This window comes from Akebia trifoliata, chromosome 15 (assembly GCF_017979445.1).
Source record: "Akebia trifoliata isolate Shusen 1 chromosome 15, ASM1797944v1, whole genome shotgun sequence".
Classification (NCBI taxonomy): domain Eukaryota; kingdom Viridiplantae; phylum Streptophyta; class Magnoliopsida; order Ranunculales; family Lardizabalaceae; genus Akebia; species Akebia trifoliata.
This window is the reverse complement of record NC_141389.1, coordinates 8,136,853-8,281,031: the sequence shown is the minus strand read 5'-3', so window position 1 is coordinate 8,281,031 and position 144,179 is coordinate 8,136,853. Positions and strand designations below refer to the sequence as shown.

Below are 144,179 nucleotides of genomic sequence, written 5' to 3'. Positions count from 1 at the left end.
TTTGTTTTGAAATTTTGTGAAATGTCTTTATCTAATGAGTACGATAAATTCAGAGTTTGTAAAAATCTTTGGTTGTGACGGTCTTGGTATTTTTACCAAACACAGGGGATACAAACGTCAATTGCTCTTTTGGTTCCTTTAGAGTCATCCCCAGTGTCCTGGTATTGAAAACTATTATCTACTCGGGCTATGAGTTTTCTTGGAAAGATGTCGCCGTTCACAGTTTATACTCTTGCAGGCCAGGAGTTTTTTATTTTTATTTTTATTTACCCTTATTGCCTCTGGTGCCAATTATGATTTTCACCAGAGCTAGTTTCCACATTTTTGCGCATCAACGTCCTTTTTTGAGATTTTCATCGTGCTAGTGGTTTTGATTTTTCCATAATCTGATTCTTTTACTCATAGCGCCCTTTCAGATTTTTACTATGCCCTTTGAGACTATGCTTGTATTTTTGGATTTTTATATTACGGTTCTTGCTCGGAATCTCTGTGCTTTTGTGACGTGGTAACTCAAGTTAAGCTACGAGATCAACGACTCTACTCTTGTAATGGCACTCTTTCTTGAGTAATAGATCTAGATTCTCTTCTCGAGTTTGCTGATGACTATTCGTGGTTCGACAACTCAAGTTGAGCCGTGAGATCGGTTACTCTACACTTCGGGTAATCTTTTTTTTCGAATATCCAACATGGATTTCCTTCTCGAGTCTTCTAACAACTAATAAGACTTTGAGGTCCGGACCAAGTTGCAAGATCATTGGTGCTGCCATTGTCATTGTGTTGCCCAAGAACATTCCCTGATCAAAAAGAATTTTAATAGGACAAAACGTTGGCTTAGGCTTATGGTAGTGGAATGATACAAAAAGGTTAAGGTTTAGATCTTAGTTTATCTAAAGTGGGCTAGACATAGGATTCGTCTATTTTTGTTTCGAAAAAGTGATCTATGTCTCCTCCCAGTGTCTCTCGAATTTGTTTAGGCTGGAGATTTGGGTCGAGCTCAAAATCAAGTGTCCGAGTTTTTTGATTTTTTTGATTTTTTTATATTTTTAGTTATTCACAGTTTATCCTCATGCGGGCTAGGAGTAATTTGATGTTTTTGATTTTGATTTTCTGACTGATTTTCTTTTCTTTTTGTTATTTTTTTTTGTTGACTTGCCCCAGTTTTAGGATAAGAAATGAACGTGATGACTCGAAAGGGTTGACTAGGGTGTGATAGTTAGTTTGGGATAACAAAGATGGCTTTTCGTCATGTCAGGATCAATTTTCAGGTATAGTATTTCTTGACAGTGTCAGCACTGATCGGTTGTGGGAAGACTTGTCCGTCCATTTCTATAAGAATCATAACTCTTCCCGTCATTACCTTCTGCACGATGAATGGTCCCTTATAATTCAGTCTAAACTTTCTTCTAACATCTTCTTGGATTGGCAAAATTTTCTTCAGAACAAGGTCTCTTGGTAAGAAATCCCTAGGCTCGATTTTCTTGTTGTAGGCATGAGCTATTTGTCGCTGATAGATCTGTCCATGGCAAATGGTTGCAAGACGTTTCTCCTCTATCAGATTTAATTGGTCGAATCGAGCTTGAACCAATTCTGTTTCATCAAATTCTACTTCTTTTAAGATCCAGAGGGAGGGAATCTCAACCTCGACGGGTAAGACTGCTTCCATTTCATATACCAATGAATATGGAGTTACCCCAGTTGAGGTTCAAAATGAAGTCCGATAGGAGTGAAGAGCGAAAGGTAACATGTCGTGCCAATATTTGTAGGTAACTGCCATTTTCTCGATTATTGTCTTGATGTTCTTGTTGGCAAATTCCACTACTCCATTCATATTGGGTCTGTAGGGTACAGAATTGTGATGAGTAATCTGGAAGTCTTCGCACATCTTAATCATATCCTTGTTCTTGGTATTGTCAATCACTAGTCCGCTAGGAAGCCCATATCTAGAGATAATGTTGTTCTTGACAAACTTCAAGACGTTGCTTTTGGTCACATTGGCATAGGACGCCGCTTCTACCCATTTGGTGAAGTAATCGATAGCCACTAAAATTAAACGGTGCCCATTAACAATTTTTGACGAGATCTGCCCGATGACATCCATGCCCCAGAGTGAGAAAGGCCAATGAGTGGTCATATTATGTAATTTCGAAGGTGGAGTATTGATCTTGTTGGCATAAATCTGGCATAGATGGCATTTGCAAACATGCTGATAACAGTCACTCTCCATTATTGTCCAGTAATATCCCATCCGCATAATCTTCTTCGCTAGCATATGACCATTTATGTGGGGTCCACAGACTCCACAATGTACAGTCTTGATTAATAGGTTTGCTTTTACTTCTACTACACATTGGAGCAAGACCTCGCGATGCGATTTCATGTACAAAATACTATTGCTCAAGAAGAATTGTCCTGCCAATTTTTGAATAGTCCTGCGATCGTTCGACGTTGTATCTGATGGGAGGGTTCGATCTTCAAGATATGCTTTGATGTTCGAGTACCATGGCTTTTCTTCGGATTCTTCTACTTCGACGGGTAAGCAATAGGTTGGCTCATCTTGAATTCCAATCTCAATTGTGTCGATGACTAAGTCTTCCGAGATACTGATCATAGAAGCAAGTGTAGCTAGTGCATCTACAAACTGATTCTTAGCTCTCGGGATGTATGTGAATGAAATCCTGTCAAAACACGAGCTTAGTTCCTCCAGATACTCGTGGTAAAGGTCCAGTCTATGCTCTCGGGTCTTCCATTCTTCAGTTGTCTGATAGACTACTAAGCTTGAATCTCAAAAAATATCGATCTTATCTACCTCGAGATCTAGTGCTACTTTCAACCCTACTATGCATGCTTCGTATTCAGCCTCGTTGTTAGAACATTGAAACTTCAGTCTGATGGCAATTGGCACATGAAACCCATCTGGCTTGATCAAAACTGTCCCTATTATATTTTCTTACTGATTAGCTGCTCTGTCGAAGTACATTTTCCAGCCTGGTTCTTCATCATCATCCTCAATCTCGATAAATAGTATGGCTTCATCGAGGAAATTTGTCTTCAATGGCTCATAGTCAAGCAACGGGTGCTCGGCTAAGTGGTCTGCAATTACTTGTCCTTTGATGGCCTTTTGAATGACGTAGGTGATGTCAAACTCGGATAACAATAGTTGCCACTTCGTTGTACGACTTGTTAATGCCGATTTCTCGAAAATATACTTCATGGGATCCATTCTGGCAATAAGCATAGTTGAGTAACTGAACAAATAGTGACGTAGTCGTTGAGATTCTTGCTGAGATAATAGATAGCATGTTCTTTCTATTCAGATTCATCATGTTGCCCTAGTACACATCCCATTTACGTTTTTTGTACTGAGATGTACATTAGCAGAAGTTGTCCTGGTATAAGAGGGACTAAGACTGGTGGATTGAGTAGATATTGTTTGATCTTATCGAATACTTCTTGACAGTTTTTGTTCCACTTATTTGGCGTGTCTTTCCTTAATAGCTTGAAGACCGGCTCGCAGATAGGTGTAAGCTGAGCAATAAACCGACTGATATACTATATTTTTCCCAAAAATGCCCGAACATCCCTCTCTGAAATGGGTGCCTTCATTTCGAGGATATATTTAGTCTTTGTCGGATCTATCTCAATGCCTCTTCTATTGGCGATGAATCCCAGTAGCTTGCCATATATTGCCTCGAATACGCATTTTGTCGAATTTAGCCCCAAACTATACTTCCTGAGTCTGTCGAACAATTTTTTGAGATTTATCAGATGGTATTCTTCTATGCCAGATTTAACGATCATGTCATCTACGTAGACTTCAATTTCTTTATGTATCATATCGTGGAATAATGCGGTCATTGCCCGTTGATAAGTCGCACTTGCGTTCTTTAACCTGAATGGCATGACTTTGTAGTGAAAAGTACCCCATGGTGTGATGAATGCAGTCTTTTACTGGTCTTCTTCTGCCATTTTTATCTGATTATAGCCTGAGAAATCATCCATGAACGAGAACATACCGTGTCCTACTGTACTATCGACTAAAGTGTCGATGTGTGGTAGTGGAAAATCATCCTTAGGATTGGCCTTATTCAAGTCTCGGTAGTCAACACACATGCGTACCTTCTCATCATTCTTGGGTACTGAGATGACGTTAGCTAATCACTCGGGGTACGTAGAAATTGCGAGAAACCCTATTTCAAACTGCTTCATGACCTCATCCTTGACCTTGAGGGTCCATTCTGACTTCAGTCTTCTCAGTTTTTTCTTGATCGACTTACTTCTGGAAGCAATTGATAGTTTGTGTACAACAAGATCTGTATCTAACTCCGGCATATCCCTGTATGACTATGCAAAGACATCTTGATAATTCCGTAAGAGTTCGACCATTTATTCTTTCTACTGCGGTGTCAATAAGGCTCCGATTTTGACAATTCGTGGTTCCTCTTCGGTACCAAGATTGATTGAATCTGTATCCTCGATGTTTGGCTGAACACCTTTCTCGTGACGTTCTACCAAATCTTTGATTTTTTTAGGCGGGTATTTCATTTCATCCTCAGATTTTTCTTCGATCCTCATGAGGTCGAAGTCAAGTTCGAGATCGAAATCATACCTGTCCCTTTCAAACTCCATTTTATCTAGGTATTCATTTGATCGAGACAGATTTCTTGAAAACTCTTTTTTTGATTTTTGGAAAATATCTACTTTTTTGCAATTTTGAAAGATTTTATATTTTTTTATCTTTTGAGAAATTTTTGATTTTTTTGATTTTTGAGTAATATTTATTTTTTTGTGATTTTTTGGATATCTCAAATAAGAAGAACAATCATGCAAATTCATTAGTAAAGATAGGAAGACCTCAAAATAGTCTTTACCAGAGGATGAGGGCTCGTTATGATCCTCGGGCAAACTAGATTCTTTTAACGGCATTTTTTTTAGGCCTCAGCAGCCTCGAGGGTTAATGGGAATTCCTCCCAATTGTTTAGAATTTTCCCTTCTCTGAGGGGGCAAATGAGATGTGAAAGTGATTTGTTGGGTAGTTTGGTCGGTGGTTCGGAAATAACCATGATCTCCGATTGATTGTTGTTAGGTCGGGGTGTAGTCCCTCCCAAGCTTGGTGGGATGACGACTGATGCCAGTCGATGCTAGTGGGAAAAGGTAATTCTTGACTCGTGGTGATTTCTATTTTTGTAGGCTCTTGGGTAGTCTCTGATAGACTTTCGTTGGAATCCCCATTGAATAGGATATCAATCCCTTCTACGAAGGATAATTGGGACTCAACAATTGAGTTTTCTTGAATATGCACGGGTTTGAGACTTATTGTTCTCGATTTTCTGACTGGTTTTGTCAGTAATGGTTCTGATAGACTGTCGGGTCTGACCTGAGATTTTGAAAAGCTGACACTGATATGAGGAACTCTTCCCAGATTCCAGACATTTGGTTTACATTTTTGCTTTCTTGCTAGTTGAAGTTCTTTCTTCTTGTTGTTCATTTCTACTATATTTTTTTTGTGGGCTAAACCCCAGTCCGAAATAAGGATTGTGCTTTGCTTCGACTGGTGTAGCTTTCCCTCTTCCTCCTAGTCCCAACCCTTGTCTGGGTCGGTAACCTGCTCTCTTCAAAACCCGACCAATCATCAGATTTGTTCTTAATAGCTCTGCCTTTACTTTCACCTTTCCCTTTTCCACGTGGTTAACAGCAGCAAATTGATAGGAATGATAGAGTGTTTTGTCCTTCGTTAGCTCAATATCGGGGAATAGCACATCCGAAACTCTCCCAACCGGAGTGAGATTTTCTGTCAATACGGATATCATCCTCTGCCCCATGATGAATTTGACTCTTTGGTGCAAAGAGGATGGTACTGCTCTGGCAATATGGATCCACGGCCTGCCTAGTAGTAAATTGTAGACACCCCATTTTTGCATCCGCCTGATTAATCAAGTTGTCGACCCGATCGCAAAGGTTCCCAATGATGAATGTCTATTCCAATGCTTTATTTTGTTACCAGATATGTTTCAGAAATCCGGATGAGGTATCTCGAACTGACAAAACTTAGAAACCACGCTACGCTAGGAAAATACGACCCCAGAAACATAGAAATCATCATCTTGCAAATAAAAAAGAAGCTTCACGATAAAAATCACTAAATTACCAAAATACCCCTAACATCAAAATAACTCTAGAGCCTGCATTACGCTTAGGAAAATCCACTCAAACACATAAAATAATAAATCGAAATCAAGTAAACCACTTCGCCAATTTTCACAAAATTTGACAAAATTACAAAAATACCCCTCATAAAGTTCACGATCATTTCATGCAAAAAACTTCATAAATGACAAAAACCAACATTCCCATTGAATTCCTTACGAAAAACTGATTCCAAAACATCTTGGAACATTGAAAAATGACTTAAAACGTAAAAAATCCTCTCCGAGGGCAAAACGGTAATTTCACAATTTTCATAATTAAAAAATTCGAAATTAGTAAATAGAACATTAAATAATTAAAGTGAAACATTAATGAAATTAATTTAAAAGGTTGAACCTAAAAAATCGATTAATTGGACTCTCAGGCAAAATTATTGAGGGTTCGTGGGATATTTCTTTAAGGACCCCTCCATTTGGGGGTCCAAAGAATTAAAGATATAATAGAAAGGGGTTCTCCAAAAATTTAAAATCAATCAAGCAAGACTAAAGTCAAGATATTAAAGTCAATCAAATAAGACTAAAGTCAAAATAAAAGTAAATCAAGCAAGACTGAAGTCAAGGTCAATCAAGTGAGACTGAAGTCAAAATTAAAGTCAATCAAGCAAGACTGAAGTCAAAATTAAAGTCAATCTCATAAGACTAAAGTCAAAACCCTAAATTAAAACCCTAATCTAAACTAATCAAGTCAATCTCATAAGACTAAGGTCAAAACCCTAAATCCAAACCCTAATCTAAAACTAATCAAGTCAATCTCATAAGACTAAAGTCAAAACCCTAAAACCCTAAAGACTAAGTCAAAACCCTAAAAGAAACCCTAATCAAACCCTAATGCTTCTAAAAACTTTATAAATAGGAGCCTCCACACCCTATTTTCGTATCAAAGAAAAAACCCTAGAAAAAGTAGGTGAAAAAGCCTCCACAACCTCCCCAAAACCCTAATTTTGGAGTCCCAACTCCTTCCATAACACCCCTACTCCGACCTAACCTTTAAAAAACACCTAGAAACCTTTCAAAAACACCCCAAAAATCCACAACAAATTCAAAGCATCTAGATCCAAGAAGGAGATACCTTGCCTCGGAGATCAGAAATCAGATCCGGAGATAGAACAAAGTAAGGAGTACGGTACAAGGAGCCATTCTAACCAGATCTGAGGGAATAACACTTTTGCAGATCAAAGGTAAATTTTTTTATTTTTATTTTCTAGGTTTATCATTAGCAATGTAGATCTATTTGGGATAAGTAGAGACCGGCATTGGCTGGGTGGGGTTGGTGCCTAATACCTTCCAACCCCGTAACATGATCCCCGGATTCAGATTTCGATAGTAGATTAGTTCTTTTTTATCCATTGTAGGGTCAATTTGGTTCCTAGACCGTAATAACTAGGTGGCGACTCCCAAACCTCAAGGGTCAAAAACGGATCCTCGCACCCCGCGGATCGAGGGCGCTTTCAGTGGCGACTCTGCTGGAGACCGATTGAGGATCAAACTTGAAAAACCCCAAGTATGGGAGCATCGCCAAAATAACCTAGATTTTTTATTATTATTTATTGTTTGTTTATTTGTTTATTCATTATTTGCATATTTGTTTTTTATTTTTTTTCTCAATTATTGAGCATGTGTTTTGATATTTGGCTTCGATATACTATTCTTGTGAGTTAATCAAGGGTCATCTAATGTGATCCTAAATAATGAAAGGTTTCGGAATGATTGGTTTTATTGAAGATAGTATGATAATTGGTGGATCATGACGCTTGATTTTTTTACGTGTGTAGATTTTCTTTTTCTTTTTATTTATTTATTTATTTATTTATTTTTAGGGTGTATGCGATTGATCATTGGACAGCATTTTATTTTCTTAGTTCTTTTAAAAATAAAAAAAATTTAAAGAAAAAAAAAAGTGTGTAAGTAGTTTCTTTTTTAAATAAAATGATTTTTTTTTCTTCTTTTTTTTAAGAAAGTAGTGCTGTCCATTGACAGCAAGAAGGAAATAAAAAAAAAGTTTTTTTTTTTTAAAAAAAAAGAAAAAAAAAATTTCGTTTAGAGCTTCTGTTAACAGTAAGTGCAGTTTGGGGTGGTGTGTCCTGAATAAAATACAGTTTTTACTCGTCGAACCCGGTCAGTTTTTAATCTGAATTTCTTGTTAATGTCGTCTTCTTCAACAAGAGACCGAACCTGTCTCTTGGTTCGATCGGCTGAAACCTCCGCCCGGTCAGCTTTTAATTGAAGTTGTTGATTTCTTTGGATGTAAATCTTTTCGAAATCAACTCAAATTATTTGATCTCACCGAGAGAAATCGACCTCTCTTCTCACTGTCGAAGAGAAATTCAGATTTTGGCGATTTAGATTATTAAAATGCAGAGATTTGAACAACTATGGGTTGAGGTCGAAGAGAAATTCAGATTTTGGCGGTTTAGATTATTAAAACGCAGAGATTTGAGCGACTGTTGGTTGAGAGATCGAGCTTAAAGATGTTTCGGATATGCCCCTGTTCATACCTTGGGGAGGTTTGAACGTTGATGATCGATCCACTCCCTGTTGTTATTTGGTTTGTTCGACCAAATTGTAGAATGGTTGCGTTTCGAAGTGGAGATTTTGGATGCTTGTGAGTTAAAAAAAAAAAAAAAGGGGCAGCCGAGAAAGAGACATTTTTTACTCTCGTTCATCTCTCTCTCTTTCTTCTCGAAGAACGAAGGTTTCTTTCTTAGGCTGCGTTTTTTATCCCAAGAAAACTTCTTCGGTTCTCCTTCTCCGTTTGACCAAATTTACCGTATTTAAATTCGGAAGAACATGTTATCTTAAAATGGCGGGTAGTACGCAGCAGAGCTTAAGAAGAACTCTTGGAGCTTTGTAGGACTCCACAAAGGTTGGGCTGGCAAAACTGAATAGTGATTACAAGATGTTCCGATTGTGAAGGCCACTAACAATGTTGAACACATGACGTCTTGCAAAAACACACAATTGGGTAGTTGCCTTGGGAACTCTGATTGTGATGCACTGTGCATTGAGGGAAGTTGATCCAACACTTCGTAAAGAGCTTATTAATTATGGCATGAGCAGAGGTCATATGTTGAACTTATCTCACTTCAAAGACTCCAGTTCAAATGCATGAGATTATTCTGTTTGGGTTCGTAAGTATGCTCTATATGTAGAGAAGAGGTTAGAATGTTTCCTCATACTGAAATATGATGTTGAGGCAGATCATTCAAGAACTAGGGAGCTTGACACCCCAGATTTGCTTGAGCAGTTACCTGCTTTGCAATAGCTTCTTTCCAGTCTTCTCGCTTGCCAGCCAGAAGGGGCAGCTATATATAATAATGTGATCAAGTATGCGCTTTCAATTGTTGCAAGTGAAAGCATTAGGCTTTATGCAACAATTAATGATGGTACTCTCAATCTGGTCGATAAGTTCTTTGAGATGCAGCAGCATGATGTTGTTAGAGCCCTCGAAGTTTATAGAAAGGTTGGGAATCAGGCAGAAAGGTTATTTGAATTCTATGAAATCTGCAAGAGACTTTAGCTTGGATTGGAACTGAAGTTTATCAGAATTAATCAGTCCCCTGCATCATTTGTAACTGCCATGGAAGAGTATGTGAAGGAGGTTCCATGACAATTAATGCTTTAGAGGACTGTGGTCAATGATGACATAGAAGCCACTCACAGAACTGGAGTTACTCCCAATGTAGTTTTGTTAATTGAGCCCAAGAGTGAGAAAGAAGTTGAAGAAACTCCAAAGGTATCCATCGCACCAACTGAACCTCCAAAGAGGGAGCAAAGTGATGCTCTAATAATCCCACCTGTTACTGATCTCTTGGAGTTAGATGAGTTAAGTCAGGGTGCATCGAAACTGGATGAGAAAAATGCTCTTGTCGTTGCAATTTTACCTTCTGAAGATCCATCAAATAGTCTCAATTTGACAAGTGAAACCACTGGATGGGAACTTGCACTTGTTACAGCACTAAGCTCTAATGGAACTACTGCAGCAGAAAGCAAATTGGCTGGTGGGCTGGACAACTAACACTGGATAGTCTCTATGACGACGCAATGGTGAGAAGAGTGAACCAGAATGCGACATACTACGTGGGGCAGGTGGCCCCTAACCCCTTTGAAGCTGCACAATATTCACAAGACCCATTTCATGCATCCAATGATATTGCACCACCCACCAATGTACAAATGGTAGCCATGGCCCAGCATCAGCAAACGTTGATGCAGCAGTAGTATCAACAACAACAGCAGCAAATGATGGTTGGCCAAGATCCGACTAGCCCATTTGGCAACCCGGATGCGGGACAAGGTGTACCATCTTATTCATCACATACTCCCTACACAGGTCTCATTTAGATAACCAAGATGCGAGAGGAGGTTACATAAATTTAGATTCAAATTTGTAGATATCTTGGTTAGCAGCAAGCAAATAAAAATAATAAGATGAGGTCGTGCATGTTCTTTGTGTGTGAGTGTTGTGCTGGCAGCAACACATTTCTTTATAATAATAAAAAAATGTGTGCTTTCCTCACTAGTTAGTAAGATCTCCAATCTTACTAGAGGTCATTGACCTCGCCACGTGGCATCCAAAAGTGATCCAATGCCACGTGCTTGTGGCAGATGAAATTCTAAAACTTTTTTTTTTTTTTAAATTTCCAAAGTTAATTTTTATTTTGAATTTTGATTTAAAATTTGATTTCATAGCCACTCATTTTCAAAACATTGGATCAAAGTTTTTTTTAAATGTATGAATTTCACCTTTGGATCCGAGTTTTTCCATTAAAGTCTAGAAAGCTATGGTATTGGATTACCGATGAAATGACCACGTTGGCCTAGTGATCCTTAGTAAATTTTGAAATCTCTTTGTGTTGGTCAAATTAAATTATTTTTCAATTAAAAAAAAAAAAGGGGATTTTTCTTGTGATATGTCATGATCCTGATTGATATATATTTCGATGAGCATGCCTAAATCTTTATCTTGATGCTTTCGATGATTGATATTCTTTTTTAGTACAATCCTGATTGATTGATCATCTTTATTCTCTTTTGCACTGCTTTGATCGATTACCTATCTGATATATCATGATCTTAATTGATATATATTTTGATGTGCATGCCTTATTTTTGATCTTGATGTTATGGATATCTATGCTTTATGATCGTATTTTTTCTAATATCCATATTGTGATAGTATGATCAGGCCTATGGGCCCATTTGTTTAAAAAAGGGCCCCGGGCACACCCCACCCCGTTTTGCACACACCACATGCACGTTTACTGTTTTGAGCACTTACACGTCCCATTTAGCCAACGTGGCACTAGTGCGTGGCCTGGTCTCTTCGGAGATGCGACGTCATTCATGAAACCCACAACTCCAGTCACGTACCTTAGGGTATATCAAACTGGGGGCATCAATACCGTCTGATCAGGTGATTCTGAGAAGTATATTGATGCACCAAGGCTGGAACAACCTGAGCCTTTGACCTATTGTAAGCCACACAGTCACATGTCCCGATTGCCAACGTAGTACTAGTACGTGGTCGGTCCCCTCGTGGGATGCTAAACCATTTATGAAAGCTACAACTCTTGACTCGTACCCGTAGGTATAAAAGATAATCTAAGTATATCAGTTGCACTTCTTGGTCAAAACCAGTGCCTAAGCAGATCTTGCCCCGTTGTACCCTACTGTACGAGGGGGATAGACTACGTCTATTCTAGACGAGAGGTATTTAAGTGGGCCCTTGCTCAGCATTGTGCGCCACCTCTCAACTGGAGATCAAACTGGCTGTTTTTGGCTTCAGAGAAGTGAATTGAGGTTTTAGATTATCACCTATACGGTATATCAAACCAAGTCACCACGTACCGAAAGGTATATAGGTGTGCTTGGGCAAGGGTGGCCAGATAAAAATGCATTGCACGTAGTAAGCTTAGAGTCTAGAAACCTTCCCAATAGGTCACGACTCGAACTTATCGTGGGTGTTCCCGGGTTGTTTAGTGAATGAATGCATGTGATTGATGAATGTATGTGAGTGATGTGAATGATGAGATCAAGGTGTATGATTGTCCTCAAGGATCAAATGTTGTTTTTGAAAATTAAAATGGGTGCACCGACCCAATAAAGAATCCATTCTTTTACAATAATGACTTAGTCCATCCCGATCCAACAATCATGGTGGGCCGAGTCATTTAAATTGAAAATGGAAATCAAATTTTCAAATAATTTTCAGAAAGAAAATCTTTTCCAAAAAAGATTATTTTCCAAAAGAAGTGTTCTTTAGAAGAAATGTTTTCCAGAAAAAATATTTTCCAGAAGAAAATATTTTCCAAAAGAAAAGAAAAAGAAGGAAAAATAATTTGCAAAAGATCTATTTTTGCATGAAAATTTTTTATGGACCTTGAAAAACTACCAAAAAATGTTGCAAAAAATAATCAGATTTGTGAAATAAAAACATTATTTTCCAATATTTTTCAAGAGTTCAACATAATTATTTTTCTTTTGAATAATCATTGAATGGATGAATTTTTTAATGAATTGGTGCACAAAACTCAATAAAATCTCAGGGTTCATTTAAAATGTTATCAAGGGGGTGACACTGAAATTGGTTAAATTCACCTTCAAAGAGGTTTAAGGGTTATCATTGTATCTAAGCTCAATCGTCCATCGTCTAGCTAGGGTTGTAAATCCGAGTTAGAGTAAACGTCAATATCAAGTCAACAGTCAGAAATGACCTCAAAATTTCTCAATATCGCACAGTTGTGCCTCAATCCTGTTGTTTGTAAGCAATGTCTTAGTCCTCAGTCCTAATCAAGCCCATTGTGGGTAGTTGTATTGAGTTTTCATGAGTTATTTGAGTTAGCTCGAGTCCAAATTTTTAATGTCATATTTTCTTTAGATCGAGTCTACTCTTTTCCTGTTGAGTCAAGTTAGTTCATCGAGTCTATAGAGGTGTCTGTTGTCCCATCTGAAATTGATTGGATAAAGGAAATTTTTGAATACCTCGAGCGCATTAACGAATTAACTAATAATTTGATAGATTTCGTTTCTAAACAAGAAGATAAGAGTCGGGTTCAACCTTTAATCAAGAAAGGAAAGGTCTTTGACCTTTAAACAAAAAATAATTCCTAAAGAGATTCAAATAGAAACCATCTTATCCCTAAAGGAACACCAGGAGATAATGAATTTACTCAGAAATTTCAAAAGACTTGTTCGTGTGATCATATGAGGGTATGTTAGGTACAAGCTTGGGTATTGTTGAACACGGAATAGATACTCGTCTATATCGATGGAATCAAAGAAGATGTTATAAAATGTATCAGCACTATCCTTACTACATCTTGAGTTTCAATCACATATTATCAGTCGATATGGGGGTACCTTTTGAACTGATCTCTGATAATGGGTCGTACTTCAAAGCATAAATCATTACTCTATGTTTAAAGTTGAAGATCCGGAAGCATAAATCATCCTCCTACCGTCCTCAGATCAATGGAACGGTTGAAGCAGTTAGTAAGAGTCTCAAGACTATCATCAGGAAAATATGTCAATCACATCGAGATTGGTCAGAAAAATTATCATTCACGCTATGGACATATCGAACTTCAATTCGATCCTTTACTGGAGCTACTCCCTACTCCTTAGTGTATGGCATGGAAGTAGTCTTGCCAGTTGAAATGGAAATTTCGTCTCTCAGGGTCTTGTTGGAAAATCATTTGTTAGAAACAGATTGGGTTCGATAGCAGTATGAAGAATTAAACTTGATCGAAGAAAACGAGTTAAAGTCCTGTATCATGTGCAAGCTTATCTAAGCAGAGTCACCCGTGCATTTGACAAAAAGGTCAAAGCTCATCATTTACAAGTCAAGGATTTAACTATCAGACTTCAAAGAAAATTGAACACTCCTCCTCGACTATAGGAGAAAGTCTGAACCCAATTGGAGAAATTAATTTATTAAGGAAATACTGTCTAGAAAAGTCGTCAGACTTCAAGATCATGATGGAAGTGAATTACCAGAGTCAACCAACCTTGACCAGATCAAATGGTACTACATTTAAGGAGGCCATCTTTGGCCGAATCAATTTTCCTGCTACCCAGTTCATTATCTCATTTCTGAGCCCTTTGTAGCCTTTTAAAAAAAAATGATCCCTTTTTCTTTCTCAGCCTGATCACCTAACCTAGGGGAGGGAAGATCTGAACTACGTTTTGGTCTGATCCCAAAAATTTGGGGTACGTAGGCAACTTGAGAAGTTAATTCAGGCCCGACCACATCAAAATAAAAAATATATATATAGATTCCCCGACAAAAGAAAAATCTAAAAAGAAAAAATTCAAAAGAAAAAGAAATATCATCCAAAATGGGGAAGAAAGTTCAAGAAAAAATTTTAAATGAAATGCCACACAAGGGGCATTTGGGTTTTTTGAGCCTCAAAATTCCTTTCTTTTTATGCCTAGTCCCAAGCCTACCTATAAAAGTCCTCTTATGTACTATTTGAAAAAGTCAAGGAGGGTAGCGAAGCATGATCAGATAGTAATTCTAGAACTTCAGAAGAGAAGAAAAAGATATAAAAAAAAAATGATGATGCCTGCTAAGTTGAAAACCCAAAAAGGGCGACTTAGGCAAAAATTAAGGCAAGCTCGCAAAGTTGAAAATCTGAAAGGACAACTTTGGCAACAATCAGAGCCAAGAAAAAAGAAAAAACTCGTTAGATTGAAAACCTGAAAAGGCGATCTAGGCAAAAGTTAAAGCAAGCTCGATAGATTGAAAACCTGGAAAGGCGATCTAGGCAAAAGTTAGAGCAATAAAAAAAAACAGAAGAAAATCCCAAGTTGAGAGCAGTTCGAGCTGAAACGTCAGAAATCCGAATAATCAAGTTCAATACTCAGCTTAAACCAGGCATAGATTCAGAAGTCACAAGTATCTTGTCTACGATCGATTTGAAAATTCTTACTTCCCCAAGTGAACCAATGGAGAGAATGGTGAATTCTATGATGATTCTCAAAAGGAAATATTTTGTTCTCTTGAGCCTGACTCAAAATCTTTAATAAAATTAATCAAAATTAAAAGTTGGATCTTTATTGCGCTTGTGGTAATCAAATATTTCAAACCTTCATACAAGGGCCATTTTTTCTTTTTCCTCTAGATATGTAATTTCCCCCTTTATACTAGGGGCATTTTTTAATGATGTGTTCAATTATTTTCAATGCCATGTTTATTGTCAAACTAGGGACATTTTGTTTTTGAGCAATGTTAATCCTAAAATGAGAACTCCAAACCTAAGGTTACCCTCTTGATAGCAGTTTTTCAAAAACTCTTAAGGTTCAAACTCAGGTTTTAAATTTACAAAACTTTTTTGATAAAACCTTGAGGTTCAAACAAATGCATTCTGAATCTCACATAGGAGATAGGACATCCATTCTGTCCCAAATCTATTCATGCCAAGATTCAACCACTCTTCTCCAGACTCATTTTCGATCGTTTCTCTCCCAGATTTATTTCTTTATTCTCAGTTTTACTCAGTCAGTCTCTACCAAGGGTTATCTTGGATTTTGCTCAGTTGCCGCCAAGGGTTATCTTGGATTTTGCTCAGTCTCCGCCAAGGGTTATTGTGGCGCCCCGCTGGACGCTAACACAAATCCCCATGTCAGATTTCAAGGTACGAGGTGGCACCTCGAAATTTCGGCATGGTCTCCTCTGTTTATGTTAGCATTCCAAGGCAATTCAACCTGCACCTGATAAACGACATACAATCCTGCATATAACAAACAAAATATAATACTAGCGGAAGTCTATATACGTCTAATAATGTTCGATAGATCAGAGTGCGGAAGAAGAAAAATTATATACAAGATTATACAAAATTCCTCACTCTAACAGAATTCCTAACACTCAAAACAAATCCATAAGACTACTTGGAGAAACTGACACCACTAGGGGGTATAGTCCTAGTATTTACCAGGTGACGGACTCTAGTTGTCTATCTGACCAACCAGATGATCCTCATTCGTTTTCTACACTTGTTTCGCCAAGCTTCAGATCTGAAACTAAAAAAAAATGGAGAAGGAAAGGGTGAGTAACAATGGTTACCCAGTAGGGAAACAAACAATTTCTGCCAATAACCCCTCCTAGCATGAACGAATAAGCATACTGAATCATTTTAAAATAATCAAAGTTTTACATAATAAACTACGATTAACTGGTACATATAGCCAGGGATGAGCAACTAAACATTTTAAAACTCACATTACATCGATCAGCAGTACTCACTATAACATTCTCTTTCTATACAAATCTAATTGATCAAATGAAAACAATAAACGTTTATTTCATTTTATATCTCAAAATAAGCAACAGATACATAATACACAATGGTGGAGTATTGGAATTAGAGTGTTGGGATTCACGACTGGATCGCTCCCAGTCGGGACATGATGTTACAATTTCTCTCTGACTTTTAGTTCCTGATTTTGTGGCTGGTCGCTGTTTACCACGTTTGGTTGACCATTTATCCGGCTCAGGCTGGCCGTTTGACGTGATCGTAAGCAATGGGTCTCTTTTCGATGTGTTAGAACGTTCGACTACTATAGATTGTGAGTGATCACTGACCAATCATCTTCGTCTATGCCTATCAGGCGTACATGTGATTCCCAAATATACAAACCATTCGTATACGACCACCTTTACATTACAAGTTCACTGGTAAAGATAGAGAGGAATAAACCCGGATTCCAGTTCTGACTCCACTCTCATACGCGTCCCATACCACGTATGAGCTTGGTGGTCCCTACCGTACATCCCAGGATAGTACACCACTCCGGATGATATGATGCACTATCCCTTCAGGTATTCACAAACTCTTTAACAGCTCACAAAATAGCTACTTATATATATTATTTTCATTTGAAACACAAAAGAGAAATTAACAATACAAGGTTGAGAATAGATATCCAGTTTCCTACCATGCAAGTGTGGCCACCCGGCTTAAAATAAATAACATAACAGAGCGCCTCGCGCTAACAGAAAGTAAATAAACATGCAACAAGTAACATTATCCCTGGATATCCATTCACCAACCTGCATACAACACAACAACGTAAAATGCAGACATCACCCCTCGGGTGTGACTCTGACATTTTACCGTTTCATACCCTTTTTCCCTTTTTCGACTTTTACAGTTTTCAAATCTTCATAAATATCCATTTTCTATTATTCATCAACTCAATATGAGTTCATTGAATATTAAATCACATTTTTCAACTATAGAATTTATTTCTATCAATAATATTGAAAAAAAATACAAATTTCATATCAAAACGGGGTCCGAGCAGTGCACAAGACCCAATTTATGGCAATAACCCGTTAAAATACCCTACCCACGTATAATGTATTAAAAATACAATTAAACATATCAAACATGCAATTTCTGGCGTGAATTTTTTGAAATAATAAAATAATTCTATATTTTAAAAATACATCCAAATTTTTCGATAAAATCCTAAATGCAATTTTCACAATCTAGATTACTAATAGAAATTGAGAGTTCCTTACTATCACTAGGCGATGGAATTGAAGCACGTGCGCGGAAATCGAGACGATTGGCGCGAAAATCGAGATGGACCGAACTTCGAAGCGGCTGATTTTTGAAACTGGCTTGGTGGTTTCGAAGATCTCGATGTACTCGTCTCTTCTCCCTTCTACGACGAAAGACGGTTTGACCCCGAAATCGATGAAAATCGAGGTCGAAGTTACGAAAATCTCCGTATAAAAATACGGCTGATTTTTGACTATACGGGGTGAAAAAGACGAGAAAACGGAAGGAACTTGGTTGGGTTATGTAGAGAATGAGGCTGCGGACGTTTCTCCCTTCTGCGTCGGAAAGTGATTTGACCCCGAAACGGACGAAATCCGAGGTCAAAGTTTCGAAATTTCCGTATCCAAATACGGCTGATTTTTGACGATATCGGGTGTAATAGAAAGTGAAATGAAGATAGGTTGGGTGGGTTTTGTAGAGAACGAAGTTGCGGACGTTTTTCTCTTCTGCGGCGATCGTCGAAAGTGGACCGTTTGCGAGAGATCTGAAGTGGAAAAATCGGAGGAAAAACAAATTTCCTTTTTTTTTCGTTTTTTTTTTTTCGCACTGTTTGGACGAGTGGGGAAGATGAGATTAAAAAAAAAATTTAATATTATTTATATAATATTTGGGACGAATTCGGTATTTCGCCTATTGTTTTGATCAATGATAACTTGATCATTCGGTCTCCAAAATTGACAAACGAATACTCTATTTCGCCTAATTTTTCATTCCGGATCTAATGGTATAGTCAATTTCTATAAATTATGTCTCCATCAAAAATTTACATTTTTCGCCTGACGTGACCCATAAACTTGATGTCGTTTTCATTTTTGGCGATAATTCAACTTCCTGATCTCCAAAAATGACAAATAAATAGTCTATGTTGAATAATTTTTCGTTGTGAAACCAATGGTATGATCGAATTTTAAAAATTATTACTCCAACAAAAAGTTACTGTTTTAGCCTGGTCCGACCCGATAATCGAGGATTTTGCAACTTTTATATTTGGACTCGCATTTGAGCGTGCTTACAGGCTAAACTATGTTTTTCGATCATTTTAAATCTAATGGTGAGGTCAGATTCCATTAAAAATGATCAGAAACATCCTAAAGTTTTACCCCTAAATCCCACTTTCAAGATTTTCTTAAAATTCCACTATTTATTTTTTTCCTCGAGATACGAATTAAAAATTCGGGGTGTTACAGTTATCTTGGATTTTGCTCAGTTTCTGTCAAGGGTTATCTTGGATTTTGCTCAGTCTTCGCCAAGGGTTATCTTGGATTTTGCTCAGTTTCCGCCAAGGGTTATCTTGGACCTTGCTCGGTTTCCGTTATCTTGGATTTTGCTCAGTTGCCGCCAAGGGTTATCTTGGATTTTGCTCAGTCTCGCCAAGGGTTATCTTGGATTTTGCTCAGTTTCCGCCAAGGGTTAACTTGGATTTTGCTCAGTTTCTACCAAAGGTTATCTTGGATTTTGCTCAGTTTCCGCCAAGGGTTATCTTGGACCTTGCTCGGTTTCCGCCAAGGGTTATCTTGGATTTTGCTCAGTTTCCGCCAAGGGTTATCTTGGATTTTGCTCAGTCTCCGCCAAGGGTTATCTTGGATATTGCTCAGTTTCCGCCAAGGGTTATCTTGGATTTTGCTCAGTTTCCGCCAAGGGTTATCTTGGATTTTGCTCAGTACTTGGATTTTGCTCAGTTTCTGCCAAGGGTTATCTTAGATTTTACTCAGTCTCCGCCAAGGGTTATCTTGGATTTTGCTCAGTCTCCGCCAAGGGGTTATCTTGGATTTTGCTCAGTTTCCGCCAAGGGTTAACTTGGATTTTGCTCAGTTTCCGCCAAGGGTTATCTTGGATTTTGCTCAGTCTCCACCAAGGGGTTATCTTGGATTTTGCTCAGTTGCCGCCAAAGGTTATCTTGGATTTTGTTCAGTTGTCGCCAAGGGTTATCTTGGATTTTGCTCAGTCTCCGCCAAGGGTTATCTTGGATTTTGCTCAGATGCCGCCAAGGGTTATCTTGGATTTTGCTCAGTTTCCGCCAAGGGTTATCTTGGATTTTGCTCAGTCTCCGCCAAGGGTTATCTTGGATTTTGCTCAGTCTCCGCCAAAGGTTATCTTGGATTTTGCTCAGTTACCGCCAAGGGTTATCTTGGATTTTGCTCAGTTTCCGCCAAGGGTTATCTTGGATTTTGCTCAGTCTCCGCCAAAGGTTTTCTTGGATTTTGCTCAGATGCCGCCAAGGGTTATCTTGGATTTTGCTCAGTTTCCGTCAAGGGTTATCTTGGATTTTTCTCAGATGCCGCCAAGGGTTATCTTGGATTTTGCTCAGTTTCCGCCAAGGGTTATCTTGGATTTTGCTCAGTTTCCGCCAAGGGTTATCTTGGATTTTGCTCAGATGCCGCCAAGGGTTATCTTGGATTTTTCTCAGTCTCCGCTAAGGGTTATCTTGGATTTTGCTCAGATGCCGCCAAGGGTTATCTTGGATTTTGCTCAGATGCCGCCAAGGGTTATCTTGGACTTTGCTCAGTTTCCGCCAAGGGTTATCTTGGATCTTGCTTAGTTGCCGCCAAGGGTTATCTTGGACCTGCTCGGTTGCCGCCAAGGGTTTTCTTGGATTTATGCTCAGTTTACGCTCAGTTTAAATTTACTTCATTTTGACTCTTTTCCAACTCAAACTCTTTGAAATCTATCTCAGATTTTGAGCCCACACACTTGCACAGTTGTTATATCAGTTAAGGAGAATTTTTTAATTCAAGGATCTGACACTGCTAGTGAGAGCTCGCGCTCAAGGACCTGACATTTTTTCTAGTTCGGGGAGAGTTTCATGCTCAATGATCCGAATACCCCGACGAATTGTTAAATCAGGCTGCAAAATGAACTGTCATTAGCTTTGGCATTTGGATATCGCACTAATCTACCAAGATAGATTTGCTATCTAGTTTGCTTCAACCCTCTGCCAAAGAGGGGCATCTGTAGACACCCCATTTTTGCATCCGCCTGATTAATCAAGTTGTCGACCCGATCGCAAAGGTTCCCAATGATGGATGTCTATTCCAATGCTTTATTTTGTTACCAGATATGTTTTAGAAATCCGGATGAGGTATCTCTAACTGACAAAACTTAGAAACCACGCTACGCTAGGAAAATACGACCCCAGAAACATAGAAATCATCATCTTGCAAATAAAAAAGAAGCTTCACGATAAAAATTACTAAATTACCAAAATACCCCTAACATCAAAACAACTCTAGAGCCTGCATTACGCTTAGAAAAACCCACTCAAACACATAAAACAATAAATCGAAATCAAGTAAACCACTTCACCAATTTTCACAAAATTTGACAAAATTACGAAAATACCCCTCATAAAGTTCACGATCATTTCATGCAAAAAACTTCATAAATGACAAAAACCAACATTCCCATTGAATTCCTTACGAAAAACTGATTCTAAAACATCTTGGAACATTGAAAAACGACTTAAAACGTAAAAAATCCTCTCCGAGGGCAAAACGGTAATTTCACAATTTTCATAATTAAAAAATTCGAAATTAGTAAATAGAACATTAAATAATTAAAGTGAAACATTAATGAAATTAATTTAAAAGGTTGAACCTAAAAAATCGATTAATTGGACTCTCAGGCAAAATTGTTGAGGGTTCGTGGGATATTTCTTTAAGGACCCCTCCATTTGGGGGTCCAAAGAATTAAAGATATAATAGAAAGGGGTTCTCCAAAAATTTAAAATCAATCAAGCAAGACTAAAGTCAAGATATTAAAGTCAATCAAATAAGACCAAAGTCAAAATAAAAGTAAATCAAGCAAGACTGAAGTCAAGGTCAATCAAGTGAAACTGAAGTCAAAATTAAAGTCAATCAAGCAAGACTGAAGTCAAAATTAAAGTCAATCTAATAAGACTAAAGTCAAAACCCTAAATTAAAACCCTAATCTAAACTAATCAAGTCAATCTCATAAGACTAAGGTCAAAACCCTAAATCCAAACCCTAATCTAAAACTAATCAAGTCAATCTCATAAGATTAAAGTCAAAACCCTAAAACCCTAAAGACTAAGTCAAAACCCTAAAAGAAACCCTAATCAAACCCTAATGCTTCTAAAAACTTTATAAATAGGAGCCTCCACACCCTATTTTCGTATCAAAGAAAAAATCCTAGAAAAAGTAGGTGAAGAAGCCTCCACAACCTCCCCAAAACCCTAATTTTGGAGTCCCAACTCCTTTCCTAACACCCCTACTCCGATTTTAACCTAAAAAACACCTAGAAACCTTTCAAAAACACCCTAAAAATCCACAACAAATTCAACGCATCCAGATCCAAGAAGGAGATACCTTGCCTCGGAGATCAGAAATCAGATCCGGAGATAGAACAAAGTAAGGAGTACGGTACAAGGAGCCATTCTAACCAGATCTGAGGGAATAACACTTTTGCAGATCAAAGGTAAATTTTTTTATTTTTTTTCTAGGTTTATCATTAGCAATGTAGATTTATTTGGGATAAGTAGAGACCGGCATTGGCCGGGCGGGGTTGGTGCCTAATACCTTCCAACCCCGTAACATGATCCCCGGGTTCAGATTTCTATAGTAGATTAGTTCTTTTTTATCCATTGTAGGGTCAATTTGGTTCCTAGACCGTAATAACTAGGTGGCGACTCCCAAACCTCAAGGGTCAAAAGCGGATCCGCGCACCCCGCGGATCGAGGGCGCTTTCATAAATTGAAAGTTGTCGGTATCTCCATAACTTCAAATGTTACCTCAAAGGTGCAGGGACCTATGGTAATTGGTAGATCCACCTCTCCCAGAGAGTCCCTCCTCGAGCTATTAAAACCTCGAACAACCTTATTATTTGATTTGATGTGTGACCAATCGGCGTTGAGTTTTCGAGAGGACAGACATTGAGGGCTGAGCCATTATCAATCAGTACTGTGGTCACTATCATGCCCTTGCACATAACCATGATGTTTAACGGTTCCACGTGCCCCCATCCCTCTGGTGTGAATTCGCTTTCAGTGAATATGATAGGGTTGGGGTCCATGATTTGACCAACCGTTTGTTCTAACTGTGCTAGTGACGTGGTCGTAGGTATATGCAATTTTTCTAAAATTTTCAACAGTGCTTCTCGGTCTCCTTTGACTTCTGTAACAGACCCAGAATGTTAATCTGAGCCAGTTGTTTGTTCAACTGATCCACTATGTTATGCTCACTCTTACGAATGAGCTTAATGAAGTCTGCAGCCTCTTTGTTTATCACTTTGCCTTTTTCTTCTCCTTGTTGTCCTCATTCATCTTGCTCTTCCCCTTTTTCTTTCTTCTCTTCTCATCCTCTATCTCTTTTGTTGCTTTTTTTATTTCTTCTATGATACTTACCCTTTTTTCTGGTAATTTTTAGCATTTTCCTACCTTTTTCATATGGTCAATATCAGCCACCATTGCTTTGTTCATGGTTTCGACCCCTGCGGTTGTGGTGATGGTAGTCTCGTAACTCCAAAGAACTGCTTGACTGGAGCTATAGGGGAATGGTTTAGGCGAGTGGATGGTCATTAGCAGTGGATCGGGTTTTACATTGAGAATGAGGGGTGGTGGTGATAATTTGGATGTGGTGGTGATAGAAGGAATTGCGTGAAGAGTTGATGGCGTGTATGGAATGACGAGTGGGGGATGTAAGGATGAGGTATATGGTATATGAAGGGGGGTCAGGTTGAACCTTGAGAATTTGGTAGTGTGTAAGGTATAACAAGAGGAGGTTGGGTCGAATTTTGAGGGTTTTGTGATCTGTAAGGTATAACTAAAGGTAGTCGGGTAGTAGTATTTGATGAGTGGGATGGATGGTGAGGTTAGCCATGTTGAGAGGCAACTGTGAATTTTGAGATGAATTTGTTGTGTAGTGGTTAACTGTACTGACCGTTGACGTCTCTAATTCCTTTGTTAAGGTCCCTGATTTTTGACCTAATAAGAGCTATCAAGGCAGACGGATTGAAATCAAGTTCCCCGAGAATGACATTTACCCTGTGCCCACTTCCCCCTCCATTGTGAGTAGGTAGGGGGTTTTGGTTGATGTTTTGTTGTTGGGGTGGGTTGGCAGGTCCATCCAGGATGAGAGCATTTTTATCAATCAAATTCTACACTTGGTGCTTGAGTTGCCAGCATTAATTTGTAAAGTGCCCTGGTGCACCCATATGAAATTCGCAGAACAAATTGGGGTTGTACCCAGGCCCTTTGGTAGCCTCAGGATTTAGTGGACGTTTCGCAAGATACTCACCCCTGAGCAAGATTGGCAGTAATTCTAATAGTGTCATAGGTAACCTGGTAAACACTCTATTTACCCTATTGGGTCGTGCCTGCTGGTTCTGCCCATATAGTGGTGCCTGCTGTGCAACTGGTGGAGGGTTTGCCATGAATTGGTTTTGAGGTGCAAGGTTCCATGTTGGTGGATGTATTGGAGTCCATGAAGTTGACGGTGCCTGTGGTTTTGGTACTGGTGAAGGGATGAAGAGGGGTCGGTTTGGCTGTACGCTGTTGACCTATGTTTCTTTCCTCTTATTTCCCGTAGGCACTGGCTTTTTCTGAGAAAGAGTTCCTGCCGTTACCCCTGGAATCGTAAAATCAAATATCAGATCGATTCGGATCCCGTCCTCGACCCGATTTGCTACTTGTACCAGATTCGAGAATGTGCCTGTGGTGTACCCCACCAGATGGGTATAGAAGGTGTGCCCTAGTGTCGAGATAAACGTGGTGTTTATTTCTTGCTCGGTCATTGCAGGCCTTACTTGCGAGGCTGCCTCTCGCCACCTCTGTGCATATTCTTTCATCGTTTCTCTTTGTTTTCTTATCATCTTGGCCATGTCGTTCCGATCTAGACCAACATCTGTATTGAATTGATAATTTTGCCAGAACATTTTTGCCAGGTCTTACCAGCTCTTAATGAGTGTGTGGTCTAATCTGGAGAACCATTTGATCACCGACCCCATCAAACTCCTTTGAAACAATTGTACCAACAGCCTGTCATCGTCACCATACTGGCACATAGACCCACATTATAACTTTAAATGCGACAGAGGACACCCTACTCCGTTATATTTCTCAAACTCCGGACATTCGAACTTGGTCGGCAACTGTGCATTTGGGTAAAAGTAGAGGTCCTTAAATCGAGTCCCGCTCATAGTGTTGAGGCCTTTCATCCTCTTCATTTCTTATAACGACTCGATTTGCTGAGCCAGTTTTTCATTTGTTGCGCTTTTAGCCTCTATGACCCTGTACTCACATTCGTTATCAGGAATGACCACAGGGGGTGGTCAATTCTGTGGAATATAGAGTGGGGGACCCCTGGTATTCTGGTACTGCGGGAGGCATGGTGATCTGTGGTCCCTGCGGAGATTGTTTGGGTTAATCCTGATTTGATTCAGACACATGGTGCTGCATTGTTTGGGCTTGTATGATGCTGGCATTGGCTAACACGGTACTTACCATCTTTTCTTGCCTCTCAATTATTTTTAGTAGTGCTACTATTTGTGGATTGATACCTGACATTTCGGTTGCTGGGGGCTGTGCCGGTTCGGAAGAACTCATGGTAACGGTGGAAGATCTGAGAAAATATGGAGGTACCTCTGGCTGCTTGTATTTCTTTCGTTTGGCCACCTATGAGTACAGAAGACCAAGCGTTACTATCTTGTTTACAAAAAGAAGATGCATGATGTTTTATTAGGTCGGGTAAAGTTGTTTATTATAAGGTAAATGAGTTTTAAAGAAAAAATCGTTTCTCGGCGTAGAGCCGGCATCAACACGGAATTGGCGAGGCATTTTGAAAAGGTAATTTCATCAGCACGAAGCTGGCATCGACATGGAGTCGGTAAAATCTTTTGAAAAAAAAAATTACATCAGCACGGAGCTGGCATCGACACGTAGTCAATCAAATCTTTTGAAAAAAGAATTACATCAGCGCGGAGCTGGCATCGACACCAAGTGGGTAAAACATATTTTGAAAAGGAAATTCCATCAGCACGGAGCTGGCATCGACATGGAGTCGGCATCAACACGGGGTTGGCATCGACACGGAGTCGGTATCAACGTTTTGAAAAAGTAATTTCATCAGCACGGGACTGGCATCGACATAGAGTTGGGAAAATATTTTGAAAAAATAATTTTATTAACACGGAGTTGGTATCGACATGGAGTCGATAAAATATTTTGAAAAAGTAGTTTTTATCAGCACGGAGTTGGCATCGACACGGAGTCGGGAAAATATTTTGAAAAAATAATTTTCTCAGCATGGAGCTGGCATCGACATGGAGTCGGTAAAATATTTTGAAAAATAGTTTCTGAGATAAATCAAGTTAGAATAACCCGTGTTTTTGTTAGCCTCCAATTCAGTTCTCTGAAACCAAGGTTGGCCAGTTAGATCCCTAGGAAAGAGGCGGAGAACAATGCTTTCACAGGGGTATTCTTAAATCACCTCATTTCCTTGAATAGACGTAGTCTATCCCCCTCGTATCAATAGGGCAAGATTGTTTCTAGGCACCAACTTTGATCAAGGATTGCAATTGACACTTAAAAATCTATTTTTTTTTCTGTTAAAGATTGGATTTATTTGAGTTGATTAATCGGTTGTTAGCCTTGCTAAATCATAGATGGGTCATGGACTTGATTTGATATGGATCATGGACCCGGTTTGCAATGGATCTAGGTCGTGGACCCAGTTGAAATGGATTTGGGTCGTTGACCCAGTTGAAATGGATCTGGGTCGTGGACCTAGTCAAAATGTATATGGATCTGGGTCGTGGACCCAGTTGACATGGATCTGGGTCATGGAACCAGTTTGGATAGATCTGGGTCATTGACCTAGTTGAAAATGGAACTGTGTCGTGGACCCATTTGAAATGGATCTGGATCGTGGACCCAATTGAAATGGATCCGGGTTATGGACCTAGTTAAGATGGATCTGGGTCGTAGACCCAGCTGAAAATAATCTGGGTCGTAGACCTAGTTGAAATGGATCTGGGTTGTAGACCTAGTAAAATGGATCTGGGTCGTGGATCCGGTTTGGATGGTACGGGTCATGGACCCGATTTAAGTGGTTCGGGTTGGGGACCCAATTTGGATGGACATGGGTTGTGGACCCGATTCTAAATGGATAGGAGTCGGTTCACAAAATTAGTTTGATTTGGGAAAATCCGCACGTTTTTTTTTTTTTTTTGTATTTTTTGTATTTTGTTGAAAATATTGATTAACAAAAATCCATTTCACTTAGTTTTTCCAAAATTTGAGATTTTCTAAAAGGTGCCATCAATGTTTGATCAATGGTAAGTGGGCTCTTTAAAAAATGGACTGTATTCATTTTTGTGGGCTCGAATTCATACTGGTCCGTATTGGAAACACGGGCAAAATAGCCATTGTCTTATCCATACTTTTAACACGGTTGAAACATCCATTGTTTCATCCGTGTTTCTAGAACGGATGAGGCACTCACTGTTTTATCCGTGTTTTGAATACGGTTGGGATGTCCATTGTTTGATCCGTGTTATGAACACGGACCAGAAAGAAATCCAGTTTCTGTACATCACAGAAACTGGTTCCTCAGCCACTGTTTTCAATGTTCCTTTACTGTTTTTTATCCCTTACTCACTGGTTTTTTATTTATTTTTTGTTTTTTTTTAATGCAAATGTGCATTCCTCCCTTTTACCTAAGGGAAGATGGAAAGAGAATAAAATAGAAACCTACGATCTAATTGCCTCTTACAACTTGGGCTTCGAGGCCCGAATACATCAAATACATACATATTTCTTTGGGGGTCGATTGTAAACTTCAAAACTTGTGTCCTAGCATTGTCTAATCAGGCACATGCATGCGGCTAGTAGGTGGCTTTATGGTTACCCAATCTTCAAACCTCGATATATACCAGAGTACACACGTCGTTGATTGGTGATCGGATTTGATGTGTTCATCCCCGATACTATAAATAACGATCTCACGCCGTAGAACTACTAAGCATTGGGGCTAAATATATTAAGAGTGGGGTGGCTTGTGAAGTGGGCTATGCTCGCAAGTGCACGTGCAACAAAAATTTTCATTTTTTTTTTCATCGACCCCCTTACAAACATGTAATGAATGAACAAAAGGAAATAAATATTACAATTTGGACTTGTGAAAAATAAAAAATAAGAAACAAACAATAAAAAACAATGTTAGTCAACAAATTTTGTTTTTTCAAGATGACCGAGTTATCACGAGGGATGAACCAATGTCCCTAGTGGAGTCGCCAGCTGTAGATATGTGATTTTCGATTACGAGGGCCACTACTACGAAGGATTTGAGTCACCACCATTCATATTGTAACTGGGTGTGAATGGTCACCTGAGGCACATTTTTTTGAAAAAGTGATATTTTAACGTTTTAGTGACTCACGATGGATAAGAAATCGATCAACCTCGAGATCGGGGTAAGCGGCTCGATTGGAGAAAAGGGAAGGTGTTAGTTACCTTTTTCTCCCGACTAAATAGTAATAACCTCAACTCAACTCGGTCATTTCAATTGAAAATACAAAAATAAAAATAAAGTGCCACGTGTTGATAAATTGTACCCCAAGTAGGGATTTACTTTTGGCTTGATTATAGGATCATTCCATTGATGGAAATGATCCTTATAGACCTTGGCCTTGAGGATTACATGTGATTTGAAAAATATTGGCTAAGGTTGAGGGTCCGTTCTCATGAATTGAGAAGGAATCACATACCTATTGCCCAAAACGATTTAAGGATTAAAATCGATTTTATTTTCAAAAAGGATTACAACCCCTATACTTTCAACCGAATCGAAGTCCGATCTACCGGAGATAGGAGATGGGGATCATTGCATCTTAGAGGCTTTCTAAAATACAAATTAAAGAAATGAGGGGGATAATAAAAAAATGAAAGTGGAGAGGGTAGAGAGAGAGAGGGGGGGTGTTTTGTTGAACCCACCTTGAAGCTTCAATCTTTCTTTTCTTCTTCTTCTTCAATGTCTTCTAAGGTTCTTAGTAAACTTGAGAATGTAATTTTCTTTTTTAGAAGATTGATGTGAGAATGGAGAAGAGATGATTAGAGAGTAAAGAAGATTTTTTTTTAGTGAGACTTGATAACCCATTTTCGGAGGAAGAGAGGGGTATTTATAGTGTTTGAAGAATATCTTGGAGGTATAATGGGGTGAAGAATTGGAAAAATGGATAATGGCATGGGTTTTAGGGGTGGAGGATATAAATTTGAAGTGGAGGTAAGGGTAGTTGTGTAATAAAGGAAATGGGTTGTATTTTGACCCAAATGATTTGGATCTTACCCAAATCTATTTGGGTAGAGTGTTTGGTGAGATGAGATGAGTGATGATTGATGGGGAGAATGAGGATGTAAGGAAGTTGTTTGGAGAATGAATGTTAGGTTGGTTGAAGAGATGATATGTTTAGATTTTAGAGAATGGGTTGTGTAAGGGGCTAGGTGTTTGGATTTTTGGGAGGGATAATGAGATGATTACATGTGTTAAAAGGGATGAGGAGATGAGGTGATGAGATGAATTGATTGGTGATGATGGTTGGTTGATTAGAGAGAGAGTATGGGTTAGTTTGGTGATGATGATAGGAGGTATAGGTTGAGGTGATTTTGTTGGAGTGTTTTAACGAAAGTGATGGGTTAGGATGTGGGAGATATTGGTTGTGATGTGGGTGGTTGATGGTGTTAGAGAATGGAGATAGGTTAGGTTAGGTAGGGTATGGGTTGAGGTGATTTTGGAGAGAAGTGATATGGGTAGATGAATTGTGAGAGAAAAGTGATGGGGTAGGTGATTAGATGATGGAGGTGAGTGTGGATAATGCCATGTGTCACCTTTTGATGATAAATTGGTCATTGGTTTGATGTGGATGATAGATTATGGGTTAGGGTTATGGGTTGGATAATGAATTAGATGTGAATAATGTCTTGTGGGCTTTGTAGTGTTGGGCTTGGGTTTTGGGGATTGTTTGTAAGTTATTTTGGATTGGGTAGGGTTGTGCTTTGGATTGGGTTTTTGAGGGTAAGTAGGTTTTAAGGTTTAGGTTATATGGGATTAATTTTAGGTTAGGGGGTAAGGTGAGAAGTTGGTTTTTTTGGAAAATTGAGGGCTTTAAACTGGTTTAAGGTATTTGTGGATTTGGAGGATAGAGTGGTGAAGGTAGAGGAAGGGTAGGCATCCCAAGTCTCACTTTTTCATTTTTTTTATTTATCTTTTTTAGGATTTTTAGAAATTATTAGATTGATTAAAATGTCACATGTTGGCGAATCGGGTTTTTTAGGCTCGTTGAAAAATTTTATCGAGAATTTGGGTATTTTTGGATACCCGGGCGGAGCGGTGAAGGTTAGGAAGGTGTAGGTTAGTTCAAACCCCTCTGGTAGGTCCCTTAGACCATTGGGAGGTCTTAGGAGCCTTGGTTCGATCAAAAATGTCGTTTTGGGCCTTTGAGGCCCATTGACAAATTTTGTTTGGAACTTGACATTTTGGATTTTGGGAGTGGAGCGAGGTAGATGGGAGTATGCCGAGTCCTCTTGGTGGGCCCATTAGACCCTTAAGGGGTCTCAGGGGTCTCGATTTCAACAAAAATGTCACATTTTAATGACTCGGGCCTTCGAGGCTCGTTGGCCAAGTTTGTTGGAAAACTACTATTTTTGGGCCGTTTCGAGTATGGGCCCGTTCAAATTAGGGTGGTTACACCAAGGATTTTCTTAGCATACCCCAGATTTTTTGTGTGAAACTCTAATTGTAGTAGAGTTTTCAATTTTCAAACTTCTTGCTTATCTCTACAGGCTAGCAGCATATCATCTACATAGATGAGCAATAAAATCACATTTCCTATCTTTAGCTTCTTATAGTAAAAGCACCCATCATAGTTGCTCCTCTTGAAACCAATTTTAATGATAAAAGAGTCAAACTTCTTATACTATTGGCGAGGTGATTGTTTCAAACCATATAAAGACTTTTTAAGCAAACAAATCAAGTCTTTACTTCCTGGTTCTTCAAACCCCTCAGGTTGGGCCATGTAAATTCTTTCCTCCTAGTCACCATACAAGAAGGCAGTCTTTACATCTAACTGCTCCAACTCCCAATCAAACTGTGCCACAATTGCCATTAACACCCTAATTGAAGTGTGCTTCACAACTAGAGAGAAGATTTCAATGTAATCAATCCCCTCTCTTTGTGTAAAGCATTTGGCTACTAATCTAGCCTTAAATCTTTTGGGATCCTTTGGTGTCAAACCTTCCTTCCTTTTAAACACCCACTTGCATCCCACAATCTTCTGATTAGGTGGTTTCTTGACTAAGGTCCAGGTATGGTTTTTCTGCAATGATTCAAACACTTCACCCATTGCAGTGTGCCAATTACTAGAGTCATTGTTGTTTATAACTTCAACATATGAATTTGCTTCAAGTTCTTCATATTCCTCAGCAGTTGCTAAAGCATAAACAATGAGATCTGCATAGCCAAACCTCACAGGAGGTTTAATGGTTCTTTTCTATCTATCTCTTGTAAGATTATAATCTGTAATGGTGTCATCCTGTTGTTGCCCCTCAACAACTTGTTGTTCAGTGATCTGGTCTGCACTTCTATCTTCTGATTGTTCAGTTTCGACATTTGGTTGGTCAATTTCAGTTTCTGGTTGAGTTACAGTTTCAATCAACCCAGGTTGCTCCACCTCAAACTCAAAATATACCGTATTATCATTAGACAACTTCTGAATGAAACCAGTTGGTGCATCTTGTGTTCCTGCAAGGTTAGTTCTTATACAAGGTATAATGTCTTCATTAAAAAATCACATCTCTACTGATAATGATTTTAGTTCTAGATGAATCTTTAATTAAAAGTCTGTAACCTTTCATACCTTCAGGGTAGCCAAGAAAAACACATTTTATTGACCTCAGTTCCAACTTTCCCTCATTTTGATGTGGAAAGGCTTGACAACCAAAAACCTTTAGATTGCTATAGTCAGCTGGTTTTCCATTCCAAATTTCTTTTGGTGTCTTAAAATTCAAGGCACTCGATGGTGTTCTATAAATCAAATAGCAGGCATTTTTTGCAGCATTAGCCTAGAAAAACTTTGAAAGACCAGAGCTATATAACATGCATCTCACTCTATCTAAAATGGTCATATTCATTCTCTCAGTTATGCCATTTTGTTGAGGAGTACCTCTTACGGTCTTATGCCTCAAAATACTATGTTCATGACAGTAAGAACCAAATTCATCACTACAAAACTCAAAACCATTATTTGTCCTTAATGCTTTCAATTTCTTTTTAGTTTGGTTTTCAAACAAAGTTTTCCATATTTTAAACTTATCAAATGTTTCATCTTTAGATTTCAACAAGTATATCCATACTTTTCTGGAAAAATCATCGACCAAAGAAAGAAAGTACCTCGAGCCACTAAGGGAGGGAATCTTGGCAGGTCCCCATATATATGAATGGACATACTCCATTGTCCTTTTGGTGTTGTGAATGTTTGTTTTGAACGCAAGTCTATGTTACTTTCCCAAGGGAGGTTTAGAACGTTTGGGACCAATTATCACCTGATTGGAAGTAAATCAAGGTTAATCATTGACTCTAAAGATTTGACTCTTAACCACATGATTAAAGTTTCAGTATAGAATAGCCCAAGTCCGGTGGGAAATATCGAATCCAAATGCACTATAAGTTTATGGTGACCAAGAAAGTGAAAAAAGTTAGACGTGGGTTTACCCCTGATTGGGATTGAACCTTTGATCAGACAAATTAATTTGATCCTAAGATCGAATCTTCCTATATAACGTGGCCTGGATTTTTAAAAGTGAAACCAATTAGTCCAATTAATTTGGTATTGATCAGTTTGATCCATTTGTCAATTGGGCCAACTGGTTTAATTGGTTCAAATTAATCGGTACATTTCACCGATTGGGTCGAACCGATATAGTAGGTTTAGTTTGAACAGTCTGGATCAGTTCACCCACTTACCTGTTGGTTGGATTGAATAAAGCAACCCGGGAACACCCATAGCCAGTTCGTGTCGTGACCTATAGGAAGGCTTCTAGACTCTAGGTTTACTACGTGCAATGTAATTTATCTGGCCACTCTTGCCCAAGTGCACCTATATACCTTTCAAGCGTACTGAATCAGACGGTACGTGGTGACTTGGTTTGATATACCGTATAGGTGATAATCTAAAACTCCAACTCACTTTTCTGAAGTAAAAAACATCCAATTTGATCCCCAATTGAGAGGTGGCGCACAATGCTGAGCAAGGGCCCACTTAAATACCTCTCGTCTAGAATAGACGTAGTCTATCCCCCTCGTATAGTAAGGTATAGCGGGCGGGCAAGATCTCACTTAGGCATTGGTTTTGACCAAGAAGTACAATTGATGTATTTGTATTATCTTTTATATACCTATGAGTACGAGTCAAGAGTTGTATTGCAGTATTCACAAAACTCCACCTTGCTGATCTGGCCACCACATAATAGTCATTGCTTGTTAAGTTCGATTAGCCCTTTATCATTCACATGGCCCATTCTTCTATGCCAAAGTTGAGTCTTATCTGTACTGGACCTTATTACAACACAGGTAGTTCCAATACAAGTTTCTCCATGAAAAATATAAAGGTCATTTGTCTTATGACCTTTCATGATACTAAGTGAACCTTTTGAAGCAAACAGCTTCCCTTTTCTCCTCTTTAATGTGTATCCATCTCCATCAAGAATCCCAAGTGACAGTAGGTTTCTCTTGAGATCAGGCACATGTCTCACATCTTTCAAGATCCTGGTCACCCCATCAAAGATTTTGATTGCAACAATCCCAATACCAATCACATTACAAGCAATGTTATTTCCAATAAGAACTCTGCCTCTATCAACAGCTTGATACTTTTGAATCCATTCTCCTCTTGGACACATGTGGCAACTACACCTTGAATCCAAGACCCACTCTTTAGAAATTTGATATGATGAAGTAGTCAACACCTCGGCACTGTCAAATTCTTCCTTGACAACTGATGCTTGTATAGGGGGTTGCTCAATTCCATTGCCAGTGGACTTGGACCTTGTGTTCGATCTTGGTCGACCATTGTTATTGTCCCCCTTAGTTGGTCTTCCTATTGCAGTAAGCCCTTCAACATTATTTGTGGGTTTTTTATTGCTTTTCAAATCAAGCAATTTTGAATTCAGAGCGTTGAGTATGTCATCAATGGATATTGTCTCTTTTCCATATTTAAGAGTTTCCTTGAAATTCTTAAATGTTTTAGGGAGAGAATTCAACATTATGACCGCTTTGTCTTCTTCATCGATCTTTATATCAAGATCTTCAAGATCCAGTATCAGCTTATTAAACTCATCCAAGGAGTCTTCAACTGACTTGCTTTCATCCATTTTATACCCAAAGAACCTTTCCTTTAGATAAATCCGATTTGGGAGTGCCTTTGTCTTGTATAATTCTTATAGTTTTTGTAGACACCATTTTTGCATCCGCCTGATTAATCAACTCGTCAACCTGATCGCAACTATTCCCAATGATGGATGTTTATTCCAATACTTTATTTTGTTACCAGATATGTTTCAGAAATCCGGATGAGGTATCTCGAACTGACAAAACCTTAGAAACCCCGCTACGCTAGGAAAATATGACCCCAAAAGCTTAGAAATTATCATTTTTCAGACAAAAAGAAGCTTCACGATAAAAATCACTAAAAAATGACCAAATTACCAAAATACCCCTAATCTTAAAATATCCTTAGAGCCTACGTTACGCTAAGGAAAATTCATTCAAACACATAAAATAGCAAATCGAAACCAAATAAATCATTTCGCCAATTTTCACAAAATTTGACAAAATTATGAAAATGCCCCTCATAAAGTTCACAATCATTTTACACAAAAAAATTCATAAATGACACAAATCAATATTTCCATTGAATTCCTTACGAAAAATCGATTCCAAAACATCCTAGAACATCAAAAACCGACTTAAAACGCGAAAAATCCTCTTCGGGGGCAAAACGGTAATTTCATAATTTTAATAATTAAAATTTTTGAAATTAATAAATAAAATATTAAATAATTAAATTAAAATATTAATGAAATTAATTTAAAATTTTGAACTAAAAAAATCGATCAATCTAGCTCTCAAGCAAAATTGTTGAGGGTTCGCAAGATATTTCTTTAAGGACTCCTCCATTTGGGGGTCCAAAGAATTAAAGATATAATAGAGGGGGGTTCTCCAAAAAATTAAAGTCAATCAAGCAAGACTAAAGTTAAGGTAATAAAATAAATCAAGTAAGACTAAAGTCAAGATTAAAGTCAATTAATTAAGACTAAAGTCAAAATCTTAAAGTCAATCAATTAAGACTAAAGTCAAAGTATCAAAGTTAATCAAATAAGACTAAAAGTCAAAATCCTAATAGAGTTCTAATTAAATAATAACTTTATTGAATAGAGTTCTAACTAAAATACAACTCTACCTAAAATAATTCTAATTAAAATACAACTCTACTTAAAACAATTCTAACTAAAATACAACTCTAACTAAAAGAATTCTAATTAAACATTAATTCTATCTAAATCAACCCTTAAAAAAAATCTATAAATAGGGGTCCTCACACCTTATTTTCGTATCAAATCATAAATCCTAGGAAAAGTAGGTCAAGAAGCCTCTCCAACCTTCCCAAAACCCTAATTTTGAAGTCCTAACCCCTAACCTAACGTCCATACCTCAACTTTAGCTCAAAAAACACCAAAAAATCCTTCCAAAACACCTTCAAATCCATAAGAAAAATCAGAAAACTCATAGATCTTAGAAGAAGATACCTCAACTTGGAGATCAGAAATCAAATCCGGTGACGGCCGAATAGCAAGGAAATACATACGTAGATACTCTTCACTGGTACTAAGGGAATCGTTGTAATCGGCAAGGTAACTTTCTTTTATATTTTTTATTTTTATAATTATTTGTTATTTTTGGTCTATTTTGCAATATAACCGATTTTTGGGAAGAAGTAGAAACCGATACTTGTCGGGCGGGGTTGGTGCCTAACACCTTCCAACCCCGTAACGTGATCCCCAGACCCGTATTTTCTTTCGTAGATTAGTTGTCTTTATTTTTAGAGTCAATGATCGGTTCCTAGACCGTAATAACTAGGTGACGACTCCCAAACCTCAAAAGTCAAAAGCGGATCCGCGCTCCCCGCGGAACGAGGACGCTTTCAGTTTCCTCTAAACTGCAGCAACTGTCTTTTCTTTGGAAATTTGATGAAGAACCTGATCAGACAAACATAGGATGATAGAACTGTAAGCCTTTTTAGCCATCTCTACCTTATCTTTAGCTGGCATGTCTTCGGGTAGTAAAGCTTTCTCCATGCTATGCTGAGTTAAGATGGCCTTCATCTTCATTTTCCATAACGAGAAATCATTGTTCTCTGTGAATTTCTCAATGTCAAACTTAGTTGTTGATATTTTCTTGATTGAATCCTTGACCAAGCTTTGATACCAGTTTGTTGGATTAAAACCAATCCCCACATGAGAATTCAATCAATACAGAACTACTCAAGTAAAGAAAACTAGAACATGCAACACAGCAAGGTTTTAGGAGGTGCGGATCCGAAACTGGAATCTTATGTCCCCGGGAGGCTTAACACCACCAATCCACTATCAAGAACTAAGATAATACACCCTCAAGCAGTACAATTCTCACACACATCTCTGTTACAGACTTTCTCAGTGGCCAAACAGGACTCTTAGAGCAAGAACCTTGAAACATACTCAGAAAACCTCACTTCCCAAAACCCTTTTACACCCAAAGTTCTCATATGAAATTTGATAGTCACAATAATACATATAAGACCCTCTTATAGATCAAGAGAATGAGAATACAATAGAAGAAAACAGCCTGTCCTTAATCCATCAAGAACAAGAAAAGGAACTTAACTAACTTCACAATCAATTCAGCTACCTCATAAAACTAACTTAACTGTTAGTCACACATGGCAGCTACTAGTTTGTGAATCACCAAACTAACATATTCTTTAAAGCAAAAAAAATCTACACAGTTCCAGTATGGCGCAAGACCCTAGCATTTCTAATAGTAATTGCGGTGTCTAGTATTACTGCTGCTTTTTATTTGTGGAGTTGGTTATAATCCGAGTTACATTTTAGATATTTCAGTGCTTTCTTAACTCACACAAGAGGAGCAATAAACACGTGAAGAATCACCTGCCTGTTCTGTCTTGAGCTCATGTTTCTATCCCACATGTTGAGTTTTTGTGATAATTAGAAATATAGTGGGACAAATGCCTATATTTGATTACTTAATCAGGTTGCTTTTCCAGCCTAAATTCTTGGGTGCAATCCACCAAATACTTGGTCAAGGGGCCCCCGAGCCTGCCTAGGAAAGGTTGATTTGTTTAATCCAGACTTCATTATTCCTCTGGGAAGTGCTATGGTCGAGGACATAAAAGGCATTCACTACAACAAAAATGGAAATTAGGAACGGTTTATAACCGTTCCTAATACAGTTTAAAACGGTTCACAGACCGTCTCTAATCGAGGTGTCATTAATGAAAATAAACGGCTATAAGCCGTTCTTGATCTAAGGATTTGGAACGGCTAAAAACCGTTCCAAAACTTCAACTTTAAATCTAAAAGCAATCACAAAAATAAATACCTTGAAAGAGCATCGTTTGCAGAAACCAACCATCGGGCATCCTCATGACAAGTACATAGATCACTAGGTTCGACATCGGCCTCAATGACCTACACAAATAGAAAGGAACCAAAATACCTTAAAAGTAAGATAACTAGAGTTCTTATAAATAATAAATTCTCAAAATACTATGCACAACTCTACTAGAAGTATTGTTTATTTAGTTCTTAGAATACCTACATTAGTTGTTTGTATATCAAACTCAACTAGAATCCCTATTGCAAACAAACATGCTCTAATGTCGAGGTTTTGGAGGATGAGCATTATTAAGGATTATCTGAAAAACATATATCTCCACTTGGAAGGAAAAAACTTAGGGTAGATACATTAAAGCTTCCAAAAAAGAACTCAAGGATTTAAACAAACAAAGAATCTATTTACTCTGATTATCATATAAACAAGAATACAGGAGTACCTTTGTGTCTCGCAGAAAAGCATCTACGGTAATGTTCACAACACCACATCATTTTGTCACCTTTGTGTCTCCGCTTGTGTCACCCCAACACGACTTTTATTTTTTTACTATAACAATCCACATCATGTCATCCGTTCTTGTTATTTGTTAACAAATGAATCATATTTTTCGGGATTTTTTTTATTGTTCTTTGATTAGATTTTCCCGTAACTCCTAATGCTCTACCTTCAACTTGTAACTGAAAATTGTTCTTGTTGAAATTCAAACATACTCTCTTCTAGCTAGGTTACCCCAAGATAGTAAAAAATGTAAATTTCATAAAGTCAGTAAAAATAATAGTGAAAGATTCCGTCGAAGAGTTTGCAAGCAAGCAAGCTCTTCTGATTTTTCTCCTTGTGATGTATACATGTATATCACAGATTCCAACTACGTACCAAGACTGCGTGCATTCATCATTATTTATATAAGGCCCTTCAAGATCATAAGACAAATCTTGGAGAGAGCACATACACACTTAGATAAGGCTTCCTAAACATAAAGAAAACCTCACTTAGAATGGTGACCTTACCATGAGAGAACAGAGAATCACACAAACACAAGAATTTTAAGTATGGGACAGTGCAAATATAGGAACTATTATCACACTCGGTAAGAGTTCTTGGTCAATTTAAGAAGGATGATCTAGAAATTACATATGTGCAGAAACATCAAAATAAGGTCAATAGATCTAAGATTGAATCCATTGTAAATCAGAACTGTGAGATAATTGAATTAATAAAACTGTGTTTAATCACATCTAAAAATCTAAATCGTCAATCCAAATCCGAAGATATCAAATAAAAAACCCTAATACAAGAGGGATTAGAGAGAGTACCTAGCCCGAAGTCGCGATGATTCATGGCTTGTCTCGTGAGGTGATGAGCAAGAGAGATGAGATCGAGAGGTCGATCGAGGGAGCGACTGAGCAAGAGAGATGAGATCGAGAGGTCGATTGAGGGAGCAACTGAGAGAGAGAGAGATCAGATCAGTAAATCGATCGAGGGAGAGACTGAGGGAACTGCTGAGAGAAAGACTGAGATCGAGAGTACAATCGAGAGAGAGAGACTGAGAGAGCGACTAAGAGAGAGAATGAAATCGAGAGTTCGATCGAGAGAGAGAGAATGAGAAAGCGACTGAGAGAGCAAGATGTGATCGAGAGTTCGATTGATAAACAGACAGAGAGTGAGTTCGTTCGTGGAGCAACTGAGAGAGAGACAGGTTCGTTCCAACTGAGTGAGACGGACATTAGGTTGTCGAAAATACGAATAAAACGATTTTCAAAATTAAAACGATTTAATACCGTTTTTTAATAAACAGCTTAATGCCGTTTTAAACTTCTGTTTCTATTTTGCAATTTTTTTGTAGTGATTCAAACCATTTCAGCCAAATATAATCACTGAAATGAATTTAATGTCTTTGGCCCTTATCCATAGTGATCGATCTATCTGGTCGTGTTATTTGTAAGACATATTTGAGAATTGTATTGTAAATATATGCTCCCACCTTTGTCTTCAATGTCAGTCTAACAAGTCCTTTTATGATAACTGTGCTTCCTGCAGGCTTCTCAAACTCTCCGAATTATCACATTTTATTCTACTCAGCTTCCTGGCCCAAACTATCACTGACATGAGGTAAAACTTGTTTAATGTTCATGGTTTTGCTATGTAATCCATGACTTGTCGTTAAGCTTGTCATTTTTTGTCCTCTAGATTTCCTAGATGTTGTCCTGTTTAGCTATTTGTTTATTATGTTTTCCATGTAAATCTTGGTTCAAAGCGAATTTTAAAAATTGAATACTTCTTGTTGCTTCATGCAGGGTTCGTAACTTGCCACACTACCTCCTCCAGAGATGGTACTGGAAGTGTTTATAATTAATTGTAAGTGACTATTTTTATTTGTTTGGCTTTGGCACAGAATTCAAAAAATTACAATTTTTTTTTTTTACATTCATTGTTTTGTTATTTATGTGCAGTACGCAAGGGTGTGCATTATGGTTGTGGTGATTTGATTTTCTCATCACATATGATCTTTACTCTAGTACTTGTGCGCACATATCAGAAATACGGCACACGAAGGTAGAGCAAGAGTTGTCTTATATTAGATGCAATTACTTCTATCTACAGTTATAAATCTGATTTATTCTATATGCTTGTAAGTGCACATGGGGTTCCTAGGTCCCAGACCCCGAAACGCTGCTGGTGCAATCTTCTTATGCCGACTAACAGTGTTTTTGAAAATTCATGCATTTAAAAGGTGCCCCTTTCGGCATCTTGGAATTCATGCCAGCTGCACCAGGATGGATGGGAAACAATTTTTATTCATTGCAGATGAAGCTATAACAGACTGCTTCATGCTCTTGCACGATAGTGCTCCACCAGCTGGTCGGAAAACAAAACCTAAAGTAGAAGTACTATGTCAGGGATAATGACAAAGTGCTTAATTTCAAATTTTGAGTTTAGAGGTTATAACGACTGTGAAGATTAATTTAAATAGAAAATATGGATTTGGTTGTCTTTACCGACCAATTTCAGCCTCATCTTAAAATAAAAAGGAATGCACGTTTCTTATGCTAGAAGATACAAACAAAGGTAACTTATTCTTAAATTCATGATCTCATAGGTGAGCATTGTAGCGCACAATCGACCAGTTGAATTACAAGTTTACAACCCATGGAGTTGATTGCTGCTAAGAGAAGGAGAAGGTTGTGGTAAAGGCAATATTCTAAAAGAATTACATAAGGAATTCCATAAGATTTTGTTTTTCTGTGTTTTTTTCCTAAGAAAGCATGGATTCTATGTCATAAAAAGTACAGTACCAAGGGGAGACAACAAAGATTACAAAAATCTCCAACAAATGCATTCTCTGCTTCACGTGGGACACTCTCATTAATTACTAGAGAGTAAAATGGCTAAAGTTTCAGTACATTAAGGAAAAAAAGGCTATAAAGATCTATGAGAGCTTAATAATTCACATTAATTTCACTAATCAAAAGAAAATTATTAATTAGTTTAAGAGTGAGGAGATGGTTTGAATGCAAGTTAGGAGGATAGTAAAACCTGCAGCAATGGTAGCTATAATGGACCAGGGACCCCTAAAATGAGTGTGCACGAATTCACCAATTGATACCCTTATTTTGCTTTCATAATATTTATCAATACCCCTCATAACTTCTGCATAGGCATGATGATCCGGCACCAATCCAACACCCAATTTGTTGAAGAGATCGACCACTTGTTCGTTTTTACCATGCCAACTGTACAATATTCTCTTGGACCACAACTCCTTCATGTCGTCATCGGCATTATCAATAAGTGTATACATAAGACAGTTTAATATTTATTAAACCTCATCAACCTTATCTTTAATTCATTGGCTTCAACCTACCCAATAATCTATCATCTTTTACTTCTCCAAATAATATAATAAAAAATAAATATTAAATAAAGTCAAGGGCATTCTAGGTATTAAAATTTTAATTTGACTCGTCTGATTTGACTCACAAGTTTTTAACTTGTCTCTCCTTGTTAGACATCCATGTGTACTCAAGTCACTGAATTGCTCATCACACTGACTCATCCAAGACCAGAGGCAATCAAGCTAGAGAAAATCATTGTGAATCGCCTAACACAGTGGCTCATCCAAGAACTGAGATGTCTTGGCCTCAGCTCAGCCGAGTTAACTGACGGCCCAAATTGACTCGGCCAAATTTTACATACGGCCCAAATTGTAAATATGTGACCCGAGTCATCTCGGTTGTGAAACAAATGAGTGAGAAACGATTCACATTGGATATTCGTCTCAGCCTTAAACGATTTGGACATGACTCGGGTGAGTCATCTCAATCTTGAACGAGATTTGAATCCATGAGATAAAATAGGAAGCCTCAAAGGCTGAGATTGGAGTATACTCCCTAGCAATGCTCCATTTTACAAATAGCTAAGAAATGTAAAAAGGAAATTAGCTTACCAAGCACCGGATCCAGATCCAGACCCGTTAGTGTTCGGATCTGAGTTGCCCCCATTTGAATGCTCCATTTCCCTCAATTATATTATAAAAACCCTAAATCCTGGGTTTTTCCCCCAAACAGACCAAAACAAACGTAATCGAACCAAATGATTCGAATTTCAAAAGATGTGAGCTTATTAGGGTTTTTGTGGATGAAACACAAGATAATATAGTACAGGCAGCTATGGCTCACCTCGTTTGTTGTAAATAAATAATATCTTGTGCTCTCCTCCCTACCTACCAAAAGGTTTATACACACGTGAATAACTTTTTTTATTTTTTCCAAAATTTACACTCAGCTTGGGAGTTGGGAAGCCGCAAATGAAGCAAATGTTGTGCAAAATTTACTGTTGCTTAGTTTGGTATCATAGTATAACAGTTCGCTTGAGATAATTATAAAGCAAGGGTTCAACTCGGTTTTATTTGAATAAATTCAAGAAAGTTGAGATAATTATTAACCCCCACCCCCATTTTGTTTTTGTGATTTGAATGTTGAAAAAATAATTTTTTTTAAGGGTGAAGGGTAAAAATATCAACATATTTTCATATATTATTGAATGATTCATTGATTTAATTGACTAGTCCCTTTTTCAGAGAATTTTACTAATTTTTTGAAAATTTTGTAGAATTGTTTTACTATGTTTGGCTCCTACTAGTAAATCCGATGCAAAATAATTTTTTTATTATTATTATCTTAAACCTTCTTATCTTCAATACATAATTCTCATCTTTTATTAATGGAAATCCTTAGTTCTTTATCTTCAAGTTCCTCATTATAGAGGGTATTAGTGTTAATTGGTAAATACCCGAGAAGCGAACAAAATAAAGATTGATCGAGGCTTTTGTTGAACACAATGTCCTTAAAACAATTTCATTCCCGCAATTTAGTGATCACGGATCAATGAATAATTGTCTCCTAAGATACAATGATCACATGTGCAGATGCAGTACTTCAATCTACACGTCTAACGAACCGAACGCTAAGTTTGTACTCTCAAGAAATGTAAACGATAAATTTAGAATGCAAGTTAAAATAGGAGAGAAGAAAAAAAAAATTTGAATGAAAAAAATAGGGTTGAAATGACCTATTTATAGAAAGGTAAGAGACATAGTGTCTCTTGAAAATACAAGGTTTTAAGAGACATCATGTCTCTTATAAAAGGAAAGGTGTCTCTTAATAGACAACCCAAAGACCAAAAAGAAAATAGGTGTCTTCTTAAAGGCAACCTTCCTGGATGAATAAGGACCCATGGAAAACGTGATAGGAATTAAGGGGTGCGCTCCTTCAAAAGAAAATCTAAATTAAGCCCAAGCCCAAGCCCAAGCCCAAGCCCAACATTAAAATATCAGCAAAAGTGCCCGTCGCATACACCCACGTGAAACCAAATTATCAAAATTTACACCCCCCAGCGTACGCATCGTGTGCACGCACATGTATTAAGAATTTTTTGGACCAATAGTTTAAATTCTTCTTGAGCTCATACGCGTTTTGTGCATGTGTGAGAAGTTTTATATAAGAACTAGATAAATTTCTTATTCCTATCTGATGTAGGACTAAAGAGTTTCATTCACAAACTCAATAGTTCTACAAACCACATATAACAAACCATGGCTAGTAGGGGTTGTTTAGAGCCGATTTCTAATTCACTCAAAAATGATTTTTGACAACTACATAAATGAAATTATTTTCTACAAAAAGAAAAATAAGTTCTCAAGTGGTCTCACCCCAAATAAAGTGTGGGACCCACTTAAATCATAACTCAAATAGACCCACTTGATTAATAAAATCTAAAAAATTCTATAAATGTTTCCAACAATCCCTCACATGAAAGAAAATGACGACAACTAAATGACGATAAAACAAAACAAAACATTGAGAGTATAAATAGGAAATATACTTCATCAGGATAAGTAGCTTGTGACTTTGAACCTTTCCTAGTAAAAATTATTTTCTACCACATTGGCCTTAGACTCAAAGTAGTTATTCTTAATCCATTTCTCACTCATTCTGTTATCTTCATCAATCCTTAACTACACTATCAAGTCTTCGAGCGTCATCTCTTTATATTTGTGCTTCAAATAATTTTTGAAATCTTTCTAAGATGGTGATAATTTTTCAATTACCGATGCCATTAGAAAGGATTCAATTATTACTATTTTGGAATCCAACATTTTATAATCTAAGAATCTGCCAACTACAATTTTTTTTTTGTTCAGCATCTTCTGTCTTATATTTTTTGTCTAAGGATTCTCACAGTTCTTTTGTAGTGGCGATTGGACTATATACATTATACATGATGTTATCTAATCCATTAAGGATATAATTCCAACATAGGAAATCAGAATGTTTTCATGTTTCAATAGCAACAACAGTTGTGCTATTTGATTCGTTTTCTTTAAGAACAGGAGCATCTTCTTAAAGGAATTTCGTTAGTGTTGTCAAATAAAATAACATTTTCTACTGCCAACGCTTGAAATCCAAGCCATTAAATTTCTTAGGTTTTTCTTGGTGATTCATTTTTTTTAATCTGAGAAAATAGAATATAAAAAAATACCAAAATTATCTTAAGATTGTTAATCGGTAGATACCCAAAAAGCAAACAAAATAAAGATTAATCGAGCTTGTGTTGAACACAATGTCCTTAAGACAATTTCATTCCCGCAATTTGGCACCCACGGATCAATGAACAATTGTCTCCCAAGATACAACAATCACATGTGTAGAGGCAACACTTCAATCTATATGTCTAGCGAATCGAACGCTAAGTTTGTACTCTAAAAAAATGCAGATAAGAAATTTAGAATGCAAGTTAAAATAGGTGATAAGAGAAAAAAAAAATTGAATGAAAAATTTAAGATTGAAAAGACCTATTTATAAAAAGGTAAGAGACATGGTGTTTCTTGAAAATACAAGGTTTTAAAAAACATCATGTCTCTTGGAAAAAAAAATGTGTCTCTTGAGGGACAACCCAAAAACCAAAAAGAAAATAGGTGTTTTCTTGAAGACAACCCTCCTGGATGAATAGGCACCCATAGAAAAGAAAATATTAATTAAACCCAAGCCCAACACTTAAATATCAGCAAAATGGCTTGTCGCGCACACCCATATTAGGTCAAATTAAACCCTAACTAAAACAACTTAATCTTATCTCTAAGTGACTTAATCCCAAATCCTAATCTCCCAAAAGCTATTTAAAAAGGGGTCTCCACCATCAAAATTCGAAGGTCAAGAAAAATCATAGGAAAGAAAGACCAAAAACTCTCCCAAAACTTTCTAAAATCCTAAATTTAATGTCCCAAGTTCATACCTAACACCCAAATCTTGTTGTTTTTACCTAAAAACATCCAGAAATTTTTAAAACACTCCGAAAAGTCATAAAATATTCAAATCTAAAAGAAAAAAATCTCATCTGGGAGATCGAAAATAGATCTAGCGACGGAGACAAAAACGGGAAAATTCACATGAAGAATGCTCTCTACCAGTTTTTAAGGGAATCAATCGTCGCAATCACCTAGGTAAAGAAGATAATATTTTTTATTTTAATTTTTAAGTTGTTTCTTCTTACAATGTAAAATTTTTAAGAAAAGTAGAGACCGATATTTGCCAAGCGGGATTGACGCCTAACACCTTCCAATCCTGTAGCGTGATCCCCAGACCTATTTTTTTGTAGTTCAGTATTTTTTATCCATTTAAAGTCATGTTTCAGTTCCTAGACTATAAAATTAGATTGTGACTCCCAAAAAAAAAAAAGCGGATCCGCACCCACGGACTCTTGATTCTTGTATATAAAATTAATATAATTGTAAGGTTTATGTTGGGTTTCTTAGATCAAGACCAAGAAAAACTAGAAGATAATGAGAGATTAAGAAGAAAAAAAATTTTCGACAAGAGGGAGATAATTTTTTGTAATAGCTTATTTAATAATGAAAACTGCCCTCCAATATATATAACTTGCAATTTGGCTATAATAGCAACTCTTAATAAAACTATAAATCTTATATGTTCGGGTTCTTAGAGCAAGATGAAGAAGAAGTAGAAGGGAATGGGAGATTAAGAAGAAAAAGAGTTTCTGACAAGAAGGGGATAATTTATTGTTATTGCTTATTCAATAATGAAAACTGCCTTCCTATAGGTTAACTTGCAATTTGGTTACAATAGCAACTCCTAATTAAACTCTAAATCCAAATTAGATTCATACTAAACTCCTAATAAAGTTAAAATAGAAACTTTCTAAAATAATACTAAAATAATTAAAAAACTAATATAACTAGGAAACTAAATAATATTGGAAACTAAAATAAGGATTCTAACATCCCCTCCCACTTCGAAATGACTTGTTCTCAAGTCAGAAAAACTTTGATAACAACATCGTCCTTAGGTGAGTCTACATGATTCTCAAAGAAAGGAATATCGACCTCTAGAATGAGTAGTTAAGGTTTTTTGCAATGATGCCCCGGTTTTAGTTGATCCTCATAATTGAAACAAAGACCCTTGGCTCGTCGGTTTGCTTGCTTTGTAGGGGAAAGTGGTTGAATATAAGGAATCCCATAAGGAACTAGCCCAAGTAATGATGTTGTGGGTTCAAATGTTTTTTGTCCAATAGGAGCAAGTAGAAGGACTAAACGGTTGGAGTTCACTCGAGAGATTGGCTTTACTATTGAAACAGGTACAACTTCTTTTTGCAATTTTTTTAGTTCAAAAGCTTATATAAGGGTAATAGATTTTCATATTTGAACTCCTACTCGTAGTTTGTCATGCAAACTGATTGTTCCTATTTGACGCAACTTGGAAAGTGTTCCACTAGGAACGTTCTAATCTAATGAGCCAAATCATGTACACAATGACTGAGTAAATTGTGTCCAATTCAATCCGCCTAAAGTGCGTTCTAACCATTGGTACCATGGAATCGCATCTCCCATAAGATGAGTCGATGCCAAGGTCACCATCTATTCATTCATGATGTTAGTGCCTTTTTGATATTGCTCCACACAAAAAATTCAACATGTGGATCATCTCTGTTAAACAACGAAAAATCGATACGTATGATGCGGCTTTGAATTATAGCCTCACCTTCATTTGGACGGTCTTGTATCTCCAATTGTGGCTTAGGTGGTATCTGTTGGCAAGTCATTAATTCGAATCCGATTCAATATCTCAGAAATTTCTTTAATCATTGGGTGAGAGATTGAACTTGAACTTCTAGCTCCTTAACCGTCATAGTGAAGACCAAGAGAGATGCTCTGATACCAGATGTTAGGGGTTCTTAGACCAAGAAGAACAATAACTAGAAGAGAATGAGAGACTACGAAGAAGTAGAGCTTCTAATAAGAGGGAGATAATTTATTATTATTGCTTATTCAATAATGAAAACTATCCTCCTATGTATAGAGAGTTAACTTGTTAATTTGGCTACAATGGCAATATTCCTAATTCAACTCTAAATCCTAATTAGACACATACTAAACTCCTAATAAACTTAAAATGGAAACTCTCAAAAATAATGCTAAATGAATTACAAAACTAATATAACTAGGAAACTAAACAAAATAGAAAACTAAAGTAAGGATCCTAACAATTTAGGTGTTTAATGAAGTTAGCAGGTGAGATCTTCACGATAAAGCTATTCTTATTACTAGCTTACTTTGAGCTGCTATCTGTCCTCATTATTCCCTCTCCTTGTTTTCTCTTTCTCTCTTGTTTCCAACTTTATTGAATTTGATTTGCATGTAACAAGTACCATGTTATGGATTATGGGAATTTGCTTAATTTAGAAATTTGTGTTCAGTGGTTATTAGAGATTTTGAAGATTAATTTATGTAGAAAATATGAATTTGGATGTCCTTGCTTACCAAATTCAGCCGTAACATAAAATAATAACAAATGCATGTTTCAAATGCTAAAAGATACATATTAAAGGTAATTTATGCTTGTATCCATGATTTAATGGTTGAGCATTGTAGCATATCGGTCGACCAACTGAATTATAGGCTTACAACCAAAGCACTTGATTGCTGCTAAGAGAAGGAAATGGCAGTAAAGAAAATATTCTAAAAGAACTACATAAGGAATTCCATAGGAGTTTTTCTTTTTTTTTACTAAGAAAGCAAAAATTTTATATGTTATAAGAAAGAGACAGTAACAAGGGGAGACACCTTAGATTTCAAAGAAGAGAACAAAGGGAAACCCTTAAATCTCAAACAAGCACTTTCTCTACATCACTTTTAAATACCTTTAGTTTTAGTACCCTATGAAAATCTGGGCTACAAACATCTAGGAGAGCTTAATCATTCACATCAATCCTACTAATTAAAGATAAAAATTACTAATTAACTCATAACAGTGAGGATATGGTTTGAAAGAAAGTTAGGAGGATAGTAATGACTGCAGCAATGGTAGCTATAATAGACCAGCGACCACTAAAATGAGAGTGCACAAATTCTCCAATGGAAACCTTCATTTTGCTTTTGTAATATTCATGAATGCCCCTTATAACTTCTGGATAAGCATCAGGATTCGGTACCAATCCAACAGCCAATTTGTTGAAGATATCGGCCACTTGCTCGTTGGTGCCAAGACAATTGTATAATATTCGCTTGGACCGCAGCTTCTTCACGTCATCGGCATCATCAATGAGTGTATCCATGAAATAGAGGTAAGAACTAACTGGAAAATAATATGTATCTTTGCCCCTCTCATAGGCAACCAAGTTGAGAAACTTTTCTCTGGTATAGTTACCAATGACCATTTGAGGAAGTAACAACTCTCCACCAAACATGGTAGGTCGAAAATGAATGTTATTTAAACAACTTGTATTACTCCTCTTGATATTAATTCCCACCGCTATAAGCTCATTGATTGAAGGGTATGATCTCCATATCAAAAAAGATTGGTTAGATGTCTGACCATCATCACGAGAACCAGCCACTTTTTTCCAAAGAAGGTCAAGAAGATGAAGCGGTTGTTGTTGATCATCTCCCTCAACCTCGATAGATTGATGAAGATGTTGTTGACCATGGTTTTCAGCACAATCCTCACTAGAATAATAGTCTTGGGGACTAACTCTGGCATTGATCCATTTCTCGACCATTTTTTGCCATTTTTGCCATTTTTCCCATTTTTCAGTGTCTTTGAAGCTCATTATCAATGCCTCGAGAACTACATATGGGAGTTGGTTCTCAAGCAAGAACAAATCTCTCCATATGAGAGACAGAATATTTATATGTTCGTACAACTCGCTATCTATTCCATTTATGCAACAATCGATGAAATGCAGAATAAAGCAACCATCAAGGAACATCATCCTTGCGAACTCTTCGTTGGACCTCTGCTCAATCGTGGACCAATCATAGTAATCCTTGGCTGTAGTAGCCACTTTTTTAACCATGCAGCAGAAGTTATTAAGATCACAACCTGAGACAAATTGTTTAGCGCACGCAATCTTGAGATCTTGTACCGTCTTGAAATCGGGTTTTCCATGGTGATAAGGGCCAATTGACAACACCACAGGATCAAAGCATTTGTTGTGGTCTTCGATATCTCGCAGTACCTGTGGAACCTTTGGGATTCGAGGCTTCATACTAGTCCGTCGATCACTTTGGGATTCATCTTCTGTGATTGTTATAATGCTACAAGGACTGACACAAAAGATAAATGACTCTAATTAACTCGCTGAGTTTCAATTTAAATATCATTAATTTGGTTGCAACCAACTAGTAAACTTGCCGACTTGGATTAGGAACTCAGCCCGATTAGATGATATATATATATATATATATATATATATAGGGTCAGGTTCAAGGGACATGAGAAAACATATGTAAAAACAATGTAACAATTATAAATTTTCAAAATATGGGTTAGAAATTTTGGATTGAGCTGATTTTTGTTGAGGATGATCTCTATGATGGGAAGATCATCCTAAAAAAAATCAGTCTAATCTGAAACTTCTAACCCCATTAAAAGTTATTTAGAATGTAGATCGCTGATTTTTTGCTAATTTTTGTCAATAATTTGTAAATCACTTTTGATGGATTTAGAAGTTTCTGATTGAGCTGATTTTTTGTGAGGATGATCTTCTCATCATAGTGACCATCCTTGCAAAAACTCAGCTCAATCCAAAACCTCTAACCCATATTTTGAAAAGCCATTGTTTTTTCATATGTTTTTACATGTGACCTTTCAACCGCCCTATATATATATATATGGGTCCGTTCAGCACCCTAAACTTTACCACACACTTTAACAAACGTGTTTTGTCCTACATGGGTTAGAAGTTTTGGAATGGGCTGATTTTTGGTGAGGATGATCTCTATGGTGAGGAGATCATCCTCACCAAAAATCAACTCATTCCAAAACTTCTAATCCCCTCAAAAATGGTTTACAAAAAATGGACGGTCTACGATTTTTCAACTTGTAAACATGGGGTTAAACATTTCGGAATGAGCTGATTTTTGGGGAGGATGATCTTCTAATCATAGAGATCATCCTCACCTAAAATCAGCCCATTCCAAAACTTCTAACCCATGTAGGACAAAAAACGTTTGTTAAAATGTGTGGTAAAACTTAGGGTGCTGAACATTTCCATATATATATATATGTATTTGTAGTTGTAAGTATTCCACATCTTACAGGGGATCAGAGGACAACTATTTATTACAACATTGTTGACATTGCTTGGACGCAAATCCATTTTACAAGATCCAACTGCATTTGGTGGAGTTGTAAAAAAACATTGAAAGAATAAACGACAGTCGAATGGTATTGTAAAAAAAACATTGTAACAAATAGTTATTCCTTGGTCCCAAGGGCAAAAAGCCCACAATATGAAAAAAAAAGGTCATATTCAACGATCCAAGGCCGTTAAATTTCATAAAATTCGACAGACTAAGATGTCATATTTTTCATTGTCAAACTTTTTTTTTTGATGAGTCGAAACTTTCAAATTAATGGAGGATGGGAGAAATTCAACGGTTCTAAGCCGTCGAATCGGCTTCGAATTTTCTCATCAAAATTTCAATTTTCATGTAGTGGTTAGGGAGGGCAATTATGCAAATCCATTTTACACAATCTAATTGCATCCAGTGATGTTGTAAAAAAAACATTGAAAAATAAATGACAGCCGAATGGAATTGTTAAAAACATTAGAACTAATAGTTATCCCTTGATCCCAGGGCAGAGCTAAGGAAGGCAATTGCCCCCCTCCACAACTTTTTTGGAATTTGTAGACCCCCTTTTGCCTTAATATTTGAGATGCCCCTCTATTTTGAATGGGGTTGTTTCCTCTCACTCCACAATTTCTACATTTTGCCCCTCCCCCAAAATTCTTTTCATTGATTTTAGGCACCCTGGTATGTTCAGGTGAATATTTTAGATACCTTCATGTGACAGTGTTAAACTTTTTTGGGTTTTACACATCTATTTATAGTTTGTTAAATATTTGAGAAGCCCCTATGTTTTCATATTATTGAGACCCTTTGAATCAATGTCTGAGATGGGAGGATATTCCCTAGGGATGTTCAAAGAACAAATAACAAGAAGAAAAACCTTGTGCATGAGGTGAGTTGTCAATAGGTACCCATTTATCTGGAATTGGAAACCTTGGTTTTGGATCCCTTTTTATTGGACTTGGAACTGAATTGATTCCAAATTGAAATCGATAAAAACAAATAATTAAATGATTTAAGAAAAAGAGTATTCTATGATTTTTTTCTAGGGCTGCAAGTTGGGCGGGCTAACCCTGAACTCAACTTGGGCTCAACCCAACAGATGGGCGAGCCCAGGTTGAGTTATATGAAAAATGTGTTGAGCCTGGGTTAGGAAATCTCAACCTGAATTGGATTCGGGTTGAGGCTCCGGGCAACCCTAATCAACCCAAACTCCATGCTATATATTTACATATAAATATTTTTATTTATTTATTAAAAATTTATTAATTTTCTCTTCTTAAATATGTTTGTAAAACTATGAGAAAAAATTATAACATAAAAATTTATGGATCTAGAGGTTTTATGCAAATTTATATACTAATGATTTTATTTTTTATATTGTATTTCTTTTTTAAGATATAAAACAAAATTTATATGTTGATCAAAATGAAATAGACTTCATCAATGAGTCCAACCTGTCCAATCTACCAAAAATTATGTAAGTTGAGCTAATTGTGCTTAACTCAATTTTAGAAGTTCAATCTCGAGTTGAGCTTGGATAAATGACCTTTAACTCGATGATCGGATTGAGTTGAACTCGGGTTGAGGGTTCTGCAACTTGGGTTGAACCGGGTTTGACCCTCCAACCTGCCTAGGTTGCAGTCATATTTTGTTACCATCCCATAAGTTTGAGAATTGAGACCAGAACCAACAAAAACCAAAACCAATAAAATTGAACAATTTTAATTCCTACTCTTTTAGGAATCCAACTAAAATCAACCCATTGACATCCTTAGCTTGACGTTAAAATAAGTCCACAAGGAAAATAACTTACCAAGCATCAGATCCAGATCCAAATCCACACCCATTTGTGTTTGGATCTGGGCTGCCAACATTTAAATGCTCCATTTCTCTTAATGTATTATAGAACCCGTAAGTCGTGACTTCTTCCCCAGAGATACTAAAACAAACACTAATAAGCACCAAATGATTTCAATGTCGAAAGATGCGAGTCTCTTAGGTTTTTATAATGATGACCTCTTAAAGATGCAAACGAGTCTTACATGGTTAGTAGTGAAAAATATCCGGTGCCCTATTCAGAGTTTGTACACCTGTCAAATATTGATTGATTTAAGTATTGACTAAAGTGATCAAACAAAACAAAACAAAAGATTCGAGATAAGATATCCTGATATCATGATCCATTTGTTGGATTTTGATTCAAGGCATGTTGATAATTTAAGGAAAATGCTGAAGTAACAGTTCCAAATCTAGGACCCACACCACACATTTTTTATTCCTAATAAAAACTTATTTAAAACATTGCTGACCTGGGTACAGAACCATGGATACTTATCCTGAATCAAAATCCAACAAATGTGTGGTGGGACTGGGCTGCTTGTGTATCCCAAGGTAAATGATCTATTCTTCTATGAAAAAGGTGTTTTGTGTGTGTGTGAGAGAGAGAGACAGAGAGAGAGAGAGAGAGAGGAGTCACATTGGGATAAGATATCTTGATATCATTATCCATTTGTTTGGATTTGGATTTTTGATAGAAATAAAAAATGTGTGGTGTGGATACTAGAAGAATTAACTTAAGATATCTATGATTCGCAAGTAATATTAAAATTTACATCGTTCTAAACATTGCTGACTTGGGTACAGAATCATAGATACTTTTCATTGAGATATGAGTGAGAAGCATCTATAATTCTATGCACACCAATGTGTGAAGTAATTTCAATTTCAATGTTACTCCAATACGACTCATAAGTTAATTCTTCTAGTATCCACACCACACATTTTTTATTCCTATTAAAAATTTATTTAAAAATCTAGTTAGGCGTCATAATCATAAGGTTGATTATTATCTTAAAAATCTAATTATATGTCAATAATCATAAGGTTATTCTTGGCATGTAGGAATATTTACTTTAGAGTCTTGATAATGTGACTCCTCCCTCTCTCTCTCTCTCTCTCTCTCTCTCTCTCACACACACACACAACACCTTTTTCATAGAACCATAGATCATTTACCTTGAGATACACAAGGTACCATAGTTCTAAAATGGAAAATGTTGAAATGACAAAGTATTTATAGATATTCTCACAAGTCTGACGTGGGTTGAGCGCATAACCATAGATGTGTTTTCTCGCAATACGAGTAAAAACCATCTATGATTATGTATGCATGTCCACATAAGAATTGTGAGAATCACAGTAAATCCTGTGTCACCCCAGCACGACTCTTCTAAAAATCACATTCAAGCTCTTCAACTTATTCTACCTTATCTTAGTCTGTCATTGGACCTTAAAAAATAAAAATAAAAAAAAACTCTGATTTTTAATCTTAAAACGGTTTTCTACCCAATAATCTATCATCTTCTACTTCTCCAAATAATATAATAAAAAATAAATATTAAATAAAATCAAGGGTATTTTAGGTATTAAAATTTTAATTTGACTCGTCCGATTTGACTCACAAGTTTTTAACTTGTCTCTGCTTGTTAGACATCCATGTGTATTCAAGTCACTGAATGGCTCATCACACTGACTCATCCAAGACCAGAGACAATCAAGCTAGAGAAAATCATTGTGAATCGCCTAACATAGTGGCTCATCCAAGAACCTAGATGTCATGGCCTCAGCTCAGCCGAGTAAACTGACGGCCCAAATTGACTCGGCCAAATTTTACATACGGCCCAAATTGTAAATATGTGACCCGAGTCATCTCGGTTATGAAACAAACGTGTGAGAAACGATTCACATTGGATATTCGTCTCAGCCTTGAACGATTTGGACAGGACTTGAGATAAAATTGTAAGCCTCAAACGATGCTCCATTTTACAAATAGCCATAGGAATCTAAAAACGGAAATTAGCTTACCAAGCACCGGATCCAGATCCAGACCCGTTACTGTTCGAATCTGAGTTGCCCACATTTGAATGCTCCATTTCCCTCAATTATTTTATAAAAACCTAAATCCTGAGTTCTTCCCCAAACAGACCAAAACAAACGTAATCGAAACCAAATGATTTGAATTTCAAAAGATGTGAGCTTTTTAGGGTTTTTGTAGATAACAAGATAATATAGTACAAACAGCTATGGCTGACCTCGTTTCTTGTAAATAAATAATATCTTGTTCTCTCCTCCCTACCCACCAAAAGGTTTATACACACGTGAATAACATTCTTTATTTTTTCCAAAATTTACACTCAGCATGGGAGTTGGGAAGCCGTACATGAAGCAAATGTTGTGCGAAATTTACTGTTGCTTGGTTTGGTATCATAGTATAACAGATAGGTTGGGATAATTATTAAGCAAGGGTTCAACTCGATCGGTTTTACTTGAATAAATTCAAGAAAGTTACATAGAAAATTTAAGGAATATACAAATGATGTTTTTGGGCTTATTACCAAAACCATCATCTTCAATCTCCCTAACCCCCACCCCCCATTTTGTTTTTGTGATTTGAATGTTGAAAAAATAATTTTTTTTAAGGGTGAAGGGTAAAAATATCATCATATTTTCATATATTATTGAATGATTCATTAATTTAATTGGCTATTCCCTTATTCAGAGAATTTTACTAATTTTTTGAAAATTTCGTAGAATTGTTTTACTATATGTTTGGTTCCTACCAATAAATCCGATGCAAAATAATTTTTTATTATTATTATCTTAAACCTTCTTATCTTCAATACATAATTCTCATCCTCCATTAATGAAAATCCTTAGTTCTTTATCTTCAAGTTCCTCATTATAGAGGGTATTAGTGCTAAATAATACACCCAATCCAGTTAAATGTACACATTTTTATGATGAAGAAAAACAATTCATTTATTTTAATATATTTTAATTTTTTTTTATAACCATTTTAATATATTTAATTTATATTTGTATTATAACATAAATAATTTTATTTTGACTCATCACATCAAGTGTGCGTAAATTCATCAAAGTGTTGCCAAACTTTAAGGAATCGGATCCTCTATAACACACGGTTCATGTGGCACCTTGTAGCACAATTTCAATGGATGAGAGAGAGCTATATTAGAAAAGAATTAATATCTCAACCTATAGAAGAATGAGATATTATTGATTCTCCTAGAGAAAAATTACAACAACCCTAACAGGATTTTATAGAAACCAAATCATATCTAGAAATAAACTCCATCCCTAATAAATCCCAACCAAATCAATCTAACCTTATATTAATCCCAATAGATATCATACAATGTATAATAGTATACCATATTACAATGCAACATAATTAATTATTCTAATACCCTTCTACAATTACATGTTCCTTTGAATAAAGAATGCATGATTGATTAATATCAAATTCCTTAAGATTGTAATTATTAAATGCTTGGTGTTGCCAACGAGTATCCATCATGTTTTCGAGGGTCATTGACTACTTGTAAAGCCACCACTATCTCATCTTGATCATCATGGGATCTGTCAAAGTCGATGATCAGTAAATCAGATCATATGATCTCTCCCAAAAGCATTTGATTGGATAACATGACTTGATAATTATATCTCGATTGAGATTATAAGTGAAAAAAAAAATAAAGACTACTAAGGAGAAGGAAATTGTAGAATAGGAATTGGAGATTTTATTCATGAAAAAAATATCTAATGAATGGAAGCCTACCGATAATGTTGTCACCGTCGACAATAGAAGGTGGATTTGCTAGATTGGTCTCTCAAAAGAGACTATGCTCTGCTACCATATAGAAGAATGAGATATTATTGATTCTCTTCGATAAAAATTATAGCAACCCTGATAGGGTTTTATAGAAACTAAATCATATCTATAGTATCGGAGTAATTAGTTATGTTGCATTGTAATATGCTGTACTATGGTATACTCTATCATATCTATTGAGATTAAGATAATGTTAGATTGATTTCGTTGAGATTTATTAGGGATGGAGTTTATCTATTAGTATGATTTGATTTCTATAAAACCCTATTAGGGTTGCTGTAATTTTTATCTAAAAGAATCAATAATATATCATTCTTCTATACGGTATCAGAGTGGGTAACCACAGGAATGTAGGAGACACGTTACATGTGAGGGGGAGTGTAAGAGATAGTCTAACATCGCCTAGGTATTAGAGCATAGTCTTTTTTGAGAGACCGATCTAGATAGTCTCTTGTGATCATGACTTAGATATGATTTAAAAAAAAATTCAAAAAACAAGTTTTTTTCTCTAGCTAGATCATGTCTTTAAAAATGAACGGCTACTGAACTCCCAATATTTTAAGAGTGAGATCTAATTATGTCGCTAATGTGGCGCCCTCTCATCCATTGAAACCTTGCAATCGGGTGCCACAGGAACTGTGTGCTACAGAGGATCCGCTTCCAAACTTTAGTGAGAAGCAGATCCTCTATAGCGCTCTTTTCTTGTAGTGCACTTAGACGGTTAAGTGAGTTGACAAACTTAATCTATAGATTTAAAAAGTGTTATAAAATTGGAAGTTCAGTGACCGTTCATTTTCATTGTCATGGATCATGTTTAAAAAAAAAATCTAATTTTTTCAAATTTGATCCAAACCATAAGTACAAGAGATCTGAATTGTTATTTTTTTTTAAAGTGATGCTTTGTGGGCTGTAGAAGAAGAGCTACAGGGCACTATTGGAAATGGCTCTACAGAGGATCCGTTTCCACTTTAGTGGAATGGTGGAGGAGCAAACTTTGGGCCTCCATTGCTAAAAAGCTATTGTAAAAGACTAAGAAATTTGCTGAACAAATCAAATTCGCCTCACTTCCCAAACCCACCAGTGTATTTGTAAAAGGTCAAGTTCAATAATCTTAATTTTTCTGCAAAACCTAACTTGAAAAAAAAAAAAACAAAGTTTACTTAGTGAACCCCAAAAACAAATTTGGGGGGCCTTCTTCAATTGTGGAGCTTAGGTGATTGCCTCAGTGGCCTTATGCTTGAAACGGCTCTGGGAACTATGAATCTGGTTGTCTTTAACAATCATATTTTGCTCATCATTACATAGTAAGAAAAAAGATATCTCCAAGAGAAAAGAAATAACAAAGACAATCTCCTCTAAAGGATGGCATATCAGAGTTCAATAAGATTATTTATACTCCTAAATGATACAAACAGGACAACATAATAACTTCATAAATAAAGAAAAAAAAATTTACTTCCCTGGAGAATGGATTGTGAAGTAGGTTTGAGTAACAGCTAAGCCAATAATACAAATTCCGACAAAGAAACCAAAAGCAGTCCAGGGGCGATTGAAATGAGTGTGTAAAAATTCACCGATTAATACCCTCATTTTGTTTTTGTAATATAAATGAATGCCCCTCATAACTTTTTTGTTGGTTTGAGGCTCGAAAAACATTCCCATTCCCAATTCATTGAAGAGATTGGTCACTTCTTCATTGCTACCAAGGCAAATGAGGATTACTTCCTTAAACCGCAACTCCTTCACATCGTCAGCATGATCAATCAAAGAATCCAATAAACATATGTAGCCAGTGATTTCATAACCAATGTTGGCATCTGGGCACATCTCATAGGCAATCAAGTTAAGAAACTTGCATTTGGTTAGATCGTCTATGATCATTTGAGGAAGTGTCAACTTTTTATAAATGACCGCGTGAGTACTAAATTCAATGTTGTTTAAACAAGTTGTACGACTTCTCCCAAACTTAATTCCCACCGCTTTAAGCTCCCTTACTGGAGGGTATAAAGGTAAATAGTCAGAGCTGGGCTGGGCTGCTACTGTAGGGTGTGAAGCCGAATCGTCAGAGCTGGGCTGGGCTGCTACTGTAGGGTGTGAAACCGAATTGTCAGAGCTGGGATCGGCCTGATCGGGACGAGTGTCAATCCCAGTGCACCTCACCAATTGGCCATAATAAGACCTTACGCGGCTATGACGAACTGGAGAAGTGGAACTCATGAGTAATTTGGTCCGAAGAAGGTCAAGGAGATGAAGGGGAGGATCTTTAAAATTGGAAACCTCCCTAGGATAATCATCATACGGATTACTATACTTATGGACAAATTTATTGATATTTTTTACACCTTCATTAGGATCAGAGTATCTCAACTTCATCAATGCCTCAAGAACCACATATGGGAGTTGGTTCTCGAGCAAGAACAAATCTCTCTGTAGGAAAATTGCATTATAGTCACATGGCATCGACTCATTTTGTTCTCCACTTACAAAGATGTGGATGAATTGCATAACAAAGCAACCATCTAAGATCATCATCTGAGTGAATTCTTCTTCATCTGAGAGAATGTTAGTAATAATGGTGTCTTTGGCATAGCACTCTTTATTCATCAACCATTGCTACAATTTTTACGGGCATGGTATCAATTACGTTATTTGGTCATAAACTGACAATAAACTTTACGCTAGGAATCTCTTTGTGTTTATCTCAATGCACCAGGCAATTAATCATTGGAGTAAAGAAACAGAGAATTGTGTGTGCTCCTTTTATATTGACTTTCTTTTTCTTTTTCTTTTTTTCAGTTTTTTTCACCTCTTTCAAAAGTCAAAAACTAACCGCAAAATGTAGCTCTGGAAATGATGGATGTTCAGAACAACCACAGGTGTGTGTTCTCTATGTTGACATATGGCACTGTCACCATTGTGAAGCATAACTTAATAGCATTTTTTTATGAAAAAAGCAGCGGGAGGTGCAAGCCTCCCTCGTTGGAATGAATGATGTTCACGCATCCATGAGTGCCTTGCGGCTCATCTGTTCACCTTAAAACATTTCAAGTCTTCTAGTTCTAGTTTCCATTTTTTTTTTCTTTTGTACAATGTGTTATAGTCAAGTTTCACCTCTACAAATGTTGAATTTCATTTCCATCCTTCCCTTCCATTTCAGTTACTTGTTCTCAATGTATTGTTTTTCTTTTCTTTTTTAATTTTAATCAGGTCAACCGGATACATCCTTTATAAATACGGCCGCAGGAGCGAATGAGGATGTGAGAAGCTTTTGTTTCTGTTTCTTGAAGAAACTTACTGTTTTCAATATGAACTAGCTACTATATTCTTTTGTTCACATTTTTTTTTCTTTTTCCAGGCTAGCCATCTCATTGGACATGATGAGTGACAACCACTTCTTCCCACTTAAAGTTACTATTAGGTATGCTAGTTCACCGTTTTGTTTTGGAGATTTTATATTTCTACACAACCACTACTTTTTGTGACACATCAATTAATGAAATCGATGCGGATATCCATCATTATTGTTATTATTATTATTATCACCACACCCTCTTTCCATTTCTTCTTATGGTTATTTACACAATTGCTTCACTTTTCTGCTTGAAACAAAAAGCACTTGAGGCTTTTAACTCTAAAAACCCCTTTGCCACGTTGATCACTCAATGTCATGGTTATTAAGTCAACCTTGATTTTGTGTTTGGCTGGTATATTGAATTTTATCATGGGTGTGTGGGCTTGTTGTCATTCTTTTGATTCTATCTTTGACATGTACTTGCGTATCTATGCCTAAGTCACATAATTATGAGACATTTTTATTCATTTAAAACATGTCCCTATGGAATGTGTCTAATATAACATAATGTACTACTTTTTGAATTTTAAAATTATATTTCATCATTGTTGTTAAATTTTATTTTTTCCATTACATTCCACAAGGGGCTGTATCTTGACTTATATTTCATAGTGGAAGCAATCAATGTTTTTCAGACTGTAACGCTGTGCATTTCAACACTGTCACTCACTCCCAGTCTCTTTCTCTATATCCATGCATGCATGCATAGCTGTGTGGCATGCCCTTTAAATAGGCAAAGCCTGAAGTCCTGTCTACAGTTCAATCCATGCCCGCATGCTAGTCCATTGACACCATCTACCTATTCAGTCATTGATGTACTTAGGGAATTTAAAGGTTTGTTTGGGGTGACTCTACTTTTGACTGAAGTGCTTTAACATATTTGCCTCTCTTCAAGGCACATTTATAATAATTATGATTACAACATGATTGTTTGGTGACAGTGTTCAAGAAATGCTTGTTAAGATCTAGAACTGTGTTTTTTGGTAAAAGTAACTTGTGCATACTAGATAGTGAAAATTCTTGGTTGATAGAGAGAGGAAAGAGGTCTAGTTCAAGGACTTTTTTTTTGCACCACGACAGAGGTAACCACTTTTTTTGTATCGAACCCATCAATGAATTAAGTAGAAGAAATAGATAAGCGATTTTGATGGGGTTTGTTGCCATTAGAGATAAATTTGGATGATATTTTATTTTAGTTTTTGGCATGACATAGGTTAAATATGTTATTACTTAAGTACTGATTTCTTATAGACAGAGAGAGAAGAAGTTTGAAAAAATCCTTATTTTCAAATTGAATATAATAAGAAAAATATTACCTAATTAAAATGATTGAGACGTGCACAAGCACTATCCTAAAACGATATTCGCCCCTGCTACGATACCACAATCTATAGGCGTTCGTTCTACAGGATACAACAACCCACGTAACCAAAAGGATACTCTAAATTGAAAATGTAACTTCAAACTCGATGATGTTGTGTCCTCTCATAACGAAAAAATAAAGATGTACGAGTTGTCGAAAATATGTAAAATAAAATAGCAGAGAGATCAAGTAGTTTAAATCGACTAAACATTTGGATATAAATAAAGAGAAAGTGACTGTTTAGAACAGTCACAAGACCTCTTTGAATGTGCTGGTTCAGAACAGACACACTGGTTCAGAACAAATTTTAAAACGTCTAAATTTTTTTAAATAAGCGAGCCTTGAAAATTAAAGCAAAAATGGGCCTTTGTGCGCACGTGAGGTATAAATCCAAAATTTTGCACCCCCCCTGCGCACACATGCATTAAGGTTTTCAGACCGGTGGATCCAAATTCCAATAGGAACCTTGGGTTTTCCTCTTGGGCCCTCATGTACATGGGTGAGCCCGCCCACTACTTCTATCAACTTTAAAACTATTAGAAGTACAACTATTTAAGAATTGCAAATCAACTCTTCTCCTAATTGATGTGAGACTAAAATTACTCAAAGCAAAAAAAAAAAAAAAATTATCAACTAAACTTAAAGCAATAAAGTAAAAAAGCATAAAGCATAAAGCAAACATGGGATTGAATTAACCTATGGTTAATAGATTGAATAACCATAAGGTTTAATCTACTGAATATTAAAGGGTTTTCACATTCAACCCTTTAAGTTCCAACAAAATATGCAACACTGGAGCAATATAAATGAATCATACAAAGAGTTCGTTCATGTGGAATGAAGGTTATGCTGACTTCGTTCCACCACTCACTTCCTCTATGGGCTGGAGAATATGGAGGATGGAAGCTTGAGAAAATCATTGATTATTTTATGGACTTTACAAGATTAGTTTCTTGCTTGTTGATCAATTTTTTATTTTATCAATTTCATTTTCATTGCTTTTTCAATGAGAATCCTTCACTTGGTAATGTTGAAAAAATGATAACATCACCTAAAATTTGATTTTTTGTTGTCAACACAGACTCTAGGTCCTTTATCTTAGGTACTTTTATTTGTATTCAATTTATTTATGCTTCTGATTGGACTGCCTTTAGAGTTGAACAGTGAACATGGAGGTTTCTCACCTTATAGTCCTTGGTTCTTTGGTTGATCAGGAGCACTTGCTTCTTAGACACTCCTTTGAAGGTGTGGAAGCTCATCGTGAGAGTATGCAATGTGGTGACGCGAAAGGCAACTCAATTGGCAGTTGTGGGTATTGTGAGGATCTTAAAGAAGATAGGGAGAGATGGGAGTGATAGCATTGCTTCCTTGTAGGCACTTGTGCTTGTGTAACAATTGTGAAGGGTTTATCGATGCATTGTAATTTTGGATTTGTAAATTATGACTCATTTTAACTCTCTTTGTGTATAAATTCGGGTCTATTTTGACCATGGGTAATAACTGCATAGAAAAAAAAATTAAAAATTAATTTTTTTTTTTAAGTTTAGATATTAGTTTATGACAATTTTAGATATTGATTTGTAACTGATATCTAAAGTCTTAAGACTTAAGACATCATTCTTATAAAATCCGATGTCTAAGATGTTTTTTGGGTTACTATACATAAAGGCAGATTTGGATCGGTTTTTAGGTGTTCCAAATTCTGAGTTTTAGAATGGGTTTTAACCATTTCAAATCCTAAGATCTAGAACGGTTTCTAGCCGTTTAAATTCATTAACGATGCCTCGATTAGAGATGGTCTATAAATCGTTTCCTACTGGCTTAGGAATAGTTTACAACCGTTCTTAATTTCCATATATGTTGTAGTGTAAGGAAAAAAACCCTCTTTAGGAGACTTTGCAGTGACAAAATGCATTCTAGGTTTCTTAATGCCAATTTTTTCCTTTTTATTATTATAAAAATGCCAAACAATGATTCCATGTTTGGGTTTACTGTAATTAGTTGTAAAATAATTGTTGGTCTTCTAAACTATGGGAACCTCATGTCCATGTCTTTTTTTTATTCTCAGTATATAATTTAATACAAACCCAACAAAGCCACCACCAGACCCAACTAAGCATTGGTCCTTGCAGTGAAGATGGTTCACGTCTTTGAGCATCGTCTTCATTATATGTGACGCCAGTCCATCTGGGGTCGTGTTCTTGTGATCATATGGCATAAACAGAGCCTGATTGAACTAGTATCAATGTAAGAATGAAATATGATGGAAAGGATAAGACATGATATTTATAAATAAAAAGAAAACAAGGGAAAATGGAGGGTTATTAGGAGAAAGGAAGAAAGATAAGCTAGAAAATCAATAGCAGTGCGGGTGATATGCAAAAAATAAAAAAATTATTTGGACTAAACAAACTTAAACTCTTTAAGTGTTCCTGTATCGAAAATGGATAGGGTGCTTTGACTAGATTTAGTGTCACACAAACGATTGAGGGCAGAAACAAGAAAGGAGCACACCAACTAAAATTCTTAACAATATGAATGACACTTACCTCCATTCTAGAGTGCACATTGACCCATTTATGTGGATCAAATGATTAGGAGAGTTTTCGCATAATTTGGGCCTCCGGTTCACTAAAAGGAGCAATTCCCGGATTCTCTTCATATGAATCATAATCCTAGCTATCAATGAAAAAGAGAAGCCTTAAAATAGAATGACATATAAATTTTCTGTCATATCAAAATAAAGAAGGGACTAATCCAGAATTGACTAGGCCGGAAAATATCACAGATCACGGAATCATTAATTGGGGGGGGGGGGGACTAGTTAGCCCAACAGAGCTTTGTGTTTCAAGCATAAATTTTAGTCTCAGAGAGCATCCGAAAATGCATCCCAATAGATAGAGAGTGTGAAATACAACTTTAACAAACTTCGAAAGGGGTAGGACAAATTCAGATGGACTAACTCTACAATTACAACATAAATGCAGAGGTTTCCATCAACCCAAGAGAAGTATAAAAAATAAATCAAGATCTCATAAATTTAAAATAAAAATTACAACAACATTACTTAACAACTTAAAGCTTGTAATTATTCTTGAGAAATGTTTCGATACCTAATACCAAGTACCAACATTTGATGAATCAATCAATGAGTAGTGATTCAAAACAGAACAAAAGTATGAGCTAAGATATAGATGCATTGAGAAAGAGCAGCTTACCTGCCAACAACTCTATATGAATACTTTTGACCCATCAGACCATACTCTGCAATCAAATGTGTCTCTAAGCTATGAACAACCTCTTATGGAGTGGTGCCCCAAGCTCAGATTCTAAGGTTCTTGTGTGTGATGCCCCCTTAATGTAGCTTACCTACCAAAACAAAGCGCATGATAAGAATCAAGTGATCCTCTGTCTATATAAGAATTAGCAGTAGTATCCTACCCAACTATCTAATGCATTTGTTCTTAGATAATAATACATAGAAACATTAATCTTTTGATAAATTCCCACTTATTTTGGATGATGTAATGGAAAAAAAATTCCTACTTTCTAACGAAGCAGTGGAGATCTGAAAGCGCCCTCGATCCGCGGGGTGCGCGGATCCGCTTTTGACCCTTGAGGTTTGGGAGTCGCCACCTAGTTATTATGGTCTAGGAACCAAACTGACCCTACAATGGATAAAAAAGAACTAGTCTACTATAGAAATCTGAATCCGGAGATCATGTTACGGGGTTGGAAGGTGTTAGGCACCAACCCCGCCCGGCCAATGCCGGTCTCTACTTATACCAAATATAGCTACATCGCTAATGATAAAACCTAGATTAAAAAAATAAAAAAAACCTTACCTTCGATCTGCAAAAGTACTATTCCCTCAGATCTGAAAAACAGTTCCTTGTACCGTACTCCTTGCTTCGCTTTGTCTCCGGATCTGATTTCTGATCTCCGAGGCAAGGTGTCTCTTTCTTGGATCTGGATGCTTCGAATTTGTGGTGGATTTTTGGGGTGTTTTTGAAAGGTTTTTGGGTGTTTTTTAGGCTAAAATCGGAGTAGGGGTGTTAGGGAAGGAGTTGGGGCTCCAAAATTAGGATTTTGGAGGGGTTGTGGGGGCTTCTTCACCTACTTTTCCTAGGGTTTTTTCTTTGATACGAAAATAGGGTGTGGAGGCTCCTATTTATAAAGTTTTTAGAAGCATTTAGGGTTTGATTAGGGTTTCAATTAGGGTTTTGACTTAGTCTTTAGGGTTTTAGGGTTTTGACTTTAGTCTTATGAGATTGACTTGATTAGTTTTAGATTAGGGTTTGGATTTAGGGTTTTGACCTTAGTCTTATGAGATTGACTTGATTAGTTTAGATTAGGGTTTTGATTTAGGGTTTTGACCTTAGTCTTATGAGATTGACTCGATTAGTTTAGATTAGGGTTTTGACTTTAGTCTTAATTGATTGACTTTTAATATCTTGACTTTAGTCTTGCTTAATTGACTTTAATTTTGACTTCAGTCTCACTTGATTGACTTTAATACCTTGACTTCAGTCTTACTTGATTTACTTTTAATTTTTGGAGAACCCCCCTCTAAAATATCTTTAATTCTTTGGACCCCCAAATGGAGGGGTCCTTAAAGAAATATCCCACGAACCCTCAACAATTTTGCCTGAGAGTCCAATTAATCGATTTTTGAGGTTCAAAGTTTTGAATTAATTTCATTAATGTTTCACTTTAAATATTTAATGTTTTATTTATTAATTTCGAATTTTTTAATTATGAAAATTGTGAAATTACCATTTTGCCCTCGGAGAGGATTTTTTACGTTTTAAGTCGTTTTTCAATGTTTCAGGATGTTTTGGAATCAGTTTTTCGTAAGGAACTCAATGGGAATGTTGGTTTTTGTCTTTCATGAAGTTTTTTGTATGAAATGGTCGTGAACTTTATGAGGGGTATTTTCGTAATTTTGTCAAATTTTGTGAAAATTGGCGAAGTGGTTTACTTGGTTTCGATTTGTTGTTTTATGTGTTTGAACGGATTTTCCTAAGCGTAATGTAAGCTCTAAGGTTGTTTTGATGTTAGGGGTATTTTGGTAATTTGATCATTTTTAGTGATTTTTATCGTGAAGCTTCTTTTTGGTTTGCAAGATGATGATTTCTATGTTTCTGGGGTCGTATTTTCCTAGCGTAGCGTGGTTTCTATGTTTTGTCAGTTCGAGATACCTCATCCGGATTTCTGAAACATATCTGGTAACAAAATAAAGCATTGGAATAGACATCCATCATTGGGAACCTTTGCGATCGGGTTGACGACTTGATTAATCAGGCGGATGCAAAAATGGAGTGTCTACAGATGCCCCTCTTTGGTAGAGGGTTGAAGCAAACTAGATAGCAAATCTATTTTGGTAGATATTGCGATATCCGAATGCCAAAGCTAGTGACAGTTCATTTTGCAGCCTGATTCAGCAATTCGTCGGGGTATTCGGATCCTTGAGGGTAAAGTTCTTCCCGAACTAAAACGTTGTCAGGTCCTCGAGCGACAGCTCTCACTGATGGCGTCAGATCCTTGAATTTTAAAGAATTCTCCCTGACTAAAAGAACAAGTGTGCAAGTGTGTGCACTGTGTGAAACTGAGTAAAATCTGAGCATAAACTAAGCACAACTGAGCATAAATTGAGCATAAAAAAATTGAATGTCTTACTTTACCTACCATGGGTGAAAGAGTAATAAACAATTTTTTTTTTTTTTTTGGAAAGTTTTACTCTACCTACTCGGGGTGAAAGAGTAATGAATTCTTTTTCGGGAGTTCTACTCTACCTACTGGGGTGAAAGAGTAATGAACTATTTTTTTCTGGGAGTTTTACTCTACCTACTCAGGGTGAAAGAGTAATGCACTATTTTTTCTGGGAGTCCTACTCTACATACTCGGGGTGAAAGAGTAATGGACTTATTTTCTGGGAGTTTTACTCTACCTACTCAGGGTGAAAGAGTAATGAACTATTTTTTCTGGGAGTCCTACTCTACATACTCGGGGTGAAAGAGTAATGGACTTATTTTCTGGGAGTTTTACTCTACCTATTCGGGGTGAAAGAGTAATGAACTATTTTCGGGAGTTCTACTCTACCTACTCGGGGTGAAAGAGTAATGAACTATTTTCGGGAGTTCTACTCTACCTACTCGGGGTGAAAGAGTAATGAACTATTTTTTCTGGGGTTCTACTCTACATACTCGGGGTGAAAGAGTAATGAACTATCTAAGTATAATCTGAGAAAACCCTCGGCGATATCTGACTAAGCATAATCCGAGAAAGCCCTCGGTGGCAACTGGCTGAGCATAATCTGAGCAAAATCCAAGATAACCCTTGGCGGAAACTGAGCAAAATCCAAGATAACCCTTGGCGGAGACTGAGCAAAATCCAAGATAACCCTTGGCGGCATCTGAGCAAAATCCAAGATAACCCTTGGCGGAGACTGAGCAAAATCCAAGATAACCCTTGGCGGCATCTGAGCAAAATCCAAGATAACCCTTGGCGGAGACTGAGCAAAATCCAAGATAACTCTTGGCGGCAACTGAGCAAAATCCAAGATAACTCTTGGCGGAGACTGAGCAAAATCCAAGATAACCCTTGGCGGCATCTGAGCAAAATCCAAGATAACCCTTGGCGGCAACTGAGCAAAATCCAAGATAACCCTTGGCGGAGACTGAGCAAAATCCAAGATAACCCTTGGCGGCAACTGAGCAAAATCCAAGATAACCCTTGGCGGAGACTGAGCAAAATCCAAGATAACCCTTGGCGGCATCTGAGCAAAATCCAAGATAACCCTTGGCGGAGACTGAGCAAAATCCAAGATAACCCTTGGCGGAAACTGAGCAAAATCCAAGGTAACCCTTGGCGACATCTGAGCAAAATCCAAGATAACCCTTGGCGGAGACTGAGCAAAATCCAAGATAACCCTTGGCGGCAACTGAGCAAAATCCAAGATAACCCTTGGCGGAGACTGAGCAAAATCCAAGATAACCCTTGGCGGCATCTGAGCAAAATCCAAGATAACCCTTGGTGGAGACTGAGCAAAATCCAAGATAACCCTTGGCGGCAACTGACTGAGTAAAACTGAGAACAAGGAAATAAATCTGGGAGAGAAACGATTGAAAATGAGTCTGGAGAAGAGTGGTTGAATCTGGGCATGAATAGATTTGGGACAGAATGGATATCCTATCTCCTATGTGAGATTCAGAATGCATTTGTTTGAACCTCAAGGTTTTATCAAAAAAGTTTTGTAAATTTAAAACTTGAGTTTGAACCTTAAGAGTTTTTTGAAAAATTGTTATCAAGAGAGTAACCTTAAATTTGGAGTTCTCATTATTTTTTTAGGATTAACATTGCTAAAAAACAAAATGTCCCTAGTTTGACAATAAACATGGCATTGAAAATAATTGAACACATCATTAAAAAATGCCCCTAGTATAAAGGGGGGGAATTACATATCTAGAGGAGAAAGAAAAAAATGCCCCTTGTATGAAGGTTTGAAATATTTGATTACCACAAACGCAATAAAGATCCAACTTTTAATTTTATTAAAGATTTTGAGTCAAGCTCAAGAGAACAAAATATTTCCTTTTGAGACTCATCATAGAATTCACCATTCTCTCCATTGGTTCACTTGGGGAAGTAAGAATTTTCAGATCGATCGTAGACAAGATACTTGTGACTTCTGAATCTATGCCTGGTTTAAGCTGAGTATTGAACTTGATTATTCGGATTTCTGACGTTTCAGCTCGAACTACTCTCAGCTTGGGATTTTCTTCTATTTTTTTTTTATTGCTCTAACTTTTGCCTAGATCGCCTTTCCAGGTTTTCAATCTATCGAGCTTGCTCTAACTTTTGCCTAGATCGCCTTTTCAGGTTTTCAATCTAGCGAGCTTTTTCTTTTTTCTTAGCTCTGATTGTTGCCAAAGTTGTCCTTTCAGATTTTCAACTTTGCGAGCTTGCCTTAATTTTTGCCTAAGTCGCCCTTTTCGAGTTTTCAACTTAGCAGGCTTCATCATTTTTTTTTTTATCTTTTTTCTTTTCCTCTGACCTTCTAGAATTACTGTCTGATCATGTTCTACTACCCTCCTTGACTTTTTCACACGGTACTTAGGAGGACTTTTATAGGTAGGCTTGGGACTAGGCATAAAATGAAAGGGATTTTGAGGCTCAAAAACCCAAATGCCCCTTGTGTGGCATTTCATTTAAACTTTTTCTTGAATTTTATTCCCCATTTTGGATGATATTTTTTTGCATTTTTTTTTTAGATTTTTTCTTCATCAGGGAATCTATTTTTTATTTTGATGTGGTCGGGCCTGAAGTAAATTCTCAAGTTGCCTACGTACCCCAAATTTTTGGGATCAGACCAAAACGTAGTTCAGATTTTTCCCTCCCCTGGGTTAGGTAATCAGGCTAAGAAGTAAAAGGCACAATTTTTCTCTTTTTAAACAGGCTGCAAAGGGCTGAGAAAGGATATAATGAACTGGGTAGTAGGAAAATTGATTCGGCCAAAGATGGCCTCCTTAAATGTAGTACCATTTGATCCGGTCAAGGTTGGTTGACTCTGGTAGTTCACTTCCATCATGATCTTGAAGTCTGACAACTTTTCCAGACAGTATTTCATTAATGAATGAATTTCTCCAATTGGGTTCAGACTTTCTCTTATAGTCGAGGAGGAGTGTTCAATTTTCTTTGAAGTCTGATAGTTAAATCCTTGACTTGTAAATGATGAGCTTTGACCTTTTTGTCAAATGCACGGGTGACTCTTCTTAGATAAGCTTGCACATGGTACAAGGCTTTAACTCGTTTTCTTCGATCAAGTTTAATTCTTCATGCTGCTGACGAACCCAATCTGTTTCTAACAAATGATTTTCCAACAAGACCCTGAGAGACGAAATTTCCATTTCAACTGGCAAGACTGCTTCCATGCCATACACTAAAGAGTAGGGAGTAGCTCCAGTAGAGGATCGAATTGAAGCTCGATATGTCCATAGCGTGAATGATAATTTTTCTGACCAATCTCGATGTGATTGACACAATTTTCCTGATGATAGTCTTGAGACTCTTACTAACTGCTTCAATCGTTCCATTGATCTGAGGACGGTAGGGGGATGATTTGTGCTTCCGGATCTTCAACTTTAAACATAGAGTAATGATTTATGCTTTGAAGTACGACCCATTATCAGAGATCAGTTCAAAAGGTACCCCCATATCGACTGATAATATGTGATTTGAAACTCAAGATGTAGTAAGGATAGTGCTGATACATTTTATAACATCTTCTTTAATTCCATCGATATAGACGAGTATCTATTTCGTGTTGAACAACACCCAAGCTTGTACCTAGCATACCCTCATATGATCACACGAACAAGTCTTTTGAAATTTCTGAGTAAATTCATTATCCCCTCGTGTTCCTTTAGGGATAAGATGGTTTCTATTTGAATCTCTTTAGGAATTATTTTTTGTTTCGAGGTCAAAGACGTTTCCTTTCTCGATTAAAGGTTGAGCCCGACTCTTATCTTCTTGTTCAGAAACGAAATCTATCAAATTATTAGTTAATTCGTTAATGCGCTCGAGGTATTCAAAAATTTCCTTTATCCGATCAATTTCAGATGGGACAACAGACACCTCTATAGACTCAATGAACTAACTTGACTCAATAGGAAAGAGTAGACTCAATCTAAGGAAGACATGACCTTGCTGGAAAAAGGGACTCGAGCTAATCCAAATAACTCTTGAAAATTCAAGATAAGTACTCATACGAGTTTGATTAGGACTGAGGACTGAGATATTGCTTATAACCGGTAGGATTGAAGCACTATGATCTTTAAAGAACAACTGGACGATGTTGAGAAATTTTGAGGTCATTTCTGACTGTTGACTTGATATTGACGTTTACTCTAACTGATCGGATTTACAACCCTACCTAGACGATGGACGATTGAGCTTAGATACAATGATAACTCTTAAACCTCTTTGAAAGTGAATTTAACCAATTTCAGTGTCACCCCCTTGATAACATTTTAAATGAACCCTGAGATTTTATTGAATTTTGTGCACCAATCCATTAAAAAATTCGTCTATTCAATGATTATTCAGAAGAAAAATAATTATGTTGCACTCTTGAAAAATATTGGAAAATAATGTTTTTATTTTACAAATCTGATTATTTTTTTACAACATTTTTTTGATAGTTTTCCAAGGTCCATAAAAACTTTTCATGCAAAAATAGATCTTTTGCAAATTATTTTTCCTTCTTTTTCTTTTCTTTTGGAAAACATTTTCTTCTGAAAAATATTTTTTCTCTGAAAAATAGTTTTTTATTTGGAAAGTATCTTCTCTTGGAAAATATTTTTTGGAAAACGTTTTTTCTTAGAAAACATTTTTTTAGATAATAACACTTTTTTTTGGAAAACACTTCTTTTGGAAAATATTTTTTCTGAAAAATACTTTCCCTTTGTAAACTATTTTTCTTCTTTGAAAATTTGATTTCTATTTCGATTTAAATGGCCCGGTCCATCAGGATTGTTGGATCGAGTTGGGCTGGGTCATTTGCAAGAGATGGATTTTTTATTGGGTTGGTGCACCCATTTTGATTTTCAAAAATAATATTTTTTATCCTTGAGGACAATCATACACTCTGATCTCATCATTCACATACATCCATATCAATCACAAAGTCTCATAAGATTCCATTCAATGAACAACCCGGGAACACCCACGATAAGTTCGAGTCGTGACCTATTGGGAAGGTTTCTAGACTCTAAGCTTACTACGTGCAATGCATTTTTATCTGGCCACCCATGCCCAAGCACACCTATATACCTTTCGATACGTGGTAACTTGGTTTGATATACCGTATAGGTGATAATCCAAAACCTCAATTCACTTCTCTGAAGCCAAAAACAGCCAGTTTGATCCCCAGTTGAGAGGTGGCGCACAATGCTGAGCAAGGGCCCACTTAAATACCTCTCGTCTAGAATAGACGTAGTCTATCCCCCTCGTACAGTAGGGTACAGCGGGGCAAGATCTGCTTAGGCGCCGGTTTTGACCAAGAAGTGCAATTGATACACTTAGATTATCTTTTATACCTACGGGTACAAGTCAAGGGTTGTAGCTTTCATAAATGGTTTGGCATCCCACGAGGGGACCGACCACGTACTAGTACTACGTTGGCAATCGGGACATGTGACTGTGTGGCTTACAATAGGTCAAAGGCTCAGGTCGCTCCAGCCTGGGTGCATCAACATACTTCTCAGAATCACCTGATCAGATGGTATTGATGCCCCCAGTTTGATATACCCTAAGGTACGTGACTGGAGTTGTGGGTTTCATGAATGACGTCGCGTCTCCGAAGAGACCGGGCCACGCACTAGTGCCACGTTGGCTAAATGGGACGTGTAAGTGAGTAAAGCGGTAAACGTGCATGTGGTGTGTGCAAAACAGGGTGGGGTGTGCCCGGGGCTTTTTTTTTTCAAACAAATGGGCCCATGGGCCTGATCATACCATCATACATCGGATTATGTGAACATTCAATCAAGATCGACACCATTCAAATCATATGAATATTTAATCAAGATTAACATCATTCTAACCACATGAGCATTTAATCACGATCAACATTATGATCAATATCAGACGTATATTTCAAGCAAGATTATGGCATGTTAGAAGGGTGATTAACATGAACTAATGACATGGTCCGATTTAAGATCTAAACATACACATCACCTTCCTACATCGATCATAGTAAATTAATCAATGGCATATGATCATCCATTAAATCCAATCATTGTAATAAGCGCAATTTTTACAACTTATATAGTCTAATCAAGAGTCATTTTGGGTGACACTAACCAAATTAATATTTCTGAGGATATTGGATTAAGAACAAAATGAAAATCGTTGGGATGATGATTTTTACGCGAATTGAGAGAGAGGAAAAAAACATTAAAAAAAAACAAATCAATTTTTACTTTTATAAATAAACCTAAAAACACATTTTTTTTTAAAATTTTTTTTAAAACTATTAAAAGGACAGCAAGTAAAAATAGTAGAGAAAAAAACTAAATTAAAAAAAATAAAAAAATAAATAAAAAAAAATGAAACAAGGGCGATTTGGTCGGTTGTTATAACAACTCATCATTTTCAATGAAAGGGGGTGTGCCCTTAGTAAAAAAAATAAAATTTTTATTTAATTTTCACATCATCTTCTCCAACAGATTTCAGCCATGTCCGCCAAATTTTTTTTAAAAAATAGAAAACAATCTTGTTTTTTGATACAATCGGTTAAGATGGGTCCAACGATCATTGATCTCATGTGGTTTCGAATCTGAATTACCAAGACATGACGTTTAAAAATCTGCCATTAGTTCAATGATCACTGATCTCATGTGATCTCAAATCTGAATTTCAGAAAAATCACATTAAAAAAACTGCCATTAATCATTCTTTAAATTTCAATATTTGAATGGACATTATATCCACAGACTCCATGAGTCGCAATTTTAACCAAGCGATTTAATGACCACGAGGTTTTTCTCGTTAGAAATCTGACTGAAACTCGAAATACCGAAAAAAAAAACTTGATTAATTCGAAACTAAAAACAGATTTTTCAAGAAGAGATCATCACGAACAATCCGATCCTATTCTTTCGTTCCAAATTAAATTTTCTCCACCAATCGGAAACTTCAATGGTTCTTTGATAATCAAAGAGAGAATAAAATCTGATGAACTCAACGGCCTTGGATTGGTTACCGATTCCAAGCGTTCGAAGAATGAAACACTCATTCTCTTTGAAAAGGTACGATCATAATCCGATTAACGTGACAGATTCCAAAACGATTTGCTTTGAGAGATCAAACTGATCGTTATATTTTTTAGAACAATCGGTCTCTGTTGGAGACGTTGGAATCCATTGGCAGAGAAGAAGAGAAAATGATTTTAAAAAAAAAAAATGTATTTATTAAAACTCAATTTTCTCTTGGGACACACCATCCATTAATCAAAACGAAAATTGGTCTTTAGGTTACAGAACCTTCAAACGCCTCTTTTTTTTTTTTTTTCCACTCTTTTTCTTTTTCCTTTTGCTGTCAATGGACAGCATGGCTTGCAAAAATAAATTTTTTTTAAAAAATAATAATAATAAAAAAAAATAAAAACAGAAATAAATAAATAGAACAACAAATCAAGCACACGTTAAAGCTCTTTTTGTTTTTTTTTTTTAAAAAAAATGAATCTACCCATGCATAAAAATTATTGTCCAACTATCAACATCCCGTCCTCAATAAAATCATCCATATCAAAATATTGCATTAGTTACAATCACCTTAGATGCCCTTGATTAACTCATAATAACAATATGTCGAAGCCAAATAACTTCAATCAAAAATGGCATGCTCAATAATCGGATGAAACAAAAAATAACAAAAAGAGAATAAAAAATGCAAATAATGAATAAACAAACAAACAACAAAAAATAAAAAATAAAAATAAAATAAAATAAAATAAAACAAATCTAGATTATTTTAGCGATACTCCCCATACTTGGGGTTTTTCAAGTTTGATCCTCAACGTCCCCAGTGGAGTCGCCACTGAAAGCGCCCTCGATCCGCGGGGTGCGCGGATCCGCTTTTGACCCTTGAGGTTTGGGAGTCGCCACCTAGTTATTATGGTCTAGGAACCAAATTGACCCTACAATGGATAAAAAAGAACTAGTCTACTATAGAAATCTGAATCCGGAGATCATGTTACGGGGTTGGAAGGTGTTAGGCACCAACCCCGCCCGGCCAATGCCGGTCTCTACTTATACCAAATATAGCTACATCGCTAATGATAAAACCTAGATTAAAAAAATAAAAAAAACCTTACCTTCGATCTGCAAAAGTACTATTCCCTCAGATCTGAAAAACAGTTCCTTGTACCGTACTCCTTGCTTCGCTTTGTCTCCGGATCTGATTTCTGATCTCCGAGGCAAGGTGTCTCTTTCTTGGATCTGGATGCTTCGAATTTGTGGTGGATTTTTGGGGTGTTTTTGAAAGGTTTTTAGGTGTTTTTTAGGCTAAAATCGGAGTAGGGGTGTTAGGGAAGGAGTTGGGGCTCCAAAATTAGGATTTTGGAGGGGTTGTGGGGGCTTCTTCACCTACTTTTCCTAGGGTTTTTTCTTTGATACGAAAATAGGGTGTGGAGGCTCCTATTTATAAAGTTTTTAGAAGCATTTAGGGTTTGATTAGGGTTTCTTTTAGGGTTTCAATTAGGGTTTTGACTTAGTCTTTAGGGTTTTAGGGTTTTGACTTTAGTCTTATGAGATTGACTTGATTAGTTTTAGATTAGGGTTTGGATTTAGGGTTTTGACCTTAGTCTTATGAGATTGACTTGATTAGTTTAGATTAGGGTTTTGATTTAGGGTTTTGACCTTAGTCTTATGAGATTGACTCGATTAGTTTAGATTAGGGTTTTGACTTTAGTCTTAATTGATTGACTTTTAATATCTTGACTTTAGTCTTGCTTAATTGACTTTAATTTTGACTTCAGTCTCACTTGATTGACTTTAATACCTTGACTTCAGTCTTACTTGATTTACTTTTAATTTTTGGAGAACCCCCCTCTAAAATATCTTTAATTCTTTGGACCCCCAAATGGAGGGGTCCTTAAAGAAATATCCCACGAACCCTCAACAATTTTGCCTGAGAGTCCAATTAATCGATTTTTGAGGTTCAAAGTTTTGAATTAATTTCATTAATGTTTCACTTTAAATATTTAATGTTTTATTTATTAATTTCGAATTTTTTAATTATGAAAATTGTGAAATTACCATTTTGCCCTCGGAGAGGATTTTTTACGTTTTAAGTCGTTTTTCAATGTTTCAGGATGTTTTGGAATCAGTTTTTCGTAAGGAACTCAATGGGAATGTTGGTTTTTGTCTTTCATGAAGTTTTTTGTATGAAATGGTCGTGAACTTTATGAGGGGTATTTTCGTAATTTTGTCAAATTTTGTGAAAATTGGCGAAGTGGTTTACTTGGTTTCGATTTGTTGTTTTATGTGTTTGAACGGATTTTCCTAAGCGTAATGTAAGCTCTAAGGTTGTTTTGATGTTAGGGGTATTTTGGTAATTTGATCATTTTTAGTGATTTTTATCGTGAAGCTTCTTTTTGGTTTGCAAGATGATGATTTCTATGTTTCTGGGGTCGTATTTTCCTAGCGTAGCGTGGTTTCTATGTTTTGTCAGTTCGAGATACCTCATCCGGATTTCTGAAACATATCTGGTAACAAAATAAAGCATTGGAATAGACATCCATCATTGGGAACCTTTGCGATCGGGTTGACGACTTGATTAATCAGGCGGATGCAAAAATGGGGTGTCTACAAGATCAAATACAAATGCTTTCTTCTAAAACAAACTCTAACATACACATCTGTGGTTAATTTATAGAAATATTTTAAGGACTTCTTTAAACTTCGAAATCCGTTACAAATTGTTTGATAGCTTATTGAATCCCGAACTTATGAATGTAATGAGACTAAATTTCTAAATAACATGGTTTTTAAATTCAGGTGTAGGTTTTTGAAAGTGTTACTATGTCCATCAACATGCAGATCTAACAGATTGAAAAATTCGATAACAAAAATCACAAATGTTAACAGAGAAATAAAATCAACCAGAACGCCACAAATAGATGAAGCAAAACTAAATTTCTTCTTCTAAGAATCAAAGAAACCAAAACACACTTCAAATCTAACAACCTCAATCGAAATATCAGCGAAAGATCTAAAGTGATTATCTAAATCTAGGTCTCAAAATCCCTAAAAATAATAAAGAGAGAGATTACTCATCTTTAAAATCTCAACTTTAAAGAGATTAACAAGCTTGAAGGTTACACTAATTGTGATCAAAATCAATCAGATCTCATAAAATCATTTGGCTTCAAGAAAAAAAATCGAATAAAAAATCCTGAAATGAGCAAATTTGGAAAAAAATCCCTGATCAACCCGATTCAAAACAAAAACTTATAAAAACTCAAACAAAAATAAATGTCGATTCTAGGGTTTTTATTTAAGATCTTACAGGTTTGCTAATTGAGTTCCTTATCAAAATCGAAGATGAATATGATTGAAACGAGCTTCACCATCTCAGAATTGAATATGAATAGGGTTGAAATGAACTTCACCTTCTCAAAATCGAAGAAGAATAGGGCTGAAATCGATTTGAATCGAAAAAATCTTTGAAAGCAATGGAAGAAATATAAAAGGGGAGAGATCAATGGGAGATATTATCATTCCTGTTAGAATGAGAGCCCTGAGAAGTTTCTCTTGATTTTTTCCATCTATAAGTGCCCATTAGAAACGGTCTTTAAGGGTGAAACTCATTAAAGTCATTTTAAATTCGAAACGGCTAAAATCCGTTTTATAATGTCGTTCCTAATTCACCATTTTCTTGTAGTGTATAGAGGGTTAACTTGTTAATTAGGCTAAATAGTAATTCTTAATTTACTTCTAAATCCTAATTAGGCACATTCTAAACTCCTAATAAACTTAAAATAGAAACTCTCGAAAATAATGATAAATGAATTAAAAAACTAATATAACAAGAAAACTAAAATAAGTATCCTAACAGTTTAGGTGTTTAATTAAGTTGGCGAATGAGATCTTCAGGATAAAGCTATTCTTAAGGTAGCCTGACTAGCTTACTTTGAGCTGCCTTCTCTTTCTCTCTTGTTTCCAACTTTATTTTTGTCAACTTCGACTGGCTAGTAGTGCACATCTCTGTATGAAGGAAATTTAATTGAGTTTAATTTGCATGTAACGAATACTATGTTATGGATTATGGGAATTTTCTTAATTTAGAAATTTGTGTTCAGTGCTTATTAGAGATTTTGAAGATTAATTTATATAGAAAATATGAATTTGGATGTCCTTGCTGACCAAATTCGGCCGTATCATAGACTAATAACAAATGCACGTTTCAAATGCTAAAAGATACAAATTAAAGGTAATTTAGGCTTATATCCATGATTTTATGGTTGAGTATTGTAGCATATGTGTAGACCAATTGAATTACAGGCTTACAACCAAAGCAGTTGATTGCTGCTAAGAGAAGGAAATGGCAATAAAGAAAATATTCTTATTAGAGAATCAATTACAATATATTTTCTTTATATTTTAAATCTTTGTAATTAGTTGTAATTCCCTAATTTTAGGATAGTTTTCTATTTCTGTATTTTTTGTAATTAGTTGTAATATCCTTGTGATTAGTTGTAATCCCCCTAATTCTAGGAGAGTTTCCTATTTTTGTGTTTTGGGACAACTCATGGCAATGCCCAACATTTCTGTATATATATTCATTCTTAATCAATAGTGAAGTCAAGTCGTTGTCTCTCAACATTCCTCTTTCTATTTCAACATGATATCAAGAGCCTAATCTTCTTGGGCATATTATCTTCTTTTTTTTTCCAGAAACACCACAATCAGCATCCTCAATGGCTTCCGATGCGACCTCCTCCTCCACTACCGATCCTATCACCATCCAAAACTCCCAAGATCCTCAACATTCTCTCCTTACAATCAATCTTTCAAATATCACCAAATTGTCATCCACTAATTATCTCACATGGAGCCTTCAAATTCAATCTCTTCTTGAAGGTTATGATCTTCATCACTTCATTGATGGCACTCATACTCCACCACTACCCACCGCCACCGTCAATGGTGTTGCATCCCCAAATCTGGCATACACAACCTGGAAGCGTCAGGATCATCTCATCTTTAGTGCTCTCCTTGGTGCTATCTCTGTTTCATTGCAACCACTTATTGCTCGCACCACCACTTCCCTTGATGCATGGCAAACCTTAGCTAATACTTACGCTAAACCATCTCGTGGTCATATTAAACAATTGAAGGAAGGAACTAGGGGTGCAACTTAATTCGGTTCAAACCGAGAATCGAACCAAACCGTAGAATTTGGATTGGTTTGGTTCGGTTTAATATTATTTCGGTTCGGTTTCGGATCTAAAAATTGAAGAACCGACGAATTCGGTTCGGTTCTCGGTTTAAACAATATAAAAAACCGACCCAACCCGAAAACCGAATAAATATTTATTTAAAATAAAATATTAAATATATAATTAGTTTTTAAGTTTTTAAAAAAAATGAAAAACCTAAGTCTCGTTTATTCGATTGTTCCTGACTTCCTGTGCGGTTGCTCCTTTCCTTTCCTTCTGCTCTCTCTCTCTCGTCTATTGTAGTTGCAGCGTTTGTGCTGCCGACGGTCGTACCTCCTTCCGGCATTTTCAGCTTAACTCCGGTGGTCATCCCTCCCTTCTTCCCCTTGTCTCTCTCTTGGCATTGTGTGCGACAGTGCACATAGCTGTGAGCTGCATCTCAACTCCGGCGGCCGGCAGTGGATCGTTCTCTCTCTCTCTCTCGTCCTGAGGTACGTTTATCTCTCTCTCTCTCCATAAATTTTGGCCCACAATCTTATGAAGATTAGTTAGATTTTGGATTTGATTTTGATTTTAAATCACAAGATCTCTTAGATTGTTATTCCAAGAAATAAACCAGACCCTCTCATAGATCTTGGTTTTAAACATCAGAGATCTTGGTTTTAAAACATCGAGTATTTTACCCACTTCCAATTTCATGCTCAAAACACCTTATTTTGTTCGAAATTTCAAATGTAACAAGAAATAACGAAAATTTTCAAATTTCCAAATAGGAAAAATGAATCCAAGATCTGAGTAACTTTTGGAACAAAAACTAATGAAATTAATAGGAAGAGACCTGAAAATCGGAAGAATATGGAGTCGATCCTTACTTGGTTTGCACTTCGACTTCCTAATGTTCCATCAAAAGTAGATCAGAAATGAAAATATATATATAGGGTCTCGTTCAGCAACAAACATTTTGATAAACATTTTGGCAAAACATTTTTCAAAACATGGGTTAGAGGTTTTGGAATGGGCTGATTTTTCGTGAGGATGATCTCTATGGTGAGGAGATCATTCTCACCAAAAATCAGCCCATTCCAAAACTTCTAGCCCCAGTTTACAAGTTGAAAAATCGTGGACCGTCCATTTTTTGTAAACCATTTTTTATAGGGTTAGAAGTTTTGAAATGGGCTGATTTTTGGTGATAATGATCTCCTCACTGTAGAGATCATCCTTACCAAAAATCAGCCCATTTCAAAACCTCTAACCCATGTTTTGAAAAATGTTTTGCCAAAATGTTTGTCAAAATGTTTGTAGCTGAACATTTCCCATATATATATATATATATATATATATATATATATATATATATATATATATATATATATATATATATATATACAAATTTCGATGAAAAACAAAAAGAAAACCCTAGATTTTCGGGGGTTTGGAGAAAACAAAGAGATGTAACAGTACTTTAGTCTCGTAGTTCTCCACCAAATCCAATGTTGAGAGAGAAAAAACAAATGCACCTTATTTATTTATTTTTGGCCGATTTAATAAAAAATACGCTCAAAATTGTATCTTGAGAGCATTTAATTGGAACATTAATTCATGTTGAATGTTTATTTACTTAATTATTTTAAATATTTTGATGTATATTGAGACTTAATTGATATTTTTTTTTTGTCAGATGTCAAATATGGGAGACAAAGATACTATCAATGCCAATATTGAACCAGTTATTGATTCTACTCCTTCTGCTCCTTCTGTTCCTTCTGCTACTACCGGCACTGTTGTTTCAAAACCTAAGGTAAACTCAACTCGCAAGCCTTATAAACCAAAATCTGATGTTTGGGATCATTTTACTAAAATGAAAAATGATAATGGGGGGAAGTCAGAAAGAGCCAAATGTAATTATTGTGGTTCAGATTACGGGTGTTCAAGTGTTAATGGGACTAGTACATTAAGGAAACATTTAACTAAATGTCCCAAGTATCCTTATCGTGATGAGAAGAGGCAAAAAATCCTATCATTCCAAACAGTAGGACATGAAGGAGATTGTAGCCTTACTTCTTGGAAATTTGACCAAGAGTTATGTAGGGATGCCCTTATAAGAATGATAATCACTGATGAGTTGCCCTTTAAGTTTGTGGAACGCGAAGGTTTTCAATATTTTTTAAGCGTATTGCAACCTAAATTTCGTTTAGTGTCTCGCACCACTATAGCAAAAGATTGCTTACAATTGTATGCAAATGAAAAAAAGAAGTTGAAGAATTTTTTGAATACTTATGTCCATAGTGTCTCTCTTACTACGGATTTGTGGATTTCTTTACAAAACATTTCATACATGTGTCTCACTGCACATTTCATTGATACAAATTGGAAACTACATAAAAGGATACTTAATTTTTGTGTAGTTACTAGTCATAGAGGTGAGGCAATTGGTAAAGAAGTTGAGTTATGTTTGCTTCAATGGGGCATAGAGAATGTGTGTACTATCACGATTGATAACGCAAGTTCTAACGACGTTGCAATTGGTTATTTGAAAAAAAAAGTTGAACAAAAGGGGTGGTTGCATTCTAGAAGGTGAATTTTTGCATATGAGGTGTTGTACACATATTTTGAATTTGATAGTAAAAGAAGGGATTAGTGATGTGCATGATTCTATTAGTAGAATTCGTGGGGCTATGAAATATGTGAGGAGTTCTCCGTCAAGAGTTCAACAATTTAATAAATGTGTTGATCAAGAGAGAATTACATGTAAGGGTTCTTTAGTCCTTGATGTTCCAACTAGGAGGAATTCAACATATCTTATGTTGGATACCGTTATAAAATTTCAAAAAGCATTTGAACGGTTGGAAGAACAATAACCACAATTTGAGAAAGAAGTTAGAGGAGGGCTTCCTACTGAAGGTGATTGGAATTATGCTCGAGTCTTGGCTAAGTTTTTATAAACTTTTTATGATGCCTCTAAACGAATGTCGGGTTCTCTTTATGTCACTGCTAATTCTTATTTTCATGAAGTTTGTGCCATTGAAAATACTATTTTTGATTGGTCTAAGAGTCTTGATCATTTCTTGAGTTCTATAGCAGTGAAGATGAAGGATAAATTTGATAGATATTGGGGGAGTCTTGACAAGGTAAACAAGATGTTGTTGGTTGCTGTGGTATTAGATCCTCATTATAAGTTGAGATATGTAAAATTTTGTTACTCAAAAGTTTATCCACTTATAAAGGTTGAGGAGTTGATTAGAACAATAAGGGGAACAATAAACTAAAATTTTCAGCATTATCAGTTTCTTGACTCAACTTCAGCTGTTTCTTTAAATGATTTTACTCAAACTTTAAATGAGATGGAAGTTGATCAACTAACTGGTGAAGGTACTGTTCAAGTCAAGTCACTTCAATCTGAGTTTCTCAAGCACTTGAAAGAAGAAGAAAGTGTGGACTGCAAATCAGAAGTAGACAGATACTTAGAAGAAAGTGTTGAGAAGCAAGACATAAATTTTAATATTTTGGATTGGTGGAAAATTAATTGTTCTAAGTATCGCATACTCTCTATGGTGGCACGGGATTTGTTAGCTATTCCGGTTTCCACTATTGCTTCCGAAAGTGTTTTTAGCACTGGGGGTCGCGTATTAGATCAATTTCGTAGTTCTTTAACCCCGAAATTGGTGGAATGTTTAATTTGTGGACAAGATTGGATACGTGCTTCACCAGTTCCAATTGATGCTAAAGAAAGGTTAGAAGAACATGAAGAAATTGAGTCAGGTAACTTTTAATTTTTATATGATTTTATTTTATTTGTGAAGTTCTTTAATTTCTATTTTCTAGTTGATAACAATTTATTTTATTTTCTATTTTTACAGTTATTACAGATGATTCTGAGCTTCTTGATTAAATTACAAATGTCTCTTCATTTATATTTTTAGGTAAATTGTTATTCCATAAATTATTACAATAAAATAATTTTTTTAAATATTCGACTTTATATATATAACAATAGTGTTTTTTTTTTGTTAGAATTATTAATTGGAGCATGGAGGAAGATGGAGAATGGTTAATTTTTTTTGTGCTTTACTTTTTTGATTATGTATGGTTTCTAATAGAACTAGGGTGTTATTGTAAGGAAAGATTGATTTATTCAGGACAAATTGTATGAATGTGTTGGTGACTTGGTGTGATATTTGGATTTTGGACATTTTAATATTTAGATTTGGATTTTGGATATTTTAATAGTTGATATACAAATTGTATGCCTTTCCTTGACTTGCAATATGAAAAATCTGACTTTCATTGAAAGACATCCCCAAAGGTGAGGAGAACATAGGATGTAAGACTCTTTGGTTCTGAATCTCTATTTGTTGATTATCTTACTCATGGGCTGGCCAACCTATTGGGTTCATGGTAATTACTTTTCTTATCACAATTTAAGAATGTTTCTACAAATATATTGGGTTCGTGGTAATTCCTTTCATAAATTCTGAGTGTATGTAGATGGTTGATACACATAAACATGCTAACATGGTGCCTCGGTGTTTCCCATTGTCTGTGTAAAGTGGTGCTGCCCATGGAGGGAAGACCCTTTTCATGGCATCGCGGTTGAGTGGCCAAGGTGAGATTTTAATAGAAATTTTGTATTTGTTTATCTGAGAAGTTGTTGCATTTGGTATTTAAGATGTGGGAGAATCACGTGAGATATTATACTATTTATTCAATGAAATTGTCCCCTACACATCCCAAAAAACATCCCATTGGTACCCATGTCATCAATCTTAATAATCTAACTAATGGACCAAAGCTTCAGAATCTACCATTTTTTTTCCTACTTTTGGAGCTATGCTAAATTGCTAATATGTGCTTTTGGGTTTATATTTATAGCAATCATTTGTTTTATAGTTTCTTGTATTCCATAGTAATCTATCCAATCTGTACACCCAAGGTTCTCTTAACACAAAAAGATTGGTGACATTATCTCTTCTTTATTCTTTCACATAATTCTGAGGAACTACAATTATTTCTTACCAGGAAAATGGGAGGTCAATTCTCAAAGCATCTGGAACAGGATAGATTCCTCTGTATCATCAAATGTAATGGATTCCACATCTTTTAAGATGAATCTGGAAAGTAGTCCTCAAGTAGAGACCATTGCACTGCTAAGACAAAAAAAAATCTAAAATAGGACACAATGTATGAATGGTGTATACTCCTTTCACTTAAACATGAGCATCAGATTTTATGTTTTATTCCTCTCTTTAAATCTGACCAGATTTTATGCTTAATTACATCATATTTTAAATCTTTTTATTTGTATTATTAATATGTGAACTAATGCACAATTATACAATGGCTGTAAACATTGACTTGAATTTATTTCCTTCTGCATCAGGAAGAACAAACCTATATAGATATGGTTTTGATATTTGTTATGTTGCTAAGAATAATAATTCATAGTTTACAATTTCATATAACTGATGGATATTTCTATGTTATTCAGCAGCATATGCAGGGCCAGCAAGCTGGGTTTCTTATAGAATCTCTGTCATCCTATCTCTTATTTAGATTGACAGCATTAAATTCCATTCATGCATTGGTGAACGTGGTTCAAAATTCTTTTCATCAATTTCTTCAAGCATTTAAGGCAACAGGGTCGCCTTTTGCTTGTATATCTAATTCCATGAATAAACCTGTACCTTTACAATTGGATTTATCATTGCCAGCAATTCAAGATATTAGATGGAGTTTCGCACGGTTAATTTATTTATTCAACACTCAACTTGAGAGAAATGTTGCCACGTAAGTGATACATACATGCACTTCATTATGATTTGAGTGCTCAAGCAATGTACCATGTCTCTTGGCTTACATATTATGAATTTTTTTATGTGATTAAATCCTGATGTATCAATTCAGGCTACCTAGAAAAAATGTATTCAATTCAGCATCATTTTGTTTGAATAATATGATAGTTTTTTAAAGGGAAAGTTTCCTTTTTGAACTTGATATTCTTACTCTTGAAAGTGAAAATCTCAGGGCATATGGCCTTACCATACCTTAAGATGAAATGGAACATAGTCACCGGCATATTAGGATCATCAATTTTTTTGACAACCCGTGGAACCGAACCGAACCAAATCGAATTAAGGTCGGTTCGGTTCGGTTCGGTTCTATACCAATTCAGTTCGGTTTTGGGTTCAATATTATGGAACCGACCTTGGTCGGTTCGGTTCTAATTTTGCTCAAAACCGAACCAACCCGAACCGAGTTGCACCCCTAGAAGGAACAATTAAAGCGGTGTAAAAAGGGCTCAAAATCAATTAGTGAATATATGCAGGCAATTAAGACTCGTGCTGATGAACTTGCTCTTTTGGGGAAGCCAGTTGATGATGAGGATCTTATTGATCGGGTTCTTGATGGACTCAGTGATGAGTACAAATCCGTCATTGATGCAATTAATGCCCGTGACACGCCAATTTCTTTTGCTGAACTCCATGAGAAACTTCTCAACAAAGAAGCATCTCTTCAAACCACTCAACCATCTTCTCATTCACTACCAGCAACATCAAATTCCACAACCTTCTGGAATCGTCAAAATTGGCATCCACCAACCAACAATCCACAACAGCCAAGCCATACCACTGTGCTTTCTCCTCATGATCAACGCCAAACCAAACCTTATTTGGGTCGTTGTCAAGCATGCGGCATTCAAGGGCACACTGCCAAACGATGCCCGATGTTTCGGCTTGTCACTAATCAACAATCCCCAACACCTCGTCCTCAAGGCTCTCAGGCATATCGCCCCTCCACACCATGGCAACCACGAGCCAATCATGTTGTTCTTGGCAACAACACTACTCCTACTTGGCTGCTAGATAGTGGAGCATCTCACCACGTTACATCTGACTTGAGCAATCTCTCTCTTCATAGCCCGTATCAAGGATCTGACGATGTCATGATTGGTGATGGATCAGCCCTTCACATCACGCATACCGGTTCTACCACCATACCTACTTCTTCTCGCACCTTTACTTTACAAAACGTCCTTTGTGTCCCTTCCATGAAAAAGAACTTAATTTCAATTTATCAATTTTGCACTAATAACCATGTCTCTATTGAATTCTCGCCCTTTGCTTTTCAGGTGAAGGATCTACACACGGGGGCAATCCTTTTGATGGGTGAACCTAAGGATGGCGTATATGAGTGGCCGACTTCATCCCCTTCAATTACCTCTTCACCACTGCTTGCTTTTTCCAGTATCAAGACCACTTCGTCCGAGTGGCACTCTAGACTAGGTCATCCATCATTTACGATTATGAAAACTATTGTTTCCAAGTTTTCTTTACCATTGTTTAGTTCGTTATCCTCTTCCACACATTGTAATGCCTGTTCATGTATTAAAAGTCATAAAATTCCATTTTCTTCTTCTACCTTAACCTCATCCCATCCTCTTGAACTTATCTTTTCTAATGTATGGACCTCTCCTGTTTATTCTGTTGATGGTTTTCAGTACTATGTTATTTTTGTTGATCATTATACACGGTATATTTGGTATTATCCACTTAAACGAAAATCCCATGTGTATGATGTCTTTATGCGCTTCAAGGCATTAGTCGAAAACCAATTTAAACATCGAATTGTTACCCTCTATTCAGATAATGGTGGTGAATATCAAGCCCTTGATAGTTTTCTCTCCACCAATGGTATATCCCATCTTACTACACCACCTCATACACCAGAACACAATGGTCTTTCCGAAAGACGTCATCGCCATATTGTTGAAACCAGTCTATCTCTTCTTACTCATGCATCGATGCCTTTAACTTATTGGACTTATGCCTTTGCCACTGCTATATATCTTATCAACCGTATGCCCACACCCACATTACATCTTTCATCTCCTATTGAAAAACTCCTAGAGTCTCAACCCAATTACACTAAACTTCGGGTGTTCGGTTGCTTATGTTATCCGTGGCTTCGTCCTTATTCTCAACATAAACTTGACTCTCGTTCCACTCCTTGTGTGTTTCTTGGTTACTCTTAAACACAAAGTGCCTATATCTGTCTTGATCTGTCCACTTCTAAAACATATATTTCCCGTCATGTCAAATTTCTTGAAAACTCCTTTCCCTTTATCACTCACAAATCCCATCTATCTTGTCCCACCCCAGAAATCATTTCCAAATGGCTTCCCCTGGTCCAAACTCTACCCATCTCAAGTGGCTCACTCAATCTGCCTCCACAAAGGGATCCCTCGTGTCAACATCCGTCACAAAATGCCCAAACGGTCGACCGTTTACCTCCAGAACCACACAATGTTGAGATCTCTTCTACTTCACCCACAACTCAACCCACCCATCGAAATACCCATCTCATGACCACCAGAGCGAAAAACAACATCCACAAACCCTTAACCAAGATGAATCTCACTGCTGTCCTTTCACAACCATCAGACATTGAGCCTCATACTGTTAACCAAGCCCTAAAAGATCCCAAATGGAGACAAGCTATAAATGATGAATTTGATGCTCTTGTTCGAAATGGAACTTGGGAGCTTGTTCCATCTACTTCTCTGTAGAATCTTGTTGGATGTAAGTGGGTTTTTCGTATTAAACGGCTTCTTGATGGTTTTGTTGACAGGTACAAAGCCAGATTAGTTGTCAAAGGTTTTCATCAGCGACCTGGAGTGGATTATCATGATACCTTTAGTCCGGTTGTCAAACCGACAACAATACACCTTGTTCTAAGCTTGGCAGTTAGTAGAGGTTGGCAGTTGCGCCAATTGGATGTTAATAATGCCTTTCTTCAAGGACATCTCTTCGAAGATGTCTATATGGCCCAGCCTCCGGGATTTGTTGATCGAGATAATCCAACACATGTATGCAAATTAAAGAGAGCTATATATGGACTCAAGCAGGCCCCACGAGCTTGGTACCTTGAACTTCGCCAATTCCTCATTGAGTCTAGGTTCACAAACTCTCATGCAGACACTTTTCTATTCATTCTCCATTCAGGTGACATTACTATATATCTACTTGTTTATGTAGATGACATTATTATCACCGGCACCAACACCAATATTATTCAGCGCTACATTGACCTCTTAGCATAAAGATTTTCAATCAAGGATCTTGGTGCCTTGTCTTATTTTCTCGGCATTGAGGTTCTCACCACTCCATCTGGTATGTTGCTTACTCAAAGACGCTACATCACTGATCTTCTTGCTCAGACAAAAATGTTTGGTGCAAAACCTGTTGCTACACCACTTGTTACAGATGGAAATCTCACACTTCATTCAGGTACAACTCTGACTGACTACACAGAATATAGAACAATTGTTGGCAGTCTACAGTATCTTTGTCTCACTCGCCCAAACATAACATATGCTGTCAACAAGCTTTCCCAATTCATGCACCGCTCGACGTCTGAACATTGGAATGCTGCAAAACGAGTACTTCGATATCTGTGTGGCACATTGACCCATGGATTATTCTTTCATAAGGAAAATCCACTTTCTCTTCATGCCTTCTCAGATGCAGATTGGGCTGGCAACAAAGATGACTATACCTCTACGAGTGCCTATATTGTCTATCTTGGTCGTCACCCTATTTCTTGGTCATCCAAGAAACAACGTACAGTTGCTCGGTCATCCACAGAAGCTGAGTATCGATCAGTTGCTGCTACTACTTCAGAAATTAATTAGATTTGTTCCCTTCTCACAGAACTTGGCGTCACTCTTTCTACACTGCCTGTTATCTATTGTGACAATGTTGGTGCTACCTATATCTGTTCTAATCCAATCTTTCATTCGCGCATGAAACTTATGGCAATTGACTATCACTTTATTCGGGATCAAGTTCAATCAGGGGCTCTTCGTGTTACTCATGTTTCCTCAATAGATCAACTTGCAGACGCTCTTACCAAACCGCTTCCACGAAGCCGCTTTCAAGAATTAAGGGTCAAGATTGGCATCTCCTCCGGAGCTCCATCTTGAGGGGGCATATTAGAGAATCAATTACAATATATTTTCTTTATATTTTAAATCTTTGTAATTAGTTGTAATTCCCTAATTTTAGGATAGTTTTCTATTTCTGTATTTTCTGTAATTAGTTGTAATATCCTTGTGATTAGTTGTAATCCCCTAATTCTAGGAGAGTTTCCTATTTCTGTGTTTTGGGACAACTCATGGCAATGCCCAACCTTTCTGTATATATATTCATTCTTAATCAATAGAAAAGTCAAGTCATTGTCTCTCAACATTCCTCTTTCTATTTCAACAATTCTAAAAGAACTACATAAGGAATTCCATAAGAATTTTTCTTTTTTTTCTAAGAAAGCAAATATTTTATATGTTATAAGAAAGAGACGGTAACAAGGGGAGACACCTTAGATTACAAAGAAGAGAACAAAGGGAAACCCTTAAATCTCAAACAAGCACCTTCTCTACATCACTTTTAAAGATGAAAATTACTAATTAGCACTTAAGAGTGAGGATATGGTTTGAAAGAAAGTTAAGAGGATAGTAATGCCTGCAGCAATGGTGGCTATAATAGACCAGGGACCACTAAAATGAGATTGCACAAATTCTCCAATGGAAACCCTTATTTTGCTTTTGTAATATTTATCGATGCCCCTTATAACTTCTGAATAAGCATGAGCATCTGGCACCAATCCAACAGCCAATTTGTTGAAGTGATCGGCCACTTGTTCGTTGGTGCCAAGCCAATTGTATAATATTCGCTTGGACCGCAGCATCTTCACGTCATTGGCATCATTAACGAGTGTATCCATGAAACAGAGGTAAGAACTAACTGCAAAATCATGTGTATCTTTGCCCATCTCGTAGGCAACCAAGTTGAGAAACCTTTCTCTGGTATAGTTACCAATGACCATTTGAGGAAGTAACAACTCTCCACCAAACATGGTAGGTCGAAAATGAATGTCATTTAAGCAACTTGTTTTACTCCTCTTGATATTAATTCCCACAGCTATAAGTTCATTGATTGAAGGGTACGATCTCCATTTCAAAAATTCCGAACGAGATAGGCTAGATGTGTGAGCATCATCACGAGAACCAACCAGTTTGGTCCAAAGAAGGTCAAGAAGATGAAGCGGTTGTTGTCGATCATCTCCCCCATCCCCAATTGATTGATGAAGCTGTGGTTCTTGATTATCTCCAAAAGAATGAGTCTTAAGGAAGTCAACATCGGCATTAGATTCTTCGGTCCTGACAAAGTCCAGGAGATGATGTCGTGGTTGTTGATCATCCCCAAGGAAAGAGGTATCAATGTGAAGAAGTGGTTGTCGTTGATCATCTCCCCCATCCCCAGTAGATTGATGACGCTGTGGTTCTTGATTATCTCCAAAAGAATGGGTCTTAAGGAAGTCAACGTTGGCATTAGATTCTTCGGTCCTGACAAAGTCAAGGAGATGATGTCTTGATTGTTGATCATCCCCTAGAAAAGAGGTATCAATGTGAAGAAGCGGTCGTTGTTGATCCTCTCCCCCACCCTCGATAGATTGATGAAGATGTGGTCGTTCATATCTATCTTCCCTGCACACAACGACGGTAACGTTAAAAAGTGTTTGTTGTTGATCATCTCCTCCATCCCCAATAGATTTCGTCCGAAAAAAGTCGAAGGGATGAAGCAAATCAAACAGTTGTTGTCGCTTTTGTTGTTTATCTCCACCATTCTAACTAGAATAAAAGCCTGGGGGACTAACTATGGCATTGATCCATTCCTCGAGCATTTTTTGCCATCTAGCTTCAGTGTATTTGACGCTCATCAATGCCTTGAGAACTACATATGGGAGTTGGTTCTCAAGCAAGAACAAATCTCTCCATATGAGAGAGAGAATATTTATATGTTTGTCCAACTCGCTACGTGTGTCATTTATGCAGCAATCAATGAAATGCAGAATAAAGCAACCATCAAGGAACATCATCCATGCGAACTCTTCGCCATCGGACCTCCGCTCAATCGTGGACCAATCATAGTAATCCCGGGCTTTAGTAGCCACATCTTCAACCATGCTGCAGAAGATATTAAGATCACAATCTGAGGCAAATTGTTGAGCCCACGCAATCTTGAGATTTTGTACCATCTCAAACTCGAGTTTTCCATGGTGATAAGGGCCAATCGACAACACCACAGGATCAAAGCATTTGCTGTGGTCTTCGATATCTCGAGTGCCTGTGGAACCTTTGGGATTCGAAGCTTCATACTAGTCCATCGATCGCTTGTGCATCTCATTTTTCTGGCTAACCATGCTTCATCTTTGCCAATTCTTAGGCTGCAGTCAGGTTCTTCTGTGATTGTCATAATACTACAAGGACAGACACAAAAGATAAATGACTCTAATTAACTCACTGAGTTTCAATTTAAACATCATTAATTTGGTTGCAGCCAACTAGTAAACTTGCCGAGTTGGATTAGGAACACAATCCGATTAGATGTTACATTCAATTCTTTATATATATATATATATATATATATATATATATATATATATATGTATATGTGTGTGTGTGTGTGTATTTGTTGTCGTAGGTATTCCCCATCTTTCCGGGGATCAAAGGACAACTATTTGTTACAACATTATTTACATTGCCTGCATTTTACGAGATCCAACTGCATCCAGTGGTGTTGTAAAAAAAGCATTGAAAGAATAAATGACAGCCAAATGGTATTGTAAAAAAACATTATACCAAATAGGGGAAATGTTTGGAACCAAACATTTTGGCAAAACATTTTTCAAAACATAGGTTAGAAGTTTTGGAATTGGCTGATTTTTGGTGAGGATGATCTCTACGGTGAGGAGATCATCATCACCAAAAATCAGCCCATTCCAAAACTTCTAACCCCATCAAAAATGGTTTACAAAAAATGGATGGTCCACGATTTTTCAACTTGTAAACATGGGGTTAAAAGTTTTGGAATAGACTGGTTTTTGGTTAGAATGATCTCCTCACCGTAGAGATCATCCTCACCAAAAATCAACCTATTCCAAAACTTCTAATCCATGTGGGACAAAAATGGTTGGCTAAAATGTTGGCCAAAATGTTTGGTGTTGAACGGGACCCAACAAATAGTTATCCCTTGGTCCTAGGGGCAAAGCCAGCAACATGAAAAAAGGTCATATTCGACGATCCAAGGCCGTTAAATTTCATAAAATTCGACGGACCAAGATGTCAAAATTTTCATTGTCAATTTTTTTTTATTGGCCAAAACCTTCAAATTAATGGAGGATAGGAGAAATTCAACGCTTTTGTATGTTTTGGTGAATATTTTAGATACCATCAATATTTTCAAATCGATGTAATGCCATTTAGCTTGTTGCTCCTATCACATCAAATTTTTGGATGATTGAGACATCCCCTCTATCAAAAATTGGTGAATATTTGAGATAGCTTTGTGTTTTCAAATTGATGGTGATAGGTTCCCTTTGACCTTGACCTTCTTTCATAAACTTAAACAACAACCTAAATACATTTTCAACCTATAACCAAAATTCAATGATTTTTCTATCTGAAACCAATCATTTTCAAGCTCTTCGACTTATATTGTTAAAAATATATATTAAAAAAATAGTTGTAATAATTAAGAAGAATTATGAAATAATAGTTATAATTATTAAAAATAGGGAAAATTAATAAATTATTTTATAATTATTAAAAAAAAATTAAAAATAATATATATTTTTTATTTGTAAGCATTAATTATAATTTTTTTAATATAGTAATTATAATTATTAAAAATAACAAATAATAGGTATTTTCAAGAATTACAAGTAATAAAATAGAACAAATAATATATGTAATTATCAATATTAGTTATTTTTCAATATTTTTCGTAAGTATTAAGTACACTTTTTAGTAGAATAATTACCATAATTAGGATTTTTTTTTTTTGGGTAAAATATAATAGAGTGGCAAAAGTCCCCTCTCTCACTTTTTATTGGACTTAAAAGTGAATTGATTCCAAATCGAAACTGATTAAAACAAATAATTGAATCATTTAAGAAGAAATTTTTTCTATGATTTTGTTTTAGGACTGCAACTTGGGAGAGCTAACTCGAAACTCAAGCTGGGCTCAATCCGATTGATCAGCGAGCCTAGGTTGGGTTATATGAAAAATGAGTTGTGCCTGGGCTAGGAAATCTCAACCTGAATAGAATTTTGGTTGAGGCTCCGGGCAACCCAAGTCAACCCGAACTCGATGCTATATATTTACTTATAAATATTTTTATTTATTTATTAAAAAATTATTAGTTTTCTCTTCTTAAATATATTTGTAAAATTAAGGAAAAAATTATTACATAAAAATTTATGGATCTAGAGGTTTTGTGCAAATTTATTTACTAATGATTTTATTTTTTATATTATATTTCTTTTTTAAGATATAAAATAAAATTTATGTGTTAATAAAAATGAAATAAACTTCCTCAATGAGCCCAACCTGTCCAACCTGCCCAAAATTATCTAACTTGAGCAAACCATGCTCAACCTGATTTTAGAAGCTCAATCTTGGGTTGAGCTTGGGTTAATGAGTTCTAACCCGATGGTCGGGTTGAGTTGAGCTTGAGTTTTACACTCTAAAGTCTGTAAAAATATGTCAAAAGGAGAAACCAGGCAAATTCCACGAACACTCTAAATTTTTTAAGAAGTCGGGGTGTTTAATCTACATGTTCTGACATTTGAATGAAGATTGATGAAAAGATACACTTTCGTCAATCTGGACAAGCATAGGAGAATCATCTGATGTTGACCATGGTAAGTGTTTCACCATAGTATATAGAGGAGAAAACATCAGCCCAAGCCGTATTAGTGAAAACTCTGTCAAGCCTCACCCTCTACAACTTGGGTAGAACCTGGTTTGACCCTCCAACCCGCCCAGGTTGCAGTCATATTTCGTTCCCACCCCATAAGTTTGAGAATTGAAACTAGAAGCAACAGAAACTAAAACCAATAAAATTGAACAATTTTTATTCCAATTCTTTTAGGAATCCAACTAAAACCAACCCCTTGACATCGCTAGGTTGATGTTAAAATAAGTCCACAAGGAAAATAACTTACCAAGCACCAGATCCAGATCCACACCCGTTTGTGTTTGGGTCTGGGCTGCCCACATTTAAATGCTCCATTTCTCTTAATGTATTATAGAACCTTTAACTCGTGGCTTCTTCCCCTTAGAGACTAAAACATACCCTAATAAACACCAAATGATTCCAATGTCGAAAGATGTGAGCATCTTACGTTTTTATAATGACTACCTCTTAAAGATGCAAACAAGTCTTACATGGTTAGTAGTGAAAAATATATGGTGCCCTATTCAAAGTTTGTACACCTGTCACATATTGGTTAGTTTTAGTATTTGGCTAAATTTATCAAACAAAACAAAAGGGTCGGGCTAAGATATCCTGACCTGATTATGATGTCATATCATGATCCATTTGATGGATTTTGATTCGAGGCATGTTGATAATTTAAGGAAAATGCTGAAGTAACCTAGGACCCACACCACACATTTTTTATTCCTAACAAAAACTTATTTAAATATCTAATTAGGTTAGGTGTCATATTCATAAAGGTGATTATTGTCTTAAAAATGTAGTTAGGTTAGGCGTCATATTCATAAGGTTGATTCTTGGCATGTAGCTAGGAACATTTACTTTAGAGTCGTGATAATATGACTCCTCCCTGTATCCAGTTAGTTTGGAAGCTTTGACCCGGCCGGTTCCAGCACCATTCTGAAAATTCAACCTGGGAATGGATTACCTACTTGGGCCGGTCTGATTCAAATAAACCGAGAAGGGCAGGGGGGTGGGCATTCATCTGTGTGGAGCAAAGGGCACCTTCAAACAAAATTCCAGGGCGACGAGGGAAATTTCATCCAAGTGGATTACTGTTTACGACAGACTCCATACCAAGGTAACACACACACACATACAACACCCGCTTCCCAGAACCATAGATCATTTGCCTTGGGATACACAAGAAATAGGTTTATGAATAAGCGTATCCCAAGGCAAATGATCTACAGGTCTGTGATGGAGGCTTAGGGGCCTATGTCAGAGGGGGCATTAGAAAATCATTACATTTTATTTTATGGATCTACATGTAATATTACACACACAGGAATAACAATTTAAATTTTGATAATATGAAGCAGTTTTTCACTAACGCCCTTTTCTCTCTCCTGTCCATAGTGAAAAAAAAAAAAACCAAACTTTCTTATTTGATTACCTTGTGACATTCAAAACCATGATTCAATGAAATGGAGTTGTAGAGGACAAATTAAATGAACTTTTAAAAAAAAAATTAATAGTTATTTTTCACTATTGAATTTTATTTTTAAATTTGAGTGCTCGCTAATTGTCCATATCAAGTTCGGAATATATATATATATATATATAGGGTCACGTTATTACGACCCCCTTTTGGACCCCCTTTGCGACACACCTTTTTGTCTTATATGGGCAAAAATGTTTGGAATGGGCTGATTTTTTGTGAGGATTATCTCTATGGTGAGGGGATCATCCTGGCAAAAAATCATCCCATTCCAAAACTTCTAGACCGTCCGATTTTGTTGAAAAATTATAGACCGTCCAATTTTTATAAATCAATTTTGATGGGGTTAGAAGTTTTGGAATGGGATGATTTTTTGCCAGGATAATCCCCTCACCATAGAGATCATCCTCACAAAACATCAGCCCATTCCAAACATTTTTGCCCATATAAGACAAAAAGGTGTGTCGCAAAGGGGGTCCAAAAGGGGGTCGTAATAACGTGACCCATATATATATATATATTATGAATTTTTTGAATGAAATCTAGAAGACTATGTTGTTGGATTGTAAATGTGATAATCAATGTGGACCCAATGACCCTTTTTAAGATTTGGAATCTTAAAAAATAAATATGTGGGCAGTGGGTAAAAGAGAAGCTCTTTCTCTGTTGCTGATGTCAAACGTTTGTTGGGCTGTGAGCAAACACGTGCGCCAAAACCACGTCATATTATCAGCACTCTAACATTTTTGTAGAAAATTTACATTAAAGATCCTATACGGGATAGGATACTAGAGAAAATGTTTTGTAGTGCCAAAGTTACTATTGCTTGCTTGCCACTAGTCAATCCTAGGAAAATAATTTCTTGTATTTGTTTTATTTAATTTTGTGATGCAAAAAATTTACAGTTCTTTTTCTTTTTTTTTTTAATTAAGATATGGAAGAAAAAAAAAACTTATATATACAGCATCATCTTCTACAACAATATGTTATGTATTACTACTATTAATGTAGGAAATTTAATTAAATTGTAACAAGTATCATGTTATGGATTATGAGAGTTTGCTTAATTTAGAAATATTAAGTCCTACTGGTTATTAGAGATTGTGAAGATTAATTTATGGTGAATATATAACTTAATTTGGTTTCAAATGCTAAAAAACAAAAACACCCAAGGCAAGTTGATTAGATGGGCAATACAACGTCTCAGGAAGCTGAGGTCTTGAGTTCTAGACCCCCACTACAAAAAAAAATTGCAAAATAGGAACAGCCATTTAAAACGGCATTAAGTCGTTTCTATTTAAAAATGGTATTAAACCGTTTTACCTTTTAAAACCATTTTAATGGTGCTTTAAAAGTACAAATTCCCGTCTCATTTTATTGGAGCGAACCGAACTCTCTCTGTCTCAGTCTCAGTCTCGCTCTCTCCCTCTCTCAGTCGCTCCCTCGATCAACCTCTCGATCTCATCTCTCTTTCTCAGTCTCTACCTTGATCGACCTCTCAATCTCGTTTCTTTTTGTCTCAATCTCTCTATCTCTCTCTCACTCTTAGTTGCTCCCTCGATCGACCTCTCAATCTCATCTCTTTCTCTCAATCGCTCTCTCAGTCTCTCTCTCGATCGACCTCTCAATCTCGTCTCTCTCAATCAACCTTTCTCTCTGTTTCCGAGAAATATTACATCCCTTGGGAGTTGGGGAGCCGTAAATGAAGCAAATGTTGTGCAAAATTTACCGTTGCTTGGTTTGGTATCATAGTATAACAGTTCGGTTGGGATAATTATTAAGCAAGGTTTCAACTCAGTTTATTTGAATAAATTCAAGAAAGTTGCTCAAGTCAAATTATAATTATATAATTTAAGTGCATTGAAGTTTTGGATGTACAAGAAAATACCATTTTTCTTCAGGGATTTCAATTTATTTTAATAATTTTTAAAAAACTTAGGGTTAAATCGTAATTATAAAAACCTAAAAGGATCCTTTGGTTCTGAACGTTGGAAGAAGACAAAATCTACCTTGTGCGGAATTTGTTGGCGTTTTATTAAATAACCCACGAATTACCAGTTTAACCGCATTAAAAAACTATATCCAATTGATCACTGGTTAAATCGGCTTATCCCTCGCTCCCCAATTTATTTTGAAAATATGGTCAATTTTGTAATTATGGCGTGGAGGTATGAGGTTAAGAAGGTAATTCAATTCGTGTGAGGACCAAAACTTGACTTGGGGTCAAAATTAGAAGAAAAGGAAAAAAACTAAATAAGTCTATGTTGAGAAGTGACAAGAGGCTTAATGAAAGGGTATAGAAGGAAAAAAAAATGAGATTTTCTTGAAGAATAAATCATTAAGAGAGGGTTTAAGGGGTCTTTTCCTTAAGCAAATGTTAGGCACACATGTGCTCTAACAACCTCAACCGAATGGATCTTAGGTGAGAGTGTTGGAGTGCAATTTTTAATTGTAATTATGACCTACCCAAGGTTCTGATAAAAAATAGCCTGAGCCATGGGTGACTCATGGCCCTAAGGAAATTTCCTTTAGGTCGTAGGTACCCATTGGCCTACTTTAATTTAAGTTATGAAATTATTTTAAGAGAGTTGGACTCCAATGAAGTTGGACCCACTTGAACAAATTGAAGACTTTGAGTTGGACTTCTTTTGCTGGATTTCGAGAGCATATGGGCTCGGTCTGAACAAATTGGGATGTCTACATTAAGTTTCTTGAAATAATCTGCTGTTCCTATTTTTATTTTTGTTTTCGTTTGACAAACATATGACAATCAGAATTTTCATTGATTCCAATTCTGGATTCTCATACTCAGCAATGTATAATCAATTTGAATACATAATCAATAATCAAATTAGTCAGTAACATTTGGAAACAAGTTGTCTGGTTTTTGCAAAGGAGAGAGGTGTAAGAGAGAAACTAGTAAAAACATTAGAGTTGAAGTTTGTTGATCCATGTATAGGGGTATTTTTGTCAATATAATTTTTGTTACTGTAGCAGATCGATGCATTTGCTATATATTTTTTAAAAACATTTCTCTAATTTCTCATAAACTAAACTTGTGGAATTATTAGCTAAAATTTCCTAATAATAATAATAACAACAATAATAATAAATTGGTAAATAGTTGGAGAGTGATTTCCCCACAATACAATTCGCTCACGACTTGGTACATCTCTCTTTAAAAATTGTCGAGACCAGATTCCAAAATAGGTTTTTAATTTCTTCATGGACGCTTTGTTTATGGTTTACGAGTCTGAAATTGGCTTAAAAATCATCTAGGATTTAAAACAACGAACTGAAGTGCATGTTCACTAACCAATAGCACAAAACAAGAGATTGCAAAACAAAGAAATACTGGAAGTATAAGATGTTTATAAACTTAGAAAGGAAAAAAGCCAAAACTCAAAAAATATAATTGAAGCTAAGCACGTCTTCCCTAAACATCTCCCCACCCAAACTGAAATAGTTTAAAATCGAATATTGAAGAAGAAAGGTTCTAATATCCTTCACTCCCCATTAAGGTAAGGAGGAAGGCCTTGTAGTCTCCTGAAGTGTCCTTGGCTACTGCTTTATCAAGTGATACACTATTTCTCTTGTAATACATCTCCTTGATCTCCTCCAAATCCTTTTCTGCGTGTGTGATTATCACACGTGTAAGGGTATCTTCGTCGGTTCCTGGCTTATTAATCGCATTACGTAACACCTAATATCAAACAACAAAAATCCCAAAACTTTTAGAATACAAGTTGAATTACTAATTTAATTTGTGGTGATTCAAAAAAATATATATATTCTCACCTTCTCAAAGTACTTGGTAGGGTTGGTGATGCATCTAATCATCGTTCGTAATGCAGCTAAGAACTCATCGGTCGGATCACCCAATAAACTCTGAGAAAAATTGCATCATCAGATCAATTAATGGTTGTAAGAGCATTTCTCATAGAAAACTTTGTATTGTACGTGTTGTGTGCAATCTTGAGTTTAGGCCTACTTACCAAGAATTTAGAAAATGAATCATGATAATCTTACTACCCGACCCGTGGCAAACTCAATCGACTACCCTGACGTCGCAAGTTCGGGAACCGTAAATCTGCACTCCTCAGGACGTGTTTTCTGAGGAGCACAGATCTACGATTCCCGAACTTGTCACGTTAGGTAGTCAATTGAGTTAGTCACGTGTGGTAGTCAGATTATCACAACTTTCAGTAAAAATTTGAGATAATCCTTGGGTTCTCAAATTGATGAGGTACGGTGATCATGATTTTCAGTAAGAGATAAATCGAAAATGACCGAAACACCTCATTCTCAATATCTAGCAAAATGTCCTATGAATTGTCTCATAAAAATCTCATTATCTTCAATCTCCTCAAAAATTATATCTTGCATGGCCAGGTTTGAATGTTGAAAGAGAGAAAATCTTGAGATTGAAAACAAACTCATGAACATCATAGTTTTAAAACTCTTCTGAGTGGACACCAAACTCAGCCAAGGCAACTCAACTCGATTAGATTTTGAGGTGACTCAGTCTCAATACTTGATGGAATCAACTCACCAAGTCAGGTCAACATTTTGACCAATAAGCCATGCAGCTATAATTGATATTTTCGTAGAGAATTTTTTATATTATTATTTAAAATGATGCTTAGAGATTAAAGACAGTTGGTGTTTGTGTGGGAAAATCTAAGGATTTCTACATTGTACTTTTATGAGACTTAACGCGTGTTGGATGTATTGGTAAGGTCTCTTTCCAAAACAGGACAAGACTTGAGTTCTAGTCTCCTCATTGACTACTCAGTCTTGTTTGGTATTTGTGGTCTATGGTTGTTGCATGTGACTCTCCTTTGCAAGTCAGGCGAGGCCTACGAGTCCAGACACCCTTTCATAAATAAATAAATAAAAGCAAAAAAGAGTACTTTGATGATGAGGTTATTTCAGTCATTTACAATAATATCATATATAAGATCACAGACTGAAGGTATGGTTTTAGTTTTAAGATACATGGGGTTATCTAAAAATATTCAACAAATCTACAAATTACCCTCACACCTTTCTATTTTTTACTTACATATCCATAGCATCTAGTTATTGTTAGTCGTGCTAGAGTACCATTAAAACAGACATTGATTCTCACATTGCTGATGTGGAGGTTCACACATAATCATAGATGCTTCTCACTCGTTTCTCGATAAAAGCATCTATGGTTACATATGTATATCCATGTCAATAATGTGAGAATTGATGTCAAATTTAGTTTTATTTCAGCATTTTTCTTATTATTATCTAAAAATATTCCGCAAATCTCTAAATTACCCTCGCACCTTTCTATTTTTTTGAATCATGATAACTGACTATTACTCGTATCTAAATGAAAAAGCATCTATAATTACATACATACATCCACGTCAGCAATGTGAGAATTGATGTCCATTTTAATGTTATTTCAGCATTTTTGGTATTGTTATCTAAAAATATTTCAACAAATCTCTAAATTACCCTTGCACCTTTCTTTTTTCTTTTTTTGAATTGTGATAATCTGACTCCTACTCGTGGCACACTCAATCGACTCTCCTAACATGACAAGTTTGTGAACCATAGATCTCTACGCCTTGGGATACTAGGTCCCATCAAGATACACATTTTTATGGGGAAGTGCAGTTTTGTATCCCGAGACGTATAGATCTGTGGTTCCTGAACTTGTCACGTCAGGAGAGTTGATTGAGTGTGCCACATGAGGTAATCAGATTATCACGACTCTATTTTTTAGCACTTACTACATATCCATCTATACCTTGGTGATAGAAGTGCCGTGATCATCTCTGTAATGGTTGAAAGTTGCTTTGAGCTGTGTTTTGCTTCTTGTACTCAGGATTCTAATAACCTCTTCATGGTTAAAGGTGTTCCCTTGGATTGCATCATTAAGAATATTTGCTTCTGACTTTGCTAGCCTCGGGTTCATCTCATCCCCATCATACCTATAGGTGCTCACTAGACCAACCAAAATCTACAACACAAACCATAACCACAACAAGATTATAAGGTTGCATTTAGCGTGACTTCTCATCCTCTCAAAAGCACTTTCAGAGTCAAAGCTGCCCACAACTTTTATTCGACTTATGATGCAAATTGGATCGAATTTAAAATTTATTTTTTTCTTGGGTTTCAACTGATTTTCAAAGTATTCAAGAAAAAAAAATTATGTTACTAATTGAAATGTCCACAACTGTTTTCAACATATGCCCCAAAGACTGTGGAAGTGCTACTATACTCGGAGAAAGTGCTTTTATAAACATTGTCACCAAATAATTAATGTAGAAGAGAGTTTATAAAAGCACTTCTGTTGAAAGCAGAACTGCCCCAAATGAGGCATTAGTGACTTTACCAAGAAGAATCAACTTGTCGAAGAACTTACCTTACGTAGATCACCCGATGTATGGGATGCGACATCTTCTTCCAACGAATGCTTGTAACGCCACTGATAAGCTCTTTTCACTGCCAAAAGCTCATCTGAAGATAGGACACATGTGATCTCAATAATCACTCGGTAGTCGGGGATCAACTTCTTCAATTCCACATTAACTAAAACAGCATCTCGATCAGTAGGATCCAACATCCACCGATATACCGCTTTCTACGTACATGAAAAATACAATTTCTGGAATTATTTAAATAAATTGATGATGATGATGATATTTTTTTGTACCCAAAAATGAGATAATTATGAGGTTTAAGGGTCAAAATTTTAAAATAAACCTCGAAATCCCCAGAAAGTTCGGATTCAAGTCGCTTGATGAGATCTTCTTGATAAAGTTCTTCATAAGCTAGCTTGATAAGCTTCCTCTGAGCTGCATTTCTATGCCCTAATACCGAAATTAGAGCTTTCTCATCTGTCCCCCAACCTAACAAAATTAATGAAAGTTAGATTTTATTAAAATTTTCTCTTGTTGATGATTCTTTGAATCAACCTTAAAGTTATTTGATGATTTGCTCCTAATTATATAAACCATTATAAATTCACTATAGATGAAGTATAAAATATTTTTTTCCCAATTCTCTAGATCAACATAAACTAGATCGATTCAACTCAAAATCTTATTGATTCTAGTAGTTGACTCGACGAAGTTTCTATTCTACTTATCAAATATAATACATTCGTCAAAGAGCAGGGATATTAGGTTCACCAAGGGATGGACCACATATCCATATTGTCAGTGAGTCACCAAAAATGTCACGTGGCATAAAATGGGGTGCCACCTTACCTCGGTTAGGAACAAGACACCGTTCTAGATCCCTACTCTTAGTCAAAATCATTTGTAGTCCTTGGGATTCACATGACACTATCCTGAGCATTATTATCCCGAGGTACAATCAACAATAGGTGTCTTCTCAACATTTCTTGATCTTTTATCCGTCGTTTCATATTCCTAGTGAATTTGATTTATATTGCAAGAAGAAATGTAATGGAACTATGTTCGATTGTAACCCCTTTTATGATTTTAATGAAGGGTGGGTGCCCAAATCCCCTGAACTTGTCGATTAAAAAAGAAAATAGTTATTAATTACCCTTTTCTAAAAAAATAAAAAATAAAAATAAGATCAATCACATGTTCATCATCATCCATCGAAAAATATTTATAATCATAAATAAATAAAAAGAATTAAATAAAATAAATATTAAAAAACAAAATAAAGTAATAACCTTGAACAGCTTTCCTAAGTTTCTCAGCATCTTCAAGAGCCGAGGGGGACTCGTGAACTTTGAGTGTAGCCATTGTTGATTTTCTCTTAGGTTTTGTGAGAGAAAGAGAGAAACTTGTTCCTCACAAGGTGAAGATGAAGATGAAGATGACTCTTGTGTTTGATCTCTTTTTATAGTTCAACATTAGTACCTAACGACTAACGTTACCTATATCGAATGCAACGTTCTTACAATAATATTCCCTTTTTTAACGTATCTCTCATCTCATCTCATTTAACAAGAACATATTCATAAACCATTGTACGGCTGTTGGATTTATCAATTGAGAATCCCCATGGACATCAATGGGTAATGGCAAGGATGACGAACTCCATTATCACTTAGGGAGGATGCTAGCAAGAACATATTAAAATCTTCTTATCCCCACGGTTTTGTTTGTTCAATGAAGATTAATGTGTTATTTAAGTTTCTAGATAGGCCTTGATGTCATGTAGGGCCTACCAATGGACCAAATCAAACGTGAAATCCAATCGATTCTAATTAACTTTGGATACTTAGCACTTGAAAATCTATAAGATTGGTTATGAATCAAATATGTGATCTGATAAAAATAAAAAAAATAAAAAAAATTGTAGAAATTGTGTAAGTTACATGATATATTTTTTTTTTCAAATATAGGAAACTTATTTATAATTTGTAAATCAAATTGGATTTGATCCAATTTTTATCGAACGGATTTGGATTTTGACATTGATAAAAAAAAAAAAAACCCATCAAACTAAGGTCTAATCTTTTTTTTTTTTTTTTCTTTATTTTAGATGATTAGCAAACATGAGCGCACGACCTCAAAGTTGCTTTTCAATGTGTCAAACCAAAAGAACTACAATCTAAGGCTCAAAAGAGGGAGGGGTGCAACACGATGACTTCCTGTCAAGTTTTAGATGAATTGAACTTTGTGGTTTGTGAGAAAAGATCATGGAGATGAAAGTAGAAGAGATGAACTAAAAAATACTTTCATGAATTGAAATTGGATTATTTGAATTACAGAGTACTTGAACTATATTTATACAAGGCAAGATGAGAAATAACAGACTAACTAACTCATAACAGAAACATAACAGACTAACTAAGTCATAACAGAAAAATAACTGTAATAATTAACTCTTCTTCTCCTCTTCTAGTTTAACACGTGTAGCTTTAGATTGTAATTCCATTTGTTCAATCCGTGAGGCTATATTCCAACACCCCCCCTCAAGATGAACATGTATATTTAGGATGTTCATCTTGCGGAGAGTGTGATGAAATGGAAGAGAGCCTAGAGGCTTTGTTAAAATATCTGCTAATTGCAATCTTGAAGGGACATAGAAGAGCTTGATGATATTTTGTTGCAGCTTCTCTCGAATAAGATGACAGTCTATCTGTATGTGCTTTGTTCTCTCGTGTTGGACTGGATTAGTTGCAATAGATAATGCTGATTTACTGTCTGTATAAACCAAAGTTGGCAGGTGGTGGTTGATACTTAGGTCCTGTAGTGCATAAAGGAGCCATTGAATCTCACAAGCGGTTGAAGCAAGGGCCCGATATTCTGCTTCTGCAGAAGATCTGCTGATGGTAGCTTGTTTTTTACTCTTCCATGAAATTAATGAATCACCCAAGAAGATGGCAAAGCCTGTTACACTCCTTCGAGTGTCAATACACCCTGCCCAATCACTGTCTGAGAAAGCCTTGAGCTGCAATTTTGATGAAGCTGGGAAGAATAAGCCTTGTCCAGGGGTCGCCTTTAGATACCTGAGAACTCGAATGGCGGCTTGGTAATGACTAACAGCTGGTTTGGCTAAAAATTGACTGAGAACTTGGACAGAATAGGCAAGGTCAGGTCGAGTTAGTGTTAAGTATAACAACCTCCCAACTAATCTTCTATAGGCTGAAGGATCTTCATATAAAGCAGAATCTGAAGCAGTGAGCTTTAAATTCGATTCCATTGGAAAAGCTGCAGGTTTTGCACCAAGAATTCCAGCTTGTTCAAGTATGTCTAGAACATACTTCCTTTGACAAATTGATATGCCAGTTTTAGATCTTGCTACCTCCAATCCGAGAAAATATTTGAGTTCCCCCAAATCTTTAATTGTAAACTTATCATGTAGAAAAGTTTTGAGCAGTTGAATTTCAAGCAAGCTGTCACTGGCTAAAAGAATATCATCTACATAGACTAGTAAAGCTATGAAGGATGAGTCAGATTTCTTGATAAACAAAGAACAATCTGAGCTACCTTGAGTAAAACCATAGTCAAGCAATGTTGTGGACAGTTTAGCAAACCATTGCCTAGATGCTTGTTTCAAACCATAAAGACTCTTCAAAAGTTTACAAACTTTATTTTCTCCTTTGACAACCAAACCAGGGGGCAACTCCATATAAACTTCTTCATGCAATTCACCATGTAAAAAAACATTATTAACATCTAATTGGTGAATATGCCAATTTTTAATAGCAACTATAGCAAGCAGTAGCCGAATGGAAGTAATCTTTGCTACTGGAGAAAAAGTATCAAAGAAGTCCAATCCTTCTTGTTGAGTGTAACCTTTAGCTACCAATCTAGCTTTGTGTCGTTCTATAGTTCCATTTGCCTTATACTTGATTCGAAATACCCACTTACAACCTATGGTCTGTTTATTTTTAGGAAGAGTAACAAGTTCCCAAGTCTTATTTAACTCTAAGGCATTTATTTCATTTTGCATTGCAGATTGCCATTCAGGAATTGTAGCAGCCAATTTATAATTTTTGGGTTCTTGGGAGGCTGAAAGGGATACTAGAAAGGCTTTATGAGAAGTGGACAATCGATTTGCAGAAAGAAAATCAGATATGGGATATAGAATACCTTTGTTAGGAGAGCAAGCAACAATAGCAGATGAATGAGTTGCATTTGAAACCTGTGAAGCAGTACCACAATAGTAATCCTGCAAGTAATTTGGCATTTGTTTAATTCTTGAAGATTTTCTAAGAGGTTGTGAGGCTATTTGAGAAATAGATTCGTTGTTCAAAGGTAGTTGATGATTGGGAAGATTTTGATCGGCGATGAGGTGTGGATTGGATGTGATATTCTGATCTGAATTAATGTTCTGATGTGAAGTTGGATTTGTATCAGAATGAATAGCAGAAGAATGAAAGTAGAAATCTGAAGCAGAATTTGTTCGAGGAAATAAGAAGGTATGTATCTCAGGATTAGATGGAAAAGCCTTGAAAGGAAAGACATTTTCATAAAATACTACATTTCTTGAGATGAAGACCTTATTTGTGTTAAGGTCAAGTAGTTTGTAGCATTTTATGTCAGAAGGATAACCTAAGAATAGACATTTTGTAGCTCTCGGGTCAAATTTATGTCTATGATTTGTGAGTGTTGAGGCAAAACAAAGACAACCAAACACTTTGAGGTGAGAAAGATTAGGTGGTTTATCAAATAGCATTTCGAATGGTGTTTTGTTTTTGAGAAGAGGAGTAGGAATTCTGTTTATAATGTGTGCTGCAGTTAATACACAATCACTCCAAAAGATGAAAGGCATGTTTACTTGAAACATTAAGGCCCTGGCAGTATTTAATAAATGTTGATGTTTCCTCTCCACAACTCCATTTTGTTGTGGAGTTTTCACACAACTTCTTTGATGTATAATGCCATTGTCATTATAGAATTGAGTCAAAAGAAATTCAAGTCCATTGTCTGACCTTACTATTTTGATAGAAGTACTAAACTGTGTTTTTACCATTGTACAAAAATTTTTGAGGATAGAAGGAACTTCAGATTTCATCTTGAGCACGTAGACCCAAGTACAACGTGTATAGTCATCAACTATAGTAAGAAAATATTTGAAACCAGAGTAGGAAACAACATTGAAGGGACCCCATATATCACAATGGATCAAGTCAAACATTTTATTTGAACTGGTTTGAGATACAGGAAATGAAAGCTTTCTTTGCTTTGCTAAATGACATACATCACAGACATTTGTAGAATTGAAAGGTATAGATGACTCTAGCTGTCTAAGAAAAGGTAATCTCGAGTTAGAAACATGGCCTAATCTATAATGCCAAGTATCTAATTGATTTTGAGTAATAACTGAGACAAAAGATGAAGAATTAAACTTGGGTTGATTGTAGATAGCAGTTTTTGAAGTAGCTTGAGATAGGTGGTACAGTCCATGTTTTTCAAAGGCAATCCCAATCATCTTCTTTGTTGAATGGTCCTGTAAAAGGCAGTAGGAGTCAAAGAAAGAGACACAAATATTAGACTACTTTGTTAGTTTAGAAACAGATAGTAAATTGAATGAAAAATTGGGAACACATAACACATCATGCAAATATAATGTGTTTGAGAGACAAACATTGCCAATATGTGAAGCTGGAACAGAGTTCCCATTTGGCAAATTAATAGAAGTATTGATTGATGTAGGTGTAGATGAATATAATAGTGGTGAACAGATCATATGATCTGTTGCACCTGTATCCAGAATCCATGAAGATACATATTGTAAAGAGGAAGAAACAGAATAGCAAAGGTTTGAAGGTATACCAGAAAATTGAGAAGTAACAATGTTTACAGCTGTTGAAGGTGTTTGGGTAGGTATTGGCGACGAGTTAGAATTTGCAAGTGCTAGCAATTTATTGAACTCCTCAGAAGTTAAAGAAAACTTTTGATTCTCGTTACTGTTTTGAATATAGACCTCAGAGGTTGACATAGCAGCATGAGCAGTAGGTGGATTCCGTTTCCCTTTTGGTCCAGTCCAGCCAGGAGGGTATCCATGAAGTTGGAAACATTTCTCTACGGTATGGCCATTGTATCCACAATGAGTGCAATATAGAGAAGATCTCTTTTGTTTGTCTTTGAAAAACTTCGATGGAACAGATGGAACAGGTGGCTGATTATTCTGTTTGGCAAGCAAAGCATGAGTTTCATTGCTGACAGAATTATTGAGTTGTCGCTGGCTTTCCTCTTGAAGTAGTAAAGAGAATACTTTTGCCATACTCGGCAATGGTGAAACCATAAGCAATTGGCTTCGAATGGAAGCGTAGGAGTCATTTAAGCCAACCAAGAATTTTAACACATAATCAGACTGCTGTCTAATGAGTAAAAAATCAAACAGGTTGCAGGTACATGTTGCCATCTTTCCACAGCTACAAGTTGGGAATGGTCTGTAATTAACATACTCATCCCATAAGGTCTTGAAAGAACTAAAATACTAAGTGATCGATGAAGAACCCTGAGTAATAGAACTTAGAGATTTTTCAAGATGAAAAACTCTTGGACCATCGCTTCGTAAGTATCTAGTTTTCAACTATTTCCAAAGATCAACAGCAGATGCAACATAAAGAAGACTGTTTCTGATTTCCTTGGAAATAGAATTCATTAACCACGAGAGAACCAAATTATTGGCACGCAGCCAAGCAGTATGAAGAACACACTAATTAACAGGAGGAGCAAGAATCGTACCATCAATGAACGCTGCTTTGTTCTTAACTGTTAGAGCAATGGTGATTGATCGACTCCATGCGATATAGTTATCACCAGTAAAGATTTCTGAAACAAGTAATGCACCAGGATTGTCGCTTGGATGCAAAAAGTATGGACTTGATGAATCATCCGAAGGATTGATCGTGCGATGAGAAGTATGAGAACGGATAGAATTTTCGTCATCCGAAGTCATTTCTGGAATTTCTCCAAGAAATGCAAGAAAGTATGTAGAAGGAAAATGACAAAGATTTCAGAGCAAAATCTTTGTAAGGTTGTGGAAGCAAAAAAAAAGAAAATTTGATTTTTAATCTGATACCATGTCAAGTTTTAGATGAATTGAACTTTGTGGTTTGTGAGAAAAGATCATGGAGATGAAAGTAGAAGAGATGAACTGAAAAATACTTTCATGAATTGAAATTGGATTATTTGAATTACAGAGTACTTGAACTATATTTATACAAGGCAAGATGAGAAATAACAGACTAACTAACTCATAACAGAAACATAACAGACTAACTAAGTCATAACAGAAAAATAACTGTAATAATTAACTCTTCTTCTCCTCTTCTAGTTTAACACGTGTAGCTTTAGATTGTAATTCCATTTGTTCAATCCGTGAGGCTATATTCCAACACTTTCCAAACACACTTAACTGCAGAGTTGTGATGAGTCTAATCTAATTTTTATCAAAAGGAATTTGATAGTATTAATCCTTATAAGATTGGACTCTGATGGACCTCCATTTAACCTGGGCCCAATTGATTCAAACACGCTTAACTACATAGTCATGATGGATCCAATCTAACTTGAATTGTACTTGGATGGACCTCGATTTAACTTGGACCCAATCGATTCAAGGACGTATCGAATGCATTTGAATTGCAAACTTGCCACCAACGTATTGCATAGAGTCCATACAATCAAGAGTAATGATAAAATGACTCCTCATGTGGCATTCTTAATCGACTCCCTGGCTTGAAATTTCCAAGAATCATAGATTTGTACTTCCCAGGATACACAATTGCACATCCCCATAAAAAGTGCAATTATGTATCTCAAGAAGTACATATCAAAATTTCTAGCACATGTCCCGTCACGGGGAGTCATTTTATCATGATTCCAAAATAAAATAGCAAACCTTAAATCCACCAATCATGTGGGAAAAATCTTAAAAAACAAGTAATACCTAATCAACGATTCAACGGTCATGATTGTTGTATCTTCAAACGGAGGGAAGGAGAAAATCGTTTCCTTTATTAACGGTAACATATCAGATAACATTTGTTAAATACTGATAAAGAGAAAACCAACAAATTAGAGGACTACGATCTTAACGGTTAATATTTATAGATGCAAGCATGACAAGCGAGGACATTGACGTGGTCAGCAACCAAAGTAGGAGAAGTTAGGCTTAACTTCTCCGTTATATAAAATAATTGTCATTAGCCCCGGTGGACTGCCATCCCTGATTTTGACACAAATATTCACCAGATTCTTTCTACATTAATATACTTCTCTTGCTTATTTAGAAAAAAAAAAAAAAAAAAAGGAAAATAACTTAAAAGGGCCTGGTGGAGGGAGTTTTTTTTTAATAGTCCCTAAGTTTTTTTAAATAGTTTAAATACATTGGGAAGTTTATCATACATATGGGGGAGCTATGAAGGTCAGCCCTATACAAGTTGTGCGTAAGGAAATACCTTAAAGAAAAATGCTGGAATGACACTGCGTATTTATTGTGATTCTCACAAGTTTGACGTGGGATGTGCACATAACAATAGATGTGTTTCCACGTAAGAATTGCGAGAATCGTAAGGCCTATGTGGATACAACTTTCTTCGTAAGAGCAAAAGCTCAATCACTTCCCACAAGAGCAAAAACTATCTCCACGAAAGAGCATATCCTTAGAGCTTCAACAAAGAACAAAAAACTTCTCCCCATAAGAACAAAAACCTCTCCACACAAAAGTAAAAAATCTATCTAAACGTTTGCTAGCTTCCCGTAAGAGCAGAAGTCGTCAAGAAACTCTATCCAAACGCAGTGGTAGTAAATACCCTGTGTCACCCCTGCACGACTCAATCTTAAAATTAAGCATTTTTTTATGTTTAATACATCTTTACTACTATAATGAAAGCCGACTTATTTGAAAAGTCAAAAGTGTCAGAATTTGGATTCCAAAAATGTCATCATCTTAATATTTAAAATTTAATATAATCAAGTTCATTTTTGTCAAAACTTATAAAACCTAGAAAATTGCAATCGACATGTCCTTGAAGACACAATTTTCAAAATTATAAAAAATGTCCATGTAATCTTCAAAATCGCCTTTTAAATTAAAAGCAAACCCTTAAGACACGTATGTGCGTTTGCACATGCCACGTTCTCACTTTAATAATAGGAAAATTATTTTTGTAATTCTCAAGACAAGTGTGAAAGAGTTTTTGAAATAAAGTGAGGGCCTTATTCGAAATTTTTATTAAAAATATAAAATGATATTTTCGGCATTCGAAAATAAGATGTATAGTGCTCTATTTTGATAAATAATCAAAAGAATAATTTACCAAAACGGTAAATTGTAGCAATTAATTCTGAAAATGGTAATTTTACCATTTTTGGAATTAATATTTTTTACCAAAACGGAAAAAATAGTAAAATGTAAATTTTTTTACCGAAAATACCCTTTTTTGTTTTACATATGTATTTACCATTTTAACCTTAGAAATAAATTAAAATCCAACTAAATTTTTCTTTTCTTTTTAATCTTCCCAACACTAAATAGAAATATGAAAGAGGAGAGGATTTTTTCATAATTTTAGTCAAAAAATAAAAAATGGTATTTTCGATAAAAAAAATTTACATTTTACTGTTTTTACCGTTTTGGTAAAAAATATTAATTCCAAAAATGATAAAATTACCATTTTCGGAATTAATTGCTATAATTTACCATTTTGGTAAATAGTCGAAATGTGGTGCATGTTTTGATAAATTTCCAAAAGTAAAAAAATATGATCGCCCAAATTTGAAACTTCTTAAAAATCTTTTTGGGATCCAATCTTCATCATATAAACTTAACAGATGAGGAAAAGTAAAAAGGTACTAGAATTTGGATTTCAAAAATGCCACCATCTTAAAATTTTAAATTTAATATAATCAAGCGCCTTTTGGTTAAAATTTACAAAACCTAGAAAATCGCAGCCGACATGTCCTTGAAGACAAAGTGATCAAAATTACAAAAATAACCTTTTAAATTAAAAGCAAGCCCTTCAAATACATATGTGCGTTTGCACATGCCACCTTCTAACTTTAATAATAAGAAAATTGGTTTTGTAATTCTGAAGTCTACACACCATATATAACATAAGAATCTAGAATTGGATTATGAACCAGAATCAAATGTTAAAATCAATTCTAGAATCCAAAAAACAATTTACAACTTTGATTGGCCCATCCTTTAATGCATTTTCATCTACAACTTTTTCTGAGAAGTTCAATTGTTGGCCCCTAGCTGTTAAAACGTATCCTTAAACTAATTGAGTTGACTCAAAAATTGATTGGCTCAAAGTTGGATTTTGAGGTGACTTAAGCCAAACTTGATAGAACCAACTCATCAAGTTAATGGAGAAAATCATTAAGTCAACTTGTCACCTTAGTTGACTCAACTCAATAATACACCCAATCCAGTTAAATGTACACTTTTTTTATGATGAAGAAAAACAATTCATTTATTTTAATATATTTTAATTTTTATTATAATCATTTTAATATATGTAATTTATATTTGTATTATAACATAAATATAATTTTATTTTGACTCATCTCATCAAGTGTGCGTAAATTCATCAAAGTGTTGCCAAACTTTAAGGAATTGGATCCTCTATAGCACACGGTTCATGTGGCTCCTTGTAGCACAGTTTCAATGGACGAGAGAGAGCTGTATTAGAAAAGAATTAATATCTCCGCCATAGAAGAATGAGATATTATTGATTCTCTTAGATAAAATTACAACAACCTTAACAGGGTTTTATAGAAACCAAATCATATCTAGAGATGAACTCTATCCCTAATAAATCTCAACCAAATCAATCTAACCTTATATTAATCCCAATAGATATCATACGATGTATAATAGTATACCATATTACAATGCAACAAAACTAACTACTCTAATACCCTTCCGCAATTGCATGTTCCTTTGAATAAGGAATGCATGATTGATTAATATCAAATTCCTTGATATCGTAATTATTAAATGTTTGGTGTTGCCAACAAGTATCCATCATGTTTTCGATGGTCATTGACTACTTGTGAAGCCACCACTATCGCATCTTGATCATCATGGGGTCTATCAAAGTCGATGATTAGTAAATCAGATCATATGATCTCTCCCAAAAGCATTTGATTGGATAACATGACTTGATAATTATATCTCAATTGAGATTATAAATATAAAAAAAATAAAGACTACTAAGAAGATGGAAATTGTAGAATAGGAATTGGAGATTTTATTCATGAAAAAAAAATCTAATGAATGGAAGCCTACCGATAATGTTGTCACCATCGACAGTAGAAGGTAGATTTGCTAGATTGGTCTCTCAAAAGAGACTATGCTCTGTTACTGTAGATACGTGATTTTCGGGATTACGATGATCACATCTACTAAGGTTTGGAGTTGTCATCATTCATATTGTAAGTGAGTGTGAATGGTCACCCGATGTACATTTTTCAAAAAAAGTGATATTTTGGCATTTTAGTGACTCACGATGGATAAAGTACCGATCGACCTCAAAATCGGGGTAAGCGGCTCGGTTGGAGAAAAGAGAAGGTGTTAGGCACCCTTTTTTCCCCACCATGTGGTGGTAACCTCAACTCAACTCGGTCATTTCGATTGAAAATATAAAAATAAAAACAAAGTGCCACGTGTTGTTAATGTGTACCCCAAGGAGGGATTTGCTTTCGACTTGATTATAGAATCATCCCATTGAAGGAGATGATCATTTTAATCATTTGCCTCGGGAGCTAAGTGTGATTGAAAAATATTGACTATGGTTATGGGCACATTCTCATGAGTTGAGAAGAACCCGAATACTAATTACTTCAAAATAGTTGAGAGATTTAAACCGGTTTTGTTCTCAAAATGGATTACAACCCTTATACTTTCGATCGGACCGAAGTCCGATCTACCGAAGATAAAAGAGGGGGACCATTGCATCTTAAGTCCTTCTAAAATTAAAATAAAGAGAGGAGGGGGGATAATAGAAGAGGGAGCTGGAGAAGGTAGAGAAAGAGAGAGGGGAGGATTGCCTTGAACCCACTTTGAAGCTTCTCTTTTTCTTTTTTCCTTCTTCTTCTATGTCTTCTTGAGTTGAGTCCTTAATGAGTTATGAAAATATAACTCTTTTGAGATTAGTGTGAGAGAGTAGTGAAGTGATGAGTAGAGAGTTGAGAGTAGAAAGTAGAGTTATTTTTTATGTGAGACTTGGTAAGATTTTTTAGTGAAAGTTAGTAACCATTTTTGAGAAGAGGAGAGGGGTATTTATAGATGTTGAGGGGTTATTTGAGAGATATAATATGGTAAAGTATGGGAGAGTAGAGAATGACACATGTTTTAAAGGTGAGGGGTATGAAATTAGAAGTTGGGAGAGGGGTAATTATGTAATTGAGGTAAATGGGTTGTGTTTTGATCCAAATGATTTGGATCTTACTCAAACCATTTGGGTGGAGTGTTTGGTGAGGTGAGATGATGGGTGTTTAAGAAGGTGGTTAATTGATTGAGTGGTATTTGGTTTAAGAGAATGGAAGGTGTAAGAGGGTGGTTGGGAGGGTGAGGGAGATGGTGACATGTGGCAAGATGTGTGAACGTTAGGGGTTTATATTTAATTGATAGGAGAGAATGAGTATTTGATTTGAGAGGATGAGTGTAGGTTTAGGTTGTAGAGATGGGTTTATAGGTACTGATGGTGGTAGATTATGGGGAGGTATAGGTTAGAGGTGTTTGATTTGAGAGAATAGGGGTTAGGAAATTATGAGGGTAGGTTAGGGGATATGGGTTGATGGTGTTTGATTTTTGAGAGAATAGAGGTTTATAAGGAGTAATGAGGGTAGGTTATGGGAGGGTGTGGGTTGATGTGATTTTTTAGAGAAAAGGTGATGTGGGTAGTTAATTTTTTAAAGAAAAGTGATGGGATGGGTATTTTGATGAGGGAGATGAGAGGAGGTGATGACATGTGTCACCTTTTGATGATAAAAGAGTAATTGGTTGATGTGGGTTGTGGTTTATGGGTTAGGGTTGTGGGTTAGATATGAATTGGATATGGGTTTGGGCTTAGGGGCATTAGACTTGGGTTTTAGGAATTAGTTGGGAGTTGTCTTGGAAATGGTTATGAGGGTTTGGGTTGGTTTTAGATTTTAGGTAATGTGGGATAAAGTTTGGGTTAGGGGGGAAAGGTGAGAGATTGATTTTGGAAGATTGAGGGTATATGGGCCTTAGGTAGGCTTAGGTCTTTTAAAATTTGGAAGTGGAGACGTGGAGGGTATAGGAGGTAGTAGGCATCCCAAGTCTCGTTTTTAATTTTTTATTATTATTATTATTATTTTTTTTTTTTTGAGATTTTTTGAAATCATTGGTTTGAACAAAATGTCACGTGTTGGCAAATCGGGCTCTTTAGGCCGATCGGAGAATTTCATTGAAAATCGGGTATTTTGGGATATAAAAGCGGAGCGACGAAGGTTGGGAAGGTGTAGGATAATTTAATCTCTTTGATGGGCCCACTAAACTATTAGAAGGTATTAGGAGCCTCGATTCGATTAAAATGTCATATTTCGATTGATTTGGGCCTTTGAGGCCCGTTGGCTATTTTTATTTAAAAATCTGTATTTTTAGGCCCTTTCGAGTAGGGGTCCGTTCAAACTAAGGTGTCTACAGCTGACCTTCTTTGCAGGAATTACGTGCAAAGAACTGCAAAGAATAGACAAAACCCCTATTTGTACGAGGTAGAGAATTTTGTAAAATACAACTTCGGATTATCGATTGAATTAATGATTTTTGTAGAAAGTGGCTACTCAAGCACAGGGTCTGACAAAGTTTTGCTTTATTAATTCCTTGATCTCGATGGCGCGGAGCTCGTGTGAGGTCTCGGATTTGACAAAAATTTGATGAGTTTTGAAATTTGAATATTTTTTTGTCGTGTTTTAACAAATCGGAGTTGAATGCAACTTGAAAGGATTTTTTAAATTCTTTTGAATTTTTTTTATTATTATTTTTTTTTTTGATCTTACTCTATTTCTACCATAAGTTAACCCTCTCAATTCATGCATTGTCCCTTTAATGACGCCTTTGATCTTTTCAACGGTGCAGGCAATAAAGTTGTTACCAGTTGTCACAGATCCAAGAGGGAGTTTTGCTGTTGGAGTTGAATCAACTAAGATCTGAAATGCAACAGTCAGACGAAATCTCCCAGACCCAACCTCAGTAATTCCACCTCTATGAATTGTTGGCCAATCTGAACGTATAATGAAATCTGAAGGCAGGAGGGCTAGATAGTCTGGGTCACCTCTATTTAGAACATATTCATTGCAACAATATCAACGGGAGCATAAGCTGCGAACGAGCCTATTACATCGGTGCTACTCTCTTGCAATATCAACATACTCTTTCGCCCTTCTTGATTCGTTATCACACCAATATCTCTAGCTAGCATGTTACTAGCCATAACACTTGCAAGGCGTTCGCACTGTCGATCTAAGGTAGCAACCCATTACTTTGCTCCAAATCCAAGGTCAGAGTTAACCAGTGTTCTATATATACTATAAATTATTTTTTCATCCACTTCTACATGTTTGACCCATATGACCTTGGAGTAACCATTTGGCATTTCTTGGATTAAACAGCCTGATGGCCTTCTTCGACATCTCAATATCGGGTTAAGACACAAATGATCAAAGGAAACATCGACCACCACCCAAATCCCCTCGGCATGTTATTTACAATACCTTACAAAGAAACTCTCTCAAGTCGAAACCAGAGGTGAAGGGATTTGAAATTCTACTGTCATCACTTGAAGGGCTCCATTATAATTTCCTGCTACGCCAGTTGATAGGAATTCTAGATTCATGGCTCTTGAAATAATGGTAGAAAATATATTCGACCATTGATTCACATCCATGAGGATCTCAACAACGTTAATGTGATTCGTGAAAACAACGGCAGTTTCTCGCAAGCTTCTGACTTCAATCTAAATGGTTTTAGCCATATTCCCTTCGGGAATGTTCGCATGTACTCATCTCCACATAGAATCTCATAAGCATGATCAAGACTATGCATCCACAACGGTTCCCCTAGTTGGGCCATTCTTATAAGCTCTTCCATTGCTGCAACTGCAAGTTTGATGATCAATGGTTTATCCGCCTTAGTAGGCCTGGAGAGTGATCTCAAGAGAGGCTTGCTCAGGATCCTTGTTTTGATATATTTGCGTCTTACCTGATGAGTCGTGATGCTTCAAATGCTGAAGTGGTGATGATGATACCTTTTTTTTTAATGTTAGCGAAAAGGTAATGTGAAGCTTTTGAAATAAAAGAAAAATAGATTTCTTACTTACGTGACCTCAGGTGTATCTAATGATTTGAAAACTTGAAGTTTGAATAAGTCTTAGATTTTTCATCATCGGTCAAAATAGTAGTTTTTCTTTTTGAAATTTTATGAAATGTCTTTATCAAATGAGTACGATAAATTCAAAGTTTGTAGAATCTTTGGTTGTGACGATCTCGGTGTTTTTGTCAACCACAGAGGATATAAATGTCAATTGCTCTTTTGGTTCTTTAGTGTCATCCCCAGTGCCCTGGTATTGGAAGACTATTATCTGTTTGGGATTTAAAAAGATTTCGTCATTCATAGTTTATATTCTTACAAGCCAGGAGAGTTTTGTTTTTTACACTTATTGCCCCTGGTGCTAATTACAGTTTTCACCAAACCCGATTTTCACTTTTTTGTGCATCGACGTCCTTTTTGGGATTTTCATCGTGTCGGTGGCTTTGATCTTACCATAGTCTGATTCTTTTACTCATAGAGCCCTTTTAGGTTTTCACTATGCCCTTTAAAACTATGCTTGTATTTTTGAATTTTTACATTACGGTTCTGCTCGGAGTCTCTGTGTCTTTGTGGCTTGATGATTCAAGTTGAGCTGCGAGATCTACAACTTTACTTTTGTAGTAGCACTTTTTCTTGAGTAACAGATCTAGATTCTCCTCTCGAATTTGTTGACGATTATTCGTGGTTCGACCACTCAAGTTGAGCCGCGAGATCAGCTACTCTATACTTCAAGTACTCTTTTTTTTTTCAAATATTCGACCTATAATCCCTTCTCAAGTCTTCCAACTACTAATAAGACTTTGAGGTTCGGACCAAGTCGTAAGATCATTAGTGCTGCCATCGTTACTATGTTTCCCTAGAACATTCCCTGATCAGAAATGACTTTTAGTGGGATGAAACAATGGCTTAGGTTTATGGTAGTGAAAGGATACAAAAGGTTAAGGTCTGGGTCTTAGTTTATCTAAAGTAGGCTAGACATGGGATTGAAAAGGTGATCTATGTCTCCTCCCAGCGTCTCTCAAACTTGTTTAGGCTGGAGATTTGGATTGAACTCAGATCAAGCTTCTGAGTTTTTGACTTTTTTGATTTTTTTGTATTTTTAGTCGTTCACAGTTTATCCTCATGCGGGCTAGGAGTATTTTGATGCTTTTGATTTTTTCGATTTTATTTTATTTTGTCTCTTTTTTTTTCTTTTCATTTTTTTGTGTGTATCATTTTGTAGTTGTTGACTTGCCCCAGTCCTAGGTTAAGAAATGAATGTGATGGCTCAAAATGGTTGACTATGATTGATAATTGGTCTAGAATAGCAAAGATAGCCTTTCGTCATCTCAGAATCAGTTTTTAAGCGTAGTATTTCTTGATAGTGTCAGCATTGATCGGTTGGGGGAAAACTTGTCCGTCCATTTCTGTAAAGATCAGAGCTCCTCTTGTCATTACCTTCTGTACGATAAATGGTCTCTCATAGTTTGGTCGAAACTTTTCCCTAACGTCTTCTTGGATTGGCAAAATCTTCTTCAATAAAAGGTTTCCTAGCGAGAAATCTCTAGGTTTGACTTTCTTGTTGTAGGCATGAGCTATTCGTCGTTGGTAGATCTGTCAATGGAAAATAGCTGCGAGGCGTTTCTCTCCGATCAGATTTAGTTGATCAAATTGAGCTTGAATCCATTCAATTTCATCTAACTCTACTTCTTTTAAGGGTCAGAGGGAGGTAATCTCAACCTCTACAGGTAAAACTGCTTCCATTCCGTATACTAGTGAGTACGGAGTTGTCCCAGTCGAGGTTCTGAACGAGGTTCGATAGGCATGAAGTGCAAAAGGCAACATGTCGTGCCAATCTTTGTATGTAACAGCCATCTTCCCAATTATTTTCTTGATATTCTTGTTAGCTGCCTCGACTGCTCCATTCATCTTGGGTCTGTAGGGTACAGAGTTGTGATGAGTGATCTGGAAATCTTCGCACATCTTAATCATGTCCTTGTTCTTGAAATTCTTAGCATTGTCAGTCACTAGTCCGCTAGGAAGCCCGTATCTGCAGATAATGTTATTTTTGACAAACTTCAGGACGTTGCTTTTGGTAACATTGGCATAAGATGCTGCTTCTACCCATTTAGTGAAGTAGTCGATGGCAACTAGGATGAAGCAATGCCCATTTGCAGCTTTTGACGAGATCTGCCCGATGACGTCCATGCCCCAGAACGAGAAAGGCCAAGGAGTAATCATATTATGCAATTCTGATGGTGGAGTGTTGATCTTGTTGGCATAAATCTGACATAAATGGCATTTGCGAACATGTTGATAGTAGTTACTCTCCATTATCAACCAATAGTATCCTATCCTCATAATCTTTTTGGCCAGCATGTGACCATTCATGTGGGACCCACAGACTCCCTCATGTACAGTCTCAATTAGTCATGTCGCCTCTGTTTCTGCCACACACCTAAGTAAGACCTCATGGTGCGACTTCTTATACAGAATACCGTTACTCAAGAAGAATTGCTCTGCTAATTTTTAAATGGTCCTTCGATCGTTTGGTGTTGCATCTGAGGGGAAGATTCGATCTTCTAGATATGCCTTGATGTCCGAGTACTATGGCTTTTCTTCAGATTTTTCTACTTCGATGGGTAAGCAATAGGCTGGCTCATCTTGAATTCCAATCTCAATAGGGTCGATGATTAAGTCTTCCGAGATACTGATCATAGAAGCAAATGTAGCTAGTACATTTGCAAACTGATTTTTAGCTCTCGGCATGTATGTGAATCAAATCCTATCAAAGCACGACCTTAGTTCCTCTAGCTACTCGTAGTAAGGGACTAGTCTCTGCTTTCGAGTCTTCCATTCTCCAATCGTCTGATAAACTACTAAGTTGGAATCTTCGAAAATGTCGATCTCATCTACCTCGAGGTCTAGTGCTGCTTTCAATCCTGCTATGCATGCTTCGTATTCAGCCTCGTTGTTGGAACATTGGAATTTCAATCTAATGGCAATTGGCACGTGGGACCCATTTGGCTTGATCAAGACCATCCCTATTCAATTTCCTTCCTGATTTGATGCTTCATCGAAGTATATTTTCCAGCCTGGTTCGTCATCATTGTCCTCAATCTAAGTGAATAGTATAGCTTCATCGGGGAAGTTTGTCTTTAATGGCTTATAGTCAGGCAACGGGTGCTCGGTGAGGTGGTTGACGATGGCTTTCCCTTTGATGACTTTTTAAGTGACATATGTGATGTCGAACTCAGATAATAATAGTTGCCATTTTGCCAGTGCGACCTGCTAATGCTGATTTCTCGAATAGGTACTTCAGGGGGTCCATCATGGCGATTAGCATAGTCGAGTAACTCAGCAAATAATAACGTAGTCGTTGAGATGCCCAGACTAATGCACAGCAAGTCTTCTCAAGTGTCAAATATTTTTCCTCGTACTCAGTAAACTTCTTGTTGAGATAATAGATAGCATGTTCTTTCTGTCCTGATTCATCGTGTTACCCTAGCACACAATCCATTGACGTTTCTTGCACTGAGATGTACATCAGCAGGAGTCGTCCTAGAGTATGAGGGACTAGGACTGACGATTTATCAGATATTGTTTAATCTTGTCGAATGCTTCCTGACAGTCTTTGTTCCACTTCTTTGGCGTGTCTTTCCTTAGTATCTTGAAGATCGGCTCACAGATAGGTGTGAGCTGAGTAATGAAACGGTTGATATACTGTATTCTCCCCAAGAATGCCCCAACATCTCTCTATGAAACGGGTGCTTTCATCTCAAGGATATACTTAATTTTCGTCGGATCTATTTCGATGCTCCTTCTACTGACGATGAAACCTAATAGTTTGTCCGATGTTGTCTCGAATACACATTTTGTCGGGTTAAATCTCAAACTGTACTTTCTGAGCCTATCGAACAACTTCTTGAGATTTACCAGATAGTCTTCTTCTATACCAGATTTACCGATCATGTCGTCTACATAGACCTCCATTTCCTTATGAATCATGTCGTGGAATAAAGCGGTCATTGCCCGTTGGTAAGTTGCCCCTACGTAGCTCAGCCCGAATGGCATGACTTTATAGTGGAAAATTCCCCATGGCGTGATGAATGCAGTCTTTTCCTGGTCTTCTTCTGTCATTTTTATCTGGTTATAGCCTGAGAAGCCATCCATGAACGAGAACATGTTGTGCCCTACTATATCGACTAGAGTGTTGATTTGTGGAAGTGGAAAATCAACCTTAAGACTGGCCTTGTTCAAGTCTCGGTAGTCGACACACATGCGTACCTTCCCATCTTTCTTTGGTACTAAGACGACATTAGCCAACCACTCAGGGTACGTAGAGACTACAAGAAATCCTGCCTCAAATTGCTTCATGACCTCATCCTTGACCTTGAGAGCTCATTCTGACTTCAACCTTCTCAATTTTTGCTTGATCGGCATGCTTCCTAAGGTAATTGATAGCTTGTGTACAACAAGATCTGTGTCCAATCCAGGCATATCCCTGTATGACCATGTGAAGACATCTTGATAATCTTGTAAGAGTTTGATCATTTCTTCATTTTGTTACGATGTTAATAAGGCTCCGATCTTGACAATTCGTGGGTCATCTTCGGTACAAAGATTGATTGAATCTGTATCCTCAATGTTTGGCTGAACACCTTTCTTGTGACATACTACAAAATCTTTAATTTCTTTACACGGGTACTCCATTTCTTTCTCAGACTCTTCTTCGATCCCCATGAGGTTGAAGTTGAGTTCAAGATCGAAATCATACTCGTCCCTTTCAAATTTTGTTTTATCTAGGTACTCATTTGATGAAGACAGATCTCTTAAAATTTATTTTTTTGATTTTTGGAAAATATCTATTTTTTTGTAATTTTGAAAGATTTTTTTTATTTTTTTTATCTTTTGAGAACTTTTTATTTTTTTTATTTTTGAGTAATATTTGATTTTCTGTCGCTTTTAGGATAGAAGAACAATCATGCAAATTCATTAGTAAAGATAGGGAGCCCTCAAAATAGTATTTACCCGAGAATAATGGCTCGTTATGATCCTCGAGCAAACTAGATTCGTTTAGTGGCATTTTTTTAGAGGCCTCAACAGCCTCAAGGGTTAACGGGAATTCTTCCCAATTGTTTAGAACTTTCCCTTCTCTGAGGGGGCGGATGAGATATGAAAGTGATTTGTTAGATAATTTGATTGGTGGTTCGGAGATGACCATGATCTCCGATTGATCTTTGTTAAGTTAGGGCATAGTCCCTCCCAAACTTGGTGGATGATGACTGATGCCCAGTTAATGCCAGTGGGGAAAGGTGATTCTTGACTCGTGGTGATTTTTGCTTTTACAGGCTCTTGGGTAGTCTCTGATAGACTTTCATTGGAACCCCCATTGAATAAAACATCAATGCCTTCTACGAAGGATGATTGGGACTCAACAACTAAGTCTTCTTGAATGTGCATAGGTTTGAAATTCACCGCTTTTGACTTTCTTACTGGCTTTGTCGGCAATGGTTCTAATAAGCTATTGGGTCTGGTTTGAGACTTCGGGAAACTGGCACTGATGTGAGGAACTTTGCTCAGATTCCAAACATTTGGTTCTCGATTTTGCTTTCTTGCTAGTCGAAGTTCTTTTTTCTTGTCATTCATTTCTGCTATATACTTTTTCGTGGGCCTAAATCCCAATCTGAAATAAGGATTGTGCTTCTTTGCTTCGACTAGCGTAAATTTTCATTTTCCTCCCCGTCCTAACCCTTGTCTGGGTCGATAGCCTGCTTTATTCAAAACTCATCCGATCATCAGATTTGCCCTTGATAGTTCCGCTTTTACTTTTTCCTTCCCCTTCTCAACATGATTAATAGTAGCGAATTGGTAGGAATGGTAGAGTATTTTGTCTTTTGTCAGGTCAATGTCAATGAATGGCACACCGGGACTCTTCCAGCTGAAATAAGATTCTCTGTCAATACTGATATCATCTTCTGTCCCATGATGAATTTGACTCTTTGGTGCAATGAAGAAGGTACAACTCCTGCTATGTGGATCCATGGTCTGTCCAATAACAAGTTGAATGTCGTTGGTATCTCCATGACCTCAAACGTTACCTCAAAGGTGCAAGGACCTATAACAATCGGTAGGTCTACCTCTCCCAAAGAGTCTCTTCTTGAACTGTCGAAGCCTCGGACAACCTTGTTGTTAGGCTTGACATGTGACCAATCAGCATTGAGTTTTTGGAAGGTTTCAAGTGGAAAAACATTAAGCTCTGAGCCATTATCAATCAGCACCCTGGCAACCATCATGCCCTTGCACATGACCATGATGTTTAACGGTTCCACGTGCCCCCACCCTTCAGGTACAAATTCACTCTCTGTGAAGATAATGGGATTGGGGACCATGATCTGACCAACCGTTTGCTCTAATTGTGTCGGTGAGGTAGTTGCAGGTACATGCGATTTTCCTAAAACTCTCAGTAATGCATCTTGGTGTTCTTCTGACTTTTGCATCAGACCTAGAATACTAATTTGAGCCGACTGCTTGTTCAATTGGTCTACTATATTATGCTCACTCTTATGAATAAGCTTAATGACGTCTGCAGCCTCTGTGTCTGTCACTTTTGCCTTCACTTCCGTCTTATCATCTTTATACAACTTACCATTTTCCTTTGCTTTCCTTTTTTCTTCATCTGTCACCTCTTTTGCGGTCTCTTCCCTGATGTTTACCCCCTTTTCTGGTAATTTTTGGCATCTTCCTACCCTTTTCATATGGTCGACATCAGCCACCATTGCTTTTTTCATGGTCTCAACCCCTGCGGTTGTGGTGATGGTGGTCTCGTAGCTCCAGGGAACTACTTGGTTGGAGCTATAGGGGAATGGTTTAGGTGAGCGAATGGTCATTGGAGGTGGATCAGGTTTTACACTAAGAATGAGGGGTGGTGGTGATGATAGGAGGAGTTACGTGAGGAATTGGTGAAGTGTATGGAATGACGAGTGGTGGACGTGAGGATGAGGTGTAAGGTATATAAAGAGGGGGTTGAGTCGTATTGTGATGACTTGGCGATGTATAGGATATGATGAGAGGTGGTCGGATAGCAGTGTTGGGATTTTGAAGAGTGGGGTAGATGGTGAGGTCAGCCAATCTGAGTGGCGGTCATGTATTTCGATATGGATTTGTCGTGTGATGGTTGACTGTGTTGATCGTGGGCGTTCCTACTTTCTTTGTTAAATGGACCCTGATTTTCGCCCCGATAGGGGCTATCAAATCTGATGGATTGATGTCGAGTTCTCCGTGAATGACATTTATCCTATACCCACTTTCCCCTCCATTATGAATAGGCAGGGGGTTTTGGTTGATGTTCTGTTGTTGGGGTGGGTTTGTAGGTCCGTCCAGTATGAGTGCCTTTTTGTTTATCAAATTCTGTACATTGTGCTTGAGCTACCAGCAATGATCTGTGGAGTGCCCTGGAGCACCCATGTGGAATTCGCAAAACGAGTTAGGATTGTACCCTGGACCCTTCTTAGCTTCTGGATTTGGTGGCCTCTTAGCGAGATATTCTTCCCTGAGCAAGATCGGAAGTAATTTTGATAATACCATTGGTAAATTGGTAAACACCCTATTAATCCTATTAGACCGTGCTTCCTGACCCCGCCCGTACTGTGGTGCCTGTGGTACAATAGGTGGAGGATTTTCTCGAAATTGGTTCTGAGGTGCAGGGGTCCAGACTGGTAGAGGTGCCGGAGCTTGTGGTCTCAATGCTGGTGTTGGAATGAAGAGGGGTCGGTTTGGTTGTATATTGTTGACCTGCGTCTCTTCTCTCTTCTTCGCTACTGGCACTGGTTTTCTCTGAGAGGGGATCCCTGCTGCTATCCCTAAGCTTGTAAAATCAAATATCAGACCAATTCGGATCCCGTCCTGGACCCGGTCTACTACCTGTACCAGATTTGAAAATGTGCATGTAGTGTGCCCCACTAGATGAGTATAGAAGGCGTGTCCTAGTGTCGAGATAAACGTGGTATTCATCTCTTGTCGGTCATTGCAGGCCTTACTTGTGAAGTTGACTCTCGCCACCTCTGTGCATACTCTTTCACCATTTCTCTCTGGTTTCTTGTCATCTTGGCCATGTCGTTTTGATCTAAACCAACATCTATATTGAACCGGTAATTTTGCCAGAACATCTCAGCTAAGTCCTGCAAGTTTTTGATGAGCGTGTGGTCCAATCCAGAAAATCATTTGAGTGTTGGCCCTGTTAAACTCCTCTGAAACAATTGTAGCAACAGCCTGTCATCTTCGCCATATTGGCACATGGATCCACAGTATAACTTTAGATGCGACAGAGGACACCCTACTCCGTTATATTTCTCGAATTTCAGACACTTGAACTTGGCCAGTAATTGAGCATTGGGATAGAAGCAGAGGTCCTTGAACCAAGTTCCACTCATCGTGTTGAGGCCTTTCATTCTTCTCATCTCTTCTTACAGAGACTCGATTTGTTGAGCCAATTTTTTATCAGTCGCGCTTTTGGCCTCTGTGGCCCTGTACTCACATTTGTCATCCGGAATGACCACAGGGGGTGGTCAATTCTGTGAAATATAGAGTGGGGACCCTTGGTATTCAGGCACTATAGGTGGCACGGTGGTCTGTGGTCTCTGTGGAGGTTGTTCGGGTAGATCCTGATTTGATCTGGACATGTGTTGCTGTATTGTTTGGGCTTGTATGATGCTAACGTTGGCTAATACGGCACTTACCATTTTTTCTTGCCTCTCAATTATTTTCAATAGTGTTGTTATTTGTGGATCGATACCTGACGTTTCGACCGTTGGGGGCTGTGCTGGTTCAAAAGAACTCATGGTGATAGTAGACGATCTAAGAAAATATGGAGGTACCTCTGGCTGCTTATATTTCTTTCGTTTGGCCACCTGTGGGTATAGAAGACCAAGCGTTATTATCTTGTTTACAAAAATGCAGATGCATGGTGTTTTATTAGGTTAGGTAAAGTTGTTTATTATGAGTTTTAACGAAAACGTAATTTCTCGGTGGGGAAACAGCATCAATACGGAGTTGGTGAAGTGTTTTTTTTTCTTTTTAAAAGAATTACATCAGCACGGAGCTAGCATCAACACGGAGTCGAAAATATTTTGAAAATAGAAATTTCATCAGCATGGAGCTGGCATCGACATGGAGTCGGAAACATTTTGAAAAATGAAATTTCATCAGCATGGAGCTAGCATCGACACGGAGCCGGTAAAATACATTTTTCTTTGTTTTTTATTTGTTTGTTTTTGTTTTTCTTTTTTTGAAAAAAGAATTATCTCAGTACGAAACTGGCATCGACACGGAGTCGGCATCAACTCGGAGTCGGCATCAGCACGGAGTCGGCATCGACACGTAGTCGATAAAATCTTTTTTGAAAAATAGAATTACATCAGCACGGAGCTGGCATCGGCACGGAGTCGGCATCAACACGGAGTTGGCATCAACACAGAGTTGGCATCAGCACGGAGCTGGTATCGACATGGAGTCGGTAAGACATTTTAAAAACGTAATTACATCAGCACGGAGCTAACATCAACACGGAGTCGGTAAAATGTTTCGAAAATGGAATTATCTCAGCGCGGAGCTGGCATCGACACGGAATTGGCATCGACACGGAGTTGGCATCAGCACGGAGTTGGCATCGACATGGAGTCGGTAAAACATTTTTGAAAAAGTCGTTTCATCAGCACAGAGCTGGCATCGACACAGAGTCGAAAAAATATTTTGAAAAAGTAATTTCATCAACACGGAGCTGGCATCGACACGGAATCGGCAAGACATTTTGAAAAAGTAATTTCATCAGCACGGGGCTGGCATTGACACAGAGTTGGTAAAATATTTTTGAAAAATAGAATTACGTCAGCACGGACCTGACATCGGCACGGAGTCAGCATCAACATGGAGTTGGCATCAACACAAAGTTGGCATCAGCATGGAGCTGGCATTGACACGGAGTCGGTAAGATGTTTTGAAAATGTAATTATATCAGCACGGAACTGACATCGACATAGAGTCGGTAAAATGTTTCAAAAATGGAATTATCTCAACGCTGAGCTGGCATCGACACGGAGTCGGCATCAACATGGAGTTGGCATCAGCATGGAGCTAGCATCGACACGGAGTCGGTAAAATATTTTTGAAAAATTCATTTCATCAGCACGGAGCTGGCATCGACACGGAGTCGGAAAAATATTTTGAAAAAGTAATTTCATCAGCACAGAGATGGCATCGACACGGAGTCAGAAAAATATTTTGAAAAAGTAATCTCATCAGCACGGAGCTGGCATCAACACAGAGTGGGGAAAATATTTTGAAAAAGTAATTTCATCAGCACGAAGCTGGCATCGACACAGAGTCGGGTAAACATTTTGAAAAAGTAGTTTTTGAGATAAATCGAGTTCGAACAACTCATATTTTTTGTAGTCTCCAATTTAGTTATCTGAAATTAACTCCGACCAGGCAGATTTCTAAGGAAGAGGCGGTGCACAATGGCACTCTTAATTACCTCATTTCCTTGAATAGACGTAGTCTATCCCCCTCGTATCAACAGGACAAGATCTTCTAGGCACCAACTTTGATCAAGGACTGCAATTGACGTTTTTAAAATCTTTTTTTTTTTTTGAAAAAGATTGAATCCTCTTGAGTTGATTGCTCGATTGTTATCTTTATTAGATCATGGATTTGGTTTGAAATTGGATATAGATCCGGTTTGTAGTGGATCTGGGTCGTAAACCCAGTTTTAGTAGATCTAGGTCATAAACCCAGTTGAAAATGGATCTGAGTCGTGGACCCAGTTGTAGTGGATTTGGGTCGAGGACCCAGTTGAAATAGATCTAGGTCATGGGCCCAATTGTAGTGGATCTGGGTCTGGACCCAGTTTTAGATGGATCTGGGTCTGGGTCGTGGACCCAGTTGAAATAGATCTAGGTCGTGGACCCAATTGAAATGAATCTAGGAAGGGGACCTAGTTAAAATGGATCTGGGTCGGGGACCTAGTTGAGATGCGTTTGGGTCGTGGACCCAGTTAAAATGGATTTGGGTTGTAAATCCAATTGAAATGGATCTGGGTCGTGGACCAAATTGTAGTGGATCTAGGTTATAGACCTATTTGAAATGGATCTGGGTCATTAACCCAGTTTGAAATGGATCTGGGTTGTGGACCCAGTTGAAATGGATCTGGGTCGTGGACCTAGTTGAGATGGATCTGGATCAAAGGGACCCATTTAGGCACAGGTAGGTGGTAGCCGTTGCTTCTACGGAATCATAATCTTTACTTATAACGCTTTGGTTTCGAGGAGTGAAAAGGAACCACGATCGAAGTCTCTGTAGAAAACATTGATCACGTAACGAGAACGAGGATAATAAATTCCTCTACTGGAAGGCGATCGTGAAAGGAGAAGGCAAAAGAAGAGTTAGAACCGACACCGATGATAGAAATATAAAAGGGAAAAGATGATCTATCTTTTCAAAGGAGGAGAATCGATTCAAGAAGTCGTAAAACAAGAGTTGCTTCATATAATAATTCAATCGTTAGACCTCCCAAAGTTAAGACATCTTTAATCGAAAGGAAAGATACACGACTCCCTGCATTGATATTCGAGGAAGTAGCTCTCGACATGAAGGATATACAAGAAGCACTTGCTTATCTACTAGCATAATATACGAGTAATTGACTAGACTATTGATATAAAGACTAGCGTACCAATTGAACATCACTTGTCTTTTCACACTTTACAATTATTCTAATACCTATTTTGCAAGTTCTTAAATGATCTTCTAAAAATCTTATTCTTTCTTCGCAAGGCCTCCCAATGGTATAAATAATTTCATTACTTGACCTGTGTCAGTGGTTTCTAGCTCTAGCAAGTGTGCAAACTCTTCACAGAATTATATAATCTAGAGGAATCAATATTGAGTAAAACTCCACGTTCTAACATTATAATTAACAATTGTACCTTCCAAAACTTTGTTGGAGACAGGTACTTTCTCCTGGGTCACAATCCTTGCTCGCGACTGTGATAGAGGGCATTATTTCCTAATATGTTCCACCTGACCACATGCGTAACAATGTCAATGATTTTGTCTTCGTAGATCTCTCTGGAGTAGGCAGTTGGTAGACTGGGGTTTGTAGGCTCTAAACCTACCTTGTTGATTCCTTTGGCCTTGTTGGTATCATTGGAGCTTCAACTGCTCTCTAACTCAGTGATGGGAAACTCTACAACTCAGTACTGGAGGAGTTTTATATTCAGAGGAGATTGGCCTCGAATACATCGGTCTCTTATCCAAATCTGATCTGGGAAGAAAAGAAATCTAAGGTCAACTCATTTGCCCCTAGAGGTCTGTAACTCTATCTCCTCTCGTTTTATCTTTTACGTTCGATTTATCGTATCTCTATAATGGGTAGTCTCAATCATCAACCTCTTAGCCCTTAGGTAGGGTTATAGTCTTCTAAAGAATCTACGGCTTTCTATAGATCAGTCGGAAATGAGTTCGGGTGCATATCATGACAGTCTGGTGAATCTCAGCTCATAATCTATAACAGATAAATTGCCTTGCACCAACCCCAAAAATTCTTGATGTTTGATCTCTCGAGCCGTTTCGGATATGAATCTGTCTAAAAACATCCTTTCGAAATCTACCTACTCAAACAATCCGTCTACCACTACAGTCCTCTCAAAACGTTAGTAATGACTAGCATGCCCGTCTAACTAAAAACTAGTCATCGTCACCCACTGATCTCTCGGGCACTACATGATACTCAAAATCTCTTAGGTCTTCAACATCCACTCATTGACCTCAATCGGATCGGAAAAACCCCAAAATCTTGGTGGACGTAATCGTTGAAAATTCTACACCCACATCCCTAGATTTACCTATCATTTGGACTAGGAAATTCTCTCATTCTTCAAAGGCACAACCTGTAGTAGTGGTCCCTGAGGTTGAATAATATTTTCTTCTTGCGAAGAAGTCCAACGCTCTTTCATTTCTTAGATTTAGTGGTGCACATTGCAATCGTGGTAAGTCTTGTACCATTTCTCACTTTCGATCGCTAGTCTTGTCTGTTCGGGATGGTACGAATACGTTATCAACTTTATTTATATCTGGTGGCCTTATTGTTCCTTCAATTGGTTTGTCTAGCATCTTTTTGAGGCACGCATCTTTAATCGATTGATATTGACCCAAACATTGTTTTCCTTTATATCCCAATTTACCACATTCGTAATATATCAGAACTCTTCTTTTCAACGGATTTAGTAGTATATGTTGTTTCTTATAAAATTCTTCTATCCATTGAGTTGATATGTTTATTATCTCACTCCTCACATATAGTTATTTTTCCTATGAATTTGTTAGTTTCGTAATTGATTGTCTCTTATTAGATACTAATTGTCTTCCTTCTATTTGGCTTCGAGGTGGTGGTGGTATATTATTCATATTTCCTCTCTGAACTTGATATGAGACTCAGCCATCTGTCCGATGAATGACATTAACTGTGCTATCGGGTCAATGGTCTGATTTAGAATTTGTCTCGTTTCTATTACATTTCGGTCTCTACATCGTTTACTGCATTCGCTTGTGTTATTAGTAACCAGGCACTTATCAGAATAAGGCCAAAATCGTTTTTATGTAATTATGAATTACTATCGTAGTTTGGAACTTAGTAATGGACTCTATTTCCATTACTAACAGAATAAACTTAGAATCCTATTTTAGGCTTACAAGGCTCTATAAACTTTTAGACACGGAAGAACTCATAGTTCCAATACGAAATTACTAGTGAGCTCGGATACCGAATTCCTAGTGACACTCTATGATTATCACTCTATTATCTGTGGTATCAGCAAACTCTTCAAAACATAACAGATTTGTATCCCATACGGATCTAATACTATGCTCTGATACCATCTGTGGCGCCCCGCCAAATGCTAACACAAATCCTCATGTCAGATCTCGAGGTATTATGCAGCACCTCGAAATTTCGGCATGGTCTCCTCTAGTTATGTTAGCATTCCAAGGCGTTCAACTTGTACCTGATAAACGACATACATTTATGTATATATACATTCAAAATATAATACTAGCGGAAGCCTATATACATCTAATAACGTATAAAAATTAGAGTGCGGAAGAAGAAGTTTATATACATGATTATACAGGAATTCCTCACTCTAACAAAATTCCTATCACTCAAAACAAAATCTATATTACTACCTAGACAAACTAACACCACTAAAATGGTGTAGTCTCAAAACTCACCAAGTGACGAACTCTGGCTGTCTATCTGACCCACCAGATGATTCTCACTCGTGCTCTATACTTGCCTCGCCAAGCTTCAAATCTAAAACTAAAAAAAAATGGAGAAGGAAAGGGTGAGTAACAATGGTTACCCAGTAAAGAAACCAACAATTTCTACCAATAACCTCTCCTAACATGAACGAATAAACATACTGAATCATTTAAAAATATGTAAAATTTTACAGAAGAAACTACGATTAACTGGTACATATAGCCAGGGATGAGCAACTAACCATTTTAAAACTCACATTACATCAATCATCATTACTCACTATAACATTCCCTTCTTATACAAATCTAATTGATCAAATAGAAACAGTAAACATGAATTTTATTTTATATATCAAAATAAGCAACAGATACATAATACACAATAGTGGAGTATTGAAATTAGAGAGTTGGGATTCACGACTGGATCGCTCCCAGTCGGGACATAATGTTACAATTCTTCTCTGGTTTTTAGTTCCTGATTTTGTGGCTGGTCGCTGTTTACCACGTTTGGTTGACCATTTATCTGGCTCAGGCTGGCCGTTTGACGTGACCGTAAGCAATGGGTCTCTTTTCGATGTGTCAGAACGTTCGACTACTATAAATTGTTAGTAATCACTGACCAATCATTTTCGTCTATGCCTATCAGGCGTACATGTGATTCCCAAATATACAAACCATTCGTATACGACCACCTTTACATTACAAGTTCACTGGTAAAGATAGAGAGGAATAAACCCGAATTCCAGTTGTGACTTCACTCTCATACGCGTCCCATACCACGTATGAGCTTGGTGGTCCCTACCGTACATCCAAAGATAGTACACGACTCCGGATGATATGACGCATTATCCCTTCAGGCATTCACAAACTCTTTAACAACTCACAAAATAGCTACATATATATATATTATTTTCATTTGAAAACAAAAGAGAAATTAACAATACAAGGTTGAGAATAGATATCCAGTTTCCTATCATGCAAGTGTGGCCACCCGACCTAAAATAAATAACAAAACGAAAATGTAAACAGCGCCTCGCGCTAACATAAATTTAAATAAACATGAAACTAACAATATTATCCCTGGATATCTGTTCACCAACCTACACACAACACAACAATGTAAAATGCAGACATCACCCCTCGGGTGTGACTCTGACATTTTACCGTTTCATACCCTTTTTCCCTCTTTCCGATTTTTACAATTTTCAATCTCTTCAATAAAACATCCATTTATCAATAATATTGAAAAAGAAAATAAATTTTATATCAAAACAGGGTCCGAGCAGTGCACAAGACCCAATTTATGGAAATAACCCGTTAAAATACCCTACCCACGTATAATTTGTTAAAAATACAATTAAACATATCAAACATGCAATTTCTTGCGTGAATTTTTGAAATAACAAAATAATTCTATATTTTAGAAATACATCCAAATTTTTCTAATAAAATCCTAAATGCAATTTTAACAATCTACGATTATTAATAGAAATTGAGAGTTCCTTACAATGTCTACGCAAAAGGATCAAAGCGTGTATGCGAAAATAGAGGCGATCGGCGCGGAAATGGAGATGGACCGAACTACAAAGTGGCTGATTTTCGAAATCGGCCAGATGGTTTTGAAGATCTCGATGTGCTCGTCTCTTCTCCCTTCTACGACGGAAGACTGTTTGATCAAGAAACGGATGAAAACCAAGGTCGAAGTTACGAAATCTCCGTATAAAAATACGACTGATTTTTGACTATACGGGATGAAAAAGACAAGAAAATAGAAGGAATTTAGGTGGGTTATGTAGAGAATGAGGCTGTGAACATTTTTTCCTTCTGCGTAGGAAGATGGTTTGACCCAAAAACAGACGAAATCTGAGGTCAAAGTTTCGAAATTTTCGTATCCAAATACGACTGATTTTTGACGATATTGGATGAAAACGAAAGTGAAATGGAAAGAGGTTGGGTGGATTTTGTAGATGTCGAAGCTGCGGACATTTCTCCCTTCTGCGTCAGTCTTCGACGACGAGCCGTTTGCACGAGATTTGAGGTGGAAGTTTGAAGAAAAAAACAAATTTTTCATTGTATATGTCACGGCTGTTTTGGACGAGTTGGGGAAGATGAGAGAAAAAAAATTAAAAATATTATTTATATAAAATGTGGGATGAATTCGGTATTTTGTTAATTGTTTTGATCGATGATAACTTGACCGTCCGGACTCCAAAACTGACAAATGAATATTCTATTTCACCTAATTTTTCGTTCTGGATATAATGGTGTGGTCAATTTCTAAAAATTATGTCTCCATCAAAAATTTACATTTTTTGCCTGAGGTGACCCTAAACTTGATGTCATTTTCGTTTTTAACGATAATTCGACTTCCTAATCTCCAAAAATGACAAATAAATAGTTCATATTTAATAATTTTTCGTTACGAACCCAATGGTATGATCAAATCTTAACAATTCTTTTTCTACCAACAAGTCACTATTTTAGCCTTGTCTTACCCGATAATCGAGGATTTTGTAACTTTTATATTCGGACTCGCTTTAAAGCATGCTTATAGGCTAAACTATGTTTTTCGATCATTTTGAACCCAATGGTGAGGTCAGATTCCATTAAAAATAATCAGAAACATCTTAAAATTTTACCCCTAAGTCCCACTTTCAAGATTTTCTTAAAATTCCACTCTTTATTTTTTCCTCGAGATACGAATTGAAAATTTGGGGTGTCACAATATATTTAAGTATTTCTAAGCCTTAAATGTCAAAAGAAAAATAAACCCAAGACCAAAAGTTGTCAAGAATGATATCGGGAACAAAATGAGCCTAAATTTTTTTTTTTTTTTTTACATCCGTATTTCAAGTACGGATGAGTGTATTTCATGCCCATCTGTGCCTGAAATACGAACCAGTATGAATTTTGCCTAAATTTTTTTTTTATAAGTTTGTTAGTCCAAAATGAGGCACATTACCTCTGGTTTTTGGCTTAGGCCAAAGAAAAAGTTACATTTTTTCATTTTTTTTCATCTTTTTAATTTTTTTTTGTTTTTTTTTTATTTTTTTATTTTTTTTTATTTTACGATATGCATGATAAATAAAAAAGCTGGTTTTTCCCCTCTTACCAAGGGAATAAGCAAAGAAAAGACATACCCCTAAGCCTATACAACTTGCCATTATAGACTTACAACTTGGGCTTCGAGGCCCGAATACATTAAACATTTACAACGTTGCTTCGAGGGTCGATATAAAATTGAAAACTCGTGTCCTAGCATTGTCTAATCGGGCACATGCATGCGACTAGTAGGTGGTTTCACGGATATCCGATTTTCAAACCTCGATGCATACCGAAGTACGCACGTCGTTGGTTGGTGATCGAATTTATTGTGTTCATCTCCGACACTTGAAATAACAATCTCAAGCCGTAGAACTACTAACCATCGAGGCTAAATATATTGAGGGTGGGGTGGTTTGTGAAGTAAGGTTATGTTCGCAAGTGCACATGCAATTTTTCATTTCTTTTCATCGACCTCCTCACAAGTGCGTAGCAAAGCAAAATATAATAAATATTACATGTCATTGCTTGTATATAAATAAATAAATAAACAAAAGAAAAGAACATAAATAACAAACACAAACTATGTTAGTAAACCAAATAAAAGTAAATTTTTTGTTTTATTTTTTTGGAACTGACTGAGTCAGCACGAGGGGAGAACCTTGGTCCCCAGCGGAGTCGCCAGCTGTAGATACGTGATTTTCGCGATTACGATGGCCACATCTACTAAAGTTTGGAGGCGCCACCATTCATATTGTAAGTGGGTGTACATGGTCACCCGATATACATTTTTCAAAAAAAGTGACATTTTGGCATCTTAGTGACTCACGATGGATAAAGTATCGATCGACCATAAGATCAGGGTAAGCGGCTAGGTTGGAGAAAATGGAAGGTGTTAGGCACCATTTTCTCCCCACCATGTGGTGGTAACCTCAACTCAACTCGGTCATTTCGATTAAAAATACAAAAATAAAAACAAAGTGCCACGTGTTGTTAATGTGTACCCCAAGGAGGGATTTGCTTTCGGTTTGATTATAGAATCATCCCATTGAAGGAGATGATCATTTTAATCATTTGCCTCGGGAGCTAAGTGTGATCTGAAAAATATTGGCTATGGGTATGGGCACATTCTCATGAGTTGAGAAGAACCCGAACACCAATTGCCTCAAAATAGTTGAGGGTTAAAATCGATTATATTTTCAAAATGGATTACAACCCTTATAATTTCGATCGGACAGAAGTCCGATCTACTAGAGATAAAAGAGGGGGATCATTGCATCTTAAGTCCTTCTAAAATAAAAATAAAGAGAGGATGGGGGATAATAGAAGAGGGAGGTGGAGAGGGTATAGAGAGAGAGGGGGGAGGATTGCCTTGAACCCACCTTGAAGCTTCTCTTTTTCTTCTTTCCTTCTTCTTCTATATCTTCTTGAGTTGAGTCCTTAATAAGTTATGAGAATATAACTCTTTTGATATTAGTGTGAGAGAGTTGTAAAGTGATGTGTAGAAAGTTGAGAGTAGAGTGATTTTTTATGTGAGACTTGGTAAGATTTTTTTAGTGAGAGTTGATAACTATTTCTGAGAAGAGGAAAGGGGTATTTATAGATGTTAAGGGATTATTTGAGGGATATAATGGGGTAAAGTGTGGGAGAGTAGAGAATAACACATGTTTTAAAGGTGAGGGGTATGAAATTAAGACTTGGGAGAGGGGTAATTATGTAAATGGATTGTGTTTTGATCCAAATGGTTTAGATCTTACCTAAACCATTTGGGTGGAGTATTTGATGATGTGAGATGATGGGTGTTTAAGAAGATGGTTGATTGATTGAGTGGTGTTTGGTTTAAGAGAATGAAGGGTGTAAGAGGATGGTTGGGAGGGTGAGGGAGATGGTAACATGTGGCAAGATGTGTGGAGGTTAGGGGTTTATATTTAATTGATGGGAGAGAATGAATATTTGATTTGAAAGAATGAGTGTAGGTTTAGGTTGTAGAGATAGGTTTATAAGAAATGATGGTGGTAGATTAGGGAGAAGTATGGGTTAGAGGTGTTAGATTTGAGAGAATAGGGGTTAGGAAATTATAAGGGTAAGTTAGGGGAGGTATAAGTTCAAGGTGTATGATTTGAGAGAATAAAGGTTAGGAAATTATGAGGGTAGGTTAGGGGATATGGGTTGATAGTGTTTGATTTGAGAGAATAGATGTTTATATGGAATAATGAGGGTAGGTTAGGGGAGGGTGTGGGTTGATGTGATTTTTTAGAGAAAAGGTGATGTGGGTAGTTAATTTTTTAAAAAAAAGTGATGGGATGGGTGGTTTGATGAGGGAGGTGAGAGGATGTAATGACATGTGTCACCTTTTGATGATAAAAGAGTGTTTGGTTGATGTGGGTTGTGGTTTATGGGTTAGGGTTGTGGTTAGATATGAATTGGATATGGGTTTGGGCTTAGGGGCATTGAGCTTGGATTTTAGGAACTGGTTGGGAGTTGTCTTGGAAATAGTTATGAGGGTTTGGGTTGGTTTTAGATTTTAGGTAATGTGAGATCAAGTTTAGGTTAGAGGGGAAAGGTGGGAGATTGATTTTGGAGGATTGAGGGTTTATGGGCCTTAGGTGGGCTTAGGTCTTTTCAGATTTGAAAGTGGAGAGAGGGAGGGTATAGGAGGTGGTTCGCAGCCCAAGTCTCGTTTTTTAATTTAATTTTATTTTTTTAAAGATTTTTTGAAATCATTGGTTTGATCAAAATGCCACGTGTTGGCAAATTGGGCTTTTTAGGCCCGTCAGAGAATTTCATTGAAAATCGGGTATTTCAGGATATAAGAGCGGAACGGCGAAGGTTGGGAAGGTATAGGATAGGTTAAATCTCTTTGATGGGCCCACTAAACCATTAGAAGGTCTCAGGGGCCTTGATTCGATTAAAATGTCATATTTTGATTGATTTGGACCTCTGAGGCCCGTTGGCAATTTTTATTGAAAAATTTGTATTTTTGGGTCCTTTAGAGTAGGGGTCCATTCAAATTGGGGTGTCTACAGCTACCATATAGAAGAATGAGATATTATTAATTCTCTTAGATAAAAATTATAGCAACCCTGAGAGGGTTTTATAGAAACCAAATCATATCTATAGTATCGGAGTAATTAGTTATGTTGCATTGTAATATGGTGTACTATGGTATACTATATCATATCTATTAAGATTAAGATAATGTTAGATTGATTTCGTTGAGATTTATTAGGGAAGGAGTTTATCTATTGGTATGATTTGATTTCTATAAAACCCTATTAGGTTGCTGTAATCTTTATCTAAAAGAATCAATAATATCTCATTCTTCTATATGGTAATAGAGTGGGTAACCACAGGAATGTAGGAGACACGTTACATGTGAGAGGGAGTGTAAGAGATAATCTCACATCGCCTAAGTATCAGAGCATAGTCTTTTTTGAGAGACCGATCTAGATAGTCTCTTGTGATCATGACTTAGATATGATTTTTAAAAAAATTCAAAAAACAAGTTTTTTTCTCTAGATCATGTCCTTAAAAATGAACGGCTACTGAACTCCCAATATTTTAAGAGTGAGATCTAATTATGTCACTAATGTGGCACTCTTTCATCCATTGAAACCTTGCAATAGGGTACCACAAGGACTGTGTGCTACAAAGGATCCGCTTCCAAACTTTAGTGAGGAGCGGATCCTCTATATCGTTATTTTCTTGTAGTGCACTTAGACGGTTAAGTGAGTTGACAAACTTAATCTATAGATTTAAAAAGTGTTATAAAATTGGAGGTTCAGTGACCGTCCATTTTCATTGTCATGGATCATGTTTTAAAAAAAAACTAATTTTTTCAAATTTGATCCAAACAATAAGTACAAGAGATCGGAATTGTTATTTATTTTTTAAAGTGATGTTTTGTGGGCTGTAGGAGAAGAGCTACAGGGCACTATTGGAAAATGGCTCTACAAGGATCCGTTCCCACTTTAGTGGCATGCTAGAGGAGCAAACTTTCGGCCTCCATTGCTAAAACGCTATTATAAAAGATTAAGAAATTTGTTGAACAAATCAAATAAAACAAAAATTGTAAAGTCGCCTCACTTTGCAAACCCACCAGTGTATTTGTAAAAGGTCAAGTTCAACCATCTTAATTTTTCTACAAAACCTAACTTTAAAAAACGTAAAAATAAATAAAAATTAAAAAAAAAATTAAAAAAATTAAAAAATAAAAATAAAATAAATTTACTTAGTGAACCCCCAAAAACAAATTTGGAGGCCTTCTCCAATTGTGGAGCTTAGGTGATTGCGTAAGTGGCCTTAAAATTATACCTATTTCTCCAATTGTAGAACTATGAATCTGGTCGTCTTTAACAATCATATTCAGCTCATCATACATAGTAAGAAAAAAGATATCTCCAAGAGAAAAGAAGTAACAAAGACAATCTCCTCTAAAGGAATGGCATATAAAGAGTTCAATAAGATTATTTATACTCCTATATGATACAAACAGGACAGCATAATAACTTCATAAATAAAGAAAAAAAAAATTACTTCCCTGGAGAATGGATTGTGAAGTAGGTTTGAGTAACAGTTAAGCCAATAATACAAATTCCGACGAAGAAACCAAAAGCAGTCCAGGGGCGATTGAAATGAGTGTGTAAAAATTCACCGATTAATACCCTCGCATTGGTTTTGTAATATAAATGAATGCCCCTTATAACTTTTTGGTTGGTTTGAGGCTCAAAAAACATTCCCATTCCCAATTCATTGAAGAGATTGGCCGCTTCTTCATTGCTACCAAGGCAATTGAGGATTATTTCCTTAGACCGCAACTCCTTCACATCGTCAGCATGATCAATCAAAGAATCCAATAAACATATGTAGCCAGTGATTTCATAGCCAATGTTGGCATCTGGGCACATCTCATAGGCAATCAAGTTAAGAAACTTGCATTTGGTTAGATCGTCTACGATCATTTGAGGAAGTGTCAACTTTTTATAAATGACCGCGTAAGTTCTAAATTCAATGTCATTTAAATAAGTTGTACGACTTTTATCAAACTTAATTCCCACAGCTTTAAGCTCCCTTACTGGAGGGTACGAAGGTAAATTGTCAGAGCTGGGATTGGCCTGATTGGGACGAGTGTCAATGCAGCCCATGAATTGGCCATAATAAGATCTTACACGGCTATGATGAACTGGAGAAGTGGAACTCATGAGTAATTTGGTCCGAAGAAGGTCAAGGAGATGAAGGGGAGGATCTTTAAATTTGGAAACCTCCCTAGGAAAATCATTATACGGATTAATATACTTATGGACAAATTATTGATATTTTTTACACCTTCAGTAGGATCAGAGTATCTCAACTTCATCAATGCCTCAAGAACCACATATGGGAGTTGGTTCTCAAGCAAGAACAAATCTCTCTGTATGAAAATTGCATTATAGTCACATGGCATCGACTCATTTTGTTCGTCACTTACAAAGATGTGGATGAATTGCATAACAAAGCAACCATCTAAGATCATCATCTGAGTGAATTCTTCATCTTTAATCTCAGTAATAATGGTGTCTTTGGCATTTGCAGTCACACCTGCAACCGCTTCATAAAATTTTTTTATTTCCTCCGTATCCTTAATATCCTTAACACAAGCTTCGACAAAACTGTGAGTGTACTGAGTCTTAATTTCTTTATTGTACTTTTCATAATGGTAATAAGGACCAATCGGCAACATCTCAGGAGTAAAGCATTTCTTGTATGATTCGATCTCTCCCAGCCTTTCTTGTACCCTTTGAATTTTTGGCTTTTTTCCATTTGTACTGTGTTCCCCTTCTGTTTGTTTTTTATTCATTATATTAACCAACCATTCAGCGTTACCTACTGGGTGGCTAGGTACATTTGTGATCTCACTGCCAACAAAAACAAAAAACGGTAGATGAGGTTGCGGTACTAAAAACTAAAAAGAGTTTTGGTCCTTCATTCTTCTTTAGAAATTTTAAAAGGAGTCATTATAATATGACTCTCCAAGTGGCATACTCAATCGACTCCCACATCCCAGAAGAAAATCAAAAAGAAAGATCCTAGTGTCGAATGACCTCGCTCTCACCAAATAAATCAGGAACATTAGCTGTGCTAACACTAGATAAATTTGGATTTTCTGTGAAATAGGAAAATACAATCCAAACTTACATCGATGATATCTAAGGCTCCCGATAATGAAATCAAATGAATTCAGATTCTAAATTAATCTACTAGATGGGATCTACGTTTTATTAATAGGTGTCCAGACCTAATTCTGAATAGAATGTTCTGTAAAAACGTTTTAACATTGTTGTCCCAACCTTCATTCAATAACAATTCCAGATTTATAGATTAATCCGAACTTGCATCGATGATATCCAAGGCTCTCGTTAACGAAATTGAGTAAATTCAGGTTTTAAATTAATCTACTCGATGAGATCTACATTTTATTAAGAGGTGCCCAAACTTAATTCTCACTAAAATGTTCTATAAAAACGTTTTAACATTGCTATCCCAACCTTCATTCAGCAATAATTCCAGATTTACAGATTAATCCGAACTTGCATCAATGATATCTAAGGCTCCCGATAATGAAATTAAGTGAATTCAGGTTCTAAATTAATCTACTCGATGAGATCTACATTTTATTAATAGGTTCTCATACTTAATTCTCACTAGAATATTCTATAAAAATGTTTTAACATTACTGTCCCAACTTTCATTCAGCAACAATTCCAGATTTACATATTAATACGAACTTGCATCTATGATATCCAAGGCTTCCGATAACGAAATTGAGTGAATTCAGGTTCTAAATTAATATACTCGATGAGATCTATGTTTTATTAAGAGGTGCCTAGACTTAATTCTCACTAGAATGTTCTGTAAAAACGTTTTAACATTGTTGTCCCAACCTTCATTCAGCAACAATTCTAGATTTACATATTGGTATTCTAGGTAAACCTTATGAGATGCTTCGACGCCATTGTTGAGATTATTAAAATCCAAATTAAAATTCTCGAAATCACCATTAACGAGAGTCGATAAAGAAAGAGAGAGAGAGAGAGAAAGAAAGAAAGAAAGAGAAGCGTCTTTCTTTACTGCCCCTTTCAGCACACATATGGAGAAGAATATAGAAAGAGAAAAAAAAATGTTTTAACTATCGGAGCACCATGCTTAAGTGTTCTTTTTTTTTTAAAGATAAACATTCTTCTCATCACAACCACCATCATTCCATCATTTTCTTATTAATCTTTGAAATCTTGAATTATTTAAGATCATCACAAGTAACCTTTGATTGGATCATAGAGCAAACAAACAAACTAGAATACTCAAAAATCAAACAAATGATCTACAATCAAGCCAAACTAACTAAACAAATAAACCAAAATAAAATAAAATAAAAACTTGGTCAAATTGGCAATGCTCCCAAACTTGGGCCTTTTCAAATTTGATCCTCAACAATCCCCAGTGGAGTCGCCACTGAAAGCGCCCTCGATCCGCGGGGTGCGCGGATCCGCTTTTGATTTTTGAGATTTGTAAGTCGCCACCTAGTTTTTACAGTCTAGGAACCGAACATTGACTCTAAAAGGTAAATAACACTAATCTACGAAAGAAAATAGGGGTCCGGGGATCATGTTACGGGGTTGGAAGGTGTTAGGCACCAACCACACCCCGCAAACACCGGTCTCTATTTTTCCCAAATAAAACTACATTGCTAAAAAGACCTAAATAATAAAAATAAAATTTTTTACCTTTACGAACGCAACGGTTTTGTTCCCTCAGATCTAATAGAACAGCTTCTCGTACAATACTCTTCGGTTCGTTCTGTCACCGGATTCACTTCAGACCTCCAAGACAAAGTACTTCCTTCTTAGATCTAAATTTTCTGATTTGTTTATGGATTTCTTGGTGTTTTTAAAGGGTTTCTAGGTATTTTTTTAGTTAAAGTTGGGGTATGGATGTTAGGTAAGGAGTTAGGGCTTCAAAATCAGGGTATTGGAAAGGTTGGGGATACTCCTTGACATATTTTTTCTAGGATTTTCTCTTAAATATGAAAATAGGTTGTAGAGACCCTTATTTATAGATTTTTTAAGAGCTTTTTAGATAGAATTAAAGTTAGATTATGTTTCTTTTAGATAGTTTTAGAGTTTAATTAGAATTCTATTAGGTAGTTTTAGAGTTTAATTAGAATTCTATTAGGTTTAAGGTTTGACTTTGGTCTTATTAGATTGATTAGAGTTTTGACTTAAGCTCACTTGATTGACTAGAATTTAGGGTTTTGACTTAAGTCTTACTTGATTGACTACAATTTAGGATTTGACTTAAGTCTTATTTGATTGACTTTAATTTTAATTAGGATTTCACTTTATATTAATTAATGTTTTAATTATTAATTTCGAAATTTTTAAGTATTAAAATTATAAAATTACCATTTTACCCTCAGAGAGGATTTTTTACGTTTTCAGTCTTTTTTCAATGTTACAAGATGCTTTGGAATTGATTTTTCGTAAGGAATTCAATGGGAATATTAGTTTGTGTCATTTATGAAATTTTTTGTGCGAAATGGTCGTGAACTTTAGGAGGGCCATTTTTCTAATTTTATCGAATTTTGTGAAAATTGGCGAAATGGTTTATTTGGTTTCAATGTGTTATTTTATGTGTTCGAAAGGATTTTTCTAAGCATAATGTGGGCTCTAGGGTTGTTTTGAGGTTAGGGGTATTTTGATAATTTGATCATTTTTCAGTGATTTTTATCGTAAAGCTTCTTTTTGTTTGAAAAATGATGATTTCTATGTTTTTGGAGTCATATTTTCCTAGCGTAGAGTGGTTTCTACAGTTTTGTTAGTTTGAGATACCTCATCCAAATTTCTGAAACATATCTAGTAACAAATAGAGCATTGGAATAACCATCCATCATTGGGAATCGTTGCGATCGGGTCGACGAGTTGATTAATCAGGCGACTGCAAAAAATGGGGTGTCTACAGTGCTTGCAGATTATAGATTTCTGGGTGAGGAAATTGGTCAAACTTAACTGAATTTCTAAGTTGAATAATCTGAATTTTTGAGTTGATTCGCAATTGTGCCTCCAAAAAGTATTCTGACTGAATCACCTCAAATCCAACCAAACTGAGTTGGTATGGACCCACGATGAGTAAAGTTAGTGAGAGACAACCCAAATTCAAACGATTTTTTTTAAAACATTTTTCTTTCGGTTCTTCATGGTTCTCCAAAGGATTTCTTAATGTCTTTTCCGCTATTGATGAGTCAAGATCAGATGAATTCAATCCCATTGAAACATGGGGGAAGCAAAATCACAAGACCATCATGTACACGTGAGTGGTCATGATTTGATGATTTTTCTTTTATAGAAATTGTTAAGTATGATCTCTCAAAAAAAAAAAAAAAAAAAGTAAAAAGAGGGGCAGGAAATTTATTGAAAGTCTTTGGGAGTTGTTATTAACACACCAATTTTACTTGTAACACACCAATCCACATGTAAACAAATATCTATTTTCAAAGGAATTGGTATGTTGTAAGTAAACAATAGGTGTGCCAATAATATCTCATTTTTTTTTATCTCAATTATTGTGAAAGACTATTGGCAACCCTCTTTGTGGTTAAAGAAATTTATTTTATTTTATTTTATTTTTATTGGCATGCCAATTTTCCCTAATGTTACCTCAATTATAGGCAATTACTTAGTGATTGGGGTGGCATTAGTAAAAGATGGTATGGCAATAACTACTCATTTGTTGGTTACACGAATTTCTTTTTTTAGGATTTTATTTTTTTAGTTTTTTTTAATAGTATTTTTTTTAAAGGGTTCTTT

General features: G+C 36.5%; 4 protein-coding genes, 1 long non-coding RNA gene and 2 pseudogenes across 7 annotated transcripts; 1 reads left to right on the top strand and 6 right to left on the bottom strand.

Moving 5' to 3' along the window:
- The first annotated feature begins 8,376 nt into the window (after positions 1–8,376).
- On the top strand, positions 8,377–10,544 carry LOC147384202 (putative clathrin assembly protein At5g35200 pseudogene; annotated as a pseudogene).
- A 37,520-nt stretch (positions 10,545–48,064) lies between these two features.
- LOC147384201 (UPF0481 protein At3g47200-like) lies at positions 48,065–54,568 on the bottom strand. Of its 3 annotated transcripts, none has more exons than XM_086426860.1 (4): positions 54,464–54,535; positions 52,642–52,689; positions 52,413–52,550; positions 48,065–49,567 (listed from the first exon to the last, which is right to left on the bottom strand). In XM_086426860.1, the coding sequence occupies exons 3-4, from the start codon at positions 52,484–52,486 to the stop codon at positions 48,265–48,267; spliced, it is 1,377 nt and encodes a 458-aa protein (XP_086282986.1). In that variant the 5' UTR covers positions 52,487–52,550; positions 52,642–52,689; positions 54,464–54,535; the 3' UTR covers positions 48,065–48,264. The 3 variants fall into 3 exon arrangements, with proteins under 3 accessions (XP_086282986.1, XP_086282987.1, XP_086282988.1); XM_086426861.1 differs by having other exon boundaries at positions 52,413–52,538; positions 54,464–54,512; XM_086426862.1 differs by lacking the exons at positions 52,413–52,550; positions 52,642–52,689 and having other exon boundaries at positions 54,464–54,568.
- A 3,175-nt stretch (positions 54,569–57,743) lies between these two features.
- LOC147384200 (UPF0481 protein At3g47200-like) lies at positions 57,744–58,895 on the bottom strand. Its single transcript, XM_086424885.1, has one exon. It carries the CDS (start codon positions 58,893–58,895, stop codon positions 57,744–57,746), a length of 1,152 nt encoding a protein of 383 aa, XP_086281011.1.
- Positions 58,896–62,931: 4,036 nt separating this feature from the next.
- Positions 62,932–77,387, bottom strand: LOC147384199 (uncharacterized). Its single transcript, XR_015172990.1, has 4 exons — positions 77,184–77,387; positions 64,225–64,375; positions 63,556–63,685; positions 62,932–63,233 (listed from the first exon to the last, which is right to left on the bottom strand). It is a non-coding gene; the product is annotated as an uncharacterized LOC147384199 (long non-coding RNA).
- A 21,338-nt stretch (positions 77,388–98,725) lies between these two features.
- On the bottom strand, positions 98,726–103,046 carry LOC147384198 (annexin-like protein RJ4). The gene is made up of 6 exons (XM_086424883.1): positions 102,926–103,046; positions 101,980–102,125; positions 101,639–101,857; positions 101,018–101,230; positions 99,028–99,117; positions 98,726–98,932 (listed from the first exon to the last, which is right to left on the bottom strand). Exons 1-6 carry the CDS (start codon positions 102,996–102,998, stop codon positions 98,726–98,728), a joined length of 948 nt encoding a protein of 315 aa, XP_086281009.1. The 5' UTR covers positions 102,999–103,046.
- A 12,932-nt stretch (positions 103,047–115,978) lies between these two features.
- Positions 115,979–123,764, bottom strand: LOC147384197 (homeobox-leucine zipper protein MERISTEM L1 pseudogene; annotated as a pseudogene).
- Positions 123,765–138,872: 15,108 nt separating this feature from the next.
- LOC147384196 (UPF0481 protein At3g47200-like) lies at positions 138,873–139,541 on the bottom strand. The gene has a single exon (XM_086424882.1). It carries the CDS (start codon positions 139,539–139,541, stop codon positions 138,873–138,875), a length of 669 nt encoding a protein of 222 aa, XP_086281008.1.
- Between the last annotated feature and the right edge of the window lie 4,638 nt (positions 139,542–144,179).

Coding starts and splice junctions, on each gene's coding strand:
- LOC147384196 (XM_086424882.1), bottom strand. CDS start 139,541: ATGAGTTCCACTTCTCCAGTTCATCATAGCCGTGTAAGATCTTATTAT.
- LOC147384200 (XM_086424885.1), bottom strand. CDS start 58,895: ATGAATAAAGAGTGCTATGCCAAAGACACCATTATTACTAACATTCTC.
- LOC147384198 (XM_086424883.1), bottom strand. CDS start 102,998: ATGGCTACACTCAAAGTTCACGAGTCCCCCTCGGCTCTTGAAGATGCT. Junction 101,858..101,979: donor AACTTTCTGGGGATTTCGAG/GTTTATTTTAAA, acceptor TCATGTACGTAG/AAAGCGGTATATCGGTGGAT. Junction 98,933..99,027: donor CTACCAAGTACTTTGAGAAG/GTGAGAATATAT, acceptor GTTTGATATTAG/GTGTTACGTAATGCGATTAA.
- LOC147384201 (XM_086426860.1), bottom strand. CDS start 52,486: ATGGAGCATTTAAATGTTGGCAGCCCAGATCCAAACACAAATGGGTGT. Junction 49,568..52,412: donor GGATCTGGATCTGATGCTTG/GTAAGTTATTTT, acceptor CTTTTGTGTCAG/TCCTTGTAGCATTATAACAA.